The sequence below is a fragment of the Lygodium microphyllum genome, chromosome 14 (genome assembly GCF_053477565.2).
Source record: "Lygodium microphyllum isolate KBCC chromosome 14, Lygodium_microphyllum_v1.1.10, whole genome shotgun sequence".
Lineage (NCBI taxonomy): Eukaryota > Viridiplantae > Streptophyta > Polypodiopsida > Schizaeales > Lygodiaceae > Lygodium > Lygodium microphyllum.
The window spans coordinates 123,099,944-123,244,122 of NC_141148.1; positions in this window are offsets into that span (position 1 = coordinate 123,099,944).

The following is a 144,179-nucleotide window of genomic DNA, read 5'->3' on the forward strand; positions in this document are numbered from 1 at the left end:
TTTAGCCATCGTTTCTTTTTGCTTAAATAAACCAATTGACAACTCTTTTTGCTAAGAAAACTTAGTATCCAAATCTTTTTTATGTACAGAATTCGCAATATCATCATAGATATCTAGGGATAACACTTGCAAAAACTAGCCTAACCTCTCTATAACACTATCTATACATGACAACCCACCATTATCTTGCAATCAGCCATGTCTTCTCAATTCTTTCTCTTTCCTATAAACACACTACTTGTTAGAGGACCATAGTTCTATCTTCTTCACTTCTAGCTTCTTTTTTTCAATCTATAACCCATATGCTACTGCAACTACAACTGCATAAGCTATTGGAACAAACAAATCTTCTAAATGTTTCCTTATACCTCCTTTCCCAAAGTTTGTAGCAATGGGCATTCATGTCTTGCTTGCACAAATCCTTCCATCTTTCTAAAAGATCAAGTTCCCAAAGTTTGTATTATCATTTGAGAATAGGCCTTGTAAATCAAGCTCCCAACAACAAGGTGCCATATTCTTGCATTAGGATTCAACCTTTGTTTTCGCATTCACAATTTAGAGAGGAAGAAGAGGGAGATAAAATAATTATGATAGTAGCAATAGTTAAGTGCTAAAAGGAGAAGAGAGATAATAGCATTAAATACTCCATCCTATGTTTGTGGAAAATTCCACGGCGTATAATGTTGTAGATTCCGCCTACCTAGACCGATCAAAGAATGAAGCATTAATTGGCCTAGAAGGTAAATGGATGTAGGCCTGCCTTATGTATCCATGTGATAAATCATCAATGCTATATAATAAATAGATTAGCCAACTAAAATACATGATTTGGCTTTTTAAATATGGCATCATTTCAATCCCATTAAAGACCTCACTAAATCTCATATCTAGGTACTTGCATTGAAAGAGACCATTGTTGTTTGGGCAATGAAAGAGGGTAAGTGCAATTAGTATGTGTGTACACTTGTGTAATGATGTAGGTATGGTTATTCATACTATTCGAATGTAGTATCCAAATAAAGCCACTAGACCTCTAATATTCCATATTCTTGCTATCATATACTAGGGAAACATCACTACCTAAAATATGAGTGTTATTATGGAAGGGAGTAGATTAGACTTACCATCGTGCATGTGATTATGACTATATAAAAAAGAAAATTTAGATGCCCAGTACACAGTGGATAAGTGAATGAATTTGGTCTAGAAAATAGGCATCTATATATACTTTGAGTTATGTTGGTTAATGCCATAAAATCTAGAAGAATGTTGAATGTATGTGGTCAAGGATTAGTATTTTGTGTGTGTGTATTACTACCAAGGCTGAAAATATACAACAAACTTTGCCTTCGAAACAAAGAACTATTGTCATTTGAACCAAGACTTACCCAATTGCATTGGTTTTTATTCATAGGGTGTACAAATCAAAAAATATTTTAAAACAAGTTATACATTAATGTCATTTTATATGACAGCCATAACTACAGATAAAGAAGCCTGGTAATGTGAAAAGAGGGGCACGACTTGATACCTTTTTTGTCATCATGTGTGAGTGAGTGTGTATGTATGTGTGTGTTGTGACATCAAAAGTGTGTGATTGAGACATGAGCCTAAGAAAAGATGTGTGCATGCATACATGTGTTTGTGTGCGTATGTGTGTAAGAAAGCTAGTATTTTGTGGCAATATAAGTTTGTAATTAAAACACAAAGCATATTAAAAATGCATGTGTGTGTGTGTGTGTGTGTGTGTGTGTTGTCTCTCTCTCTAAAAATTGCTTGAATGGAAGCCACGACAAAAGGATGTCTATGTTTACATGTGTATATATTATATGTGTGTGCATCTATGTATGTGAGCATGTATGCATAGCATGTTTACTAGATGTGTCTAATTATGTGGTCTTGTAAATGTGTGCTATCCTCTAAGCTCTCTCTCCCTCTCATCACCTCATTATGTTTATTTTCTCTTCTTCCTTTTTCCTCCTATCTCTCACCTTTCTTCACCTTATATGTGTGCATGTGTGTGCACATGTGTATTCATTACATAAATTTGTGTATATATGTGTATATGTGTGTATGCATTGCATGTATTTGTGTGTAAATGTGTATTTTTATAGGTTTACATGTAGCATGCATGCATATATGTATACATGTGTGTTTATACATTTTATATCTAGTTCCAAAAGAAAATTCTCTCTCTCTCTCTCTCTCTCTCTTTCTATATATATATATATATATAGATATGTATGTATGTATGTATGTATGTATGCATGTATGTATGTTCAAATACACATCTTTTTCCTTTTCATGATCCTATTCTGTGTTTAATTAAAAAGAGCAAGAGAGAGTGCGTGTGTGTATTTAGTATGTATATATATATATATATATAGAGGGGGGGGAAGGGAGGGAGGGAGAGATGATAGGACCAAAAGAATGTAGCTCAATTTCTTAAGTTGAATGCATGGTGATTATATCGGATCTCTGTTCAACTTCTACATTATGCATGGTCATTTAGTATAGGTATAGAAAAAGGATTATTTGAATCCAACTTAGTGTGTGAACAAAATAAGTGGCCTAGCACTACGGTAGCCACTAGATTAGAAGAGAGAGAGAGAGAGAGAGAGAGAGAGAGAGAGAGAGAGAGAGAGAGAGAGAGAGAGAGAGAGAGAGAGAGAGAGAGAGAGATGATATAAAATAAATATAACCCCTAATCACCCTTTAAGAAGAGACATTCTTTACTTTTTTAGTACCAAACTTCTCCTCCTTGTGCCATATATGCTTGGGAGCCATTTAGTTGCTTCGGGTTTCCCAAGGAAAAGTTTTAAATAACATATATTTATAATTACAATATGTATGTTACAATTATTATCAATACAAATAACATGCAAAATATAATCAAATTTAGTTAAAATAATAAAAATATAAATTATAATTATATAATAATTTATTTTTATTAATAATTTATTCTTATACTACGTATTAATAATTAATATATAATTAACTATATTAATCTATTAATAACTATAAGTAATATGTATCTTATTAAAGCAACATATAATTATATAAGATCTATCATTATATATAATAATACATATATTTATAAGTTAATATATAGAGATTAATTATTATATATAGTAATAGTTATAATTGTAATAAATATATATAATAAATTAATTATAGTTAGTATTAATAAATAATATGAATATTGACTTTCAATATGAATATTATGTATAAGTTTATCATTGAAAAATATTATTTAATGATTACATATTAATATTAAGATATAATAAATTATATTACATTTTCAATAACTATAATTAACACTTATATTATTGAATTAACATACAACTATATCATCATCATCATCATTATACTTATTAATTGTAGATCAAGTATAATTTATATAATAATATTCATTATAATGATAAAATAGTAGAGGGAGAGAGGGAGAAAGCCTCTCCTTATTTATTGAGAAGAGAGGGAAAAATGTTAGAAAAAAATAGAAAAATTTAGAAAAAAAGAGAATGTTTTTTGGGGAGTAATTAGAGAATGTCTGAAGACACACCAAAACCTTCTTATAATAAGGACATGATATGCATATGTGTATGTGTATGTTACAAATGCAAATATATTCATACATGTGTATGTATGTAACTATCACTATGAGGGAATGGGGCAATAACGATGGCCATTTGTGACGCAAAAAAGTGGTGTTGCTAAAAGCATCACTATTAGTGTTGCTATTAGCGTCGCCAATCAATGCTATTTATGTCGCCAATTCTATTAGTGACGTTGATAGCGATGCTAATAGTGACACTAATAGCGACGCCGGTCTGAGAAAAAAGTTTCGAAAACCCGAGTGTGACCTTTGCCAAGAAAACATTTGCGAGAAAGAATGAAAGAGAGAGCGAGAGAGCTTAAAGCTTTGAGAGGGAGAGAGAGAGAGAGGAAGAGGGAGAGAGAGAGAGAGAGAGAGAGGGAGCTCATTACCATTGTCACCGCTGCTGCTGCTACACACGAAGAAGAAAGAGAAGTGTGCAAGGGAGAAGGGAGGGAATGTGCAAAGAGAACGTACAAAGGGTTTCATCTTCAGGTCTTTGAGGTAGGTACATTGCCTCTTTGCGCTTTATTTTTGTATTCTCTTGTTTTCTTCTTTGCAAAGAGATACATGGAAAGAGAGGGAGGGAGGAAGGCAGGGAGAGGAAGAGAGAGAGAAAGGAAAAAAAGAGAAAGAGAAGAGAGAAATGAGAGATGAAGGGAGGGAGAGAGGAGGATGAGTGAGATAAACAATGAGATAGAGAGGGGGGTAGAAACAAAGAGAGAGGAAACAAAGAAAGGGAAATAGAGAGAGAAAGAGAGGGGGAGAGAAATAGAGAGAGTGAGAGGGAAGGAAGAGAGGAGAAGGAGATAGAAAAGAAGGGTGAGATAAAGAGAGGAAGGAGAGTGAAAAGAAGAGAGAGAGAGGGAGAAAGAGAGATAGAGAGAAAAAATAGAGCGCGAGAGAGAGGGAGAGAGAAATAGGAAAACAATGAGAGAATGAGAGAGAAGGTTAAGAGAGAAAAGTAAAGGGAGAGAGGGGAGAGAGAGATAAAGAGAGATGGGGTGACATTTCTTTCAATATCTTTGTTTTTAAGCTTTTTATTTTCTATCTTTGATTGTCTTTGCAATGCGATGAGTTGATTGAGAGTGGGGAGGGAAGGAGGGAGAGAAATAGAGAGAAGAAGGGAGGGGAAGGAAGAGAGAGATGGAGAGAAATAAAAAACAGGAGAGAGAGAGGCTTCATAAAAAAGTGTCAAAACCCGAGCATGGCATTTTACAAGTTTGTAAACAAGCAAGAGAGAGAGAGAGAGAGAGAGAGAGAGAGAGAGAGAGAGAGAGAGAGAGAGAGAGAGGCCGCCGCCATCCATGAAGAGGGAGGAGACAAGTGTAAAGGAGAAGGAAGGAACTCGCGAAAGAGAAAAGAAAAGAGAGAAGTACAAAGGGGTTCTTCTGTTGAGATATCGAGCTCCACTCGTGATATGCCAGGGTGACCGTTGTGCATTTATGTCACCGACTTGTCAGTTGCAGATGCGGTTGGTACACCGCCCATGAATAATAGCTAGATGATAGCTATCCTTATCTACTCTAGTTCGTGGCTCAATTAGTATGCCACCTTAGTTATTTGAGTTTGGTTTGAGACCCTTATATAGGGTTCTTCTATTTCTTTGTATGAGAGTTCTTTTGGCTTACACAAACTAAGAAGAGGAAAACTGTTTTCAGCCTCCACCTCTGTGTGTATTCCCCCATTGTGCAAGCAAGAAAGCTACAAGTGAGACTCCTTCCTTCTCTCCCACAATCTTGACATGGTATCAGAGCCTTGTTCGTGGTAAGGAGCTCAAGAAAGCAAGCCAAGTTGGAAAACAGGCAAGGAAACCATTTCCTAGACATGTTCAAGAGAGTAAGAAGCCATTGGAATTAATCCACTCTGATGTGTGGACTACTAAAGCTGCATCTCTTGGAGGCTGTCATTATTTTGTCACTTTTATTGATGACTATAGCAAAAAAGTTTGGGTGTGTTTTATGAAAAAGAAAAGTGAAGTTTTTGGGCATTTCAAAACTCTTAAAGCTATGGTTGAAAAAGAAATAGGCCTGCAAATAAAATGCCTAAGGTCAGATGGAGGGGGAGAGTACCTCTCAAATGAGTTTGCAAGGTTCTTGCAGGAGCATGGCATAAAGCAGCAATATTCATGTAGTCATACCCCACAGCAAAATGGAATTACAAAAAGAAAAAATAGGCATATTGGAGAGGTATCTCGTGCCATGCTCAATGAAAAAGACCTGCCTGATTTTTATTGGGCTGAGGCAGTTGCTACAGCAGTCTACATAATGAATAGGACTCCCACTGCAGCAATACATGGGATGACTCCAGAGGAGAGGTATACTGGTAGGAAACCAGATATTTCTCATTTGAAAATTTTTGGTTGCATTGCCTATGTACATGTGCCAGATGAGTTGAGATCCAAGTTGGATCCAAAAGCTAAGAAGTGCATCTTTATTGGTTACTCTCTACAGCAAAAAGGGTATAGATGCTATAACCCTTCTACTCGTAAGTTTACAGTGAGCAGAGATGTTGTTTTTTATGAGATGAGTAGCTGGTATAAACCAGTAAATGTGATTGATGATGTAGATGCACAAAATGGTAATGCTGCACAGAATTCACAGCAGCAGTCACAAAATATTAGTGGATCTGGAGCATCCTCTAGCAGTGGTTCACATTCTTCGCCATGTACAGGCAGATTGAGATCAGGAGAATCTTCTCAAAGCAATGCAGATAGTGGTATGCAGGTATCACGAAAAGGAAAAGAGAAGGTAGATCAGCCCATGTTTGATGTGAATGCAGGTCACTCTTATGTGGATGGTGAATTCAGTGGCTTAGAACAGAGCATTGATGATGAGTTGGGTATTCCTTCTATTGTTACACCTAGAGTAAGGAAGACCAGGGATGTTCAGAGAGCACCTGGGAGTGAACCCACTTTGCGCAGGTCTACAAGAGCTAGGTATCCTGTGGATAGGATGAAATATGATGGATTTACAGCCATTCACTATGCATATATGGTCAAAGTGATACAGGAACCAGAACGCATTTCTTTTAAGCAAGCCATGGGAAAAGAAAAATGGGAGAAAGCCATGGATGAAGAAATGGATGCCTTGGAAGCAAATGCTACATGGGAATCGGTACCTTTGCCTAAAGGTAAGAATGCAATTGGCTGTAAGTGGGTTTATAAGGTGAAGCACAATGCAGATGGTTCTGTGAACAGATACAAGGCAAGATTAGTAGTCAAGGGGTATACACAAACATATGGCATTGACTATGAAGAAACATTCAGTCCGGTTGCAAGCATGGCAACCGTAAGAGCAGTCATTGCTATGGCTGCATCAAAGGGATGGTCTTTATATCAGATGGATGTAAAGAATGCCTTTTTGCATGGTGATTTGCAAGAAGAGGTCTACATGGAGCAGCCACCAGGTTATGTGCATGCTGTTCATCCTGAGTTTATTTGCAGGTTGAAGAAAGCTTTGTATGGCTTGAAAGAAGCACCTAGAGCATGGTCTGACAAGATAGGACAGTATCTTGTCACTATTGGCTTTCAGATTTCCAAGGCAGATTTCTCACTTTATGTGAGAAAAACAGAGAAAGGTATTATGCTACTTGTCATTTATGTTGATGATTTGATTATGACAGGTGACAGTGATGAAGATATCCTTCATGTAAAAATGCTATTGAAGCAAAAGTTTGAGATGAAGGATTTGGGAGAGCTGCGTTATTTCTTGGGCATTGAGGTGATTAGATCACCAAGTGGGATACAGCTCTTGCAGAGGCAGTATGGATTGGACATGCTGTCCAAATATGGGATGACAGGCTGTAAGCCTATTTCAGTTCCTTTGGAGCAGAATGTGAAGCTGAGCGCAGATGCAGGTGAGCTTATGGAAGACCCTACTATGTACATACGCATAGTAGGAAGCTTGATTTATATGACTATTACCAGGCAAGATTTGAGCTATGCTGTTGGATTGGTAAGTCATTTTATGCAGGCTCCAAGGAAACCGCATTTGGATGCGACTAGACGCATACTCAGGTATGTAAAGTCCACATTGCAGTATGGACTATTTTATGAGACAGGGGTTCAGATACAGTTGCATGGATACACTGATGCTGATTGGGCTGGTAGCATTTGTGATAGATGATCTATCAGTGGATATGTGTTCTCTTTTGGGAGTGCTGCAGTCACTTGGAGCAACAAGAAACAGCCTACAGTTGCCTTATCCAGCACAGAGGCTGAGTACAGGGGCGCAACAATGGCTGCATGTGAGGTAGCTTGGTTGCATAAGCTACTTTATGATATGCATCAGCCTACAAATGGGCCAGTTGTCATTTATTGTGACAACATGAGTAGTATACACTTGGCAAATAACCCAGTCTATCATGCTAGAACAAAGCACATTGAGGTGCATTATCACTATGTGCGGGAGAGGGTTTTACTAGGTCTTATTGATCTAGTTTATGTCAGCACAGAGGATCAGGTAGCTGACATATTCACGAAGGCATTGGGCGCAGAGGAGCTGCGCAAGTTCAGAGACCTGCTTGGTGTGTAGGAATTGGGATTGAGCTCGAGGGGGAGTGTTGAGATATCGAGCTCCACTCGTGATATGCCAGGGTGACCGTTGTGCATTTATATCACTGATGTGTTAGTTACAGATGCGGTTGGTACACCGCCCATGAATAATAGTTAGATGATAGCTATCCTTATCTACTCTAGTTCGTGGCTCAGTTAGTATGCCACCTTAGTTATTTGAGTTTGGTTTGAGACCCATATATAGGGTTCTTCTATTTCTTTGTATAAGAGTTCTTTTGGCTTACACAAACTAAGAAGAGGAAAACTGTTTTCAGCCTCCACCTCTGTGTGTATTCCCCCATTGTGCAAGCAAGAAAGCTACAAGTGAGAATCCTTCCTTCTCTCTCACAATCTTGATATCTTCTTCAAGCTTGGAGGTAAGTGCATTATCTTTTCTCTTTTCTTTACTTCTCTCTTTCTTTTTGTTGATGAAGAGTATATAGAGAGAAGAAGTGAGAGAGATCGTGCGCAAGGGAGATTGAGAGAGAGAGAGTGAGAGGCCGCTGCCACCGCCAATCCACCACAAAAAGAGAGGGGACAACTCCAAAGAATAAGGAGGAAACTCGTGAAGGAGAAGAAGAAGGAGAGAAGCGCGAAAGGATTCTTCTTCAAGCTTTGAGGTAAGTGCATTCTCTCTTCTCTCTTTGTTTTTCTCTTTTCTTTACTTCTCTCTTTCTTTTTGTTGATGAAAAGATTTATAGAGAGAAGAAGGGAGACAGATCAACACAAGGGAAGTTGAGAGAGAGAGAGAGAGAGAGAGAGAGAGAGAGAGAGAGAGAGAGAGAGAGCCACTGCCACTACCATTGCCACCGCATCCACTAAAAGAGAGGGGACAACTACAGAGGAGGGAACCCGTGAAGGAGAAGAAGGAGGAGAGAAGCGCAAAAGAATTCTGAAAGTGATGAAAAAGCTCCTTGCAAAATACCTTTTCGAATTGATTATATCTAGCTTTTGCAATCAAAGGATTCAGTTTTTTTTTTAAATCTGATACAAAATTTTTAGACATTAGGTGTAGGTGACACTGGCAAATGAATTATGCAAGAAAATTTAGTGCATATAGCTAGAAGGGTAGCAGGGCTGCATGCCCTGCCACCTAGTTTTTTTCCCCTCGGTAACCATCGCTATTTGCGTTGGAATTTTACTCTACAACCGTCGCTATTAGTGTCTCTATTAGTGTCGCTATTAGCATCTCTATTTAACGACGCTAATAGAGACGCTAATAGCGATGCAAATGGCAACACTAATAGCAATGAATCGATCGGGTCGCTAATAGCAACGCGAATAGCCATGACGGGGGTACTTTTTTCCATGAATAATTTCGTTGCTTTAAACATCGTTATTGGGTCTATATGTTGTATTGTATGTATATGAACATATACATGTGTATGTGTGTATATATGTGTTTGTGTACTCAATATATGTGTGTCTATTTGTGTGGTCTCATAAATATTTTTTTCTTTCTTAGATTTTTATTTCTCATATCTCTTATCTTTTTCCATCACATATATGCACATGTTGTGTATGCATGGATATGCATGTGTATGCCTTGCATGTACATATACATGTATTTATTTATGTGTGGATATATGTGTCAACAATGTGGATGAGTGCATGTTTGTAAGTACGTACTTTATGTGTGTATCCATTCTTTCTCCTTTGCTCTTTTTCTCTTTTCTCTCTCTCTCTCTCTCCTTTTCTAGTCTCACTCATTTATATGTTTAGATGTGTACAAGTCTGTATGTGTTTTATACATGTCTGTCTAGTTATGCAATTTTATAAGTATGAGTACTCCCCTCTCATTATTTTTCACTCCTCTCTTTTTTTCTCTCACTTGTCTCTTCTTTCTTTTCTATCTTTTTTCATCTCATATATGTGAATGTTTATACGTATGTATATATGTGTATGCACATGTGTATGAATTGTAGGTATTTTGTGTGTGGATATATGTCTATATATGTGCATATGTACATATGTCTAAGGGTGTATCAATTCTCTCTACTTTGCTCTCTTTGTCTCTGTCTCTGTCTCTCTCTCTCTCTCTCTCCCATTTTTCTCTCACTCATATACGTATTTGTACATATGTAGAAACATGCAATCTATGTATATTTATATGTGTTCTTAGAGTATGTATACATTGCATAAACATGCTCAATGACAAACTATTATCTCATCCCATATGTTTTTAGAGTATATACACATTACATGCATAGGTTTAACCATTAAAATAGCATATCATTTCATATCTAATTTTACAACAATTTTATTTATTTCTCCACTACAAGATATAGACCTTATAGCAACGTTTAAAGTGACGAAAATACAAACAGCAAAATTTGCCCCCGTCGTCGCAAAAAGCGTCGTTATTGACGACGCCATAGAATCGTCGCTATATGCGTCGCTATATACGTCGCAAATGCGACACATATAGCGACGCATATAGCAACGGTTACAGAGAATTTGCGACGCTGATAGCGACGATAATAGCGACGCGTGCAGTAAATTTGCGACGCAAATAGCGACGATAACAGAGAAAAAAAAAATTGTGGCAGGGTAGCAAGCTGCCCTGCCACATATAGCACTGTGTGTTGTATGAGAGCCATACAAAATAGTTTCTGCACTGCTGCATACAAAGCATTTGCAAACAAAAAGAATGTATACTGAAATCATAAAACTGATAGATGAAATAAATATATGATATCGCATAAAATGCGATTGGTACAATCATAAAACAATATCACTAATACATAGAAAATGTCTACATAGATCGGGCGACTAAAAACTAAAGGTATGTGAGCTCTAAGGATCCAAGGGCGAGCTACAAATCGTCGTCCCCCGAAAGCTCTTCCCGCTGTAAAGGAGCATCAAACAGATTCTGCAGAAAAAGAAACAACATATTAATCCACCATACAATAATGCATTCAAATATCTCATGGTAACTATGGACAAGAAAGATGAGTGACTTACTGGGCCGCCGCGTCTATACAATCGGTCGATCAATGATCTGAGACCGTGCCTCTCTGCATATCGAGTCTCAAGGCCTTGCAGATCGCGATTTGTAATGGAGTGCTGCAAAGAAAACAAAATGCTAACTGTTAGAAACATGATTGTCAGTACAAAGAATATCTCAAAAAAACAAATAAGCAAAACAAAAGAGAAACTTACAAAGTCCTCCAAATATGTCCTGTGGCCGCCACTCCCAAGATGATGTACCGATCGCCTCGATTCGTGCCCTCGCCGCCTCCCGCTGCTGACTCCAACGTCCTGGCGAATTTGTAGCCTCCTCCCTTAGTCGGCGCCAGTCGTCTGCATCTAACCACTCGGGCTTTGGAGCCCCACTCTTGATTGCCTTGCGTGCGTCGGATCGTCTATGTGACATGTATGCACGCATGCAATCCATCATCCAGCCCATAGAGAATCTATCCACTGCGGCTGGCACCGGGAACTCCTCGTGCAAGGATGCTACTATGTACTCCTTGCTCCCCTTCGGTATGTTCCTCCAATGATCCAGGATGTTGTGCCGAAAAACTTGTTGGCACAACTCCCTCATGCGAGCCATCACCCTCCTCCCCTCATCATTCATGATGATGGGCTCCTGACTTGCCATCCACTAGGTATCCATAATCCCTAGGAGTGTGCCTTGTATGGGCCCTCTCCCATCTCCGTCCACGCTCCTGGGCATATCCAGGAGACCCCTGAACATCCGGTGTACCGACGGGGGTACCCTCTCCCGGAGTGCCACTCAAAGGGGTGCCACCAGAGGGGGTGCCACCAAAAGGAGTGCCACCAAAAGGCGTGACATCTGCTAACGGCTGTGCAAAAGCCGGAGTAACTGGAGTGGACGTCCCCACAGGTGTGACAAATCCTGGAGGTGACCGAGCTCCAGCTGAACGACGAGACGGAAACACCGCGTCCGTGTCTCCACAGCAGCACCCCCCTGATCCTCCTGCAGTCGCAGTCCCTCCCTCTAGCCCAAGTCGCGAGCGTCGAGATCGTCTGCTCGAAGCTGAAGCATCTGATCGCGCTGAAGCTGATCTAGCAGAGCGCCCTGACGAAGAACGAGACAGCTCCTGATCTGCCATGTCTCTGAATCTCGCGAGCTGATCTGGAGACATACGCGCCATCATCTCCTGAAACTCCTCATCGCTCATCCCTCGACTCATCCTGAAAATATCGATACCTGCACAGATAAAAAATAATGTTAGAATAATCAATTTAAACTATACAAAGCACATTAATATAAATTATTTTTGAAAAATCCCTCTTAAAATGCATATCTTATCTACCTTTATGGAAGATCTAAACAATGAATTGAGTAATACAATTCTCCAAGAATGAAGTATTCTATGGTCCCATGTTAATCTCCTGACACAACTCTGCATACACTGGAAGGTCGATAGACATGTCACCACAAAAGAACGAGTCTGCCTCGTTCTCAAAAAATTCTACGACTTCTGTATTTCCATCATTGTTAGCCGATGCGGGCTCCAAGCTTGCGGTGGCCTCCACCCCTTGTAATTTCGATCCCTCTATTTGCATATTTTCTTCATCTATGCCTGGAACATCGCTTTGATCGTATACTCTCGCACCTCGAGGAGTTGAAGGTATAACATACCACCAGTGAGGTTGTCGGGGATTTGGATAGAAGATTACCTGTTCACAAACACTTACAAACCGTCTTCAAACCATTGTGACATAAACCATGTCGTATTACAATTAGCAAGCAAATGACTAGTTGTACCTGTTCACAATGGGCCGGCAACACAAAGGTGTCGCACAAATCCATCCATTTTTTTTCGAAATCTATTTCAAGAAATCCAGATGGACCTCGTCGAACTGTTGCGCCAGCTCCTCCAAGTACCACTTTGAACCACTGCACATCGAATATTATCATGGAGAAGCTACGGTAATCCACCGTAATAATACTTTGCAAATTCCCAAAATACTCCATCTCATCCACAATCGTGTTCGGATCCGTTGCTCGTCGCCGGCTCTCTTGCTCAAACCTTGCCATAACACCACAGTCCATTGTGGAGCGCATTTTGTCAATACGCTCCACTCGAAAATGCCGTCCGCACGACCACGCTGCACTATATATTTTGTGCTGCACATTGAAACACTCAAATTAGATGTAGCAAGCAAATTTAGATACGACACATTCTAAACCCCTCATTACCTTTGGACTACATCCCCTCGAGAACTCCCACTCCTCCATTGAGACCTTTGTCCCTTCGCTGGATGCTGCGGTCAAGGCTCCATGCAACCATCGTGTTGACATAAACCGCGGCATCTCCTCCATGCCTTCGGGATATCAAATCGGTCGGTGAGACATACTGCGTCGGAATTCAGCTTGCGCTTCCTCTCGATCTTGCCTTGCAATCTGGCACTTGGCGAGCCACGTCTCCATGGAGGCATGGTGCAACATACAAAAGCAATTCACCTTCTCTTCCATTGAGGCATCCATTCTTTTTTCTACCCCATTTCCAACCACCACATCTCCAGTCAGCCTGTTATCGTCCTTCAGCGTCCATAGCATTTCATTGTCTAGTTCCACCGTTGGTAGCCATTGTGAGATATGCACTAACGCCTCTAACACCAACCAACCTTATGCCATGCTACCTTTCGGACGAGCTCGTTGTCGCACAAAGCATTTCAGGGTTTTCATGAAGCGCTCCAGGAAGAACATCCATCGCGTATGGACAGGTCCAGCAATCTCCACTTCATCCACAAGATGCAAAAGAAGGTGAACTTGTATCGTGAGCATGCTAGTGGGCAGGTATTTCTCAAAGAGACAGACCGTCTCAACTGCTCCCCGCCTTGCGGATTCAATAGAGGACGTCTTAATATCTTTCTGTGAGATCCATTGCACCAAAGTCGACAGCTTGTAAATGGCCCCGCGAATTTCTGGAGTTAGGCATCCCGCGATTGCGATCGGTAGGACAAACTGCCAAAAATGAGAAAGCATTAAGAATAATGGTCACTTTTCAAATTTCAAAATGTCCACGCTAATTAAAATCCATTCTATTCACAAACTTGACATATCTTATGCCAATCATGGGATTTTAGCCCAGACATTTGGTCATCTTTAGAAAATGCGGACCTGAGAGAACGCATCATACCCGTCGGAGTGCAGATAGACTTGATTACTTGCTTCACAATGCACTCTTCTTTGGTAGACAAAACCCAGGGAGCGCGAGGAAGCTGCACTCCCCCTTCAGCACTCGATTGCGGCCAAAGCGCCTCCATCTTACCTACCTCCTTTAAATCCATTCATGACCCTATAGTGTCTCTCTTTCCTGTGATGTGGTCCCATAGCAAGCTGTCCACATTTTTGAAAATATGCATGGGATCCAACAAGTGGTTGACCTGTAAGTGGGTCCAATATGGCAACTCGTGGAAAACTGAGAACCGTCGCATTCCATTTGGATGTGATTCCGGGTTTACCATTTTCAGCTCGTACCAGCTTGCAGCGTTCATACGTGCTGGAGGTCATCCAAGAAAACCTTCCCTGAGTTCATGATCCTCCGGCAAGAAAGTGGCGTGTCCTTGATATACCATCTTCTTCATGGTTCATGACCTTCGGGAGTCTAACTGTGGCCCACACAATGGACATGCATGATAACCTGAGGTAACGAGACTTGCAAGGTGATCCACGACCTAGTGAATCTGCTGATATTCGTTGCACTTCATCCGTGGACCTATTCTGCACATGCCACGTTGTCAAGCTTGCCATGGCAGACGTGCGAAACATGTGGTTTATGCAGGGGATGAGCGGAAAGTGTCTGAGGACTTTTTGAGGGATGGTCTGTCCTTGCAAGTCCTGTCGATACCTGTGAGCACCACACTTTGGACATGTCTCCATAGTCTCGTATTCATCTCGAAACAATATGCAGTCCTTGATACATGCATGGATGTTATTGTAGTCCATGCCAAGCTTCCGTAAAACATGTCGTGCATCATCACGAGACTCAGGCATGGTGTTTGCAGGTGGCAATATATGATATTTCAATAACCTGAAAAAATCATAAAATACCTTGAAAAATCCATCCATGTTTGCAATAATACTGTTAAAAAAAAAAACAATGAAGTCTGTGTGCAAGGTACCTGAATAACTCAGTCACACTCGTATCGCTTCAACCGTATTTTGCTTGCACACTTAAGAGTGCAAGCAATGTCTTCAATCGAGATACTCGGCACCCATCATATAATAGAATGGATGCTTCCTCTCTAAGCGGGTCAGATGTCTCAACATCCATGGGAATCAATGCATCGATCATTGCCTCCATCTCAGGCTCCAAGATTGTAGGCAAGTCGGGAAGGTTGTCTGTCTCCTCTGGCATTGACAGTATAGATGGGCCTTGCGAGTGGTCGATTGGCTCCTGCAATCCATCCATGGCACGTCCACGAACTCTTCTAATTGGCCGCAAAGGGTGCACTCCCCCTTGGGTCGAGACATCACCCCCCTGGATACAAAATTTGCCAACAAGACCCAATCTTATTGTGTATGGTTTTCAATTAGCTTGAGAGTACAATGCATGAAAAATGCTAACTTCAAATTACCGTTTGCTGAAAATCTGCAATCGCCTGATCAATGATCTGAGATTGAAACTCGCCAAATCATCGTACGTGTTCTATAGACAATCGGCGTTTTCGTCTAATTGCCAACTTGCATTGAGAGCAAGGACATGGGACACGCTGATTAACATACGACTCACGGTCTTGGACAATAGGACCTTCTTCGTTTGCCATCTTATCTACATTACAGCAAACGAGGCTTAAATGGATAGCTTTATGGAGATGTACGTCAAGTTGCAAGTTGACCATAAACCTTGCATTGTATATAGTAGTCGAGAGATTTTCCGATGTTATATCTCGGCCTTGTATCATGCTCAACGATTTGTTTGTCCCGCTAGATAATTTTTTGTTATATCTCGGCTTTGAGTATAAGTAATCCATTTTAAAATTAATGCGCACCATCTATGAAATTTTATAACTATAGTAATAAAATTTATTTCAATCAATTCTACTCATAGTCATAAGACCTGAGAGAAATTATCCTATACTCAATTTAAGGGTTTCTTCTTCTATAACAATAATTTTGGGTTCATTTTGATGAAGTACGTGGCCGTATGCAAAGCACATTGCATACCATTATCAATACGTATATTATCTTAAATTTCCTTCCCTTCCCTCTCCCTCTCTTTCTCTCCCTCTCCCTCTCTTCCTCTCTTTCTCTCACCCTCTCCCTCTCCCTCTCGTTCTCTTTCTCTCCCTCTCTCATTTCCTCCCTCCCCCTCCCCCTCCCTCTCCCTCCCTCTTTCTCCCTCTCCCTCTCCCTCTCCCTCTCCCTCGCTCCCTCTCCCTCCCCCTCCCTCTTTTTCTCCCTCTCTCATTTCCTTCCCCTCCCCCTCCCTCTCCCTCTCCCGCTCCCTCTCCCTCTCTTTCTCTTTTTCTCCCTCTCCCTCTCTATCTCTCTTTCTCTCTCATTTCCTAAACAAGCAAAAAATAAAGTGATTTAAACATCCTCCAAGCAAAAGGGAGAGGGAGAGATACAATGCACTCTCCCTCTCTTTCTCTTTCTATCCCTCTCTCATTTCCTTCCCCTTCCTCTCCCTCTCACTCTCTTTCTCTCTCATTTCCTCTCCTAAACAAGCAAAAAATAAAGTGATTCAAACATTAAACAAGCAAAAGGGAGAGGGAGGGAGAGAGAGAATGCACTCTCCCTCCTTCTCCCTCTCTTTCTCTTTCTCTCCCTCTCCTATTTCCTCCCCCTCCCTCTCCCTCTCCCTCTATTTCTCTTTCTCTTTCTCTTTCTTTCCCTCTCCCTCTCCCTCTCCCTCTCTTTCTCTCTTACTCTCTCGTTTCCTCTCCTAAACAAGCAAAAAAGAAAGTGATCTAAACATTAAACAAGCAAAAGGGAGAGAGAGAGAGAGAATACACTCTCCCTCTCTTTCTCTCCCTCTCCCTCTCCCTCTCCCTCTCTTTCTCTCCCTCTCTCTCCCTCTCCCTCTCCTTCTCTTTCATTTCCTCTCCTAAACAAACAAAAGAGAACGATTTAAACCTTCAACAAGTAAAAGAAAGAGAGAGGAAGACTCACCAATGAGATATGGCGAGCATGGGCGGCTTCTCTTTGCAACGAGGGCTCCTCCTTTCCTTCGTGAACAGTGGCGGTGGCGGTGGCGGCGGCGGCAGCAAGTCTCTTCCTCCTCTTCTCTCACAAAGCCTTGGCTCTCTCCCTCGCTCTCGCTCTCAAAAGGCGAAGAAAAGAAAATGAAAACGGCGCTCTGGTTTTGGCCGCGCTTTTTTTCCCTGCGGCGTCGCTATTGGCGTCGCTATATGCGTCGCGACGCAAATAGCGACGCATATAGCGACGCCAATTGCGACGCCAATAGCGATGCCTATAGCGACACCGATATCCGCCGTCGCTAATCGGCGTCGCTATTGCCCCATTCCCTTGTAGTGCTCTTTATGGAAAGAGAAGAGAGATATATATACACAATTTCCTAGAGACACATCTTTTCTTTTTCCATGATTATATCCTATGTTTAATTTAAAATGAAGAGAGAGAGAGAGAGAGAGAGAGAGAGAGAGAGAGAGAGATGATACAAAAAAGATTTCTTTTTTTATTAAAGAGCAAGCTTCTCCTCCTTGTGCAATAGAGACTTGGATTGGAAGCCTTTAGCTCCTCAAGGAAAAAAATTTCTATTTTTTATATGACATCTTTTATATGTCAAAACATTTTCAAAATTATATTTCAATATCCATTTCTTGCCTTTTTATATGACATCTTTTATATGTGAAAAATGTGTCAAAATTCTATTTCAATATCCATTTCTTTCGAAACCACATGATATGCTTACATATCTATGATTGACTCCTCTCCTCCCCCATCCACTCGTTGCTTTCAGATTAAGTTTATTCTTATTGTTTTTAAAATTTCATTAAGTTTGATACGCTTTGAAAAAAAAAATAGAAATATATTTACACATGTAGACATACATTCTTTTGGCCTAGTGTATCAATCAAACTATATGGTTATACCTTACATGCATCAATGCCAATGACCTATAATTTCTCCTAAACTGAACTCACATACTTTGACTCCAAAGAAAGATATTGCCCATATACTCATGCCATGCCTCTAAAAGGAGAAGTTTAATCTTAACATCCTGTGAGATGGAAATAAGAGAGTTAGACACTCCAACAAAGAGGAAAGAATGATCCAAGTTCATGCAAAATTTTAATACTTCTATCATTACCTTCTATATCCTCAATCTTTACCAAGAGAGTATTAGAGAGATATCAAGTTCTATGCTCCTAGTTTAACTAGCTTTGAGAATGGTTTATAATAGGATGCCATACAAATTGCTTGATTGATGTTACTATGAAAGCAAAGAAAGAATGAATATTATTTATTATAGGGGTACCTAGAAAGCTATTTTTGAGTATACGATACCTAGAAATAGATTGGTCTTATCCTAATTAGTATTGGTATTGAAAGACACAATACTTAGTTCAGCTATGAACTAGCTTATCTACTACCCTCTTCTTTGGTTCAATTTTGTTGAAGCACATGATGAAATCTGGCCCCAAAATACCTCTCATATATTGTAGTAAGGAAGTACTAAGTATGCACTTATACTACAAAAAAGCTAAAATCCTTAGTACACTCTTTGAGAGGAGACAATTAGAGGGGCTCATCCACATACCAACACAAGAACATAATTCATATTGCTATCTTGTTAGAAACAAAACCATGATAAATTGAGCTAAGGTCTATTGCACACTTCAAGAGCATAATTTTACACATATAAGCATATTAAAGAAATTGGTTCTCTTGTTGTGATGCATTCAAAGAGACTCCTTGCATGATAGGATATCAACATAATATAACTTAAATCCTACATAGGTATAGTCAATGTGTCACTTGTTAATACAGATTGGAAACTACAATTTGATTTTGATGAAATAAATTTACCTTAAAATGTTGTTTATTCCTAGCAAATTTCCTTAAAACAAGTCACATCAGCATAATATATTGTAGCCAAAACCTTTTTGAGAAAGGTTAGGAAATACCATGTGCTTTGGCAATGTTAAATATCATTTGTGCTATAATTCTTCTATAAGGAATATATCTAAGGAATTAAGGCAAGTGTGAATCCTTGTTCATGATAGAACATAGACTTTGATGAATTGAGCTCTAGGGCACTGTTCATATATATATATATATCACATGGATTCAAGAGAAGGGATGTTTTAAATACATTTTCTCCACAATTGTTTACATATAGAAGGGTGCCATACAAAGGGGTTATTCATAGATTGAATAGAAAGGAATGTCTTTTATTTTGAAAAATTCATACACAAGGGTGTTTTTAAATAGCCATTTAAAACACATGACATAGGGGGTTTACATGTAGTCAACTACTTGAGGAATTCAGTCTCGCTTGCTATAACTTTGTGTTTTAGTTAAAAATACCATATGAATTAGGGGGTTTCACCTCCAAAAATATGTGTACCACATGTAATGAATAGAAGATTTTTTATTTGACAAAATATATAAAAATTTATAAGAATAGTACAATTACAAAAGGGATTTATTAATTACATTTAAGAACCTCTAAGTTTCTTAAGATAAAGGGGTCCTATTATTACCTTAGAACATATAAGTAAAGGGTTGTTTTAAAGGCCTATTGAATGCTTGTGATATAGCTGGTTTTTATAGGTGCATCCCTCAAGCACACAAATTTAATGAAAACTACACACAATTCCATGCACTTGCATTATATGATTTTGGTGAGGCTTTTAAAGAAATGTCAAATTGCAATCTACATTTCGTGGATTTCCCTTGATTTTTTCTTCACTCAAGAAATCTTACTCAAATTAATTGTGTACCCACCTAGAGAAAATATCTTTAGCTTTTTTCCTTGTAAAAGAAGGTATTTTCTTTGTTCTATGTGAAAAATAAAGAGTTCCCTAGGTAAATAAATCATAATAAAAATTTTAAGTATATTATAAGAATAATATAATATCTTTATCTTACATCAATAGTTTTCTTATAGGCTTATACAACAAGAAATCTAAGCCAATTGTTTGCATATAAGCCATATACAAAGCTATAGTAAACTAGTATTGACTCACGTCCTATTTTATTTTATTTTTTTAAATCTATATATAGCCCATACTCAAAGCTATAGTGAACCTGTAATTAACTTATAACTCATACGCAAAAGCCCCTATGTAAAGTGAGAATATAACATTGATTAAGTATTTAGAAATTAATTTTGGAGTATTCACTTATCTATCTCCATGAATAGCAAAGAAGCATTGTTGAATGAGGATTGGTGGGCCGCCTTTCTATATGTAATACAATATCACTCATATGAGGAAGTATACATATGAATATTACTTGTACAAATGTTGATCGCACAAGTTGTAAAAAAATGAGTGATTTAATTGATATATCCTACATCTCACTAAATTAATTGAAAGAATTTTCTCCCTTCTAGGGAATTAAAGATGTAACTACTCTTGAATTAAAATAATCTCTACTTTTGAATATTGCAACTTAGTATGCTTAGTCCCACAAAGAAACATGATGCACCCAACTAAGATAGTCACTTGTATTACAAACTAAAGACAACTTTATGTCTGTTTTTAATTAGTTAAATCACTCAAATGAATATCAAACTCTTATTATTTTACTTTAGATGACTCTCCTATCTTTTACTTTTTCGAAGCATGCATTATTTTGAAAATTGATGATGTGATATGCTAAGAGAGAAAATGTTTACTCATATTGAATCCACATGTGCGGAATATAAAGACACAAAAAATGCTAGGTAGAATGAGTTTCTTGGTAATGTTGATATCAAGAGGCTCACTTTGTGCAGCCTTACTATAGCCTTACTATCATCAGTGCTCAATGCCGAATTTAAATTAGCATGCTTATATATAACTGTATCATGATTTTAAAAAAATTTGGCTTGAAAAGATATTTTAAATATCCATTCCATTGAATCCACATGGTAGACTTACATTTTAAGGAGTGATCTCCTCAAGGAACTATTTTGCCTTGATGCACTTACACACAATACTTAGGGGATGCTTAAAATTCAAGGAGAAAAAGGTATCCATATCAAGACCCTTGATTTCAAAGGACATCTCCAACATTTAGGGATATTCAAAGTATGTTGAGTATGTATACTATGTGTTTCATTGATTGGTTTTAAGTGCCCATGACAGGGATGGTTTCTTAATACCAGTTGACCTTTGATGTTTTTTGGGAAGGTGGCATCTATTGATTCTATGTAATGTATTTTGTAGTATCACCCATGTTGCTTGAAAATTAAGAGACTCCCATACTCATATTGGCTTTGTACCATACTATTTTTTTCAAGCTTGATATTGGTTATCTCTAAGAAATTCGTAATTGGTATATCCGTGTACCAAATGCATAATTAGTCTAAACACATATACTTTTTTAAGGATAATGAACTTTGGAATGATTTATGATATACATTGGCATAGCTTTTTAGAATGTAATCACCTTTGTATAGTAACCTTTTTCCAAATGTACAACACTATGTGCTTTATTCTTGATGGCACAATGCATATGTATGAATAAAAATTTGTCTTGTGCACATCTTATATATGGCAAGACCAAAATTGCAAGAGTTGCATGTGTAACTAATCATTGATTAATGATTTCCAATAGTTCAAAAAGAAGTGGAGTCGATGTATTTGATGGGTGAGGATAAAAGAATTGTGCTCAAGTTTGTCATATTTGATGGGTGATAGGGAGGCATCTCTCAACATCACTAGTGCCCCTTAGAAAAGAAATTTGGAGTTAGTGAAAATTTCAAAGTCATCCAAAATCACTACGGAGTGATCAAATTTATATTCAAATTTGTGAACCCTTCATATACTAGAATTGAACTCTTGTCAACATGCCAACTTGCAGAAGTGAGAATCACATAACCAATAGGAATCATTCATTGGCAATAGGTTCTTTTTTAAAAAATATATTCACAAAATCTATGGTAGTAATGATATTTTAATTATGCATGCCTGCGTCGATCAATTATCCCCCCCCCCAAACTGACTCCTATTAGTCCCCTATTGACACATTGGGAATAAGAAAAACCCACCTCAAGTTATTTATTGTCAATGATTGCTTACAATCTTGTAGGTGCAGCTCATTTCAAAACAAAAAATATGAACTTATGGTAATCTATCTTTTGTACAACATATTGTTTTGATGACACTAATGCTCTTCAACTTGAGTTGCTGCTAGGTTCATAGTCTTGATGGATGTGCACATGTCTTTTGTTCCTTTTGGGAAATACTAGTACATAAATGAGCTTCAAGTCTCGGGTTCCATGAGTGTTACTAAATTAATATGCTCACATCTTATCTTCCTTTCGTGATATGCTCACACACACACACACACACACATCCCCATCTACCAAGCTTTGCTACACCTATATACCCTAATTTTCCATTTTGAAGAGAGGTTTAAAATTAAAGTTCCTATGATCTTTGTCATGATTGAGAAGCTATGAAATCACTACTTGCAAGTGTTGAGATATCGAGCTCCACTCGTGATACGCCAGGGTGACCGTTGTGTATTTATGTCACCGACTTGTCAGTTGCAGACGCGGTTGGTACACCGCCCATGAATAATAGCTACATGATAGCTATCCTTATCTATTCTAGTTCGTGGCTCAGTTAGTATGCCACCTTAGTTAGTTGAGTTTGGTTTGAGACCCATATATAGGGTTCTTCTATTTCTTTGTACGAGAGTTCTTTTGGCTTACACAACTAAGAAGAGGAAAACTGTTTTCAGCCTCCACCTTGTGTGTCTTCCCCCATTGTGCAAGCAAGAAAGCTTCAAGCGAGACTCCTTCCTTCTCTCCCACAATCTTGACATGGTATCAGAGCCTTGTTCGTGGTAAGGAGCTCAAGAAAGCAAGCCAAGCTCGCGGTGTTCTGGTAAGAGGAGCAGTGTTGCTTTCATTTTCTGTTTTGGGAGCAAATCTCTGCAGGTAGCACAGCCGGAAATTGCAGGAGTGCATTGTCTCAGGTTGAGACGCCCTTCGCGCTGAAGCAAGAGGGCAGTATGTGCTGCGGGTAAGGGCTTTAGCCCATGGCGACCTTGTTTTTTTGATTCGAGGCCATTTCGGGGCCTGTTTTGCAGACGGAAGTTTTCTGCACGCACTCAGGAAAAGGCCCAGTTTTATGCTTGCGACCACTATTCTACAGGTTGGTGAAAAGCTACTATAGAAATTGCATCGTATGCTTGTGTGCAGAGACATTGGGAGTTACAGAATCATTCTTGTTGCCTGTTGATGCAAAATCGTCACTAGGAAGTGTTTGTGTGGTCAAATACCACTTTCGCCAGTTTTGCAGATTTGCCCTTGTGAGGGTGAAGCTGAGTTTTTGCAGTGACAGAATTTTTCGCAGTGTTCTGTAATGGCGTCTGATTCTCTTTCACAGATTGTAACTAAAAAGCTTGACAAGAACAACTTCCAGGCATGGAAGTTTAGAATGACGAATTTCCTTATGGGAAAAGGATATTGGGAATTTGTTGCAGGAAATGAAGAAGAACCAGTTCTTCCTGATGTTCCCAATCAACAGCAAATGCAGGCATTCAAATCATGGCATGAGAGAGCCAGGAAAGTTATGTATTGGCTGTCTATCAGTATTTCAGACTCTATGATTGTGCATATTCAGGATGCAAGTACGCCAAAGGAGGCATGGGATACTCTGTCAAAGATGTATAGCACAAATAAACAAGCCAGGAAAATGCAGCTCAAGCAAGAGTTGCACAATGTGCAAAGAGAAAATATGAGCATCAACGACTACCACATGAAGGTGAAGAAGATTGCAGATGCACTTGCTTCCATTGGGTCGCTAGTGGAAGATGATGATTTAGTTTCTGTGACCTTGAATGGTCTAGGAAAGGATTATGCACAGTTTCGGACATCCATTTCAGTTCGTGAAAGATTTCCTGATTTTGAGGAGTTGATTGCTCTTCTAATTTCTGAGGAGCAGAGAAATGGTGGTGCATCTTCTTCAGGAGGAACTTCAAAAGAAGCTGTCTTCTACTCAAATGCTGGAAGAGGTAGAGGCAGAGGTAGAGGAGGCCGATTTGGAGACTGTGATAGAAATCAGAATATGCAGCAAACTCAAGAAAACTAGTCCTATGGAGGAGGACGTGGTAACTCTAGAGGCACGGGGAGCCAAAGAGGTCGTGGTGGATGGCAAAGAGGTCAAAATGCAAACAGTAATGTTGAATGCTACTACTGTGGTAAAATGGGTCATATGGCTAAAGACTGCTATAAAAAGCAGAATGACATCATGAATGGAAAACTGCAACAAGGGAATTATGCATCTTCTAGCAGACAGGGTGATGACAGAAATGAGCATTTGTTCATGGTGCAGCACATGAACAATTCTGTGACAAGTGTAGAAGAAAGCAATGATGTATGGTATGTTGACTCAGGTGCATCAAACCACATGACAGGTCATGCAGAATGGATGGAGGATGCAAGGAAAATGGAAAAACCAGGATTTGTGGAGACTAGTGATGATACTGCACATCCTATTGTGCAAATTGGAAAAATTCCCTTGTCTATGCAAGATGGGAAAAAGAAATACCTGTCCGATGTATTTCATGTCCCGAATATCACCAAGAATCTGGTTTCTGTTGGTCAAATGGTTGAGCAGGGCTTGCAGGTCAGATTTAATCCTCATGGATGCTTTGTTGAGGATATGAAAAATAAAGGTCGCTTGATAGCAAAATGAAAGAAGAAGGGCAGAATGTTTACATTGGATGCAGACATGCCTGAATTGAGTGCAGCAATGTTTGCACATGGGACCGGTGTAGTTGCAGATATTGATATCTGGCATAAACGCATTGGTCATGTTAATGTACAGCGACTTAAATCAATGCAGGCCCAAAACATTGTTGCAGGATTGCCTAAGTTCAAGGTTGCAGAAATGCATAAGGTATGTGAAGCCTGCCAGTTTGGAAAACAGGCAAGGAAACCATTTCCTAGACATGTTCAAGAGAGTAAGAAGCCATTGGAATTAATCCACTCTGATGTGTGGACTACTAAAGCTGCATCTGTTGGAGGCTGTCATTATTTTGTCAGTTTTATTGATGACTATAGCAGAAAAGTTTGGGTGTATTTTATGAAAAAGAAAAGTGAAGTTTTTGGGCATTTCAAAACTCTTAAAGCTATGGTTGAAAAAGAAACAGGCCTGCAAGTAAAATGCCTAAGGTCAGATGGAGGGGGAGAGTACCTCTCAAATGAGTTTGCAAGGTTCCTGCAGGAGCATGGCATAAAGCAGCAATATTCATGCAGTCATACCCCACAGCAAAATGGAATTGCAGAAAGAAAAAACAGGCATATTGGAGAGGTATCTCGTGCCATGCTCAATGAAAAAGACTTGCCAGATTTTTATTGGGCTGAAGCAGTTGCTACAGCAGTCTACATAATGAACATGACTCCCACTGCAGCAATACATGGAATGACTCCAGAGGAGAGGTATACTGGTAGGAAACCAGATATTTCTCATTTGAAAATTTTTGGTTGCATTGCCTATGTACATGTGCCAGATGAGCTGAGATCCAAGTTGGATCCAAAAGCTGAGAAGTGCATCTTTATTGGTTACTCTCTGCAGCAAAAAGGGTATAGATGCTATAACCCTTCTACTCGTAAGTTTACAGTGAGCAGAGATGTTGTTTTTTATGAGATGAGTAGCTGGTATAAACCAGTAAATGTGATTGATGATGTAGATGCATAAAATGGTAATGCTGCACAGAATTCACAGCAGCAGTCACAAAATATTAGTGGACATGGAGCGTCCTCTAGCAGTGGTTCACATTCTTCGCCATGGACAGGCAGATTGAGATCAGGAGAATCTTCTCAAAGTAATGCAGATAGTGGTATGCAGGTATCACGAAAAGGAAAAGAGAAGGTTGATCAGCCCATGTTTGATGTGAATGCAGGTCACTCTTATGTGGATGGTGAATCCAGTGGCTCAGAACAGAGCATTGATGATGAGTTGGGTATTCCTTCTATTGTTACACCTGGAGTAAGGAAGACCAGGGATGTTTTGAGAGCACCTGGGAGTGAACCCACTTTGCGCAGGTCTACCAGAGCTAGGTATCCTGTGGATAGGCTGAAATATGATGGATTTACAGCCATTCACTATGCATATATGGTCAAGGTGATACAGGAACCAGAACCCACTTCTTTTGAGCAAGCCATGGGAAAAGAAAAATGGGAGAAAGCCATGGATGAAGAAATGGATGCCTTGGAAGCAAACGCTACATGGGAATTGGTACCTTTGCCTAAAGGTAAGAATGCAATTGGCTGTAAGTGGATTTATAAGGTGAAGCACAATGCTGATGGTTCTGTGAACAGATACAAGGCAAGATTAGTAGTCAAGGGGTATGCACAAACATATGGCATTGACTATGAAGAAACATTCAGTCCGGTTGCAAGGATGGCAACCGTAAGAGCAGTCATTGCTATGGCTGCATCAAAGGGATGGTCTTTACATCAGATGGATGTAAAGAATGCCTTCTTGCATGGTGATTTGCAAGAAGAGGTCTATATGGAGCAGCCACCAGGTTATGTGCATGCTGTTCATCCTGAGTTTGTTTGCAGGTTGAAGAAAGCCTTGTATGGCTTGAAGCAAGCACCTAGAGCATGGTCTGACAAGATAGGACAGTATCTTGTCACTATTGGCTTTCAGATTTCCAAGGCAGATTTCTCACTTTATGTGAGAAAAACAGAGAAAGGTATTATGCTACTTGTCATTTATGTTGATGATTTGATTATGACAGGTGACAGTGATGAAGATATCCTTCATGTGAAAATGCTATTGAAGCAGAAGTTTGAGATGAAGGATTTGGGAGAGCTGCGTTATTTCTTGGGCATTGAGGTGATTAGATCACCAAGTGGGATACAGCTCTTGCAAAGGCAGTATGGATTGGACATGCTGTCCAAATATGGGATGACAGGCTGTAAGCCTATTTCAGTTCCTTTGGAGTAGAATGTGAAGCTGAGCACAGATGCAGGTGAGCTTCTAGAAGACCCTACTATGTACAGACGCATAGTAGGAAGTTTGATTTATATGACTATTACCAGGCCAGATTTGAGCTATGTTGTTGGATTGGTAAGTCAGTTTATGCAGGCTCCAAGGAAACCACATTTGGATGCGGCTAGACGCATACTCAGGTATGTGAAGTCCACATTGCAGTATGGACTATTTTATGAGACTGGGGTTCAGATACAGTTGCATGGATACACTGATGCTGATTGGGCTGGTAGTATTTCTGATAGACGATCTACCAGTGGATATGTGTTCTCTTTTGGGAGTGTTGCAGTCACTTGGAGCAGCAAGAAACAGCCTACAGTTGCCTTGTCGAGCACAGAGGCTGAGTACAGGGGTGCAGCAATGGCTGCATGTGAGATAGCTTGGTTGCATAAGCTACTTTATGATATGCATCAGCCTACAGATGCGCCAGTTGTCATTTATTGTGACAACATGAGTAGTATACACTTGGCAAATAACCTAGTCTATCATGCTACAACAAAGCACATTGAGGTGCATTATCACTATGTGCGAGAGAGGGTTTTACTAGGTCTTATTGATCTAGTTTATGTCAACACAGAGGATCAGGTAGCTGACATATTCACGAAGGCATTGGGCGCAGAGAAGCTGCGCAAGTTCAGAGACCTGCTTGGTGTGCAAGAATTGGGATTGAGCTCGAGGGGGAGTGTTGAGATATCGAGCTCCACTCGTGATACGCCAGGGTGACCGTTGTGTATTTATGTCACCGACTTGTCAGTTGCAGACGCGGTTGGTACACCGCCCATGAATAATAGCTACATGATAGCTATCCTTATCTATTCTAGTTCGTGGCTCAGTTAGTATGCCACCTTAGTTAGTTGAGTTTGGTTTGAGACCCATATATAGGGTTCTTCTATTTCTTTGTACGAGAGTTCTTTTGGCTTACACAACTAAGAAGAGGAAAACTGTTTTCAGCCTCCACCTTGTGTGTCTTCCCCCATTGTGCAAGCAAGAAATCTTCAAGCGAGACTCCTTCCTTCTCTCCCACAATCTTGACAGCAAGTCCATGTCATCATGTATTACTTGTAAATAAGAGCCTTCCCTCTTTTTTTAGTATGCATAAGACTAATCATATATAGTAAATAAGTGCTAATATACCGTTTCGTAGGGTGTCACACTACAAGATACAAGCCTCATACCGACATTCAAAGTAACGAAAATATTCACCAAAAAATTTCCCTTGTCATTGCTAAACTGCAAGTCAATATTAGCGATGCCATAGAACCATCGCTATCAACGTTACTATTTGTGTTGCAAATATGTCACAAATAGCAATGTTTTGTGACAAAAACTGTGACGATAATAGCATCATGTGCAGGTAAATTTGCAATGCTAATAGCGATGATTATAGAGAAAAAAACATTTGTGGCAGGGCAGCAAGATGTCTTGCTACATGTAGCACTATGTGTTGTATTTGGGCCATACAGAAGGGTTATAGTAAAGTGTACAATGGTTGTCAAAATGAAGGCAAAGCATACTTGAATCCATAAGAATGATACATAAAATACAAGATCACTTAATGAAAGCACTCATGGAATCATGGCAAGATAGAAAGTATGATAATAACATAGTGCATAGAAAAGGTCTACATAAATCACATGACCCAAAAAAAAGAGGATGTGCGCTCCATGGATCCAAGCATAAGCTATAGATCCTTGCCATCTGAAAGCTTGTCCTACTACAAAGGAGCATTGAATGCACTCTGCAAAAAAAGAAACAACTACACTTCAGTCCACCATACAATAATGCATTTTAATTAAAGTTAGTAACTATGGACAAGAAAGAAGAGTGACTTACTCGGCTGCCATGTGCATACAATCTATTGATCAATGCCTTGAGACCATGTCTCTCTGCATATCAAGTCTCTAGGCCGATGGGATTGCGATTTGTAATGGAGTGCTACAAAGAAAACAAAATACAACTGTTAGAAACACGATTGTTAGTACAAGCAATATTGCAAAAAAATAAGTGAGAAGAACAAAATAAAAACTTACAAAGTCCTCCAAATAAGTCCTGTGGCAACCACTCCCAAGATGATGGACCACTTCTGCCTCCAATCGTACCCTTGTCGCTGTCGTATTGCTGCGCATTCGAGGTGTGAAAACCACCCAAAAATTGTGTGTGTGATTTGATACTTTGTATATACTCAGTTGTTGTGTTTACATTTATTTTCTGCGCATGAGTGAACATGATGAGATGCTTTCAGCCTATGTTGATACATGTTGCTGCAAAAAGGTTTGGAATCGTTGTTTGCCAAAATCCATCAGCACTATTGCTCGTAGATTCAGTAAAAAGAGGAGCCATTGACTGTTGGACGGATTCACGGTTTAAGCTTAATGACTGAGGCTGCTTCATCATGTGGTTTTGGGTTTTCTACAGAGCGAAAGAGGATGGCCCTGTCCTTCTGGGTTTGTGGCATCCATGGGAGCACGGTGGCCATGGCCATGAGCACACACAGGTGCATGCATATGTGACTACACACGCATCGAAGGAGAAGGAAGAAGCTAAGGCTTATCATTGAATTTGAAGAACAGATGAGATGCGGACCATTGAAGGTGAAGAACTGATGAGTTGTGGTTTAATGCTGATCCTTGAATGTGAAAAATAGGTGATTTTCAAACTACAATTGTTAGAGATATGCAGTATAGCCAAGAGCTTTTGTATAAGCTAAAACTTCTACAAGCTCTAGAATAGATAATTTGAATTTGAACCAACAATAATGATATGTGAGCTACGAAGGCTAAAGAGGGGATTTTTGAAAGGCTAAAGAAGGAGGGAAAAGGAGAGACGTGCTTTGAGGGGAAAAAGGAGAAGCTTTTGGAGCTATTTTGAGAAGGAGGTATTTTGGGGGGAAGGGAGGCTCCTCAATCGAATGGGGGGGGGCAGAAGGAGAGGCAGAGGAAAAAGAGGCCAAGGTGCAACTAAAGAGAAGACGAAGATGAGGAGGCTGCAGTGAGGACGAGGACGAGGACACTACTGCGACAGAGGTGAGGGAGGGAAATCTGAAAGAGGAAGGAAGCACATTACTTACAATCTCAGTGGCACTGATGACAGGGGTAATGAGAGTGCAATGCCTCTGAGAAGAAGTTTACAGGAATCGGATAATGAGTCAGTGCGACTTGCTGTCTCCTTTATGCAAAGCTTATACCAGGCCATAGGAAATAATGCGTCTCCGCGAAAGGAAGCACTGGAACGAACGCTCGAGTGGATTGAGAGCATAGGAGAAACAGGGGAGTACGGTGGCGGAAGCAGTCGATCTTTGGGGTGAATCAAAGGACTAAACAGGGGAGCTCGACGAAAGAAAAAGAGGGCAATGATGACAGAAAAAGAGAAATGCTAGAGCGTACTAAAATCAGGGAATTGAAGCACAATCTGGATCTGGATACGGAGCGAAGAGCTAAAAGGGAGTTGCAGAGAGAATTAGAGCAAAGATAATTAGGGATAATACGCCCATCTCGGAGGGAATTCTCAGGATCTACAAGTAGCAGTCGACGCAGGGGAAGGAAAGGAGAAAGAAAGGGGCTGCTTTACTGGTTCGAAAGGGAGGAAGATAATCGGGCCACTAATCCTGCTGAGTCCGCGCTCGGGATCATCAGAGGAGACTTTGCAATAGCTGTTGGAAGGAATGTTATTCATGGTAGAGATGCCGTCGAAAGTGCGTGAAAAGAGATTGCTTTCTGGTTTCCTGAGGGCATAACTGACTGGCAAAACAGCTTGCACTCTTGGATCTACGAGTAGAGAGCCTTTTCAATCTCGAATCCACTAGCGAAAAGGTTTTGTTCTGACATTGGAGCCCGAGTTACGCTGAAGTAGAAGTATGCTGCAGAAAAAGCGACGCGAATTCGACGGAAGAGGCGGAAGAAAACAGGGATCGACTGGGGAATCGCTGCCTGGGGAAGAAGCCAATGACGAACTTCTGCTAGGAGAACTGAGAAAGGAAATTCCCTCCTATCTGCAATCGAGATGAAAAAGCCAATTATCACAGGGGTTCGTTTGCTGAAACGTTTGTGGCAATCAAAGAAGCAACAGAGAGACCGTCTCAATAGGACTACAGCCATAGCGTCAGAGAAGAACGACTGAGCTTATGTAGCAGCGGGGAAGACGATTGTAGTCACATGGATGGCCTGCAACTTGATTGAGATGGCGACAAGAAGGATATGGTGTCAGAGGAGTTCTTCATGTGTGCGTCTTGGGAGAACATGCCTAGTTTCATGAGTTCGCCTAAAGAATGCAACAGAGATCATTCAAGAAGCTCAAACCTGGTGCTTGAATATACAAAGGTGACAAAGAGGATCTACGCAGGGAGGATAGCGTAAAGCAGATTGATTATAGATGAAAACGCACATAGCTTGAGTACAACACAAACTCAGATCAGAAGATCATTGCCATGCTGGGAAGCCTAAGTTTCAGAGATGAAAAAGATTTCCTGCCCTGAGAGGATCTGTATATCCTGTTGAATTCGAAGTATTGAATTGGATGTGCGTTTGCTGATGATGACAAAGGATCGAATAGAGACCCTGGTGTACAGAATTCAGGCTGTGCAGAATTCAAAATATGAGCTTTCAAATGTTTATTAGGCAGAGAAAGACGGGCTTTCAGGAATCCATTGAGCTCTTCTTTGTAAACTTCTCCATCGACTAAAGATCAATGACCCAATGCCTATCTGGATTGATGCTGAATTATGAACCATGAATCTTTTGTAAAATTTTGGAGCTACTTGCAAACATATAGAAAACTTGATGACAGTTTGATTACAGAACTGGAATGCTATCCTATCTGAATAGGAATGCTATTTCTCTCTAAAATATCAAGAGTTTAGTCTTCTGCATACAAATTATCTTGGTGCTTCTTATACAGTACCAACCAACGGATTTCTTTTTGAAATAGCAAGAAGGGACATGAAGAACTTCAGTTTTTGAGCAGCCAATTTATAAATCAAATTTGTTTCCTTTATGAAGCTGAAGCTGTTGAAGTTGAATAGGGTTGTAAATGTCACACTTGATTAATCTTTTATCCTGAAATTTATCAAAGACTTCTGAAGTTGCAACATTGCTTTCGAAACCCTTCGACATCTTTGGTGAACCCGACGTGAAAGCGTCGCAGAAATTTCAGGATGGGAGACACTTCAGCCTCTATTTCAGCTTCTTCTACAATTCCAGCTACCTCTACTTCAGCTCCATCTATGACCTCTACTTCAGCTCCATCTATGACTGCTGCGTCAAGTACTTCAACGGAGGATCTAAAACAGATTTTGCAGAATATGTCCATGTATATGCAGCTCCAAAATCAGCAAACACAAATGTATATGCAGCAGCAACAACAATTGCATCAACAACAGTTGTCTCAGCAAAGGCAACTCTATTCGGAGCAGGAGAATGCAAACAGCACAACTAAGGCTATTGAAGCAGTTGAGAGTGAGAAGAAGCTATTTGATGGGCGGAATGTTTCAGCATATTTGAAGACATATGAGATCAAGATGGGGTTTTTTGGAGTTCCTGCTGGACTTATGAGTAAGTACTTCCTTCGTCTTGTCACACCTGCTTTGAGGACAAAGGTGACTGATTTATTTATTCAAAATACACATTGGCAAGATTTTAAGAAGGCTTTAAAAGAAGAATACTTCCTTGAGGACTTTGGTATGGCTACTCGGCGGTCATTCCGAGAGTGGGTCTACATGCCAAACAAGGGTCTTGCTACTTCGGAGTTGATTCGAGAATTCGAAGAAAGGTATAGTCAGCTTGATGCCATTGAACAAAGAGCATTGGATGTTGAAAAAGTTGAGCTTTTCTTGCAAGCTGCAGATCCTGCTCTTCAAGAAGAATTGGGTGAGCTTCTTGAAGATTGCACGAAGCCTATGGGTCTTAAAACTGATTGGCAGGATGCTCAGGATGCAGTTTCGACTTTGACCAAGAGGAGGATATGGAAGACTCGCCTGCAGAATGGTTCCATGACACCTACACCATCATCTGCTCCTATGCCTACTTCTATCCCTGTTATTTCTTCTCCTCCTCAGCCAGTTTCTTGGCCTATGCCAGTGCCTAATGTTTCTACTCCACCTATTTCTCCTGTTCCACGACCGATGCCTACACCTTCTGCTCCAAAACCATCCGCTCCATCGGTGCCTACTTCTCTTGATGACATAATCAAAGGTATCACAGATTTGACACTTGAGTCAGTCAAAGCGGAGTTGGTGGGTAAGTTGAAGGAGCAGTTTGCTTCGACTGTGCCTGCTACTTCTTCTAGTGCTCCTATTGCACCTAGGAGTGCTCCTAATGCACCTAGGAGAGATCGGAGATGTATTTGGTGTGATAGTACGGAGCATCAACATTGCAGGGATTGTGACTCTTTCCAGGATGCAAGGAGGCAGAATTTGGTATATTGGGGGCAAGATGGTAAGATTTGGTTGACTGAGACAGGAGCTCCACTTGCTACCAACTTTGGTAAAGGTGGAATGAAGAAGTTAGTGGAGGACATGGCTGCGCGTACTTCTTATGTGACGGCTAGAGGTGATGCTTCTGCATATGGAGTACAGATTGAGAAGGGATCGGAGACTCAGTCCGCACTATGGACTTATGCTATGGAGACTGTAAACAAGGGAAAAATTCAGCAAACTGTTTTGACTAGCGCAGGCTCTAGCATCAGATCAGAGACAGGATGGGACTCGCCTGTTGACAGGTATTCTATTTATGCTTATTTGGCTAAATCTCATGGTGCAGATGTATTTGTTGAGGAGAAGCGTAAGAGGGATGAAGAAAATCCAAGTGCAGCTAAGAAGACTAGAGGGGGTGAGTTTGTTACTCCACCTACTGCAGGACCGTCTTCGCGATCAGGGCCAGATCGACAGATGGAGGATGCTCAAAAGAGAGAAAAGAGGCAAGAGCCTAGAGAGAGAAAGCAGCCAGGATTCAGATTGATGTCCGATATTGAGACATCTACAGACATGAAGAAAATCTTTAATGATAAGATACTTGGCAGTGAGGTGACTTTCACTATTTCTGAGATTTTGGGCATCTCAAAAAGAGAGTTTCAGGATCAGTTTCAGGAGGTCCTGAAGAGGAAAAGACATGCATTGGCTACCACTGATACACAGGGAGTTTTGATTGGAGAGTTGGATGAGGATGATGATGAGGTTATGGTTGATAATGCTTCTGTTTTGCCGCAGGTAGAGAAGAGGGTTCAGCCTATGCATTATGCTGAAATTGATGAGCCTGTTTTGATACCGCGTAGTCACTTTTCGCGGAGCCATTGGGCTAGGGCAACTACAGAGACGATGGTAAAGATTGGAGAGAAACAGGTGCCTTATGTTGCATTGGTTGATCATGGTTCAGAGATTAATCTCATAGTACGTGGAGTTTATGAGAGTAATAGATGGCCTATGGATGTAGAGCATGGGTGGCGTATGAGAGCCGCCAATAACACTGCAGGTGATTTATATGCTGCTTGCCCTAGTGTCAGGGTTTCTATTGGTGATGTAGAGGAGGATTTTCATTTCTTTGTGCAGGATTCACGCTCTTATCCCATAATTCTTGGTCAGCCATTCATTACAGAGATGCGCATGGAGACAAAGGTCATGGATGATGGATCTGCTTATGCACGGATTCGCAGTAAAGATGGTATGAGAGCAGTTCAGTTTATGACTGTATGTGTGAACCATGTTAGAAACAGGGATACTCTCAGAGATGCACCCTTGCCCACTATGAGGGATTCGGGTTTTCATTAGGTACCGCCGTTTCGCGAGACGACGGTGGTACAGAGGAGAGGAGATTGGAGTTCTCGCCTCCTGGCAGCAGCAGTGTTTTCTCCTCCGGTTATGTTGGGATTTCAGCAAACAGTTCAATGAGTTATTAGAAGATTTCTAGGTTGCCTAGAGCTGCCAAGCAGTATATATGCAGGAAGGAGAAAAATTTGAAAAATGCAGGAATTTTGGAGGATGATGAGCACATAGATGGTATGTATGACAGTGTGATTTGTGCAGATACGATGTCAGAAATGGGAGATATGCTGAAAACTGATATGCTGAATTGTCATGGTAATGTATTAGTGCAGTCCCTGGACATGTTTCATGAAATTGCAGATTTTATGTCACAGATTGAGTTAGAGGCTGAGGTAACTCAGCAAAGAGTGTTGAGTGCTGAAGAAATTCAGCAAAGAGAATTTCCAGCTGGTTATGATCAGCTTTCAGAGAGACAGAGGGCTGAAAATTTTCAGCCAACAGAGTTTACTGCTGAAATATTTCAGCATTCAGAGTTTGGAGCTGTTTTTATGCAGTCCATAGAGCAGAGGGCTGAGAATATTCAGCCATTGGAGTGCAGAATTGCTGATTTACAGCAAGGTTTATGTAATGCAGAAGAGCGTAATGAAGCCAGGGTTGACACGAAATACAAAACTGTGGATAAGAAGGTGAAGCCGGTAGCTGTACCGCTTCCACCTGACAGTGATCAGCAAATAGAGAGGACTGCTAAACAGCAAATTTTGAGGAATCCGGAGCATATTGGTCATAAATTTTCAGCAGAGACACTTGCTGAATTGAAAATTGGAAATGGTGATTTCTTGTTACCCATGGAGAAGCAATGCTTTCAGGATATGCTTGAGCGTCATGGAAGGGGATTTGCTTTTGTCCCACATGAGATTGGATGTGTGAATCCTGATATTGTTGCTCCTATGGTCATCTTTACTATTCCTCATATTCCATGGAATCTCCGACCTATTCCAGTGCCTAAAGCACACTTGCCAAAGCTGATTGATTTGTTGAATGAGAAAATCAGGATGGGAATCCTTGAGCCTTCATCTGCACCATACTCAAACAGGTGGTTTACAGTTCCAAAGAAGAATGGTACTCTTCGATTTATTCAGGACATGCAGCCAGTGAACAAGGTTACTATCAGGAATGTTGGTATTGGTCCAGTTGTGGATGAGTTTGCAGAGGCATTTGCTGGACGTGCCATCTATTCTTTGGGTGATTTGTATTCAGGTTATGATCAGTTTCAGCTGGCTTTGGAAAGCAGGGACATAACCACCATGAGAACTCCTATTGGGCTTGTCAGGATGTGTACCTTGCCTCAAGGTGCCACTAATTCTGTTGCACATATGATGAATGCCATGCATAAGGTCCTTCGTGATTACATACCTCAGCTTACTATGCCTTTCTTGGATGATGTGCCCATAAAGGGGTGTGCAGAAGAAGAGAAGAATGAGAGCCTAAATGAGCAGGGATACAGATACTTTGTGGCTGATCATATTTCAGCATGTGAGAAGATTTTGGCCAGGTTAGAAGAAGTGAACTTGACACTTTCAGGGCAAAAATCTGTTTTTGGAGTGAATGAGGTTGTCATTATTGGACATATGTGTGGATATTATGGCAGGAAACCTTCACCTAATAAGGTGAATGCTATAGGCAAGATTGCAGAGTATTGTTCTACTACTTCTGAGGTACGGAGATTCATTGGTGCTTGTGTGTTTTATATGATTTGGATACCTCATTTTGCACACATTGCAGATTGTTTGTATCAGCTGCTTCGAAAGGGGCAGAAATTCTATTGGGATGAGAGCCACACTAAAGCCATGCGGAAATTGAAGAAGTTATTGCAGAATGCTCCTACTCTCAGAAAAGCGGATTATAATTGTGATAGGCCTATTGTATTGACAGTTGACACTAGTCCAATTGGCACAGGTTGGGCTGTGGGTCAAGATGATGCAGATGGAAATAGGTATGTTATTTGGTTTGGGGCGAAAGTCCTAAACGAGAGACAGAGGAGATATCCGCAAATCAAGAGGGAGTTATTGGGAATTGTCACGGCTCTCAAATGTGACAAGGAGTACTTTATTGGAGCTTCAGTTGTGGTAGAGACAGATTGCTTGCCATTGATTGGTATGATTACGAGTTGCTCTACTCCGGATATAGCTATATTGAGATGGATTGCATACATCAAGTCATTAAATCCGGAATTTAAACACATAGCAGGGAAGGATAATCCAGTGGCAGATATGTTGTCTAGAGCCAGGTATGATGATGAGGAGACTCTACTTGCAGAAGAGGATGATGCAGAAATTTCAGCCACTATGGTTGATCATGTTTGTCATGTTTATGATATTGTGGCTTTCACAGAAGAGCTCTATGTTGGAGATTGGTTGCAAATTGGCAAGTACCTTAGTACACTAAGCAAAAGAGATGAATGGACAGATGAAGAGTTCAAGAAGATCAGAAGGAAAGCCTATGGTTATTTTCTCAAGGACGGATTTCTTTGGAAGCATCCGAAGAAAAGAGGCGGATTACCTTTGCGGGTTGTCTGTGATAGAGAGACACAGTTACAGGTGATGAGGGAGTTTCATGAGAGTCCTTGGGCTGGTCATAGAGGAGTATGGGCTACTTATGAGAAAATCAGGGAGAAATATTGGTGGAAAGGCATGTATAGAGATGTTTCTCACTTTGTTGAGACTTGCAGAGACTGCCAGATGTATTCAGTAGTGCGTCATAGAGATGAGCTTCATCCGACTTATCCGCTATGCATTCATTATAAGTGGGTAGTTGATTTGGTTACCATGCCTATGGGTCTATGGCAGATGAGGTACATTGTTTTGGCTAGAGAGGATCTTACTAATCATGTTGAGGGCAGATCTTTGAGAACGAAGACCACTAGTGCAGTGTGTAAGTTCTTATTGGAGGAGATTTTCTGCAGGTATGGTTGTGTGGGTAAGATCACTGCGGATCGTGGTGAATTGGATGCAGATGAAGCTAGGGAGTTTTTCTCTCAGCTAGGAATCAAATTGGCTCTAACCACAGCATACAATCCAGAGGGAAATGGAAAGAGTGAAAGAGGGCATCCACCGATAGTGAAAGCATTAGCCAAAGCATGCAGAGGACGGATTGGAGAATGGCCGAGACTTCTACCATTTGCTTTGTGGGCTGATCGTATGACCCATAGTGTTACTACAGGATTTATGCCTGCAGAGTTGATGTATGGTCAGAAACCTGTTATGCCGATTGAGACTTGTGCTTTGACTTGGTCAGTTTTACCTTGGCAGGAGGATTTGACGAGAGAGGAGCTCTTAGCTCTTCGGATTCGACAGTTGGAGAGGAGACCTGAGGATATTCAGCTAGCTATTGACAGGTTGAAAGTTGCTAGACTAAGGAACAAGGACAGATTTGATAGCAGGCATCGCTTGCGGCCTAGAGCAATAGAAGAGGGAGATTGGGTATTGGTCTTTGATAGCAGCCTTGAAAATCAGCATACTGCACTTCGGAAGATGGTGAAAAGATGGTTTGGGCCATACATAGTCAGACATGTCTTTGATAATGCAACATATGAGCTGTCAGAATTGGATGGAACAGTGCTTAGAGTGCCTATTGCTGGAAAAAGAATCAAGATTTTCAAGAAAAGGGATGATGAGGATTATGCATTGGAAGAATTTTCGAGAGAAGAGCAACGACAAGAAACTCCAATGGAAGGGACAGATGATATGGCTGAAAATCTTGTTGATCTACCGGAAATGCATAACGAAGAGATTGATTTGTTTGTGGATCTTGATGATAATGATCATGGGTAGTTGGCCCATCCGGAGGATGCGCAGGATTAGAGGGGGTGGATGTCGTATTGCTGCGCATTCGAGGTGTGAAAACCACCCAAAAATTGTGTGTGTGATTTGATACTTTGTATATACTCAGTTGTTGTGTTTACATTTATTTTCTGCGCATGAGTGAACATGATGAGATGCTTTCAGCCTATGTTGATACATGTTGCTGCAAAAAGGTTTGGAATCATTGTTTGCCAAAATCCATCACCATTATTGCTCGTAGATTCAGTAAAAAGAGGAGCCATTGACTGTTGGACGGATTCACGGTTTAAGCTTAATGACTGAGGCTGCTTCATCATGTGGTTTTGGGTTTTCTACAGAGCGAAAGAGGATGGCCCTGTCCTTCTGGGTTTGTGGCATCCATGGGAGCACGGTGGCCATGGCCATGAGCACACACAGGTGCATGCATATGTGACTACACACGCATCGAAGGAGAAGGAAGAAGCTAAGGCTTATCATTGAATTTGAAGAACAGATGAGATGCGGACCATTGAAGGTGAAGAACTGATGAGTTGTGGTTTAATGCTGATCCTTGAATGTGAAAAATTGGTGATTTTCAAACTACAATTATTAGAGATATGCAGTATAGCCAAGAGCTTTTGTATAAGCTAAAACTTCTACAAGCTCTAGAATAGATAATTTGAATTTGAACCAACAATAATGATATGTGAGCTACGAAGGCTAAAGAGGGGATTTTTGAAAGGCTAAAGAAGGAGGGAAAAGGAGAGACGTGCTTTGAGGGGAAAAAGGAGAAGCTTTTGGAGCTATTTTGAGAAGGAGGTATTTTGGGGGGAAGGGAGGCTCCTCAATCGAATGGGGGGGGGCAGAAGGAGAGGCAGAGGAAAAAGAGGCCAAGGTGCAACTAAAGAGAAGACGAAGATGAGGAGGCTGCAGTGAGGACGAGGACGAGGACACTACTGCGACAGAGGTGAGGGAGGGAAATCTGAAAGAGGAAGGAAGCACATTACTTACAATCTCAGTGGCACTGATGACAGGGGTAATGAGAGTGCAATGCCTCTGAGAAGAAGTTTACAGGAATCGGATAATGAGTCAGTGCGACTTGCTGTCTCCTTTATGCAAAGCTTATACCAGGCCATAGGAAATAATGCGTCTCCGCGAAAGGAAGCTCTGGAACGAACGCTTGAGTGGATTGAGAGCATAGGAGAAACAGGGGAGTACGGTGGCGGAAGCAATCGATCTTTGGGGTGAATCAAAGGACTAAACAGGGGAGCTCGACGAAAGAAAAAGAGGGCAATGATGACAGAAAAAGAGAAATGCTAGAGCGTACTAAAATCAGGGAATTGAAGCACAATCTGGATCTGGATACGGAGCGAAGAGCTAAAAGGGAGTTGCAGAGAGAATTAGAGCAAAGATAATCAGGGATAATACGCCCATCTCGGAGGGAATTCTCAGGATCTACAAGTAGCAGTCGACGCAGGGGAAGGAAAGGAGAAAGAAAGGGGCTGCTTTACTGGTTCGAAAGGGAGGAAGATAATCGGGCCACTAATCCTGCTGAGTCCGCGCTCGGGATCATCAGAGGAGACTTTGCAATAGCTGTTGGAAGGAATGTTATTCATGGTAGAGATGCCGTCGAAAGTGCGTGAAAAGAGATTGCTTTCTGGTTTCCTGAGGGCATAACTGACTGGCAAAACAGCTTGCACTCTTGGATCTACGAGTAGAGAGCCTTTTCAATCTCGAATCCACTAGCGAAAAGGTTTTGTTCTGACATTGGAGCCCGAGTTACGCTGAAGTAGAAGTATGCTGCAGAAAAAGCGACGCGAATTCGACGGAAGAGGCGGAAGAAAACAGGGATCGACTGGGGAATCGCTGCCTGGGGAAGAAGCCAATGACGAACTTCTGCTAAGAGAACTGAGAAAGGAAATTCCCTCCTATCTGCAATCGAGTTGAAAAAGCCAATTATCACAGGGGTTCGTTTGCTGAAACGTTTGTGGCAATCAAAGAAGCAACAGAGAGACCGTCTCAATAGGACTACAGCCATAGCGTCAGAGAAGAACGACTGAGCTTATGTAGCAGCGGGGAAGACGATTGTAGTCACATGGATAGCCTGCAACTTGATTGAGATGGCGACAAGAAGGATATGGTGTCAGAGGAGTTCTTCATGTGTGCGTCTTGGGAGAACATGCCTAGTTTCATGAGTTCGCCTAAAGAATGAAACAGAGATCATTCAAGAAGCTCAAACCTGGTGCTTGAATATACAAAGGTGACAAAGAGGATCTACGCAGGGAGGATAGCGTAAAGCAGATTGATTATAGATGAAAACGCACATAGCTTGAGTACAACACAAACTCAGATCAGAAGATCATTGCCATGCTGGGAAGCCTAAGTTTCAGAGATGAAAAAGATTTCCTGCCCTGAGAGGATCTGTATATCCTGCTGAATTCGAAGTATTGAATTGGATGTGCGTTTGCTGATGATGACAAAGGATCGAATAGAGACCCTGGTGTACAGAATTCAGGCTGTGCAGAATTCAAAATATGAGCTTTCAAATGTTTATTAGGCAGAGAAAGACGGGCTTTCAGGAATCCATTGAGCTCTTCTTTGTAAACTTCTCCATCAACTAAAGATCAATGACCCAATGCCTATCTGGATTGATGCTGAATTATGAACCATGAATCTTTTGTAAAATTCTGGAGCTACTTGCAAACATATAGAAAACTTGATGACAGTTTGATTACAGAACTGGAATGCTATCCTATCTAAATAGGAATGCTATTTCTCTCTAAAATATCAAGAGTTTAGTCTTCTGCATACAAATTATCTTGGTGCTTCTTATACAGTACCAACCAGTGGATTTCTTTTTGAAATAGCAAGAAGGGACATGAAGAACTTCAGTTTTTGAGCAGCCAATTTATAAATCAAATTTGTTTCCTTTATGAAGCTGAAGCTGTTGAAGTTGAATAGGGTTGTAAATGTCACACTTGATTAATCTTTTATCCTGAAATTTATCAAAGACTTCTGAAGTTGCGACATTGCTTTCGAAACCCTTCGACATCGCCTCCCACTGCTGCCTCCAATGTCCTAGAGAATCTGTAGCCTCCTCCTTGAGTGGCGCTAATCATCTGCATCCCCCAAAACCACTCCCTCCATTCGGTCCAAGTCTGGAGCCTTAACCTCCTCTATTATTGAAAACATAAGTATCAGAGTATGCTGAAGTAGATCAAAGAGAATAGCCTAATGGTGTCCGATACAGCTCCTCACCATATCTCTAAATCAAGTCATCTAATCTGGAGACATACGTGTGAAGATATCCTATAGCTCCTCATCGCTCATCTCTCGACTAATTATGATATCCAAATATCCACAAAGATCACCTGCACAGACAAAAATTGATGTTAGCTTAATCAATATAAAGATTTAAGTAAATCACAGCAATATAACTCTAAAAAAATGATCTTACTTAAAATTCATATTCTAGAGTACCCTTATAAGTGATTCATCAACGAATTGAGTATGTGGATGCTCCAAGTATAACGTAGCCTATGGTCCCATAGCAATCTCTTGACACAACTTCGTATACACTGGAAGGTCGATATAGAAAATTCACCACAAAAGAATGAGCCCACCTCATTCTTAAAGAATTCTTGGCCTCGTGTTTTTCCATCATTGTTACCCGATTGTGCCTCCTCTACATGCTCCAAGCTTTGGGCGGCCTTCACCCCTTGCAATATCAACCTCTCCATCTACATATTGTCCTCATCTATGCTGGGAATATTTCTTTCATCATATACTCTCGCATTTCGGGGAGTTGAAGGTACAACATACCATCATTGAGGTTGTCAGGGTTTGGATAGAAAATTACGTGTTCAAGATCCCATACAAGAGAGATTAAACATTTGTGACATATACCATGTTGTAATAAAATTTAAAAAACATGAGTTCATGCACCTGTTCATAACGGGCCGACAATACAAACATATCACACAAATCTATTCATATTTTTTTAGGATCTATTTTGAGAAATCCAAATGGACATCATCCAACAAATTCCTTGGCTCTTTCTAATACCACTTTAAACCAATGCACATTGAATAGGATCATGGAGAAGCTATGGTAATCCACTATGATAATACTTTGCAAGTTTTTAAAATACTCCATCTCATCTATAATGATGTTTGGATCTGTGGCTCGTTGTCAGCTCTCTTGCTTGAACTTTGCCATGATACCAAAATCCATTGTGGAGCACATTTTGTCGATACACTCCATGCAAAAATATTGTCCGTGCTACCACGCCACACTATATATTTTGTACTATACATTGAAATGGTTAATTGATTGTCACATATAAAATCTAGATACAACTTATAAAACATGTGGTCACCTTTGGATTATATCCCATCGAGAAGTCCAACTCCTTATTGAGACCATCGCATTAACATAAACCGCGGTATCTCATCCATGCCCTTGGGATATCAAATCTGTCAATGGCGTGTACTACGTCGAAATTCAAATTGTGCTTATTCCTGATGTTTCCTAGCTTGCTTGTACCTAACGAGCCACATCTCCATGGAGGAATGGTGCAACATACAAGAAGGATTCACTTTCTTCTCCATTGTAGCATCCATCATTTTTTCTATCCCATTTTCAACCACCACATCTCTGGTACGTCTATCATCGTCCTTCAGTGACCATAGCATATTCTTATTTAAATACACTATTGGTAGCCACTGTGAACTATGCACTAATTCCTCAGACACCAACCAACCTCCAGCCATGCTACCTTCTAGCTGAGCTCATTGTCACATAAAGACTTTCATGGTTTTCATTAAGCACTCTAAGAAAAACATCCATTGCGGGTGGACAGGTCCAATAATCTCCACTTTGTTTACAAGACACAACAATAGGTGGGTTTGTATCATGAGTATGTTAGTGGGTAGGTACTTCTCAAAGAGATAGACCACGTCTCCATTGCTCCCCGCCTTGTGAATTCAATAAAGGATGTCTTGATCTCCTTTTGTGAGATCCATTGCACTAAATTTGACAACCTGTAAATCGCCCTGTGTATTTCTGAAGTAAGGCATCCTATGATTGCGATTGGTAATACAAATTGCCACAAATCAAGATGCATTATGAACAAAACTACACTCCAAATAGTAAAATATGCAGGCCACTTACAATCTATTATCTGATACCAATCATGGGATTTTAGCCCTAATAATTGGTCGTCTTCAGAAAACGTGGATCTGAGAGAACGTATCATACCCGTCAGAGTGCAGATAGACTTGATAATTTGCTTCACAAAGCACTCTTCTTTAGTGGAAAAAACCCAAGGAGTGTGAGGTAGTTACAAGCAACCATCAACACTGGCAAAGCTCCTCCATCTTACCTCTGCCTTTGTACTATCTCTCTTTCTTGTGATGTGGTCCCATAATAAGCTACCCACATTATTGAAAATATGCATGGGATCCACAAGTGGTTGATCTGTAAGTGGGTCCAATATGGTAACTTGTAGAAAATTGAGAACTGTTGCATTCCATTTGGATATTACTCCGTGTGGACCATTCTCAGTTCGTACCATCTCTGGGCATTCATTCGTGTTGGAGGTAGTGCATATTCAGGATGCAAGTACGCCAAAGGAGGCATGGGATACTTTGTCAAAAATGTATAGCACAAATACGCAAGCAAGGAAAATACAGCTCAAGCAAGAGTTGCATAATGTGCAAAGAGAAAATATGAGCATCAATGACTACCACATGAAGGTGAAGAAGATTGCAGATGCACTTGCTTCCATTGGGTCGCCAGTGGAAGATGATGATTTAGTTTCTGTGACCTTGAATGGTATAGGAAAGGATTATGCACAGTTTCGAACATCCATTTCCGTCCGTGAAAGATTTCCTGATTTTGAGGAGTTGATTGCTCTTCTAATTTCTGAGGAGCAGAGAAATGGTGGTGCATCTTCTTCAGGAGGAACTTCAAAAGAAGTTGTCTTCTACTCAAATGCTGGAAGAGGTAGAGGCAGAGGTAGAGGAGGCCGATCTGGAGGCCGTGGTAGAAATCAGAATATGCAGCAAACTCAAGAAAACCAGTCCTATGGAGGAGGACGTGGTAACTCTAGAGACAGGGGGAGCCAAAGAGGTCGTGGTGGATGGCAAAGAGGCCAAAATGCAAACAGTAATGTTGAATGCTACTACTGTGGTAAAATGGGTCATATGGCTAAAGACTGCTATAAAAAGCAGAATGACATCATGAATGGAAAACTGCAACAAGGGAACTATGCATCTTCTAGTCGACAGGGTGATGACAGAAATGAGCATTTGTTTATGGTGTAGCACATGAACAATTCTATGACAAGTGCAGAAGAAAGCAATGATGTATAGTATGTTGACTCAGGTGCATCAAACCACATGACAGGTCATGCAGAATGGATGGAGGATGCAAGGAAAATGGAAAAACCTGGATTTGTGGAGACTGGTGATGATACTGCACATCCTATTGTGCAGATTGGAAAAATTCCTTTGTCTATGCAGGATGGGAAAAAGAAATACCTATCTGATGTATTTCATGTCCCGAATATCACCAAGAATCTGGTTTCTGTTGGTCAAATGGTTGAGCAGGGCTTGCAGGTCAGATTTAATCCTCATGGATGCTTTGTTGAGGATATGAAAAATAAAGGTCACTTGATAACAAAAGGAAAGAAGAAGGGCAGAATGTTTACGTTGGATGCAGACATGTCTGAATTGAGGGCAGCAATGTTTGCACATGGGACCGGTGTAGTTGCAGATATTGATATCTGGCATAAACGCATTGGTCATGTTAATGTACAGCGGCTTAAATCAATGGAGGCCCAAAACATTGTTGCAGGATTGCCTAAATTCAAGGTTGCAGAAATGCATAAGGTATGTGAAGCCTGTCAGTTTGGAAAATAGGCAAGCAAACCATTTCCTAGACATGTTCAAGAGAGTAAGAAGCCATTGGAATTAATCCACTCTGATGTGTGGACTACTAAAGCTGCATCTGTTGGAGGCTGTCATTATTTTATCACTTTTATTGATGACTATAGCAGAAAAGTTTTGGGTGTATCTTATAAAAAAGAAAAGTGAAGTTTTTGGGCATTTCAAAACTCTTAAAGCTATGGTTGAAAAAGAAACAGGCTTGCAAATAAAATGCCTAAGGTCAGATGGAGGGGGAGAGTACCTCTCAAATGAGTTTGCAAGGTACTTGCAGGAGCATGGCATAAAGCAGCAATATTCATGCAGTCATACTCCACAACAAAATGGAATTGCAGAAAGGAAAAACAGGCATATTGGAGAGGTATCTCGTGCCATGCTCAATGAAAAAGACCTGCCAGATTTTTATTGGGCTGAGGCAGTTGCTACAGCAGTCTATATAATGAACAGGACTCCCACTGCAGCAATACATGGGATGACTCCAGAGGAGAGGTATACTGGTACGAAACCAGATATTTCTCATTTGAAAATTTTTGGTTGCATTGCCTATGTACATGTGCCAGATGAGTTGAGATCCAAGTTGGATCCAAAAGCTAAGAAGTGTATCTTTATTGGTTACTCTCTACAGCAAAAAGGGTATAGATGCTATAACCCTTCTACTCCTAAGTTTACAGTGAGCAGAGATGTTGTTTTTTATGAGATGAGTAGCTGGTATAAACCATAAATGTGATTGATGATGTAGATGCACAAAATGGTAATGCTGCACAGAATTCATAGCAGTAGTCACAAAATATTAGTGGACCTGGAGCGTCCTCTAGCAGTGGTTCACATTCTTCACCATGGACAAGCAGATTGAGATTAGGAGAATCTTCTCAAAGGAATGCAGATAGTGGTATGCAAGTATCACAAAAAGGAAAAGAGAAGGTAGATCAGCCCATGTTTGATGTGAATGCAGGTCACTCTTATGTGGATGGTGAATCCAATGGCTCAGAACAGAGCATTGATGATGAGTTGGGTATTCCTCTATTGTTACACCTGGAGTAAGGAAGACCAGGGATGTTTTGAGAGCACCTGGGAGTGAACCTACTTTGCGCAAGTCTACGAGAGCTAGATATCCTGTGGATAGGTTGAAATATGATGGATTTACAGCCATTCACTATGCATATATGGTCAAAGTGATACAGGAACCAGAACCCACTTCTTTTGAGCAAGCCATGGGAAAAGAAAAATGGGAGAAAGCCATGGATGAAAAAATGGATGCCTTGGAAGCAAATGCTACATGGGAATTGGTACCTTTGCCTAAAGGTAAGAATGCAATTGGCTATAAGTGGGTTTATAAGGTGAAGCACAATGCAGATGGTTCTGTGAATAGATACAAGGCAAGATTAGTAGTCAAGGGGTATGCACAAACATATGGCATTGACTATGAAGAAACATTCAGCCGAGTTGCAAGGATGGCAACCGTAAGAGCAGTCATTGCTATGGCTGCATCAAAGGGATGGTCTTTACATCAGATGGATGTAAAGAATGCCTTCTTGCATGGTGATTTGCAAGAAGAGGTCTATATGGAGCAGCCACCAGGTTATGTGCATGCTGATCATCCTGAGTTTGTTTGCAGGTTGAAGAAAGCCTTGTATGGCTTGAAGCAAGCACCTAGAGCATGGTCTGACAAGATAGGACAATATCTTGTCACTATTGGCTTTCAGATTTCCAAGGCAGACTTCTCACTTTATGTGAGAAAAACAGAGAAATGTATTATGCTACTTGTCATTTATGTTGATGATTTGATTATGACAGGTGATAGTGATGAAGATGTCCTTCATGTGAAAATGCTATTGAAGCAGAAGTTTGAGATGAAGGATTTGGGAGAGCTCCGTTATTTCTTGGGCATTGAGGTGATTAGATCACCAAGTGGGATACAGCTCTTGCAGAGGCAATATGGATTGGACATGCTGTCCAAATATGGGATGACAGGCTGTAAGCCTATTTCAGTTCCTTTGGAGCAGAATGTGAAGCTGAGCGCAGATGCAGGTGAGCTTCTAGAAGACCCTACTATGTACAGACGCATAGTAGGAAGCTTGATTTATATGACTATTACCAGGCCAGATTTGAGCTATGTTGTTGGATTGGTAAGTCAGTTTATGCAGGCTCCAAGGAAACCGCATTTGGATGCGGCTAGACGCATACTCAGGTATGTGAAGTCCACATTGCAGGATGGACTATTTTATGAGACTGGGGTTCAGATACAGTTGCATGGATACACTGATGCTGATTGGGCTGGTAGCATTTCTGATAGATGATCTACCAGTGGATATGTGTTCTCTTTTGGGAGTGCTGCAGTCACTTGGAGCAGCAAGAAACAGCCTACAGTTGCCTTATCCAGCACAGAGGCTGAGTACAGGGGCGCAGCAATGGCTGCATGTGAGGTAGCTTGGTTGCATAAGCTACTTTATGATATGCATCAGCCTACAGATGGGCCAGTTGTCATTTATTGTGACAACATGAGTAGTATACACTTGGCAAATAACCCAGTCTATCATGCTAGAACAAAGCACATTGAGGTGCATTATCACTATGTGCGGGAGAGGGTTTTACTAGGTCTTATTGATCTAGTTTATGTCAGCACAGAGGATCAGGTAGCTGACATATTCACGAAGGCATTGGGCGTAGAGAAGCTGTGCAAGTTCAGAGACCTGCTTGGTGTGCAGGAATTGGGATTGAGCTTGAGGGGGAGTGTTGAGATATCGAGCTCCACTCGTGATATGCCAGGGTGACCGTTGTGCATTTATGTCACTGATGTGTTAGTTGCAGATGCGGTTGGTACACCGCCCATGAATAATAGCTACATGATAGCTATCCTTATCTACTCTAGTTCGTGGCTCAGTTAGTATGCCACCTTAGTTAGTTGAGTTTGGTTTGAGACCCATATATAGGGTTCTTCTATTTCTTTGTACAAGACTTCTTTTTGGCTTACACAACTAAGGAGAGGAAAACTGTTTTCAGCCTCCACCTCTGTGTGTATTCCCCCATTGTGCAAGCAAGAAAGCTACAAGTGAGACTCCTTCCTTCTCTCCCACAATCTTGACAGTAAATCTCGTGACACAACTCCATATACACTGGAAGGTCGATAGACATGTCACCACAAAAGGATGAGTCGACCTCGTTCTCAAAGAATTCTTAAGCTTCTATATTTTAATCATTGTTACTCGATTCTGGCTCATCTACATGCTCCAAGATTTTGGTGGCCTCTATCTCTTGCAATATCGACCCCTCTATTTGCATATTGTCCTCATCTATGCTGGGAATATTGCTTTGATCATATACTCTTGCACTTCAGGGAGCTAAAGGTACAATATATCACCATTGAGGTTGTTGAGGATTTGGATAGAAAATAAACCTGTTCAAAATCATGTACAATAGAGATTTAACATTTGTGACATGTACCATGTTGTAATAAAATTTAAAAAAACATGAGTTTATGCACCTGTTCACAATGGGCCAATAATACAAACGTGTCGTGCAAATCCGTCCATCTTTTTTTGGAATCTATTTCGAGACATCCAGATGGACCTCATCGAACTATTACCCTAGCTCCTTCAAGTACCACTTTGAATCACTACACATCGAATAGAATCATGAAAAAGCTATGATAATCGACTGTGATAATACTATTTAAGTTCCCAAAATATTCCATCTCATCTATAACGATTTTTGGATCTGTTACTCGCTGTCGGATCTCTGGCTAAAACTTTGCCATGATATCACGATCTGTTGTGGAGTGCATTTTGTCAATACACTCCATGCGTAAATGCTGTCTACATAACCATGCTACAATGTATATTTTATAATGTACATTGATATAGTCAATTAGTTGGCACATATAAAATCTAGATACGACAAACCCTAAACACAATTTCACCTTTGGACTACATCCCCTCGAGAATTTTCACTCCTTAGTTGAGACCTCCGCCCCTTCGCGAGACGTTGCGGTCAAAGCTCCATGCAACCATCACATTGACATAAACTGTGGCATCTCCTCCATGCCCTTGGAATATCAAATCTGTTGATGGCAGTACTATGTCAAAATTCAGATCCTGCTTCTTCTCGATCTTTCCTAGCTTGCTCGTACCTAGCGGCCCATGTCTCCATGGAGGCATGGTGCAACATATAAAAAGAATTCAGTTTCTCCTCCATTGTAGCATACTTTCTTTTTTCCAAACCATTTCTAACCATCACATCTCCCGTCAGTCTATCATCACCCTTCAGCGACCATAGAATACTATTGTCTAAATCCACTATTGGTAGCCCCTGTGAAATATGCACTAATGCCTTAGACACCAATCAACCTTTTGCCATGCTACCTTCTGATCGAGCTCGTTGTTGCACAAAGCCTTTCAGGGTTTTTATGAAGTGCTCCAAGAAGAACATCCATCATGTATGGACAGGTCCACCAACAATCTCCACTTCATCTACAAGATGCATCAAAAGGTGAGTATGTATTGTGAACATGCTGGTGGGTAGGTATTTCTCAAATAGAGAGACCATCTCCACTATTTCCCACCTTACAGATTCAATAGAGGATGTCTTGATCTCCTTCTATGAGATCCATTGCACTAGATTTGAGAACCTGTAAATCGTTGCATATATTTTTGGAGTAAGGCATCCTGCGATTGCAATCGGTAGTACAAACTGCCACAAATGAAGAAGCATTGCAAACAATGACTATACTCCAAATAGCAAAATACACAGGCCACTTACAATCCATTCATAGTACAAACCTAACATATCTTATGCCAATCATGGGATTTTAGCCCTGATAATTGTTCATCTTTAGAAAATCAGAACCTGAGAGAATACATCATACCCATCGAAGTGTGGATAGGCTTGAAAATTTGCTTCATAAGGCGCTCTTCTTTAGTGGAAAAAACCCAATGAGCGCGAGGTAGCAACAAGCAACCATCAGCACTTGACTGTGGCCAAAGTGCCTCCATCTTGCCTACCTCCTTCAAATCCATTCATGCCCCTGCAATGTCTCTTGTGGTCCTGTAGTAAGCTACCCACATTCTTGACAATATGCATGGGATCCAACAAGTAGTTGATCTGTAAGTGGGTCCAATACAACAACTCGTACAAAATTGAGAACCGTCACATTCCATTTGGATGTGACTCCTTGTGGACCATTTTTAACTCGTACTAGCTTTGGGCATTCATTAGTGCTAGAGGTCGTCCAAGAAAACCTTTTCTTAATTCATGATCCTCCGGCAACAAAGTGGTGTATCCTTGATATACCATCTTCTTCATGGTTCATGACCTTTGGGAGTCTAAGTATGGCCCATACAATGGACATGCATGATAACCTGAGGTAACCAGACCTGTCCCAATCCATCTATCGAGTGTGAATACAAACTTGAACGAGTTATGATAGATATTATCAACGAGAACGGAAGCCTATTTACCTAAGCACTCCCCGAATCCCGGTCATGCATGGTCCACATCAGAATGGCTCGAATATTGGCGGACAGTCGACCATCGTGCTTGCTCATATCTTCCATCGTGACCCACTCTTCCCACAAAACACAATTTTTTTTAATGATGGTGTCGAAAAGAAATCAACAAAGTGTACGTAGAAGGTACCTGAACAACTCGGTCACACTCGCATCACTCCATCCATGTTTTGCTTGCACACTTCCGAGTGTAAGCAGAGTTTTCAGGCGAGATACTTTGCAAGCATCATATAATGGTATGGATGCTTCCTCTCTAAGTGGATCATATGTCTCTACATCCATGGGCATCAATGCATGGATCATTGCTTCCATCTTAGGCTCCAAGATTATATACTAGTATGGAAGACTTCTTGTCTCCTCTGGTATTGACGATATAGATTGGGTAGTACCTTCCAAGTGATGGATTGGCTCAGGCACTCCATCCATCGCATGCCCACAAACTCTTCTAACTGGCCGTAAAGGGCACACTCCTCCTTGGGATGAGACATTGTTAAGCATTTTTTAAAACTGAAAACCCCTAGTCAAATTGTAGTTAGGTTTGATTTTTATTAGCTTAGTTGTTTGCGTGATAGTTTCTTTTGTTGTTTTGTAATTGAATTTCTTGTGTTTGTCTAGCTTAGGATTTGTTTCTATCATTTGGTTTGATTTGTTGAGTGTGAAACTTGATAGCCTTGGTCAAGCTTGGTATTTTTTTGGATAGGATGAAGCTTGTGTTTGTCAATAGCTACCAAACATTGAGGAGCTAGGTATGTTTTCTTGTCGAGACTTTTGCACATTACGAGGATAATGGATTCACAAGCACTTCACGTTACACTTGTTGATGCACTGCACTCGGGGGTCGTCTCCTATTCTTATCAATTACTTCCATGTCATGGGTTGGGATTATACACATTTTGCACCATCATTGAGCATTAGCACGGCATGAGGTCCACTACAACTATATGCAGTAAATTTTAGATGCATGCACACATGAGAGAGCACCTGTCATTGAGCATGCACATTTCTTACACGTACCATTTGGGATGTTCATCACAAATTTAGAAACCTCTAGCTGAGTGGATAAGGAGGTTGGGTGAGTTTAGAGGGTCGTAAATAACGCTGTCAATTGTGAGATGGATTGCTCTTATCTAGTGAATATCTTGAGGACCATCATTTTCTTGAGAGATTGGGTGGAGTGGAGATTGATATTTTATTGATGAGAGTTTAGAGGTGAGGATAAGGAATTTTTAAATTAATCAAGGAATTATGTCTACATTATGCATGACGCACTGGCACATTTAGATATGCTAGACACAATTCTTCCTGTGCATCCATATTTTTTGTGTGAGCATTGTTCGAATGGTAGCATGTCATGGATTAGATCAATTGCATATTTTCTCAAATCATGTATGGTTGTGCATGGAGTTCTCTTCCATAGTATAATCCTACTAGGACACACTGCATAAAAAACAGATTCATATCCAAAGAATGTTTATTTTGAAGACTCAAGGATCAAAGGAAAATATCGTAAGTTTTACATCATCAGCGAGTATTTTTTGAAGAAAAAGAGGACATGTGTGCTGAAAGTGTGTTTTTGGTGGATTTTTGTAATTCTATCCACGCTAGCTTGTCAACCATATGCGTTCCAATCGCTTTGAGTACCCAAACAACTATATTCGGAGTTCAAATGACGAAGTTATGATCCAAACAAGTTGTAAATAGGCATAGGGCAAAAAAAACGAAAATAGTGAAAAACAGTAGAAAAGCAAAAGCCAAAAGTTGAAAGCAAAAAACCTAACATATGTGAGTGTAGAAAAATATATAAGGAGATGAGAATGGAGAGTTAAGGGCCTTCCCCCTTGATTACAATTATATTTTGTGAGAGAGGAGAGTGGAGGGTCACATGCGAGAGTGAGCTCTTGTCATGCCAATTTGGAAGTTGAAGCTTTTGGGTGTCAAAGCACCGAGCATCGGCTCAAGGTTGTTAAGGTACAAAAATATATCTCACTTGGTTTGTTTTCGAATTGTTGGTATTTTCATTGTGTTGTGGTTGTTTGATACTCTACCCACATTCGGATTTTTAGTTGTTTTGAGCTTCAAGAGGCATTGTGTGTGTCTTGTTTTCGTGTGTGATTCGTGGTGTTTTGTCAACTATTTAAATTTTTCAAGTTGTGTTGTGCATCCGACAAAGTCAATTATCCCAACCAACACTCCTTAACTTCTTGTTATTGGGTTGTGAGTGAGGCTTGCTCTCGATCACCGCTCATAACATCTCTTTTTTGGTGCCCCCACTGAGGAGTGCTGAAAAAGTATTGACTTTGTGTGTGATTTGTGGATTGATTGTAATCATTTTTTATGGCTAGTTCTTTTCCTGAATTTTATGGTAAGAAGGGAGAGGATCCTCAGCGATTCCTCGAAAAACTGGAGCTTGGATGTATTATCTAGCAAATAAATGACTTAACCCTGAAACTCCAAATTCTAAAATTTCAATTGTTGGATGAAGTTCGTGGTTTGAGGATTATGAAAAGACCCTTAGATTGAGAAATCCTCATGTTCCTATGGAATATGAAGCAACTAAGCAGGCGTTCCTTGACCGTTTTAAGGAAACTGAGACTTCCTAGGACCTTTGGAGAAAAATAAAAACTTGCCAAAAGAGAGAAGACTAGACCATAGAATTTTTTGCCATGGAGTACGCTAGACTTTGGGATCGTTGGAATGTGTATTTAGGCCCAGGAGAGAGAACCCCGAAAATGTTGAAAATCAAACATTTTATTGAAATTTTACAAGGAGAGAAGAGGATAAAATTGAAAGTAAAAGAACCTAGTACTTTTGAAGAAGCTGTGATGATTGCCGTAGAAAAAGAGAGAAATTTTGAGAAATTAAAAAAAAGAGAGTCATTTAGAAAACCTTTTGAAAATAGAGACCAAAATTGGCAAGGATAAAATTTTCAAATGTTAATGAGACAAAATGCCCAATTAGCACCAGAGATTGAGGATCAATTGTCAGGCCAATTACAAAATATGAGATTAGGAGCCATGAGAGGAAGACCTTGGGAAAAAGGAAGTGGAGGACCTGTAGGATAGACCAATCATGAAAATTTAGGAAGTGGGAGAGGAGTAAATGGTAGAGGATATTTTCGTAGACCGATGGTGACTTGTTTTTCCTGTGAAGAGTTAGGTCATGTGAGTACAAATTGTCCTTATCTGCCTAGAGCAGGTGGGGATATGTATCCTTTACCTCAAAATTTGCCTAATAGACATAATGATTTTGGGATAGAAATAAAAAATGATTCTACCTCGAAAGAACCTAGGTTGACTGTAGAAGAGAATGAAAAAAGTGCCATATATTGTATTCTTTTAGAAAATTAAAAAAGGAAAATAAAACTATTAATGTAATGCCTGCAATTAAAAGAAGAAGAGATGTTGAGAGAGATGAACCTGAAACTAGTAAGGCTGGTGAGAAAAGAGGAAGAAAAACAAAGAGAGGAGAGAAAAAAGAGAAGACAGAGGAAAATAAATCAAGAGCACCTAGGAAACATTATCATGCTACTAAAATTCCTTTGGGAGAAGGAGAGATTGATTATGACCTAAAAAAGGATATGATGGGTAAGAAAGCTGATATATCTTTTGCCCAGTTGATGGAGTTGTGCCCTAAGATGAGAGGACAATGGAAGAAATTAGTGAATCCGAAGTACAAGGAAAAAAAGAAAGGAACAGTGAGAGTTTTGAGTGTAGAAGAATTGCTTGATATTTGTCCTATTGTTGATGCTTGGTGTAAGAATCAGAACATAGGAGAAGCATATATTGATGGAGGAGTGCAAATTAGTGTTACTCAAGCTTGTGTAGCAGTTTGGACTCCGAATCATTGAAGGGTCTAAATTTTGAATCAGGCTTGCTAATCATGCTAATGTGAGGTGCTTAGGTATGATTCAGAATTTGGAAGTGAAGGTTTATGGAGTCTCTATGAAAATTGATTGTCATGTTATGCCAGCAGGGTTGGGAGCTTTTCCGCTCATATTGGGTAGACCTTGGCTTAGGAAAGAAAGAGCAATTCAAGATTGGGAAAAAGGGATAATAACAATTTATGATCGAAGGGGAGTACCAAATAAATTTGACATGTCTTCGAGAAAGGAACTTGTGAGTGAAGAAGATTCTGAAGAAGAAAATGAGGAAGAGAGTGATAGCTTTTCTGAGGAAGATGATAGTGAGAATGAGAGTTCAGAGAGTGATTCTGATAGGGAGGTCTCATCTGTTGCAGTTGAGTTAGTGAGTTTTGAGAGAGAGGAAGAGAGAATAGAGGATGAATTTTTGAGTCTTTTGGAAGACTATGAGGGGGAGGACTTAGAAACTACTAGTTTTCAAGATGAAGTTGAGGGTTCGAATTTGTTGCCTGATGAGTTTGTTGAGATTTTTTGTGAGTTTGATGATCAAGAGAGTATTGAGGTTTTAGGTTCTGACTCATGTTGTGATCTTGGTGTTGGTGTTGTTGATTCAGTTGAGTCTTGTGAGTTATTTGGTGATGGTTTGAGTAGCCTTGGAGAGGCTTTTATTTGTGGTGTTGATGATGTGGTTTTGAATAGACCTAATCTCTTACTCCTTGATAGTTGTGATGATGATTGTTTGGTTGTTTTAGGCAACAATGTCAAAGAGAAAACTTCATCTAATATTCTTTTAGTTTCTTTGAGTTCTCCTGAAGTTTGTGATGATGTTTGTGAATATTCTAATTGGGGTTTTGATGACCCTACCCTGAGAGTGACAATGAAGAGGATGTGAGAGAAATTTTGAATAAGGCTTTGGAAAGGATTGAAAAGTTGAGGGAAGAGAAATCTAACACTAAGGTCAAAGTGTGAAGAAAGGTGTGAGGTTGAAGAAAATTCGACAATTAGGTGTTTGAATGAGGATAATGACCTTAATGTGTTGCCTAAAGTATCTATTTGTGAAAAGTCTTTTGAGAATGTTTGTGATAAAGAAATAGAAAAAGTTAAGTACTCTTTAAAGTCTTGTTGTTTGGATGGATGATTTGAAGAGATTTATTTTTCTGAGATTTTTGCAATGCTTGTGGATGAGTTTGATTTTGGCAACATAGAAAGGGTTCAAACCTTGTTTCAAAACCCTAGCTTTGTCATGTTTTTCTTATGGGAGGATGGGAAGGGTATGTGGATTGTCATTGTGGGTGATGAGATGTTTTGCTTTGACAATGTGAGTTGTTTTGAGAAATTTGGATTTGAAAATTTGGAGGATCTCAAAGAGAAAATTTTTTATGATTTTGTGTATCCATTCAGAAGTGGTTCGAGAATGGTGTGTCATGAATTTTTTTGATTTATGAGTTTGAAAAATTCAGAGATGTAGAGTTGGATTCTATTTTGCATTGGCTCATAAATATTGCATCGTTTTATGAAAGCAATTGTTGCACATGAATGTTTGCAGACTAGGGGAGGGCTAAATATGTCAAGTGTTTTTTTAAAAACTGAAAACCCCTAGTCAAATTGTAGTTAGGTTTGATTTTTGTTAGCTTAGTTGTTTGTGTGACAGTTTGTTTTGTTGTTTCGTAATTGAATTTCTTGTGTTTGTCTAGCTTAGGATTTGTTTCTGTCATTTTATTTGATTTCTTGAGTGTGAAACTTGATAGCCTTGGTCGAGCTTGGTATTTTTTTGGACAGGATGAAGCTTGTGCTTGTTAATAGCTACCGAACATTGAGGAGCTAGGTATGTTTTCTTGTCGAGACATTTTCACATCACGGGGATAATGGGTTCACGAGCACTTCACGTTGCACTTGTTGATGCACTGCACTCGGAGGTCGTCTCCTGTTCTTATCAAATACTTCCATGCCATGGGTTGGGATTATGCACGTTTTGCACCATCATTGAGCAATAGCACGGCATGAGCGCCGCTGCAACTATATGCAGTAAATTTTAGATGCACGCACACATGAGAGAGCACTTGTCATTGAGCACGCACATTTCTTACACACACCATTTGGGATGTTCATGACAAAGTTAGGAACCTCTGGTTGAGTGGGTAAGGAGGTTGGGTGAGTTTAGAGGGTCGTGAAGGACGTCATCAATTGTGAGATGGGTTGTTCTTATCTGGTTAACATCTTGAGGACCATCATTTTCTTGAGAGATTGTGAGCTTTTGGATGGGTTGAGCAAAGATTGATATTTTATTGATGAGACTTGAGAGGTGAGGATAAGGAATTTTTAAATTAATCAATGAATTATGTCTACATGACGCACTGGCACATTTAGATAGGCTAGACACAATTCTTCCAGTGCATCTATATTTTTTGTGTGAGCATTATTTGAATGGTAGCATGTCATGGATTCGATTAATTGCATGTTTTCTCAAATCATGTATGGTTATGCAGGGAGTTCCTTTCCATAGCATATTCTTACTAGGGCACACTACATAAAAAACAAGTTCATATCCAGAGAATGTTTATTTTGAAGACTTAAGAATCAAAAGAAAAGGTCATAAGTTTTACATCATCAGCGAGTATTTCTTGAAGAAAAAGAGGACATGTGTGCTGAAAGTGTATGCAATTACAAGAACAATAGGCCAAGGAAGGGAATAAGTCGTGCAAGATAAAAGATGGAGAAAAATTATGCGATTTATGAAAATTAGTATTTTTTTCCATTTTTGATGGAGTTTCCTAATTCTTCCCACGCAAGCTTGTCGACCAGATGCGTTCGATTGTTTTGAGCAGCCAAACAACTAAATTCAGAGTTCAAATGGCGAAGCTATGATCCAAACAAGTTACAAATAGGCATAGGGCAGAAAAAAACGAAAATAGTGAAAAATAGTAGAAAAGCAAAAGCCAAAAGCTGAAAGCAAAAAGCCTAATGTGTGTGAGTGTGGATAGAAAACTATATAAGGAGATGAGAATGGAGAGTTAAGGGCCTTTCCCCTTGATTACAATTGTATTTTGTGAGAGAGAGAGTGGAGGGTCATATGCTAGAGTAAGCTCTTGTCATGCCAATTTGGAAGTTGGAGCTTTTGGCTGTCAAAGCGCCGAGCATTGGCTCAAGGTTATTAAGGTACAAAAATATATCTCACTTAGTTTGTTTTCGAATTGTTGATATTTTCATTGTGTTGTTGTTGTGTGTAATGCTCTACCCACATTCAGGTTTTTAGTTGTTTTGAGCTTCAAGAGGCATTGTGTGTTGTCTTGTTTTCATGTGTGGTTCGTGGTGTTTTGTCAAATATTTAAAATTTTTAAGTTGTGTTGTGCATCCGACAAAGTTAATTATCCCAATCGGCACTACTTAACGTCTCGTTATCGGGTTGTGAGTGAGGCTTGCTCTCGATCACCGCTCGTGTAACAATGTCACCTCCATGCAATAAATTTTACGGGCACATCCAATGCTTTTGTATATGATATTCAATTAGTTTGCGAATACAATGCATGATTGATGATACATTTTTCTTACTATTTGCTCAAAATCTAAGATCGCCTGATCAATGATCTCTGATTGAAACTTGCCGAAGCATCGTACGTGTTCCATAGACAATCAATGTTTTCGTCTAGTTGCCAACTTACATTGAGAGCAAGGATATGGGACTCACTAATTAAGATATGCCTCGCGATCTTGAACATCACAGCCTTCATCATTTTCCATTTGGTCTACCTTACGAGAAACAATTTGTTTTTGTTATCATTCTTTTTTTCTTTCTTAAATTGTTTGAGAAGGGATTTCTTCACTTGTAACTCAACAAAATTAACGTATGCAAAGTCTCCACCCAAGGCCTGCAGTATGTAAAGTCTAATATGCTATGCATGGGGACGAGGGAGTAGCTACCCTATGTCAGAGTGTTCCCCATCCTGTGGTATTGCATTTGACCTCGCCACCTTTTTTCCTTTGTATGTGACTTGATATGTAGAGTGTAGGAGGAGGTAATGCAAAGCACGTCAATAAAACCATCCATTCACCTCCAAGTCCAATCTCTCTTTCCCTTTAATGGGTCTCGATATACAAGCCTTTCGTGCCTTTCCGAAGCGTCGAACACACCTAACGTATACCCTTAACAATATATATATATATATATATATATATATATATATACTACTACTACTAGTACTACTAGTACTACTACTACCACCACCACCACCACTACAAACAAGAAAAGAAGAAATTAAAGAATAAGATCTTACCCTCTCTTTGTTTTTTATCGATTCTTTCTCCTCTCTCCCTCCATCTCTTTCTCTTTCTCTCTTTCTTTATTATGTTTCATGCTTATTCCCTCTCTCTCTTGACCCTTCTTTCTTTTTCTCTCTTACTCTCCCTCTCTCATTTTCCTCTCCCTCTCTTATTTCCTCTCTTTCTCTCTCACCGCAAAGGCCCGGCAGCTCCCCTTCGCAATGGCGGCTTCTCTTTGCCCTTTGTACACTTCCTCCTCTTCTTCGCAAATGGCATCGGTGGCAATGAGAAGCTCTCCTTCTCCCTCTTTCTCTCTTTCTCTCCATCTACCTCTCAAACGGACGATGCGGTTTTGCTCTCTCTTTCACTTCCTCTTTTACTCTTTTGCACAAAATGCTGCTCTATGCGAGTTTTTCTTTGATTTTTCCTTTCTTTGGGGGGTTTTGGCCTATTTTTTTCATCTGAGTACCATCACTATTTGCATCGCATTTGCAACAGAAATAGTGAGGCTGCTAATCTACGTCGAAAATGACTATCGCTATTCTCCTATATCCTTGTAGTGAGGCTGCATGTCTCCTGTGGTACTGATGGTATAGATTGTGTAGTGCCTTCCAAGTGGTGGATTGAGTGAGGCACTCCATCCATTGGACACCCACAAACTCTTCTAACTAGCTGCAAAAGGTGCACTCCTCCTTGGGATGAGACGTCACGTCGAGTACGTCCCTGTAATAAATTTTACAGCCACATCTAATGTTTTTGTATATGATATTCAATTAGTTTGCGAATACAATGCATGATTGATATACACTTTTCTTACCATTTACTCAAAGTGTGAGATCACCTGATCAATGATCTTCAATTGAAACTTGCCGAAGCATCGTATGTGTTAATAGACAATCAATGTTTTCATCTAATTGCTAGCTTGCACTGAGAGTAAGGACACATGACACGGTGATTTAGATACGCCTCGCAATCTTGAACATCAGGACCTTCATCGTTTTTCCATTTGTTCTATGTTACGACAAAAATTTTCTTTTTTTCTCATTCTCTTTTTCTTTCTTAAATTGTTCTAGTTCTTAAACAAAATTAACATCAACTAAAGTTTTGGTTTTCTCTCCCTTTCTTTGCGCTCTTCATTTTATGTTCTCTCCCCTTTCTCTTTCATGTTTTCTTTGTCTTTCATGTTTATTCTCTCTTTCTTGTTCTCCCTTCCTCTTTCTTTCTTCTTCTTTCTCTCTTATTTTCTATCTTTCTTTCTCTCTCTCTCTCTTTCTTTGTTTCCCCTCTCTTTGTTTCTCTCCGCCCTCTTATGGTCAACGGACCTACAGTATGTAAAGTCTAATATGCTATGCATGGGGGCAAGGGACTAGCTACCCTACATCAGAGTGTCTCCCATCCCCTGGTATTGCATTGGACCTTGCCACCTTTTTTCCTTTGTGTGTGACTCGATATGTAGAGCGTAGGAGGAGGTAGTGCAAAGCATGCCAAGAAAACCATCCATTCACCTCTAAGTTCAATCTCTCTTTTGCTTTATCGGGCTTGGAGACATAGGCCTTCCGTGCCTTCCTAAATTGTTGAACACACCCAAGGTACACCTTTAACAAAACCTCTCTCTCTCTCTCTCTCTCTCTCTCTCTCTCTCTCTCTTCTTCTTCTACTACTACTACTACTACTACTACTACTACTACTACTACTACTACTACTACTACTACTACTACTACTACTACTACTACTACTACTACTACTACTACTACTACTACTACTACTACTACTACTACTACTACTACTACTACTACTACTACTACTACTACTACTACTACTACTACTACTACTACTACTACTACTACTACTACTACTACTACTACTACTACTACTACTACTACTACTACTACTACTACTACTACTACTACTACTACTACTACTACTACTACTACTACTACTACTACTACTACTACTACTACTACTACTACTACTACTACTACTACTACTACTACTACTACTACTACTACTACTACTATTATTACAGTCACCATTCCACCTTTCATATATTGCTCAACATTTTCAGAACATGACAGTACAGTAGATGCGATAGCCATTTCTCTCTTCCTCTTTTTTTCTTCTTCTTTCTCTCTTATTTCCTATCTTTCTTTCTCTCTCTCTCTCTTTCTTTGTTTCCCCTCTCTTTGTTTCTCTCTACCCCTTATGTTTTCTCACTCATTCTCCTCTCTCCCTCGTCTCTCTCTCTCTCTTTCCCCATTTCTTTGTTATCTTTCATGTTTACTCTCTCTCTCTCTCTCTCTCTCTCTCTCCCTTTTCCTTTCTTCTTTCCCCCCCTCCCCTCGTTTCCTATTGTTCTCCCTCAGTGCACCACTTTCTCCGCCCTCTCCCATTTCTTATCTCATTTCCTCTCTTTCTACCTCAATGCATATCATTGTAAAGAAAAAGAAAAAGAAAATAAGAAATTAAAGAACAAGAATAAACCCTCTCTTTGTTTTTCTCGACCCCCTCATGTTTTCTCATTCATTCTCCTCTCTCCCTTCCTCTCTCTCTATTTCTCTATTTTTTTATTATATTTCATGTTTATGCCCTCTCTCTCTCATTCTTTCTTCTTCTCCCTCTCTCATTTCCTCTCTTTCTCCCTCAATGCACCTCATTCTTAACAAAAACAAAAAAAAGAAAAGGAGAAAGAATAAGAACAAACCAAGAGGAAGCAATGCACTCATCGCGAAGCCTTGATGATAGATTCTTTGTTTCCTCTTTGCGATAATGGCTCCTCTTTGCCCTTCATAGATTTTCTTGTCTTCTTCATGATTGGTAGCAGTAATGGTGAGAAGCTCTCATTCTCTCATTCTCTCCCTCTCCCTCCCAAACGCATGATCTATTTTACTCTCTCTCTTGCTCTTTGCGTCTGACTACCATCTCTTTTTGCGTTGCTATTTGTGTTACATTTGCAACGCAAATAGCGACACCACTAATTTGCGTTGGAACTGCCCGTCTCGCTATTCCCCAATATTCGTGTAGTGTTAATTACATATCTTTAACTAATCATTCTTTTGGAATCGTGTCAAGAGGGTATCATTATGCATATATTGAAAATATAAATAGGGATTTTTCAATTAGGTCCTTGATTTATATGATAGTAAATCCTTACATATACTAGTAGTTGATCCCCCTAAGAAACCAAAATTCCAGTATGCACATTGAAGGATTCTCTAGAATCATTCAAGTTGCATTAGGAAAAATTTGGACTACAAAAAGGGCCTTTTAGGAGATTTAAGTCTCTCTCTCTCTCTCTGTGTGTAATGAAAGAGACCTAACTGTCCTAACTAAGGGGAAAGAGAGAGAGAAGGACTGCAGGAGAAGAGAGAGAGGAGAGAGAAAGGCAAGAAGAAGAGAGAGAAAGAGGGAGAGAGGAAGAAGAAGAGGAAGCCATGGAAGCTTGAGAAGGTGAAAAGAGAGTTTCTTGATAATTTCTGTCATGCCTCAAAATACCCTCTTACACCTTATATACCGTCAATGTAAATGGTATGTTCCCATGCCATATTCTCGTGATCCCCGTTCATTACAAACCATCCCGTCTCATAAATTTTTTGTCCTAAAAAACAAGGGATGTAGTCATGGACTGTAAGAGTGTGCTGTAGGAAATCAGCCATAACTTTGTGTGGGCAACTCCGAATGGGACAATTGAGGTGTCGTTACAGAGCCCATGAGATGTACTTTCAGCCCATGTGGCTGGAGCGGGGCTGCAATCAGGTTAGGACCAAAACTGGTACAAAATAAAGGGCTGTCCAGGAATTTCTAGTGTAAAGTCCCAGATGGTATGGCTGGAGAAAAATAGCCATAACTTCCACTAGGGAACTCCGATCGGGGCAAGTAAGGTGTCGGAACGGAGCCCTCGAGGTATACTTTCTGGCCATGTATGGAGGATGGGGCTGAGAGTGGACTAGGACCAAATCTAGTACAAAACAAGTGGCTGTCCAGATGCAGACTGCAGCCTAAAACAGGGGTCATGGTGAGGTTCCAGCCACAACATGGCCTCCTTGAGGTGTGGGAATTCATCCAATATAGATGCTGGGCACCAAGAGGCTTCCTCTATTGGTAGGCCTTGCCATTTGATCAAGTATTCATGTATGGAACGAGTGTAGAGTTGCTTTTCACATTGCCCAATGACCGCTTCCGGAATGTACTGAATAAGGCCCTCCTCATCTATGGGTGGGAGCTCCTCTACATGATCCTTGGGAGTGCCAATGAAAGGTTTCAATTGGCTCACGTGGAAGACATAATGGATTTTAGTGGTGGAAGGGAGTTGGAGGCAATAAGCCAAGTTCCGGACCTTCTTAATGATCTTGTAGGGCCCATAGTAACGGTGTGGCAACTTGTTGCAAGAGCCGTCCTTTAGTGTGGCATAATGGGATTTGGGGACCTTGAGGAGTACCATTTCACCCTCTTGACAGTCAAGGGGTCTCCTTTTTGCATCAGCATGGAGCTTCATGTGCTCTTGAGCCCTTTTGAGGTTTACCTTGCATTGTTGAAGTAGAGCTTGCATGCGGTCCAGCTCTTCTTTTCCCAAGGGGTTGAGCTTTTCATTGAAGATCACAGTAGGAAGGGGCACCCGATAACTATACAATGCTTCGAAGGGAGAGACTCCAATGCTTGAATGAGTGGAGTTGTTGTAAGAAAATTCAGCCAAGTGCAGCCATACATCCCAAGAATTCTGCACATCATGACAAAAATATCGCAAATAAGTTTCAAGCCACTTATTGACTCTTTCGGTCTGCCCATTTGTTTGGGGATGATAGGCTGTAGACAGAGCCAAATTGGTCCCCATGGAGCTGAAAATGGTCTGCCAAAACTGACTCATAAATTTGGTGTCCCGGTCATGTACTATGACTTGGGGCAAGCCATGCAACTTAAAAACATGCTCCATAAACTGAGTGGCAACTTGGGATATTGTAAACTAGGATTTTGTAGGGATGAAATCTTTAGTGAGTCGGTCAACTACCACGTAAATGCTATCCCAACCCTTCTTGGTTGTAGGTAAACTAGTGATTAAATCCATAGTAATGTGGATCCATTTTCCTTCGAGAATAGGTAAAGGCTGCAACAAACCACCCGGTTTAAGAGAGCTATCTTTATTTTGTTGGCAAGGCACACATCTAGACACAAAGTCTTTTACATCCCGCCATAGGCCTTTCCAATGGAAGCTTTTTGAAACTCGATCGTATGTTTTGAAGACCCCTAAGTGGCCAGCAATCAGGGAAGAATGCATCTCTTCAAGGATCCTTTGGGTGAAGGGAGAGGCATGGGGAATCACAATATGGCCATGGATCCAAATGAGGCCATTATGGAGTTGATATTGGGAATTCTCATCCAAGACACCTTACTGTAATTTCTGGAAAAGAGGGCTGAATTCAGCATCAAGCAAGTATGCCTCTTGGAGCTCTTCAATCCAATCATGGTGGAGTTCCGTGATGGATGAGACCTTGCATGCCCACATGCGAGAGAGTGCATCGGCCACTACATTGTCCTTTCCATGGGTGTGGGTAATCTCAAAGTCATAGTTTTATAGTGTTGCCACCCATCTACGTTGTTTGGGAGTGAGGTTGGGCTGAGTCAAGAAATATTTGAGCACACGGTGGTCACTTTTTACCTTAAATCTGCTGCTATACAAGTAGTGATGCCACTTTTTGATAGCATGAATGACTGCCAACATCTCCTGATCATAGACATGCAACTCTCTCTCTTTATCATCCAATTTTCGGTTCTCAAATGCTATTACCCCATGTTCCTACAGCAAAACTACACCAATACCCCGTCCACTAGCATTGCACTGGATGGTAAAATCCTTTGAAAAATCGGGGCATACGAGGATGGGGGCTGAAGTGAGCAAGTCTTTTAGCTGCTGAAAACTGCAGGCAGCCAATTCATCCCATAGGAAAGCCTCTTTTTTCAGCTGGTCTGTTAATGGGGCTGCAATTGTGGCATAATAGCGAATAAATCTCCTATGAAAGGAGGAAAGACCAAGAAAACGGTGCAAGGAGGTAGTGGTAGTGGGGGTGGGCCACTCCCGGACACATTGCACTTTTTTAGGATCACCTTGGATGTCATTTTCACTAACGATGTGTCCTAAGTACTCAACCTTCGTTTGCATAAAGACACACTTGCTTTCTTTGGCAAAGAGACGGTGCTCTCTCAGTATATCAAAAATCTGTCTAGCATGCTTCAAGTGCTCATGCATTGACTTGCTGTAAATGAGTATATCATCAAAGAATACCAACACAAACTTGAAAAGCCATGGCTGCAATATCTTATTCATTAAGCTCTGAAATGTGGCGGGGGCATTTGTGAGCCCAAATGGCATGACAAGGAAATGATACAAGCCACGGTCAGTCCGAAAGGCCGTTTTGACTTCATCACCTGCCCGCATTCTGATTTGGTGGTAACCGGATCGCAAATCAATCTTAGTGAAGTAGCGTGCACCCTTGAGTTCATCAAGCAAGTCATCAATTCGAGGAATGGGGTATCTATTTTTTACGATGATCTTATTGAGATCACGGTAGTCAATGCACAATCGGAAAGATCCGTCCTTTTTCTTGACCAATAGGACCGGGGAAGCATAAGGGGAAGAGCTAGGCTCTATGAATCCCATCTCAGTGAGCTCTTTGACTTGCTTTGCTACTTCCTCTCTCTCACATTTAGAGAGTCTGTATGGGGGTTTATTGATGGGCTTGGCATGGGGCTCCAAGTTGATCGGGTGATCCACCAATCTTTTAGGGAAAAGGGTAGTGGGAGGCTGAAATAGGTCTTCATACTCAGCCAAAAGTGCTTTAAGTGCTGCATTTTGCTTCCCCAAGCTATGTTGGTCATCGTTATCCTTATGCAAATGCAAGACAAAGATTTGGGAACGCTTCTTGAATTCCTTTTTGAGTTGTCTTGCTGTTGTAAGCTGAAAATCTGCATTTTCTTTTATTCCCTCCAACTGTACAAGCTGCCCATGCATTACAAACTCCATGTACAGCTGAGAGAAGTCCATAGAGATTTTTCCCAACTGTTGAAGCCAATCACATCCCAATACAACATCCACGGGGCCCATATTAAGGGTAATCAAATCCACCTTTGCTGTGTAATTTTCAGCCAGCATGAGAGATACTTATATGCATACATGGGAGCTCACTTCCTCATTTCCATTGGCCACTTGAACCCCCCGAAGGGGTTGCTGTAATTCAATGGAAACACATGCCAAACGGCTAAGAGTTGATTTATTTACAAAGCTGTGTGTGCTGCCACTATCTATGAGGATGTATACACTCTTTCCATCAATGTTACCATGCACCCGTAAGGTGTTCGGACTCCTAGAGCCGGTCCATGCATCCATGGAGATTGAGCAGCTGATATAGCGGTGAATGAGGGGTGCCAAGGGTCATTCCCAAACATGTTATCAACAACGGGGCAGCCACCGGGGTCAAAAGGGAACCCGTTCGGTGAGTCATAAAATTAATCGGGATCAATATCCTCCTCATATTTAGCATTTTCAGCAAGTGTCATTATTTGAGAGTTGTCATGCATGTCCTCTTCCAGCTTGTCACTATCTTCCAGCACATACATGCTATTAAACTTGACAGTGGCGTTCTTAAAGGGGCATTTGGATGCATGATCAGTCGTGTACTTATCTGCGCATTTGAAACACAAGCCTTTGGCTTTTCCATCCTTGACAACTTCAGGAGGAATGAATTTTTGACCGTTGGGACCGAAGCCATTCCTGGCCTTATTTTCAGCATACTTTGGGTCACTTTTGAAGGGTGGTGTTGTCCCAAAACTGCCATATTTCCTTTCAGCATTAAAAGTGGGGTAAGTAAGAATTTTGGGGCTGCCATTCCCTGCATTATTGCTGCGATAAATAGTAGCATATGGGGGTTGCTTGCTAGGGTATCTTTGCTATTCGGCAATGCTGTGTGCTCTCATTGCGGTGGTACTTTCGACCATAGCGTTCGGCCAATTCTATGGCTGCAAACAGGGTGACTGGCTTTTGAGCCATTACATCAGCTGAGAGATGCGCATCTATCCCATAAATGTATTTATGCAATTTGGCCTCATCACTAACTGCCTCAATATACATGAATAAGTTCATAAACTGGTTGGTGTACTCCCTCACGGTGAGATTTCGCTGATCAAACTGATACCATTGCCTAGCCAAGCGTTCTTTTTCCACCGGGGAGACAAAAACTTGGATCATATGCATCTTGAACTCTTCCCAATCACGAAACTACAGTTTTCTCGCTGAACAAATCTCCACCATGTGTGGGCAAAACCTTCTAAGTGAAGGAAGGCAAAAATGATCTTTGCTTCATCGGTACGGAGGGTAGATGAGAAAATAGGCTTCCAATTTAGAGGTCCATTCCTCTAGTTCAGCTGGGGATGAGGATTGCCCATTGAATTTTGTAAACACGATCTTGTCACGTAGCTCATTTGGGCCTGGTTGCCCATGAATGCCATGTGCTACATGCTGCCCATACATGCCTTGCTGTCCAAAATTCCCATGGGGGCTATGCTGCCCGTGCATTACATGAGGACCAAATTGCCCATTACTTGCTGTCCAAAATGTCCATGCTACCCATTACCATATACATGTTGCCCATTGCCATATGCATACTGCCCATTGCTATATGCATGCTGCCCATTGCCATATGCATGCTGCCCATGCACTCCGTGCAATCCATGCTGCCCAAGGTTTGCATTGGGGCCATTCCCTTGAATGTGCAAGTAGCTTCCGTTACGGGGAAGTTGGGGTGCCAATGATGGGCTGGAAGGATTCGTAACGGGGGAGGGAAGGAGGGGCTCATCATGCCGAGCAGAGGGCTCACCCGTCTCATAAGTGCTATGGGAAATGCCATGGGTACCACCAAGACCTTGTGGGTTGCGCGCGGTCTCCAAGGGGGGAGGGCGGTTAGCCTCACAGGGAGGGACATACTCCTTGGGTCGATCCGAGGGGGGGAAATGGCGGGAATGAGGGCGCCCATGCGCTCTATGAGTAAGTCCATCTTGGCCATCATCTCGGAATAACGCTGATCTTGGCGGGTTTCCATCTCCCTATGACGTTGCTCTGTCTCTCTATGTCGATCAACATGACGGGTCTCATGTTGGCATAGGGTTTGGTTGAGCAGAGATAAGCGATCTATCTCGGGGGCACCTTCTTCAAACAAGTCTTCACGATCCTCCTGGGCTGAGCTAGGATCGTTCATTGAGGCACGGGAGTCCCTTATTTCACGTTGAAATTCCTCCTGGGCCTTTGCTTTACCCTTGTGGCCTGCCATCCCAAGTGCAGTCTACCAGATCATCAAATGATTTGATCGACCCTCTTGGGAGGCTCCAGTACCATTTCCGTGCCTCTCCCTTTAGGGTACTTGGGAATACGAGCATCCGATGTATATCGTCGAATCCACTTGCAATGCAATTTAGGTCATATTCTCTTAAATGAATCATCGGATCCTCATTTAGCAACCCATAAAACACTGGGAGATCCCTATAAAGAGGAGGACATTTAGTCCTTCCTTTTGGGATCAACACCGGGTCATTCAAATCTTCATATTCACCATGATCTGGGTCCAGCCTCTTAGGATCTTTAACCTCTTCCATCCCCACCCTTTCTGGTGTAGGGGGGTTAATATCCTCATTGACATCCCTTTCTGCTAACTCACTGAGTGGTCTAGGGAGTCCTATAAGTTTCAACATGTCATTTTGATCCCCTCTCAGAGGGTCTTCCATACCTTTCCCTTTAAAAGGAAAGTCCATAACGGTTTTATATAAGAGCTTTTGGTCCTTATCCAAAGTAGATACCACTTCTTAAAACTTGGGAACCGTGCCTTTTAAGCAACTGTTTCCCCTTGATAGCTAGGGCTTCTAACATCCTTGTGATGCCTACTATGTCTTCATGGTGGACCATTACACGGGATGTCTTCACCACAAGCATATTCCATCATATATCAGCACTTTCCCATGGCATTATGGCTTTAGCATGATGACCTATTGATGCCATAACTACCCTAGTTTCCAACATGCTTATTTTATGCCCTCTAGGTTGATGGATGGTTAAACATGCTTTCTCTTGGGTAGAGACCCACACCAAGGCGAACCTCGGCCCATGCCATCATACTAGAGGATGGGGTAACCACTGATTGGCTACTCTTTTCATCACATAAATTATCTTCTGCAGAGGACTCATGCTCTACATAACTAACTAAGTCCATTAGTAAGTTTTGTATAGGGAAAGCCAAGTTTTTCCATCCTTGAACAAACCCCATTTTATGGATAATTTAGGGTCCCTTGAAACCCTATATTTGAAAACCGCCACTTATAGGCAGCTCCCGGCAGACGCACCACTGATGGGACTTGAAATGGGCCGGCACTGGCTATAGCACTAGCCGGACCTCATGCTCATGACACACAAATACCCTATTGGCCTCACGGACCAGGTACGCCAATCTAATGCTAAAGGACAAACTGTCCTAAAGCTTAATTCATGCATTTATAGTTTATAGTCCAACATTTCCCTTACACTCCTTAGAGGGAGATCCCTTACATTGGCAATGCCACGATCACACACATATGGAGGCAACCTCACGGTAAAAATACCGCGGCCCCACTGCAGCTCTTCTACATCGCAGGGATTGGCCCTTTGATGTGCTACTAAACATATAACACAAACGAACACAAACTCCTCTCTTTTTTATTTCTCGTATTTTCAGGGAGATATACCATGCTTCCTAACTTAACAGTCCCTTAGGAAACCGACCCTCTATCCTACGGCAAGGGATAACCTCACACTCTCAATCGTGGGTCAAATTCCTAAGAAAACAATTGCTATGCAGTCTAGGAGATTTTTATTCGATACCATGAACCATGCATAGTGCATAATGTGAATGGTTTAGTGCACAAATAATAGCTGATTGTGCATTGTGTGAAACCAATCTTTTCATGATTTCCATGCTAATGTTTATATATCGAAACGAGGAGAGACATCGAGCCTTACGCTCATGCTGCCTTTTCTTTTATTTTAAAACAATGTCCTATAGCCATGATGCAACACATAAATCAGGTTTAAGATTGTACTTTGACGCTTAACCTCCCCCTTCACCCTACCGTTTAATGTTTTGCATTCGTTGATAGGTGTAAGAGTCATTTTATGTGTATTTCTTTGTAGAGAAAGCAATAAACACGAATGGAAACATAGAAACGAGGGTAAACCGAGGCTAACCTCGTACTCTACCTTCATTATACATTGCACAAACACTTATGTGATTTTTTGGAATTTTCTTTTTATCGTTTCCTAATTTTCTCCCTTTTAAAATCCATTTTTCACCATTTTTTGGTATTTTTTTCCTATTTTCTTCCATTAAAAATGCCTAGAAATTAAAATTGATTATGGGCTATGGCCCTTAGGTTCCTTGACAGCAAAATGTCATGGTTTTGTTGATGTTATGTCTCATATTTTTCCCTTTATTTTGCAAAAAATCCCCATTTTACCCCTGAAACACGTGTTTTATAGGTTTTATAACACTAATTTCAGCCATATCACTTATGATTTTCTGGTTTTCAGAGCATAGACTGATCAAACTCATAGCAAACAACATTATGATGCATAATCAATCCATGAGAACAATATTTCATCAACCAAATAGCATAAGAACTCATTTTTTCTTCATAAAAATTGAATTACCGCTTAGGCTTTGTGTCTGGGGATCTCGGTTTTGCTACGGGACTGCGGGACAGCCCTCATTCAATGTCCAGCATCTTCATAATCAGCAATCTTCATGTCTTCATTGATCCGGAAGCAATCCGGTCTCATTCGGACAAGCTTTCCTTCACCATTCTTCATTTTCCTCTTGCACACAAGAACAGCCCTTAGGGGAGAGAGAGGGAGGAGAGAGAAATACTAGATCTGGTTCTCTTCATTTCCATAGCCATTTCACGGGTGAAGACAGGCGATAAGACCGGCAAAGAGGGAGAAGATCGGGGGTATGATCGATTAGGTGGGTTATTTGTAGGCTGCAATTATGATCTCCATCTACACATGGCGCATTTTTCGGCGTGAAGATGGCGCCTTCATCCTCCATTCTCTCTCCACGTTTTTTGATGGCCCCCAAACTCAAAAATTAAAGGGGGGTTAAAATTCCCCCAAAGGGCACCCCTTTTGGCCCTCCAAATGTCTACCTTTTCATATCTTGCCCCTTTTGTGCCCATTTCCCCGTCCTGGCTCCGATTCGAGTACTGTAAATTTCTGCGCATTCGGCTTTACATCCTGCATTGACTGGCAACTCCTGACAACCCGCACGGTAGTCTGAAAAATTATCAAAAATCAACAAGTGTCCCTCGGGTGCCTTTTAAAAGTCATATTTCACTTGGTGCTTAAAATCGTCCTAGTTGGAGCCGCCGCCTTCGATGTTGAATATTTTTCCCCTAAATTCTGAATTTTTTGGAAAATTTTAGGTACATCCCGAGCTCAAAAATCTGCTCTCAAAAGTGATAACTGATGCTAGCACACTTGCCTTAGGATGTGTACTTATGCAAGAAGGTCATCCTGTAGCATACTCTTCAAGGAAACTGAAGAGCCATGAGAGGAACTATGCTATCCACGATCTGGAGCTGTTAGGTGTCATCCATGCTCTCAAGCTTTGGAGACACTACTTGCTGGGTAACAAGTTTACCCTAGTGATGATGGATCATGAAAGTCTTAAATGGATTTTTACCCAGAATGAGCTCAACATGAGGCAACGTCGATGGATTGAAGTGCTGGAGAAGTGTGATTTTGAAATCAAATACCGGCCTGGAAAGGAGAATGTAGTTGCGGATGCACTCAGCGCAAGGCATTTCTAAATTCTCTAATCTTGCAAGATCCATCAACAGTTAGATCTCTAGCCACAAAGGTATCCATGCCAAACATTCCAATTCTGGAGCTAGCTAGAGAAGAAGCATGTCATGATCCAACCTATCAGAAATTGCTAAGGGAGATCCCCATCAAGGTTTAAGACCCGAGGCTACAGGCAAAGTATCTAGAATTCTCTATCAATAGTGCACTTGCCTACTATAGAACGAGATTATGTATACGAGTAAGCCATTCACTCAAGCAGAAAATACTTTGGGAAGCTCATGACTCCCCTTTTTTAGGACATCCTGGCTATGCCAAGACCCTCAATGCAGTCAGGAAGAGCCATTATTGGGAGAGGCTTAAAGGTGACGTTCTCAAATATGTCACTAGATGTTTGTCTTGTCAATATATTAAGGTCGAACATGTCAAAATGCTAGGGAAGTTACAACCACTTGACATTCACCAAATGAAATGGAAATTCATTAGTATGGATTTTGTTGTTGGCCTGGCCCAAGTTTAGGGAGGATACAACTCCATTATGGTTGTGATTGATATGCTCACCAAGATTGCACATCTTATCCCTGTTAAGACAAACTATAAAGCCTCAGACATTGCAAGGTTATTCATCAAGGAGATATTCAAGCTGCATGGGTTACCTAGAAGAATCATTAGTGATCGTGACTCTCTCTTCACATCACATTTCTGGAGGGCTATCTTGGAAGCCATTGGGACTCAACTCTATTTCAGTACAGCTTACCATCCCCAAACCGATGGTCAAACAGAGCACGTCAACCAAGTTATTGAGGATATGCTAAGGGCACACTATTGTCGTGAACCCAAAAAGTGGATTCAATATTTGCCACTGGTTGAGTTTGCCCATAATGCTTCTTATCAACAAAGCATTCAGATGACCCCTTTTCAAGCATTGTATGGGTACAACTATCGTAGTCCTTTAAACTTTTTGGATCCAACCTTGAGGGTTGAATCTTCAAAGCAGATGCTGGAAGATATGGATGACCAAATCAAGTCAATAAGACAGGACATCCAAGCCGCCAAGGATAGACAGAAGGCATACGCAGATTTGAAACGTCAAGATAGATCCTTCGTTGAAGGAGATATGGTCTTCATTCTCATACGTCCAAAGAAGAGTTCCCTAGCCTTGGGTGAATGCAAAAAGCTAAGTCCAAGGTATTGTGGGCCCTACAAGATTCTCAAGTGCCTAGAGCCTAATGCTTATAGACTGCAACTCCCCGAGAACCTAAAAGTTCATAATGTATCAATTTACTGAAGAAGAATGTACCTAACCCTAGTCATGTGCTTGATGATCAACAAGTTGTAATGCCTAGCCAAGGAGTCCTTGAGCTATGGCTTGACAGGATCTTAGATGTTAGGGAGAGGCAATTGAGATCCAGAACCTTGAGGGAATACCTCGTCCAGTGGAAAGATTATCCCAAAGAGGATGCCACTTGGATGGATGAAAGTACACTCAACCAACAATACTCCCAGTTCTTCTCGAGATGAGGACATATGGATTCCTCTAAGGGGGAGAGAATGTAATATTTTCGCACGAAATATTAAAGAATTTTGACCACTACACGCCCCGTGCAAAAGCAGTGCTAAGTCATCTCCGGCAATGGAATAATGTTAGTGGCTAAGTCCTTACCCCACGTGCGCGATAATAAACCCCAACCGCGTTGTGCAAATAAGGCCGAGGCTAAAACCCGCAAGCCGCACGAGAACACACTTTACGAAAAGGCAAATGGATAATGGTTAAAGTTATGGCAAATTTTTTTAATAGTAACCCCCTCCCCTCAATAGATCATGCCTCCCTCCATGTGTGTAGATTCCCCCCCCTTATACACTATAAAAACCACCCCCTCCCCAAGCTTGAGGGGGGAGAAGAGAGAGAAGAAAGCAGTCATGCTGCCCGCCATAACTGCCCTACTGCAAAAAAATCGCCATGATGTCCGCCAGGCTGCCGCCTTCAACACCAGGACCACCATCATCATAATCATCGCCATCGTCCTCTTCTTCACCCTTTCCATCATCACGATTCTTTCTCCCAGGTTTTTCTGTCAGAGACAGAAGCATAGAAGCTTCTAAATTTAAGCTTCCTAAAGTCCCGTTCCCCCATGCCTTCCCTAGGAACTTTAAAGCCAAGACTCCAAGGACCGTGTCCTGCGCGGGAGAGGAGATCGTAGACTGTGACATTTTGGGACATGCGAGAAATCAAGGGGGAAAGTTGTTGTGACAAAATACACCGCATAGATGGCTCCAAAGCTAAAGACGCGAGGCGCTCCAACCCAAGTTTACACATGGACATCTCTGCGAGTCGTCATGCCCAGGTTCCAATTGTATTTCTCGCATGAAAGGAATGTGTTTAAGCACGATGGTTTTTAGAAAAATTTAAATGCATTCATCCAGTCGTCTTACAAGTTTAGTGCATGCCAATTAATTTAAGTTGCACGCACTCCCATCAATAAGGGTAGTTGCAAATCTTCTTGAATGATAATGCATAAATTAGAAGAGGATATCGTCCTAAGAAGGATAGAGCTTGTCCCATGTTGCACTTATGATTGAAATCCATGAACGTGATTCGTATAAAGGTTAATCTTAGACGCCATTGAATGTTGTCCAAGAATTGCATGGCATGAAAAGGAAACCATGAACTTGCATGTTGCATGCGAGGATGCTTGCATTTTTAAGTCGAATTAAGTGCTGTAGAATGGATTAAGTCAAGATTAGTCTTATGACATTCGTCATGCATGAACTTCTTTTATTGAAGTTGTTTTAGAAAAAGATGCATTTCATGTTAAAGCCTGAATTCAATTGCATTAAATGAAAGATTTATAAGCATAGTTTTTAATGTAAATCTATGTAGGTTTTATGCGAGTTATCCCCCAAATTGTCAATCATTATGACTTTAGCAAGAAAAAGAAATGGTCATTGCAAACCCTATAGTTTCATAGAAGGAAAAGTCTACGATTCACATATTTACACGTAATGTTGTATCTTCAATTTATTTATTTGCATCTCTTCTACGAAAATATCATTCTCATCGCAAGACAATTATATCGTTTAGGGTAAATCGCTTGTAATGGCATAACCCTCAAGGGATTTCTAAAAGCATAACTAGTTGGTATGATGAACACTTCAAAGTGCTAGGTAGAGTTTAGTACGTTAAAAAGTTTGCCTAGTATCGCACTTGGGATGCCAAGTCAAGACTTCCAATCCCAAAGATCCTACCCACATTCATAGAATGCTAGGGTTAGCTGAACGCTTATGCAAGAACAATCTGGGGTTTTTACCGTAAGGATCAATTAGTCAAAGACTAGACCTCCGTATGGATTTAGAAACCTTAAGGCCAAATGTTGTCCGCCTGGTAAGGTTAGGGTTGGGTCAAGAGGACTCCCAAACCCTACATCTTGACCAAGGTATCCTTGACCAAGGAATACCAAGTGATGGGAGAAACGATCCCACAAGTTAGATGTGACACTTGTCTCATGTAACAGGTTGCAACGTCGCATGGCTTTGTGTTTAAATCACAAGATAGATTGGCCACTCCTTGGAACAAGGTTGGTAGAATCTAAGTACAAGAATAAATTGCAAGAGGATGAGTAGTCATCCTACTACATCACCCTTATTTGGACTGATTTGCCAAGTTAGAGAAGTTATGCATTGCCTAGCAATTGACCAATCAAGTTAGGGTGACGTGATTGCCTAGGAATTACTGTCCCTAATTTAAGGAAACCTAAGGTATTTGTTGATTGGGTTAACAGGATATAAACCCTAACCCAAGGATAAAAGGGATAAATAAACAACAAAACCCTTAGGGATCTTGCCAAGTCGCAATTGACCTCGGATTGAATGCTGGATGCATTCGGAGAGAAGGAATATACCTTAGCAGCTAGCCAAACAAACGACCACTAGATTGATTGTGTTTGTATAAGTTAGGAGCACTGTTTGTACTTCTTTGCTGAAGGAACTAAAGATGGAAAGATAATTAATGCTTGAGGTTGAAGGCCTAGAGGGAGAGGCAACATCAGTTACCTCCGACTGTCTGTTTGACCCTATCCAAGGGGGTTGTTAGCCGCGCTAGTTACTTGGGCCGAACCCGCCATGAGAGGTCTCTCCGTGGGTGCTACTTGGAGTAGGAGGACGCTTGGGTTCCAGGGGAAGCTCTGGTTCTAAATCCCTTGCCTCTTCGGATCCTGCACAAGAGGCCAACGTGACTCAATATTGGATCTCAAGGCCCGCATACTAGTCTACGGGCAGAAACTTGGATTAGTAATCCCTGTGGATTATTGGATTAGCCTTCGCACTGGATTATATGATGTATTCCAAAGACTGATAAATAAGATCAATTGTTGAAAAGGAACTTGCTTGACATTGTTTTTCTATGTCAGTGCTAAGATTGCGTGAAGGAACCAGTGACTATTTGGCTTTTTAAGGAAGCTATTTTTGCGTGTCAAAACTAAATGCGATAGGTAATTAGATAACTAAAGCAACCCTGAGGAAAGTGCCGTGGATATGGCCATGGATTTGTCCTACAGAAGGGTGGTCCCGGTTGGCCAGGGACTTTTCTCAAAGAAGTTGATAGCAAGGTAATGATGACTTAGAATCTAGAAAGCTAGAGTCCTGATTTGTGCTATTTTAGGGGAACGGAATGGGACTATGCCTTATGGGTAGAGAGATCGAGCTTTGCATCCCTCTCGTTTCCCATTCTCCTTGAACCAAGTGCAGTATGAATCTACTTCAACCCTGATGTTTCTGTGTAAAGTAGTTCGCGTGGGGTTCGATGCTAGCTGCCGTTCTAGGAATTTGACCACTAGGGAAACCCAGATTGATGCCAGGAGGCATATTCCACGGTGGATTCCGTGCCATGGTGGATTCCATGAGGTTTTACGGTGGATTCCGTAAACTTTGATGACCGAGGCTCATACACAAACTGGATTCTTTGTGCGAGAAGTTGATGGGGACGCCTGTCCTTTTCGGGCGTTTCATTAATTTAGTGTGTACACATGGGTGATTCCATAGCGGGTGATTTCGCAAAATGCATATTAAATTAATAAATGTTTATGAGTTTAGAGTGCGCACTCGTAATAAATTAAGGTTAGGATTTATTTCTAACCAGTTGATTTATTTATGTAACTGAAGACTGCTAGGTATTCACTTTTCTCGGTTTAATTGTACTATTTTACTAACGATTGTTTGTGAATGCTTCAGTTGATGTGTAGAGATAGCAGCAGTGGCGGAGGAAAGCATTGGAGGATAGCGAGTATTCGATCTATGGATTATATTCTGATAGACGCCACGCCTATATTTTGTCATGCCTATTTATTGAGGCATCGATTATTTATTATTATTTTGTATGCGCATGGGCGCATGGTTATGTTATTTCTATTTGGACATTGTATTGGGCGTGCCAGACTCTTTGGGCAACGTCCAAGCTTTATTTCTATTTTTGTAAAAGCAAACTCAAAAGCTAAAAGCTTGTTATATTTTTGTAAATTGGGCTATTATTGAGCATGAAGATGAAATATACAAAAAAATACATGCTTTGTGAAGCACTCACACAAGGCATGGGGGGAGATTGCACCCAATTGGTCTCTTGCTCTTGTCGTTCATGCTTTTTACCTTGTAACTTGTGCAAAAAGTAGAGTTCATTGTTCTTGGGGACCTTCCAACATTCACTATGTGAGCATACAGTGTCCGATCTGCGCACCAGTGGTATCAGAGCGGAGCTGAGATCAAGAGATTCCAATCGCTACCCATCTCGTGCAAAGGCAGAGCTCCTGGAACGATCGGGCTCTACGGGCAATCTCGTCGCGAACCGTCGATACAGGTAGACTTCTGGCGATCAAGAACCCCTGTTTCTGTCATTAGATCGCAAAGGACCGGGCTACAGTGACGGAGGACCACTCCTTCATCTCCTTCATCAAGTCGTGGCTACACAGAGAGATAAGTCATCAATTTCCCACTTTTCAAGCTTTAAGCTTTAAAGCTTAGAGACCTTAGGAGAAGCTTTAAGCTTCGAATTTAATCGCGAGTCTCTAAGAACCTCCGAAATTTGCACGATGGCACAAAAAACGGCCCTCCCCCCACGATCTGCACCGATTATGCTCCATTAAGCTTAAGCTTAATCCATCAAGCTTAGCCACCTAAGTTTTCAACCCTGCAAGTCACAAACTCCATGTCACACCCAACAAAATCAAGTTTTGCAAGTATTTTCTGATCAAGTTCTGCAAGTTCCGTAAATCGAATAAGTTCTACAAGTCTGTAACTCTGCAAGTCACATAAGTCTGCAACTCTGCAAGTTAGACTAGTCAACTGGAGTCAGAATTGACTTGTGCTCAAAACTCCTAGAAGGATTGTTCCTGCGCAGAAACTCCGAACTGCAAAGTTGTTCGTTGGAAGGTATTCTACCCATACACAGGTTTGCTGAAGCATTTTCAGCATACGAAGAAGGATAAATCGTAGATTTTCTGAAGATTGAGAAAGCTATACCCAAAAATACATAAGCCTTGTATTCCCAAACTTGAGCTACGCTCATCCCGCTAACCTGATTTTGAGTGAGAAAGGTCTTTTTAGTTTTGCAGGATGACGGAACCACATATGGATGATCTTATGGCTGAAGGCGACTTACCTGAGCCTACGATGGAGCAAAAGCTAGACATAATCATGATGCAATCGGAAGAAGAACGAAGGGCTAGGCAAGCATTGCAAGCACAACTGGCAAATTTACAAAGAACGTCTACCGACAAAGAAGAACCTCAAGCTGAAGATCTAATTCGACGTACCATCGACGCAACTCTTGAAGCTCAAACCATCCGCAAGGAATCAAAGATAAGTAAACGAAGTTTCAAATTCCGTACTTTCAATGGCATACGAGAAGGAAAAACTGTTCTAGCATTCATTAGTCAGTTTGACGACTATTTCCATGAGGAAACCTATGCAGAAAAAGATAAAATCAAGTGTGTTACTAATCATTTGGTAGATAGAGCATCTCTTTGGTGGACTGTAGTACGCAAGAGCATAGATTGTCCTGCTACTTGGGAAGATTTCAAGAAGAAGTTCATGCAGAATTTCCTTCCACCACAATTTCATGAGAAAGCTATTAAGCAATGGGATCTTCTCCAACAACGAGATCGTGAGCCTATTCCTCAGTATACAGAGCGTTTTTGGAATGCACTACTCCAGCTATGCATGCTTGAAGACGTACCAGAAGCGACACATAAGCGCAAGTATATGTCTGGACTCCTTGGGCATTACTATGCTGAAGTTAACATGTTCAAGCCTTCTACTCTTGAAGACGCCATTTCACTAGCTCACGACACTGAAGATAAGCTACGAGGTAGAGACAGATGATCACAGCAATTCCAAGCCAATGGTAATTATGGATCTAAACAATTCAATTCCAATTTTAGAAGAATTAATCCAGGTCATTTCTCTTCATCATCTTTCCGTAAAAATTGGGCAAAACCACCTGCATTACCATCCAATCTCAATCAAAACCCTAAGCCTATTCCACAGCCAAATCCAAATGTACCTAGACTTCCCGCCATTGCAAACAATGTAACCAAAGCCAAGCCAATAGTATGCTATAAATGCCACCAGCCGGGACATCTAGCAGCAAATTGTCATTCAAAGAAGCCACCAGCCCATATCAACTACCTTGGAGCAATGGACGAAGACGAACATGAAGATATGCCTGACTTCACTGAAGATGAGGAGGACACTACTACTACTATAATATCCCGATTTGCTAATAAAATCACACGCGTGAACCTGTCTCAAATGAATATGAAAAATGGGATAAATGAAAAAAAAATTTATTCCCCCCCCTTATCCCTCCAGTCGACTGACGAGCTGGAGGGGGAGGAAAATAGAAGGAGCAACTAAGCTCCTTGGTGGAGCTTTGATTGGGGGGGGGGGGGGGGGGGGGACATGCGTGATGACACGCAAGGAGGGAAGATCCCCCTCCCCTCCACTATTTAAACGAGGGGGGCCGCTGGAGATGAAGGAGGTTGAAGCCATGAGAAATAGAGGCCGAAGGATGAAGAGGGCAACACTGCCGTGAATGCGTGAGGGTGCTCGTGAAGAGGAGAGTGCCGCCATAACATCATGCTGAGAGAGAGAGAGGGCCTGAGGGAGGGAGAAGCCGTCATGCTGTCAACGCGAGAGAGAGAGGGCCTAAGGGGGGGAGAAGTCGAATGACATAGCGCGCGTGCTGGGAGGATCCGCCACAATTTTTTGCCACCTGGACATCACCGTCGACGGACGACTCTGAAACCCCTCCCCTCCACCCCCCACGTGCCTTCGTAAGGCTTCTAGAAGGCCTTGGAAGCTTCCAAGGGGCCTTCTTCAGCCCCCTTTCCCCCCCATAAAAGGTTTTACCCCAAAAGGGCCTTTCTCCCCCCATGTTTTAAATTTCCCTTAGGCCCCTTTTTTCCTCCCCCCTGGAATTTCCCCCTTGGGGTTCCATAAGGCCCTTGTCCCCCCCCCCTTTGGTTTTAATCCCCATAAGGCCCTTGTTTCCCCCCCCCCCCCCCCCCCCCCCGGGTTTAATCCCCCCTAACCCCCCCCTTGTTTCCCCCTCCACTCCTCTTAGCTCTTTAGGCTATTCGAGTCACACCCATAGGCTACTTTGTCCTTAGGCTACCTTGAAGACTTTCATTCTCTTTCATTGATTCCTTCATTCACTTTTTAGATATTTTTGTGCATGTGCTCTCTTAGCTGAGCTTTGTTTTCTTAGTTTTATCAAACAAACCGGTGTCCACACACCCCCATGACCTAAAATCCCCCAAGACCCCCTTCCTATACTTTTCCCTCGTGTTTTATTCCACTAAGCCCTTTTCACCCTCATAACTCTTTTCTTTTTTTTCCCACAACTCCCTAAGTTTTCCTCGTAATCCCCTGTATCCCCCTTATTATTTCCCCCCCCCCCGAACCTAAAAGTCCAATTCATCATCATGGCCTCGTATGATATCCCGTAAGGGAAAAGTAGCCGTGAGAGAAAAAATAGGGAGGGAAGATAGAGGGAGTAAAAAGAAGGAGTGAAGGAGGAAGAGTGGGAAAAAGATAAAAGAAAGGGAAGGAAGGAGAAGACGGTGGAATTCCAGAAGAAAGAGGAAAAGGCTATCTCACATTCGAACTACGATGCCGCCGAAGAAAGTCCAAGGTGTAGCTGCGGGAGGGTCATCCCCCGGCATCCATGTGGATATCTCACCTCAAAGCCAGGTTTTTCTTCTTGGCTTTAATTCAGTTTTAAGTCAATCATGCAAAGAAAAATTGTTAAGGATAGGATATATTTGTTTGAGTTATTTGTAACGAAGGAGTTTAGCTTATGAATGACAATGTATAGAACTTAGCTTTCTTCAAATTGCATCAAGCATTATAAATTACGAGCAAGATTAACCATTTACTATAGTAGTATATTTTAGTTAAATCCTAAGGTGTAGAAATTATACCTTGCAGCATTAGTCTTATTCCTATCGCAACGAATTGTTGTAAATGGTTAAATTCATGAAAGGTTTCTTTCGATGCTCAAATTACTAGGAAGTTATCTTGAATATTTGCACATCTTAGCAAGGCAAGTGTTGTTAGTTGGCACGAGCTCATCTTTAAGGAAAACGGAAGTTAAATTAAACTGTATTGACTGGGAAGTAAATTGTCACAAGGATAGCAAAACCGTGACGAGAGGATTAATATTACCTTCCAAAAGATAACTGAACCAATCTAAACATTGAAACATTCATACCCTAAACACTTGACTACTTTCCTTACTGTAGGGACGATCAAATTGTAAAGATAAGGAACTAGGGTTTGTCCCTAAGGTTCTTAAAAGAAGAAATCCTAGGCCTGACATACGTCAGCTTAAAGAATCTAAACAGATTATTCCATCGCAGGGCTTGCGCAACAAGTATGAAATCATTTAGTCTTGTGATTGATTCACAAGGAGAAAGGGTAAAAACCCTCATCAAGGATGGCAAATCCCTACGCAAGTTATCTTGCAAAAAGACGTATTTTTGGATATCCTTCTAAATAAGGAGAGTTGTAAACCAGAAACTAGTATATCTAAGGCACTTTAGGGTTAACCAAATTGGGTATGCCCTACACTGGAATGTAAAAGATCTTGCCAATTTACAAGACACCTTGGGAACGAGTGCTGTTACATTCAAAAGGAAAGAACACTTCCTTAACAGTTTGCCATACAACTGGGTTGATTAATGAAAATGTTTGTGCTTGCTAGAGATTTTAGGGTTCTGTTTGAATTATAAATTACAAATTAAATGAGTACCTATACTTCAGGTTAAAAGGCTTGAAGGGAGACGCAGCTTCAGTTACCCCCGACTGCCTGCCTAGCCCTAACCAAAGGGGTTGTTGACCGCACCGGGAACGTGGACCGAACCCGCCGCGAGAGGTCTTTCCGTTGAGCTCTACTTGGAGTAGGAGGACGCTTGGGTGCCAGGGAGGACTCTGGCCGTAAATCCCTCGCCTTCCGGGTCCTGCACAAGAGGCTAACGTGACTGGGATTGGATCCCGAGGCCCACATACTAGTTTACGGGCGGAAGCTTGGAATAGTGATCCCTGAGGATTATTGGATAGCCTTCGGGCGGATTATGGACAAGCCTACGGGCGGAACTCCTTGTATTTCATAGATAAAATGATGAAATGTTAAAAGAACTTGCTTGATATTGTTTTTCTATGTCACGTGATAAGATTACGTGAAAGAACCAGTGCTTAAAGGGATTAATTAAAGAAGCTGATTGTTATATGTTAAATTAATGTGTTAGATAATTACATAACTAAAACAAACCGAGGCAAGTGCGGAGGATGGGCCATGGGTCCGTCCTACGGTTGGGTGGTCCCGGTTAGCTGGGAATTTTTCTCAAAAATCTCGAAGAACAGCGGAATGATCATCATCATCAAAAGGAATAACGAGAACGATGACCTAAAGTTACGTCTTACTCGATTTACGCTGTTTTAGGGGAACGGAATGGGACTATGCCTTATGGCAGAGAGGTTGAGCTTTGCATCCCTCTCATTTCCCATTCTCCTTGAACCAAGTGTAGCGTGAATCCGCTTCAGACCTGGCGTTTCTGCGTAAAGTAGTTCGCTCGGGTTTGACGCTAGTTGCTGTTAGCTAATGACCAAACAGGAAAACCCTAATTCCGGTCTATCCTAAGTGGGAAACGGCCAGGATACTTCCGCTACGTGGCAGACGCGGGAAGACCTAGATCGCAAAACCCGTAACATTCCTTGGGAGTGCCGGGCGGAGTTTTCTAGACATCCTTTCCGATGGACTGCTAAGACGTGTCCTGGATTATACAAATGGACACGTTACAACTACTTCCGATACTTTACCAGGTATGCCTACTCCACATTCATTATTGACTATGAAATGTTTGGTGCATGGAAAGGAAAAGACTATTTTGCATGATGACGGTAGTACTCATGATTTTATTTCAGCAAAATTAGTAAAAGAATTGAAGTTACAGACTGTACCTACGCATTATCGCATCAAAGCTGCATTTTTAGGCACTAGGTATAATGGTACACAGGAAGTGCATGACTCAGAGATTCAAATTGGTCAATACACTGAAAGAAGAAATTTTCTAGTTGTTCCATTACAATCGAGTTACATTATTTTAGGTATGCCTTGGCGTCACCAGCATAACCCAGATATAGATTATTCCACACACTCAATGAATATTAATTTTCAAGGAAAATCTATTACATTATATGGTATGCATGCATCTTATGTTTTTCCACTGCTTTCGCATACTCAAGCTAAACGTGCATTACACAAGAGTAGTAAATCCTATCTCATTTGGGTGAATGAATTGCAAGTAAAAGAAAGTCATATGCATCCTAGGCATAAATAATTTCTTGCATATTTTAAGGACTGTTTTGCAGAAGACCTACCACCTGGTTTACCTCCTTCACGTCCAGAAGACCATAAGATAGATTTGATCCTTGGCACACAACCACCTTGCAAAGCACCATATAGGCATAACCAGATAGAGCAAAAAGAAATCCAAAGTCAAGTTGAGGAATTACTAAATAGAGGATTGATTCGACCTAGCAGTTCTCCATTCGGTGCACCTGTTCTGTTAGTCAAGAAAAAGAATAATACCTATCGTATGTGCATTGACTATCGAGCTTTAAATAAGATCACTATAAAGAATAGGTATCCCATTCCTAGAGTTGATGACCTTATGGACAAACTGCAAGGATCTGCTATATTTAGTAAAATCGACCTTAAGTCTGGTTATCATCAGGTGAGACTAGATAAGTCTAACATATTCAAGACTGCATTTAGAACACAGTTTGGTCATTACAAATTTTTAGTGATGCCATTTTGATTGACTAATGCACCTGCTACGTTTAGTAGAATGATGAACCGTATATTTCTAAAATATCAGTATTGTGTAATTGTCTTCTTTGATGATATTTTGGTGTTTAGTCAAAATGAGAAAGAACATTATGAGCATTTGTCATTGGTTTTTTAGTTATTGAAAGAAAATCAACTGTATGCAAATCCTGAAAAGAGTGAATTCTTTAAAACAGAAATTGAGTATTTAGGTCATATTGTATCATCTGATGGAATTAAAGTTGATCCTAAGAAAATTGATGCAATATTGAATTGGCTTGTACCTAAAAACGTGCATGAGTTACGCTCATTCCTTGGTCTTGCTAGTTTTTATAGGAAGTTTGTACGTAATTTTTCATTACTTGCTTTACCATTAACCAAACTTCTGAAGAAAGGAATTGTTTATCATTGGACCGAAAATCAATAGAAATCCTTTGACTTATTAAAACATGCATTAACCCATGCCCATGTTCTACAGTTGCTTGATTTTAATAGACCATTCTTTCTAGTAGTGACCGATGCTAGTGGATCAGGAATAGGAGCTGTACTTATGCAAGACAATCATCCTATAACCTATTCTATTTGTAAGTTGAAACCTTCTGAGCTGAAATATTTCACATATAACAAAGAACTATTAGCAGCTGTACAAGCATTAAGACAGTGGAAACACTACTTAATGGGTTCAGAATTTATGATTAAGACCGATCAGCAAAGTATTAGACATTTACTTAGCCAACCTCAAATCTTTGACCGTCATATCAAATGGGCCTCTTTTATTCAAAATTTTCATCCTATCATTCAATACCAACCTGGAAAAGAAAATGTAGTGGCTGATGCATTGAGTAGAAGACCTGCCATTCATAATATTTCTGTCATATCTTTTGATTCTTTGATTGCTATGAAAGATACATATCATCAGGATATTACTTTTCATGCTGATTGGAATAAATTAGCTCAAAATAATTTTATTCCTATTGATTCATTGTCATATAATGATGGATTTATGTTTTATGAAAAGAGATTGTGTATTACAATTCCATTCCGATCTTTTGTTTTGAATGAAATTCATTGTCCCCCATATCAAGGTCATAGAGGTATCATATCTACCTTACATATATTAACTGAAGATTTTTATTGGCCGCATATGGATGCTGATGTATCTAACTTTGTTTCTGAATGTTCGATTTGTCAAAGAGTTAAGAGACATCATGGTAAACAGTATGGATTACTTATGCCTTTGTCTATTCCATCTAAACCTTGGGAACAAATTTCTATGGACTTCATTACTGGTTTACCTAATACTAAATCTAACCATGATATGATTTGGACAGTTGTAGATAGATTTAGTAAACAAGCATATTTCATTCCATGTAAGAAAACTTTAACAGTATCACAAGCAGCACAATTGTTTTTGAAAACTGTTTTTACTAACCATGGATTGCCAAAAGTTATTATTTCAGATCGTGATTCTAGATTTTGTAACAACTTTTGGATTACTCTGTTTGCTAACCTAGGCACAAAGATTGATTTCTCATCTGTATTTCATCCAGAAACTAATGGACAAACAAAAGCCACTAACAGCACAATTCTAGATCTTTTACGTGCATATACTATCTCTAAACCTCAGACATGGAACACACATTTGCATTTATTACAGTTTGCATATAACAATACACCACACACATCTACAAAGAAAGCACCGTTTGAAGTCATTTATGGACATAGATTATCTACACCTGTTGCATCTTTGTCAAATAGAATTCAAAGTGCTGATGATATTGCTAGTATGCATAACACTATTTTTCATGAGGTTAAAGATATGATTGCTAAAGCCCAGCAATCATATACCAAACAAGCCAACAAGAAAAGACAAGCAATGAATTTCAAAGTTGATGATTATGTTTGGCTGAGAATAGAAAAACGCAGACTGCAAAGTGTAGATAGACATCCAATTGTCAAATTAGCCCCCAGATTCTATGGACCATTTTGGATCATTCATAAAATTAATGACAATGCATTCAAGTTAGAATTACCACCTCATTGGAAAATTCACAACACATTTCACATTAGTTTATTGAGACCATTTAGAGGCCAATTACCTGTACACCCTGTTTATGAAAACCCACCTTTATTAGAGGAAGAGACTGAAATACTTGAACCACAAGCTATTATAGATACTGAGTTTATGACCACTAGAACTGGCCGAAGGTATTCTAGATATCTAGTTAAATTTAAGAACCATCCTGTAGAGGAAGCACAATGGATGCACGCTAGAGACTTAAATGCTTTCCCCACTCTGTTAGCTCCACATTGAGCTAATAGCAATTGAGGTCAATTGCTATCCCACCCCGGGGGTATGATGCCAGGAGGCATATTCCACGGTGGATTCCTGAGGTTTTACGGTGGATTCCGTAAACTTTGATGACCGGGGCTCATACACAAAGTGGATTCTTTGTGCGAGAAGTTGATGGGGACGCCTGTCCTTTTCGGGCGTTTCATTAATTTAGTGTGTACATGGGTGATTCCATAGTGGGTGATTCGCAAAAATGCATATTAAATTAATAAATGTTTATGAGTTTAGAATGCGCACTCGTAATAAATTAAGGTTAGGATTTATTTCTAACCTGTTGATTTATTTATGTAGCTAAAGACTGCTAGGTATTCACTTTTGTCGGTTTAATTGTATTATTTTACTAACGATTGTGAATGCTTCAGTTGATGTGTAGAGATAGCAGCAGTGGTGGAGGAAAGCATTGGAGGATAGCGAGTATTCAATCTATGGATTATATTCTGATAGGCGTCACGCCTATATTTTGTCATTCCTATTTATTGAGGCATCGATTATTTATTATTATTTTGTATGCGCATGGGCGCAGGGTTATGTTATTTCTATTTGGACATTGTATTGGGCGTGCCAGACTCTTTGGGCACTGTCCATTAGCTTTATTTATATTTTTGTAAAAGCAAACTCAAAAGCTAAAAGCTTGTTATATTTTTGTAAATTGGGCTATTATTGAGCATGAAGATGAAATATACAAAAAAATGCATGCTTTGTGAAGCGCTCACACAAGGCATGGGGGGAGATTGCACCCAATTGGTCTCTTGCTCTTTTCGTTCATGCTTTTTACCTTGTAACTTGTGCAAAAAGTAGAGTTCATTGTTCTTGGGGACCTTTCGGCATTCACTACGCGAGCATATAGCGTCCGATCTGCGCACCACTGATTGAGCTCGGTCCTAAGTGGGAATGACTGGAATGCTTCCACTTCATGGCAGACTCAGGAAGACTTAGATCACAAACCCCGTGACATTCCCTGGGAGTGCCGGGCAGCGCTTTCTGGACTCTCTTCCTGATGGGCTGCTAAGACATGCCCTACAAGTGAATAGGTGGACACGTTATCGAAGGGTTTGTGAAAGCAATGTCGCAACCACAGAGGATCCTGACTAATTTCAGGATAGAAGATCAATCAAGCAAATAATCAAGATGAGAAAATGATGTCAACTCTGTTTTACTTTTTGGACCAAGGCCTTCCGTGTCTTTCCAAAAAAAAAAAAAATCTTTATTCTTCAGCAAGGTTGACAATCAGCTAAGAATAGTTACATCAAAGGGGTAACTGTATAACAGCAACATTCTGAACTTTCTGATTAAGCAATTCAAGCTTTTCTACTCCACAAGAGCTCAAAACAGAGATCATGCAATATCAGCATGATCCAAAATCCACCCTCCGAAATAGAGCAGGGGATGACATCTTCCTCTGTTATATCCGATAAGTTTGCAACATCATTAACTCTTATGAATGATTATGCTGTAGATAACAGTTTCAAGATCTTCAGTGAATAAAATCCCGTGGACATATTTCCACATTCATTGTCCAATTTCCCACACAGTAACAAATTCTTGACTGTTCTGTATTATAGTTATGGGTTTATGCTTTTACAAATACCCTGCACTATTCAGTTCAGAGACAAGTAGATAGACCAGACAGAGAAGTACAGGTGTGTGCTAAAAACGAAGTAAACACAAATATCCGTATAAAGGCATCCATCAGAGTTCATGCCATGGTGTCCTGCCTCTGTGTGTGAAGGGCTTCCAAGGAGGAATATGGTTCAGGTAGACAATGATGAGTTAGAGACCCTTGGCCTCATACAGAAGGGAATTCTGATGGCCTAGTGATTGCCTTCATCTTCATCTTTGTATGATAAACATTGCGTGCTTCATCATTATTATCGTCATCCTGTTCATGTAAAGGAAGATGAGAGGAGGTCGAGCTCTCTCTCTCTCTGAGTGATATGATCGAGGAGAAACAATGAGAGATGAGAGTGAGACTGGCTAATAGCACACCAGAAGTCTCCCCTTGCTTGAAGTGAAAAGAGTTCGAGGAAGCAGAGATGCTTTCCTCCTTGATTGAGGATAAGGCCTCCTCTTCCTCCTGCTTCTCACTGATCCCTGAAAGACGAAGGGCTAGAGAATGAAACAAAACATTGGCTGGTTCAAATCTGGAGATCTTGTCAGGGTAGTCGTTTGACGACACAATGATAGGAAGCTCCAAAGCTTTCTCAGCTGCTTCCAGCTATCTTTGAAGAAACATGAAACTGCCATATCTTAAGCTCTGCAGCTTTGGTCATAATCCCCTTCAGCACTTCGTCTGTGCAAGTGAGAGCTTTTTCAGCTGAATTTTCTTCTCCGCCGCCTTCTTGTATCTGTTATCGACTATCATTCTGTAAGGATGATCGAAGTTATCCGTTCCAGAGGCCTCGAAGACGAAGTTCCTGCTCAAGGCCACATTCCTCTTTCTCTCTTGTAATTTTCTGTTACGCTATTGCATCATACAGCATAATCACAGAGACGTCTAGGCAGGCAGGTCGACGTCCTTCCCCAATCTCCTTTTCCGTTCCCTCCTCCAACGCATCTGTCTTAGGCATGATAATCAATGGGTCTTCAAAGTGCAAATCCTCAGTTACTGCAGCAGCAAGGTTCTCTTCATCGAGCTTGTCGTTCTTCTTCTTCGTTCAGTCTTCAGCTTCCTTTCTTCATTGTCGTCACCAACGTGATCTTCTGACATGTTGATTTCATTATTTTCTGCAGATCAGAGTCCGTCAAGGACTTCCTTTATCTTCAGCAAGCTCACTAATACTTCTTTCCTTCAGTTACTGCAGGTTCCTCCGATTGTCTTAGAATCTTCGTCATCGACTCCAGCTCCTTTGCAACGTATTGCGCCCCTTCTCCCTCTGTTCATCCCACACTCTCCTCTTGCGCAAGGCTTTCGCACTCAGTCTGCCTTTGTAGGGGTAATCTTCCTCTAGCTGTAAGCCTCCAGCTTTCATAATGTAACTGTAAGCACTGGTCATCAGACCACCACGGCACCCTAAATCACAACCATCCTTCCCATAATCTGGATCACACTCATGATCCCAATCCACGAGCTGCTGCTCACTCAGGCTCAAGAGCTTTTTTTCTGCGTGTCGACTCTTCTCCTCCCCAGAATTCTGCGCAGAGTATTCTCTTCCCTTCTTTTTTTCCTTTTTTTTAGACTCCTTGCTTTTCCCTCTTTCTTTTCGATTCAAAAAGCTCCCTTTTCAAAAATAGCCATTTGCTTTTCTTCCTTTTTTAGACCCTGTTCCTCCTCTAAAATATAGGTTGAAGGATAAAAGAAAGCAAGCACTGTCATATGAGCACGGTCCAAACCAAACAGCACAAGCTTGCATAGTTCCCTCTTCATCCAATTAGGGGCGCACCATGACAAGTAGGGAGGAACAGATACAGGGGTGATGTCCCAACTTCATTAAGTTTACCTACATGTATGGCATTCAAAACCAAACTGACTTCGTTCTCTTGTTCTGAAAGTCTGTCAAATACTTGATAAGCCTCATCCATTTGTAATTATTGGAAACATCCTCACAAAGCCCATAATCGGCATATCTTGAAATAAGTGTAGCCCATGAGATTGCATCTCGGGTTACCAGTCTACCAAAATTCCTTATTCTTCTCCGTCTTCGGCATAGAATGAAAAAGCAAACATAACAACTAAGTATGTACAAAGTATCAAATCACACACATGACTTTTGGGTGGTTTACACACCTCGAATGCGTAGCAATATGACAACGTTACAGATTGGGATCTCCCCAGATACCAAAGCATGATCTCTAGCTTGATGGTTGCATATATACTACTACTACTCATTGAATAAACCTTAAAATAGTTATTATGCTCAAATATATGCTTTTTAGAGCAGAAATTTGTTCCTAAGACTATTCTAAGGAAGAAAGAGGGTTAATGATAAAAGAGTGTCCTTCCTTGCAAGTGATTTTATATTATATTTATTAATTAAAATTGATAGTTGAAGATGAGTTTCCTAAGAGATCTTGTGATGATGTTGTTTTAGTTTTGCGAAGCAAATGAATGATACTGTTTTAGTTTTTTGTATTTGTCTTTTTAAGAAAAGATTGATTTTTATGGAATATCCAAAGTTATTTTTGGATTTACGTTATGAAAAATGAATGTTTTTCATACTGATAGGCTGATTGCCTTCGTTATATATTTGCATGGTGGAGGCTAGGACAAGCCCTATGTATGAGAGGTCTCTTTGCAAGAAGAACATTATGCTAGCAGGCACAAGTATGCTAGGGCTCTCTAGCCATATATCCCTTAGGTTTGTTGAGGATCGGCGTAACCCCTATAAGCCTAGGATGAGCTTATTGTAAGGTCCTATTTACTTTTCTCTCTTTCTCTCCCTCTCTCATTTCCTCTCCCTCCCTCACCCTCACCCTCTCTTTATCTCTTTCTCTATTAGGTTTAATGATTTTTCTCTCTTTTTCTCTCTCCTCTCCCTCTCTCATTTTTTTCTCTCTCCTCTCCCTCTCTCATTTCCCTTTCTCTCTTTCTCTCCCTCTCTCATTTCCTCTCTCTCTCTCACCCTCACCCTCTCTTTCTCTATTAGGTTTAATGATTTTTTTCTCTTTTTCTCTCTCCTCTCCCTCTCTCATTTCCTTTTCTCTCTTTCTCTCCCTCTCTTATTTCCTCTCCCTCCCTCACCCTGACCCTCTCTTTCTCTCTTTTCCTATTAGGTTTAATGATTTTTCTCTCTTTTTCTCTCTCCTCTCTCTCTCTCTCATTTCCTTTTCTCTCTTCCTATCCCTCTCTCATTTCCTCTCCCTCCCTCACCCTCACCCTCACCCACACCCTCTCTTTCTTTCTTTTCCTATTATGTTTAACATCTTTTCTCTCTTTTTCTCTCTCCTCTCATTCTCTCATTTTTTCTCTCTCCTATCCCTCTCTCATTTCCTTTTTCTCTCTTCCTATCCTTCTCTCATTTCTTCTCCCTCCCTCTCCGTCTCTCATTTCCCTATTATGTTTAATGTCTCCCTCCCTCTCCCTCTCCCTCTCTCATTTCCCTATAATGTTTAATGTCTCCCTCTCCCTCTCTCATTTCCTGTCTCTCCCCCTCTCTTTCTCTCTCCCTCCCCCTCTCCCATTTCCTACCTCTCCCTCTCCCTCTCTCTCATTTTCCTATTATGTTTAATGTCTCCCTCTCTCTCCCTCTCCCTCTCTCATTTCCTCCCCCTCTTCCTCTCTTTCTCTCTCTCTCCCTCCCCCTCCCTCTCCCTCTCTTTCCCTCTCACTTCCTCTCCCTCTCTCAATATACACAAATTATACAAAAATAAATAAAAGAGAGAGAATGCACTCTCCCTCCCTCTTGTTCTCTCATTTCATCCCTCTCCCTCTTCCATTTCCTTCCTCTCCCTCTCCCTCTCCCTCTCTCATTTCCTACCTCTCTCTCCCTCCTTCTCCCTCTCTCATTTCCTCCCCCTCCCTCTCCCTCTTCCTCTCTTTCTATCTCATTTCCTCTCCCTCTCTCAATATACAAAAATGATATTAAAAAAAGTAAAAGAGAGAGAGAATGCACTCTCCCTCCCTCTCCCTCTATCATTTCCTCCCCCTCCCTCTCCCATTTCCTCCCTCTCCCTCTCCCTCTCTTTCTCTTTATCTTTCTCTTTCTCTTTCTCTCCCTCCCTCTCCCTCTCTCATTTCCTCCCCCTCCATCTCCATCTCCCTCTCTTTCTCTCTCATTTCCTCTCCCTCTCTCAATATACACAAATTAAACCCTAAACAAGTAAAAGAGAGAGATAATGGACTCACCGTAAAGATTTGAAGGAGGGTTTGGCGGCTCCTCTTCACAATGGTGGCTCCTCCTCTCCTTCGTGAACGACGGCGGCGGTGGTGGTGAGAAGCCTTCTTCCTCTCGCTCTCTCATCCTCTATGCAAAACGGTCACTCTCTCTATCGCTCTCCCTCTCGAAAACTTTCACGAATGCGCGAAATGAAACGCACTTAGGTTTTGGCCCGCTTTTTTTTCTTTGAGGGCATCGCTATTTGCATGCTAATAGCGATGCAAATAGTGACGCCGCTATTTGACGTCGCTAATCAGCGTTGCTATGGCCTAGTTTCCTTGTAGTGCTAGATGTCGATTTGATGCCAGGAGGCATATTCCACGGTGGATTCCGTGCCACGGTGGATTCCGTGAGGTTTTACGGTGGATTCCGTAAACTTAGATGATCGGGGCTCATACACAAAGAGGATTCTTTGTGCGAGAAGTTGATGGGGACGCCTGTCCTTTTCGAGCATTTCATTAATTTAGTGTGTACATGGGTGATTCCATAGCGGGTGATTCCGCAAAATGCATATTAAATTAATAAACGTTTATGAGTTTAGAGTGCGCACTCGTAATAAATTAAGGTTAGGATTTATTTCTAACCAGTTGATTTATTTATGTAGCTGAAGACTGCTAGGTATTCACTTTTGTCGGTTTAATTGTATTATGTTACTAACGATTGTGAATGCTTCAGTTGATGTGTAGAGATAGCAGCAGTGGCGGAGGAAAGCATTGGAGTTTAGCGAGTATTCGACCTATGGATTATATTTTGATAGGCGTCACGCCTATATTTTGTTATGTCTATTGAGACATCGATTATTGATTATTATTTTGTATGTGCCTATGCGCACGGATATGTTATTTCTATTTGGACATTGAGATTGGGCGTGCCAGACTCTATGGGCACCGTCCATTAGCTTTATTTTCCTATTTTTGTAGAAAGCAAACTCAAAAGCTAAAAGCTTGTCATATTTTTGTAAATTGGGCTATTATTGAGCATGAAGATGGAAATATACATAAAATACATGCTTTGTGAAGCACTCGCACAAGGCATGGGGGGAGATTGAACCCAATTGGTCTCTTGCTTCTTTTCGTTCAGGCTTTTACATTGTTTTTTGTGCAAAAAGGTAGAGTTCATTGTTCTTGGGGACCTTCCGGGATTCACTACGTGAGCATACTGCGACCGATCTGCACACTAGTGGTATCAGAGCGGAGGTGAGATCAAGAGCTTCCAATTGCTACCAATCATGGGCGAAGGCGGAGCTCCAGGAACGATCGGGCTCTACAGTCAATCTCATCGCGAACCGTCGATACAGGCAGACTTCTGGCGATCAAGAACCCCTGTTTCTACTCTCAGATCGCGAAGGACCAGGCTGTGCAGGCGAAGGACCACGCATCCATCTCCTTCATCAAGTCGTGGAAAAACCAGAGATAAGCTTCATTATTTTTCTCATTATTTCTTTCAAAAAGCTTAAGAGAAAGCTTAGAACTTGGTGGGAAGCTAGGAAACCAAATCGACTGATCCAGGAGAAGGCCGAAAATTTCGCGACGTGGAAAAAACGCCCCCCCCCACGATTCGCACCGTTGCTGCCTATAAACCCCCCCTTCCATAGCTTAAGCTATTAAGCTTAAATCCTTAAGCTTCCCTCAAGTTGTACAAGACACACAAGTCGACAAACTCCAGGTCCTGCACCTCCGAAGTCAAGTTCTGTAAGTCAAGTGGAATCAAGTCCTACAAGTTCCTCAAGTCGGCCGAAGTTCTGCAAGTCTGTAACTCTGCAAGTCGGCTGAGTCTGCAACTCTGCAAGTTAGACTAGTCAACTGGAGTCAGAACTGACTAGTGCTTAAAACTCCTAGAAGGCTTGTTCCTACGCAAAAACTCTGAACTAGAAAGTTGTTCGTGGCAAGGTGTTCTACCAATCTATAGGTTCGCTGAAGTATTTTTAGCAAAGGAAGACGGAAATATTGCAGATTTTCTGAAAATTGAGAAAGAAATACCCAAAAATACATAGCCTTGTAACCCCGAATTTGAGCTACGCTCATCCCGCTAACCCGATTTTGAGTGAGAAAGGTTTATTGAGTTTTACAGGATGACGACCCCACATATGGATGATCCTATGACTGAAGACGACCTACCTGAGCCTACCATGGAACAAAATCTGGATCTAATCATGCTACAATTGGAAGAAGAACAAAGGGCTAGGCAAGCATTGCAAGCGCAATTGACAAAATTACAAAGAGCGTCCACCGACAAAGAAGAACCTCAAGCTGAAGATTTGATTCGACGTACCATCGACGCCACTCTTGAAGCACAAACCATTCGCAAGGAATCAAAGATAAGTAAACGAAGTTTCAAATTTCGCACTTTCAATGGCATACGAGAAGGAAAGACTGTTTTATCATTCATTAGCCAGTTTGATGAGTATTTCCATGAGAAAACTTATCCAGAAAAAGATAAAATCAAGTGTGTTACTAATCATCTGATAGACAGAGCATCACTATGGTGGACTGTAGTACGCAAGAGCATGTCCTGCTACTTGGGAAGATTTCAAGAAGAAGTTCATGCAGAATTTCCTTCCACCGCAATTTCATGAGAAGGCTATCAAGCAATGGGATCTACTTCAACAACGGGATCGTGACCCTATTCCACAGTATACAAAGCGTTTTTGGAATGCACTCCTACAGCTACGCATGGTTGAAGACGTACCAGAGACGACACATAAGCGGAAGTATATGTCTGGACTTCTTGGACATTACTACGTTGAAGTGAACATGTTCAAGCCTGCTACCCTTGAAGACGCCATCTCACTAGCTCACGACACTGAAGATAAGTTACGCGGAAGAGACAGACGACCATAGCAATTCCAAGCCAATGGTAATTATGGATCTAAACAATTCAATTTCAATTTTAGAAGGTTTAATCCAGGTCGTTTCTCATAACCATCTTTCCGCAAGAATTGGGCTAAACCACCTGCATTACCATCCACTGTCAATCTAAATCCAAAGCCTATTCCACAAGCAAATCCAAATGTATCCAGACTTCCAGCCATTGCAAATAATGTAACCAAAGCCAAGCCAATAGTATGCTATAAGTGTCACCAGCACATATCAACTATCTTGGAGCCATGGACGAAGACGAGCATGAGGATATGCCTGATTTCACTGAAGATGAGGATGATACTACTACTACTTCCGACACTTTACCAGGTATGCCTACTCCACATTCATTGTTGACTATGAAATGTATGGTGCATGGAAAGGAAAGAACTATCCTGCATGATGACGGTAGTACTCATGACTTTATTTCAGCAAAATTGGTAAAGGAATTGAAATTACATACTGTACCTACGCATTATCGCATAAAAGCTGCATTTTTAGGCACTAGGTACAATGGCACACAAGAAGTACAAGATTTAGAGATTCAAATTGGTTCATATATTGAAAAGAAATTTATTAGTTGTCCCATTACAGTCAAGCGACATTATTTTAGGAATGCCTTGGAGACACCAGCATAATCCAAATATAGATTATTCCACACACACAATGAATATTAATTTTCAAGGAAAATCTATTACATTATATGGTATGCATGCATCTAATATTTTTCCACTACTTTCGCATACTCAAGCAAAACGTGCATTACGCAAGAGTACTAAATCATATCTCATTTGGGTGAACGAATTGCAAGCAAAGGAAAATCATATGCACCCTAGGCATAAGGAATTTCTTGCATATTTTAAGGACTGTTTTGCAGAAGACCTACCACCAGGTTTACCACCTTCATGACCAGAAGACCATAAGATTGATTTAATCCCTGGCACACAACCACCTTGCAAAGCACCATATAGGCACAATCAGATAGAGCAAAAAGAAATCTAGAGTCAAGTTGAAGAATTACTTAATAGAGGCTTAATTCGACCTAGCAGTTCTCCATTCGGTGCACCTGTACTCTTAGTCAAGAAAAAGAATAATACTTATCGTATGTGTATTGACTACCGAGCATTAAATAAGATCACTGTAAAGAATAGGTATCATATACCTAGAGTTGATGACCTTATGGACAAACTGCAAGGATCTTCTATATTTAGTAAAATTGACCTTAAGTCTGGATATCATCAGGTGAGGCTAAATAGATCTGACATATTTAAGACTGCATTCAGAACACAGTTTGGCCATTACGAATTCTTAGTCATGCTATTCGGATTAACTAATGCACCTGCTACTTTCAGTAGAATGATAAACCGTATCTTTTTGAAATATCAATATTGTGTGATTGTTTTCTTTGATGATATTTTGGTGTTTAGTCAAAGTGAAAAAGAGCATTATGAGCATTTATCATTAGTTTTTCAATTACTGAAAGAAAATCAATTGTTTGCAAATCCTGAAAAGAGTGAATTCTTTAAGACAGAAATAGAATATTTAGGTCATATTGTATCAAAAGAAGGAATTAAAGTTGATCCTAAGAAAATTGATGCAATATTGCATTGGCCTATTCCTAAAAACGTGCATGAATTACGCTCATTCCTTGGTCTTGCTAGTTTCTATAGGAAGTTTGTACGTAATTTTTCATTACTTGCTTTACCATTAACCAAACTTCTTAAGAAAGGAATTGTTTATCAATGGACTGAAACTCAGCAGAAATCCTTTGACTTACTGAAACGTGCATTAACTAATGCCCCTGTTCTACAATTGCCTGACTTTAATAGACCATTCTTTCTAGTTGTGACCGATGCTAGTGGATCAGGAATAGGAGCCGTACTAATGCAAGACAATCATCCAATAGCATATTCTAGTTCTAAGCTGAAACCCTCTGAGCTGAAATATTCCACTTATGACAAAGAATTATTACCAGTTGTACAAGCATTAAAATAGTGGAAGCACTATTTAATGGGTTCAGAATTCATGATAAAGATCGACCAGCAAAGCATTAGACATCTACTTAGCCAACCCCAAATCTCTGACCGTCATATCAAATGGGCTTCCTTCATTCAAAGTTTTCATCCTATCATTCAATACCAACCTGGAAAAGAAAATGTAGTTGCTGATGCATTGAGTAGAAGACCTGCAATTCATAATATTTCTATCATATCTTTTGATTCTTTGATTGCTATGAAAGATACATATCACCAGGATATTACTTTTCATTCTGATTGGCAAAAATTAGTTCAAAATAATTTCATTCCTATTGATTCATTGTCATATAATGATGGATTTATGTTTTTTGAAAAGAGACTGTGTGTTACTATTCCATTCCGATCTTTTGTTTTGAATGAAATTCATTGTCCCCCATATCAAGGTCATAGAGGTATCATATCTACATTATGCATGTTAACTGAAGATTTTTATTGGCCGCATATGGATGCAGATGTATCTAATTTCGTTTCTGAATGTTTGATTTGTCAAAGAATAAAGAGACATCATGGTAAACAGTATGGATTATTAATGCCTTTGTCTATTCCATCTAAACCTTGGGAACATATTTCTATGGATTTCATTACTGGTTTACCAAATACTAAATCTAACCATGACATGATTTGGACAATTGTAGATAGATTTAGTAAGCAAGCATATTTTATTCCATGTAAGAAAACTTTAGCAGCATCACAAGCAGCACAGTTATTTTTGAAAACTGTTTTTACTAACCATGGATTGCCAAAAGTGATTATTTCAGATCGTGATTCTAGATTTTCTAACAATTTTTGGATTACACTGTTTGCAAATCTAGGCACAAAGATTGATTTCTCATCTGCATTTCATCCAGAAACAAATAAACAAACAGAAGCCACAAACAGCACCATTCTAGATCTTTTACGTGCATATACTATCTCTAAACCTCAGACATGGGATACTCATTTGCATTTATTACAGTTTGCATATAACAATACACCGCACACATCTACAAAGAAAGCACCTTTTGAAGTCATTTATGGATATAGATTATCTACCCCTGTTGCATCTTTGTCTAATAGAATTCAGAGTGTTGATGATATTGCTACTATCCATAATAGTATTTTTGATGAGGTTAAGGATATGATTGCTAAAGCCCAACAATCATATACTAAACAAGCCAACAAGAAAAGACAAGCTATGAATTTCAAAGTTGATGATTATGTTTGGCTTAGAATAGAAAAGCATAGACTGCAAAGTGTAGATAGACATCGAGTTGTCAAATTAGCTCCTAGATTCTATGGACCATTTAGAATCATTCATAAGATTAATGATAATGCATTCAAGTTAAAATTACCATCTCATTGGAAAATTCACAATACATTTCACATTAGTCTATTGAGACCATTTAGAGGCCAATTACCTATCCACCCTGTTTATGAAAACCCACCTTTATTAGAGGAAGAGACTGAAATACTTGAACCAGAAGCCATCATAGACACTGACTACATGACCACTAGAACTGGCCGAAGGTATTCTAGATATCTAGTAAAATTTAAGAACCATCCTGTAGAGGAAGCACAATGGATGCACGCTAGAGACTTAAAAGCTTTCCCCACTCTGTTAGCTCCACATTGAGCTAATAGCAATTGAGGTCAATTGCTATCCCACCGCGAGGGTATGATGCCAGGAGGCATAATCCACGGTGGATTTCGTGCCACGGTGGATTCCATGAGGTTTTACGGTGGATTCCGTAAACTTAGATGATCAGGGCTCATACACAAAGAGGATTCTTTGTGCGAGAAGTTGATGGGGACGCCTGTCCTTTTCGGGCGTTTCATTAATTTAATGTGTACATGGGTGATTCCATAGCGGGTGATTCCGCAAAATGCATATTAAATTAATAAACGTTTATGAGTTTAGAGTGCGCACTCGTAATAAATTAAGGTTAGGATTTATTTCTAACCAGTTGATTTATTTATGTAGCTGAAGACTGCTAGGTATTCACTTTTGTTGGTTTAATTGTATTATTTTACTAATGATTGTGAATGCTTCAGTTGATGTGTAGAGATAGCAGCAGTGGCGGAGGAAAGCATTGGAGTTTAGCGAGTATTCGACCTATGGATTATATTTTGATAGGCACCATGCCTATATTTTGTTATGTCTATTGAGACATCGATTATTGATTATTATTTTGTATGTGCCTATGCGCACGGATATGTTATTTCTATTTGGACATTGAGATTGGGCGTGCTAGACTCTATGGGCACTGTCCATTAGCTTTATTTTCCTATTTTTGTAGAAAGCAAACTCAAAAGCTAAAAGCTTGTCATATTTTTGTAAATTGGGCTATTATTGAGCGTGAAGATGGAAATATACATAAAATACATGCTTTGTGAAGCGTTCACACAAGGCATGGGGGGAGATTGAACCCAATTGGTCTCTTGCTTCTTGTCGTTCAGGCTTTTACATTGTTTTTTGTGCAAAAAGGTAGAGTTCATTGTTCTTGGGGACCTTCCGGGATTCACTACGTGAGCATACTGCGACCGATCTGCGCACCACGATTTGCTAGGCCAAATTCTTTCACTTGTCCACTCTGTACTAGGTGTCTAAAATTTCTTTTCTATATAGTCATAATCACATGCATGATGGTAAGTCTAATCTACTCCCTTCCAAAATAATACTTGTACTTTATGTAGTGATGTTTTCCTAACATGCTATAGTAAGAATATGCAATGCTAGAGATCTCATGACTTTATTCGGATATTAGATACAAATAGTATGAATGAACCATACCTACATCATTACACAAGTGTATGCACCTACTACTCGCACTTACCCTATTTCCTTACTCAAACAACAATGGTCTCTTTCAAAGCATGAATTTAGGATATCAGATTTAGTGAGGTCTTTAATGGGATTGGAAATGATGCCATATTTAAAAATCCAAACCATGTATTTTAGTTGGCTAGTCTAGTTAATTTATAGCATCGATTATCTATCACATGGATTCATAAGGTAGGCCTACATCCATTTACGTTCTAGGCCAATTAATGCTTCACGGTCTAAGTATGTGGAATCTACAACATTTATATCTTGTGGAATTTTCCACAATCATAGGCTAGAATATTTAATGCTATTACATGTCTTCTCCTTTTAGCACTAAACTATTGCTACTATCATGAGTATTTTATCTCCCTCTTCTTCCTCTCTAGATTGTGAATGAGGAAATGAAGGCTGAATCCTAGTGCAAGGATATGGTGCCTTGTTGTTGGGAGCTCAATTTGCAAGACCTCATACTCTCAAATGATAATAAAAACTTTAGGAACTTGAGTTTCTAGAAAGATGGAAGGATTTATTCAAGCAAGAGAGGAATGTCCATTGCAATAAACTTTGGGAAAGGAGGTATAAAGAAACATTTAGAAGATTTGTTTGTTGCATCACTTCTGCAGTTGTACTTGCAATAACATGTGGGTTGTAGATGCAGAGAAAGAAGTTGGAAGTGAAGAAGACAAAACTATTTTCCTCTAATAAGCCGTATATTTATATGAAAGGGAAAGAATCGAGACAACATGGGTTATTGAAGAAATAAAGGTGCATTGTCACATATAGATAGTGTTGTAGAGAGGTTCTATTTTTTTGCAAATCCATTCACCGGATATGTACAATGATGTTGCTAATTCTATACATTTAAAAATATTTGGATGCTAAGTTTTCTTAGGAAAAAGTATCGTTTTCTGCCTTATTTAAGCAAAAAGAAAAGAAGGCTAAATTATTTTAGCCAAATGAGTTGCAAAGGGCTGATGTAATTCAGCTAAGAGGGTCAAAAGCTAATTTAGTTCAAGAAAAGGATTTCAAGGTTTTTTTAATAAAACAAAAAGGAAAAAATGATAAATTATTTCAATCAAATGTATTGTAGGGGGCTGGTTTACTTTAGTCAAAGGAGTTGAAGATGATTCGAGTTAGTGAAAAGGATGTTTTACTCGTTTATTTTAGCATATAGGAAAGAAAGGTAAGATTATGCTATCAGAAGAGTTGAGTGATGATTATTTGCTGCAAAAAAAATTGTATTTGATAACAAAGGAAATGGTAGGTCCACTAACAAAGAAGGATGGTTTTCTTGAGGATAATATGTAAGCCACTAATGTTTTTTGTGAAGAGGCCACTAATCTTGGTGAGGAAAAGTGAAGAGAAGAACGAGAAGAGAAAAACAAGGAGTAGAAAGATTCAAAACAAGCACAGAACACAAAGAGGATCAAGAAGAGCAAGGTCAAGTCACTTTGATAGAGAATGCGGATCATACTTTGATTGAGGTTGTCCATACGCAGGATGTAGAAGAATTGGATGATGTAGAGTTTGTAGATGTAGATGATATTTTAGCATAGGGTTTTCAGGGTACTTATGTCTTATCCTATACTTTACGAGTACAAGCAGAGATTGCAGTAAAATAGGATAAAAAAAGGTGGGTGCAGATGATAGAGAAGAGTGCGAAGAAGATATCAAGCAAACATCTTTGCTTATGGTTGTTCTAGATATTTCAAAGGCATTTTCCCAAATCAAACAATAAGGGGTATGCTAAGGATTTCACTTTCACTACAAGATATAGACCTTATAGTGACGTTTAAAGCGACGAAAATACAAACGACAAAATTTGCCCCCGTCGTCGCAAAAAGCGTCGTTATTGACGACGCCATAGAATCGTCGCTATTTGGGCCGCTATATGCGTCGCTATTTGCGCCGCTATATGCATCGCAAATGCGACGCATATAGCGATGGTTACAGAGAATTTGCGACGCTCATAGCGACGCCAATAACGACGCGAGCACTAAATTTACGACACAAATAGCGACGGTAACAGAGAAAAAAAAAATTTGTGGCAGGGCAGCAAGCTGCCCTGCCACATATAGCACTGTGTGCTGTATGAGAGCCATACAAAATAGTTTCTGCACTGCTGCATACAAAGCGTTTGCAAACAAAAAGAATGTATACTGAAATCATAAAACTGATACATGAAATAAATACATGATCGCATAAAATGTGATTGTTACAATCATGAAACGATATCACTAATACATAGAAAATGTTTACATAGATCAGGCAACTAAAAACTAAAGGTGGGTGAGCTCTAAGGATCCAAGGGCGAGCTACAAATCCTCGTCCCCCGAAAGCTTGTCCCGCTGCAAAGGAGCATCAAACGGATTCTGCAGAAAAAGAAAAAACATATCAATCCACCATACAATAATGCATTCAAATATCTCATGGTAACTACGGACAAGAAAGATGAGTGACTTACAGGGCCGCCGCGTCTATACAATCGCTCGATCAATGCCCTGAGACCGTGCCTCTCTGCATATCGAGTCTCAAGGCCTTGCAGATCACGATTTGTAACGGAGTGCTGCAAAGAAAACAAAATGCTAACTGTTAGAAACATGATTGTCAGTACAAAGAATATCTCAAAAAAATAAATAAGCAAAACAAAAGAGAAACTTACAAAGTCCTCCAAATATGTCCTGTGGCCGCCACTCCCAAGATGATGCACCGATCCGGCCTCGATTCGTGCCCTCGCCGCCTCCCGCTGTTGACTCCAACGTCCTGGTGAATTTGTAGCCTCCTCCCTCAATCGGCGCCAATCGTCTGCATCTAACCACTCGGGCTTTGGAGCCGCACTCTTGATTGCCTTGTGTGCGTCGGATTGTCTATGTGACATGTATGCACGCATGCAATCCATCATCCAGCTCGTAGAGAATCTATCTACTACGGCTGGCACCGGGAACTCCTCGTGCAAGGATGCTACTATGTAGTCCTTGCTCCCCTCCTGTATGTTCCTCCAATGATCTAGGACGTTGTGCCGAAAAGCTTGTTGGCACAACTCCCTCATGCGAGCCATCACCCTCCTCCCCTCATCATTCATGATGATGGCTCCTGACCTACTATCCACTAGGTATCCATAACCCCTAGGAGTCTGTCTAAGATGGGCCCTCTCCCATCTCCGTCCACGCTCCTGGGCATATCCAGGAGACCCCTGTACATCCGGTGTACCAACGGGGGTACCCTCTCCCGGAGTCCCACTCAAAGGGGTGCCACCAAAGGGGGTGCCACCAAAAGGAGTGCCACCAAAAGGCATGCCATCTGCCGACGGCTGCACAAAAGCCGGAGTAACTGGAGTGGACGTCCCCACAGGTGTGACAAATCCTGGAGGTGACGTAGCTCTAGCTGAACGACGAGACGGAGACACCACGTCCGTGTCTCCACAGCAGCACCCCCTGATCCTCCTGCAGTCGCAGTCCCTCCCTCTGGCCCAAGTCGTGAGCGTCGAGATCGTCTGCTCAAAGCTAAAGCATTTGATCGCGCTGAAGCTGATCTAGCAGAGCGCCCTGACGAAGAACGAGATAGCTCCTGGTCTGCCATCTCTCTGAATCTCACGAGCTGATCTGGAGACATGCGTGCCATCATGTCCTGAAACTCCTCATCGCTCATCCCTCAACTCATCCTAAAAATGTCGATGCCTGCACAGATAAAAAATGATGTTAGAATAATCAATTTAAACTATACAAAGCACATTAATATAAATCATTTTTGAAAAATCTCTCTTAAAATGCATATCTTGTCTACCTTTATGGAAGATCTAAACAACGAATTGAGTAATACAATTCTCCAAGAATGAAGTATTCTATGGTCCCATGTTAATCTCCTGACACAACTCTGCATACACTGGAAGGTCGATAGACATGTCACCACAAAAGAACGAGTCTGCCTCGTTCTCAAAAAATTCTACAACTTCTGTATTTCCATCATTGTTAGCTGATGCGGGCTCCAAGCTTGCGGTGGCCTCCATCCCTTGTAATATCGACCCCTCTATTTGCATATTTTCTTCATCTATGCCTAGAACATCGCTTTGATCATATACTCTTGCACCTCGAGGAGTTGAAGGTATACTACATCCCCTCGAGAACTCCCACTCCTCCATTGAGACCTCTGTCCCTTCGCTGGATGCTGCGGTCAAGGCTCCATGCAACCATCGTGTTGACATAAACCGTGGCATCTCCTCCATGCCTTCGGGATATCGAATCGGTCAGTGACGGGTACTGCGTCGGAATTCAGCTCGCGCTTCCTCTCGATCTTGCCTTGCAATCTGGTACTTGGCGAGCCACGTCTCCATGGAGGCATGGTGCAACATACAAAAGCGATTCACCTTCTCTTCCATTGAGGCATCCATTCTTTTTTCTACCCCATTTCCAACCACCACATCTCCAGTCAGCCTATCATCGTCCTTCAGCGTCCATAGCATTTCATTGTCTAGTTCCACCGTTGGTAGCCATTGTGAGATATGCACTAACGCCTCTGACACCAACCAACCTTCCGCCATGCTACCTTCTGGACGAGCTTATTGTCTCACAAAGCCTTTCAAGGTTTTCATGAAGCGCTCCAAGAAGAACATCCATCGCGTATGGATAGGTCCAGCAATCTCCACTTCGTCCACAAGATGCACAAGAAGGTGAACTTGTATCGTGAGCATACTAGTGGGCAGGTATTTCTCAAAGAGACAGACCATCTCAACTGCTCCCCGCCTTGCGGATTCAATAGAGGACGTCTTAATCTCTTTCTGTGAGATCCATTGCACCAAAGTCGACAACTTATAAATGGCCCCGCGAATTTCTGGAGTAAGGCATCCCGTGATCGCGATCGGTAGGACAAACTGCCACAAATGAGAAAGCATTAAGAATAATGGTCACTTTTCAAATTTCAAAAAGTCCACGCTAATTAAAATCCATTCTGTTCACAAACCTGACATATCTTATGCCAATCATGGGATTTTAGCCCAGACATTTGGTCATCTTTAGAAAATGCGGACCTGAGAGAACGCATCATACCCGTCGGAGTGCGGATAGACTTGATTACTTGCTTCACAATGCGCTCTTCTTTGGTAGACAAAACCTAGGGAGCGTGAGGAAGCTGCACTCCCCCTTCAGCACTCAACTGCAGCCAAAGTGCCTCCATCTTACCTACCTCCTTTAAATCCATTCGTGACCCTATAGTGTCTCTCTTTCCTGTGATGTGGTCCCATAGCAAGCTGCCCACATTTTTGAAAATATGCATGGGATCCAACAAGTGGTTGACCTGTAAGTGGGTCCAATATGGCAACTCGTAGAAAACTGAGAACCGTCGCATTCCATTTGGATGTGATTCCGGGTTTACCATTTTCAGCTCGTACCAGCTTGCACCGTTCATACGTGCTGGAGATCGTCCAAGAAAACCTTCCCTGAGTTCATGATCCTCCGGCAAGAAAGCAGTGTGTCCTTGATATACCATCTTCTTCATGGTTCGTGACCTTCGGGAGTCTGACTATGGCCCACATAATGGACATGCATAATAACCTGAGGTAACCAGACTTGCAAGGCGATCCACGACCTAGTGAATACTTGATTGAATGAAATAAAATATAGATATTACCAGCGAGAACAAAGGTCTGCTCACCTGAGCACTCTCCCAATCCCGGAAAGTCATGCATCGTCCACATGAGAATGGCTCAAATGTTGGCTGACCGCCGACCATCGCGCCTGCTCATATCTTGGACTGTGAACCCCTCCTCCCACAAAATCTTAAGCTCATCGACTAATGGACGAAGATACATGTCCATATTTTTTACTTTGTAGCGGCCCGGGACGAGCAAGCTAAGGATGAGATGTCCTTTCTTTGTAGAAATCCATGGAGGGATGTTGTAGTTGACAAGCACTATAGGCCACACACTGTAAGAAGTCGAGCGCAGACCGAATGGATTCACACCATCCATGGCGAGACTGAGCCGAAGATTCCTTGGCTCTCGCGCAAAGCCTGGGAAGGTAGAGTCAATGTGGCTCCATGCGCGCGAATCTGCTGATATTCGTTGAACTCCATCCGTGGACCTATTCTGCACATGCCACGTTGTCAAGCTTGCCATGGCAGACGTGCGAAACATGTGGTTTATGCGGGGGATGAGCGGAAAGTGTCTGAGAACTTTAAAATTAATGCGCGCCATCTATGGTTTTATAACTATAGTAATAAAATTTATTTCAATCAATTCTACTCATAGTCATAAGACCTGAGAGAAATTATCCTATACTCAATTTAAGGGTTTCTTCTTCTATAACAATACTTTTGGGTTCATTTTGATGAAGTACCTTAATGACCATTAGCTAGGGTATCATTTTCTTTTAGTCCTTCCGTTGACTAGTTGGCATGATCTCTAATTTGGCATGCCTATAAAGTTAATTAAAAAAAAATGAATTATGCATATCACAATTAGATCCCCTACTTGGACTTCATGAAGGAATTGACCATTTTTAAGCCATCTTAAAGAGTTACCAATGTACGTGGCCCATGGCAAAGCACATTGCATACCATTATCAATAAGTCTATTATCTTAAATTTCCTTCCCCTCCCTCTCCCTCTCTTTCTCTCCCTCTCTCTCCCTCTCCCTCTCTTTCTCTCTTTCTCTCACCCTCTCCCTCTCCCTCTCGTTCTCTTTCTCTCCCTCTCTCATTTCCTTCCCCTCCCTCTCCCTCTCCCTCTCTTTCTCTTTTTCTCCCTCTCCCTCTCTATCTCTCTTTCTCTCTCATTTCCTAAACAAGCAAAAAATAAAGTGATTTAAACATCCTCCAAGCAAAAGGGAGAGGGAGAGATACAATACACTCTCCCTCTCTTTCTCTTTCTATCCCTCTCTCATTTCCTTCCCCTCCCTCTCCCTCTCGCTCTCTTTCTCTCTCATTTCCTCTTCTAAACAAGCAAAAAATGAATTGATTTAAACATTAAACAAGCAAAAGGGAGAGGGAGAGAGAGAATGCACTCTCCCTCCTCCCTCTCTCCCTCTCCCTCTCCCTCTCCCTCTCCCTCTCCCTCTCCCTCTCTTTCTCTCTTACTCTCTCATTTCCCTCCCCTCCCTCTCCCTCTCTCCTAAACAAGCAAAAAAGAAAGTGATTCAAACAATAAACAACCAAACTCGTCGTGAGAGAGAGAATGCACACACTCTCTCTCACCCTCTCCCTCTCCCTCTCGTTCTCTTTCTCTCCCTCTCTCATTTCCTTCCCCTCCCTCTCCCTCTCCCTCTCCCTCTCCCTCTCCCTCTCTTTCTCTTTTTCTCCCTCTCCCTCTCTATCTCTCTTTCTCTCTCATTTCCTAAACAAGCAAAAAATAAAGTGATTTAAACATCCTCCAAGCAAAAGGGAGAGGGAGAGATACAATGCACTCTCCCTCTCTTTCTCTTTCTATCCCTCTCTCATTTCCTTCCCCTCCCTCTCCCTCTCCCTCTCTTTCTCTCTCATTTCCTCTCCTAAACAAGCAAAAATATAAAGTGATTTAAACATTAAACAAGCAAAAGGGAGAGGGAGAGAGAGAATGCACTCTCCCTCCTTCTTCCTCTCTTTCTCTTTCTCTCCCTCTCTCATTTCCTCCCCTTCCCTCTCCCTCTCCCTCTATTTCTCTTTCTCTTTCTCTTTCTCTTTCTCTTTCTCTTTCTCTCCCTCTCCCTCTCTTTCTCTCTTACTCTCTCGTTTCCTCTCCTAAACAAGCAAAAAAGAAAGTAATTTAAACATTAAACAAGCAAAAGGGAGAGAGAGAGAGAGAATGCACTCTCCCTCTCTTTCTCTCCCTCTCCCTCTCCCTCTCCCTCTCCCTCTCTTTCTCTCCCTCTCTCTCCCTCTCCCTCTCCTTCTCTTTCATTTCCTCTCCTAAACAAGAAAAAGAGAACGATTTAAACCTTCAACAAGCAAAAGAAAGAGAGAGGGAGACTCACCAATGAGATATGGCGAGCGTGGGCGGCTTCTCTTTGCAATGAGGGCTCCTCCTCTCCTTCGCGAACAACGGAGGCGGCGGCGGTGGCGGCGGCAAGTCTCTTCCTCTTCTTCTCTCACAAAGCCTTCGCTCTCTCCCTCGCTCTCGCTCTCAAAAGTCGAAGCAAAAGAAATGAAAACGGCGCTCGGGTTTCGGCCGCGTTTTTTTTCCTGCGACGTCGCTAATTGCCCAATTCCTTGTAGTGTTTCTATTGCAAAGCTAGAGGGGGTGACATTACTTCACTTGTGTTACTAACTTAGATGTTGGAATGAGGAGAAGCATGCTTTTATGTATGTGTTGAAGCATTGTACGGATTACAAGATTTTGAGAAAAGTGATAGTCGAAATCTTACAGTTATCATATGATCCAAGGGGATCTACGTGGTATGATATATTTGATGGGTAACATCTACCATTTGATCTAGGAGGGCCTCTGGATTCCCTAGAGTAGGATGGAGGTGGATACACATTACTTAGACTTGATCTTTTGATAGACAACCAAAATTTGTAGGCCTTTTCCCCAAAAATCAAAGCCCATTTTTGAATTGTTGGTCATCATTATTCCTCTTCTAATTAGAATATTTTTTGACAACTTCAAATCTACGTTACCTATCCACTACAATAACCTACAATGATATCGTCCTCCTAGATCATAGGGAATGAGGGTATGAGTCGACAGACGAACTTGGGATACCATATGATCTAAGAGAATTTATAGGGATTCAGATGCTGCAAAGGCTTGATGAGCTATCATCGCCAAGGTTGGATGTAGAGAGATACATGTGAGTTGGGATGTATGAGCTCTTCAAGTCTTATGATTGAGGTGGAGGTGATTGGATTAGCTACATGATTGTGGGAATGACATGTATTTGGATTCTTTATCTCGGTGGCAATATGATTTTGTATATGATAGTTTGGGAAACATGTGTGTGGCCTTTCAATCTAGGTAGACTACATTGAGTGACCCATCTAGAGGATGTGCATGTTTGGAGGGGGTGGATGTTGTGTGATTACACATTTAATTAAGGAAAACTAAGAAAAATACATCCATATAAATATTGTAGATATATGGCTACATGATACTTACTCATAATCTTAACAGATTTTCCAAGTTCATAAATAGTCTCAAAAATAGTTTGAATATCCGTTATTGAGTTCTATTAACTTAATGTCAAATTTATGTGGATAAAAATACATGCAAGGAGATATCTTGAGTGCTACAAGGTGTTTAGGCTTAAAAGTGTAAAAACAAAGCATGTTTTACAAAAAGTAGTATGTTTTACCAAAAAATATCAATTCTCCCAATTTTTTCCATGTTCACTATTTGGATGCCTGAAAATCCATACTCTAATTTTAGATCATAAAGTTAGGGTAAAAACAAGTTGCAACAAGTTCAAGATTAGACTATTGTTCTCAAGGTTTTGATACAAGGTTTCTTCTGATAAGCTTTTACTTGCCTCTTATTGGTGGATGCTTTGGGCTATCAAAATAGTATTTGTAATCCAAGAGAGTGTCTCTAGTGTTTAAAATCTTTTATGGAGTAATATACAAAGTATTTTTTATTCTCTTCATTCTTCCTTCCATCTTGTCTATTCTCTTGAACCCCTATGGTTTGTGGCTTGACGTATACCTCCCTTGACATTTTACCAAGCCACGTTTCACATGGGATAAAGATCTTTTCAAGAAATACCCTCTAGATACAATTCTCTATGTTCAAGGTAAAATTATGAACAAAGCTCTGTCAAGACTATGCTTATCAACACTCTTTGTATATCTAAGACCCTTACTATAGAAAAATTGACAAGATGGTATAGGGTCTTCATTTAAAAAAAAACTATGCTTTGATTGCAGCACCTTTGACAGACTTACTAAAGAAGCAAACGTCCATTGCATAGTCAACTGCCGAACAAACTAGCTTTGATAGGTTGAAGAAAAGTTTGGTATCAGCACCACCGATCCTAAAACTTCTAGACCACAGTAAGGAGTTTGAGGTAGTAACTGATACTAGCATGCTTGTCTTAGGATGTGTGCTCATGTAGGAAAGTTATCCTATAGCATAATCTTCAAGAAACTGAAGAGCCATGAGAAGAATTATGCTACCCATGATCTTGAACTTTTAGTTGTCAAGCTTTGGAGACACTACCTGCTGGGTAACAAGTTTACACTAGTGACTGATCATAAAAGTCTCAAGTGGAACTTTACCTAGAACAAGCTCAACATGAGGCAATGTCAGTGGATTGAAGTGCTGGAGGAGTATGACCTTGAGATCAAGTACCGACCTGGAAAGGAGAATGTAGTTGCTGATGCACTCAGTCGCAAGGCATTCCTTAATTCACTAATCTTGCAAAATCCATCAATAGCTAGATCTCTAGCTACAAAGGTGTCCATGCCAAACAACCCAATACTTGAGCTAGCTAGAGAAGAAGCATGCCATGATCCAGCCTATCAAAAGATGCTAAGGGAAATCTCTATCAAGGACCAGGAAAAAAGCTACAGGCTAAGTATCATGAATTCTCTGTCAATAGTGGACTTGTCTACTATAGAATGAGAGCATGTATGCTGGCAAGCCAGTCACTTAAGCAGAAGATATTGTGCAAAGCTCATGATTTCCCTTTCTTAGGACATCCTGGCTATGCCAAGACTCTCAATGCAGTTAGGAAGAGCTACTATTGGGAGAGTCTTAAAGGTGGCATTCTCAAATATGTCACTGAGTGTTTGTCTTGTTAACATATTAAAATCAAACATGTCAAGATGCCAAGGAAGTTGCAACCACTCGACATTCCCCAAATGAAATGGGAATTCATCAGTATGGACTTTGTTGTTGGCCTACCCCAAGTTCAGGGAGGATACCACTCCATCATGGTTGTGGTTGACATGCTGACTAAGGTTGCATACCTTATTTTGGTAAAGACAAACTATAAAGCCTCAGACATTGCAAGGTTGTTTATCAAGGAGATATTCAAGCTACATGGGTTACCCAGAAGAATCATTGGTGATCATGATTCTCTCTTCACATCACACTTCTGGAGAGCTATCTTTCAAGCTATTGGGACTCAACTCTATTTTAGCACAGCCTACCATCCCCAAACTGATGGTCAAACGGAGCGAGTCAATCAAGTCATCGAGGATATGCTTAGGGCACACTGCTGTCGTGAGCCAAAAAGGTGGATTCAATACTTGCCTTTGGTTGAATTTGCCTACAATGCTTCTTACCAACAAAGCATTCAGATGACCCCTTTTCAAGCATTGTATGGTCATGACTGTCGAAGTCCCCTAAACTTCTCAGATCCAACCTTGAGGGTTGAAGCTTCAAGGCAGATGTTGGAAGAGATGGATGACCAAATAAAGTCAAGAAGACAGGACATCCAAGCCGCCAAGGATAGACAAAAGGCATACGTGGACTTGAAGCAACCAGATAGAATCTTTGAGGAAGGAGACATGGTATTCATTCGCGTACGACCACAGAAGAGTTCTCTATCCTTAGGAGATTACAAGAAGCTAAGTCCAAGGTACTGTGGACCATACAAGATCGTCAAGTGCCTAGGACCTAATGCTTATAACCTACAACTCCCAGAGAACCTAAAGGTTCATAATGTATTCCATATTAGCCTATTGAAGAAGTATGCACCTAATCCTAAACATGTACTCAATGACCAACAAGTTCTAATGCCTAGTCGAGGAGTCCTTGAACTAAGGCCTGACAAAATCTTAGATGTTAGGGAGAGACAACTGAGATCCAGAACCTTGAGAGAATACCTCGTCAAGTGGAAAGATTATCCTGAGGAGGATGCCACTTGGATAGAGGAGGGAACTCTCAACCATCAATATTCCTAGTTTATCCCGAGATGAGGACATCTCGATTCCTCCAAGGGGGAGAGAATGTAACAATTCTGATCTCAAAACCGCACTTCTCACGAGAACCTCCTCTTACTAAAAATCCAAATGATTAAATTGTTAGTATTATGGATTTTTTTTTAAAATTATTCCCTCCTTCCCCCAGTCGACTATCGTGCTAGGGGAGAGGGAGGGAAGGCAGGATGACTAAGCATCCTTGTTGGATGCCTGAGGGGGGTGAACCCATGTAGGATGCCGCGTGGGGGAGGGAGGATCCCCTCCCCTCACCTATATAAACCTTATGGGGGAAGTGAGAGAAGGAGGAGGATAGAGGAGGCCGTCAGACTTCTGACGCTACCATAGAGGAGGAGAAGGCTGTACGTCGCCAATCGGAGGGGAGTCAAGAAGGAGGAAGATCGCCAAGACGGGGGGAAGAAGCCACTAAAGTTTGCCGAAAGCTGCCGCAGGACGTCGCTGATGCCGCCAATACGCCGCCAACAACTCCCATTATCTCTCCTCCCTCCCACGTGCTTCATCTAGAAGCTTTAGAAGCTTCTAAGGGAGGGGGCTCTTTAAGCCCCCTTTCCCCTTCCCACACAAAATCCCCTCTTTAAGGTCTTTTACACCACTTTTCCCCCCTTTCCTTTCCACCAATAGCACTTTTAAACCACCCACCCCCCGCGATCCAAAAAACCCCCTTCCTGTGGCTTTAATAAGCCTTACTCTCGAAGGATTTTAAAAACCCCTCCTCAGAATCTAAAACCCTCCTCGTGGTTTTTTTCCCCATAAAATGCTTTAGGGTCCTTTAAGCCCCTTTCATATTGTAAGCCCCCTTAATCCTTTCTTGTGGGCCTTCTTTAAAGCCCCCTTTCCCGAGTTATCCCATCCAAGCTTTTATAAACCCATTAAGTTTTTTCCCCCCCTGGCATTCTTACGCAAACGTTCATCTTAACCTCAGGGTCCCTTAGAACCCCTTTCTATTAGCCTTCATAAACACCCTTTTTCCCCTTAGGTTCCCCACAAGTTTCCCTTTAGCCAAATTTAAGGAGGAAAAACCTATAAAGCCTTCTAAAGCTGACTCTGAAAAATGGTGCAATCAGTCTCACAAAGGGAGTTTCGCGTTCGAAGAAAATCGGTCAAGATCATAAATCTGCTTCCAAGATGAAATGGCCGCATTCGCGATGGCTCCTAAGAAGGCAGAAGGCCCAACCGCAGGAGGATCATCTCCTAACATCCATGTGGACATTTCACCACAAGTCCAGGTTTTTCTTCCTAATTTTGATTAACGTCATAATATTTCAATTGTGCATGGATCATTTATGGAATTAGGATGCAATTTTTTTGATTGAAATACCTTGACTAAATTAAAAGAAATAACTTCGATCAAGGAATTGGTCATTTGTATTAAACGAATGAAAAAGAAGAGCATAAGATCTTTATGCATTCCTGGCAAGTGGTTATTATGCATTGCAAAGTAACGAACTCAGATTAACTAATGCCCATCTTTATAAAATTGAAATTACTGATGTACACTTTCGATTATGCATGGGAAAGAATAAATCATATGTCGCATTATTAGGCATCTTTCCTTCGAAATGATTCATTAAAAGAAGGTCACTAATAATCCGTAGGAATTTACAAGGCATGGAAATGGTTCTTAAAACTACGTAAAGTAGATTAAAATCTAGTCAATTGGCTTAAATCTCAATCAACTACGTAAATAGTTACGAAAGGTTTTACAATGCTTATTCAACATACGAAAATCTCATTTAGAAAAGAAGTTAGAAAAAGGTTGCATGGTTCACATAAAACCCTATCACTTAGTAGCATGAATTCTTAAATGCATCAATAGAAGTTATGTTGTAACTTAGCATATGCTTTGGTTTTAACCAAAAAAGTAGGGTTTGTAAATATACTCAAACGTAGGAAATGAATCATGTGGTTACGAGAAGGGTATCGTAAATACCTTCAAGAATAGATAAGTAAATTGGTTTACCCTAAAGACTTACCCTCATTCACGGAATGTAGGGACAATAGGACACACTTGCGAGAAACGATCTAGGGTTTTTACCCTAAGGATCGCTCGCTAAAAGAATGAAACTCGATTTGGATTTGGACCTTTAGGACCGACAATATTGACCTAGTGCAATTAGGAACGGATTGTTATGAAGATACCCTAACCATGTTTCGTATCTAATCATGATTTCGTATGATGCCAGGAGGCATATTCCACGGTGGATTCCGTGAGGTTTTACGGTGGATTCCGTAAACTTAGAGTGCGCACTCGTAATAAATTAAGGTTAGGAATAAAGATTAGACAACGCCATTCGATGGGTAAAATAGTCCCATGATTTTGATGCGACACTCGCGCAATAGGTTGGAGAGTCACATGATCTTGTGATTTGATCAAAAGGGAATGCCCAATTCCTCGGAATGAGATTGACAGATTCTTACACAAGTTTATCTTGCAAGAGGAGAAATAATCGTCGTGATATAGTACCTTTCTTGGGTAAAGTAACCAAGATACGAGGATTAGATATTTGCTTGGAAGCAAAAGACCAATTAGTAAATTGGAATAACATATTTACTACCAATAAAACTTAAGGTCTTGGTTAAGTTGGGTTAGTAGAGTACAGCCCTAACCCAAGGATATAGGGTTAACAAACAAACCCTTAGGGATCTTGCCAAGTCGCAATTGATCCTGGATCGAGTGCTAGATGCATTCGGAGAGAAAGATTCACTCCTTAGCGATTGGCCAAATAAACGACCACTGGAATTGATTGTGCTTGTAATAGTTTAGAAAGCACTGTTTGCATTGTTTGCTCAAGGAACTAAAGGATGAAAGATATCTAATGCTTCAAGTTGAAGGCCTGAAGGGAGAGGCAGCTTCAGTTACCCCCGACACCTGCCTGACCCTAACCAAGGGGGTTGCTGACCGCGCCGGGAACGTGGACCGAACCACCTCGAGAGGTCTCTCCATTGAGTTCTACTTGGAGCAGGAGGACGCTTGGGTGCCAAGGGGGGCTCTGGCCGTAAATCCCTCGCCTTCCGGGTCCTGCACAAGAGGCTAACGTGACTCGGGATTGGATCTGGAGGCCCGCATACTAGTTTATGGGCGGAAGCTTGGAATAGTGATCCCTGTGGATTACTGGATAGCCTTCGGGCGGATTATGGACAAGCCTACGGGCGGAACTCCTTGTATTTCAAAGATAAACTGATGAAATGATAATAAAGAATTTGTTTGATATTGTTTTTCTATGTCACGTGATAAGATTACGTGAAGGAACCAGTGCTTAACGGATTAATTAAAGAAGTTGATTGTTTCATGTCAAAATTAATGTGTTAGATAATTACATAACTAAAACAAACCGAGGAAAGTGCGGAGGATAGGCCATAGGTCCCGTCCTACGGTTGGGTGGTCTCGGTTAGCTGGGAACTTTTCTCAAAATCTCGAAGAACAACTAAATGATCATCAAAGAAAATGAATAATGAAAGCAATAACCTAGAGTTATGTCTTAACCGATTTACGTTCTTTTAGGGGAACAGAATGGGACTATGCCTTATGGCAGAGAGGTTGAGCTTTGCATCCCCATTGTTTCCCATTCTCCTTGAACCAAGTGCAGCGTAAATCCGCTTCGGATCTGGTGATTTTGCGTAAAGTAGTATGCTTGGGTCCGATGCTAGTTGCTGTTAGATAATGACCAATCAGGATAACCCTGATTTCCGGTCGATCCTAAGTGGGAACGGCCAGGATACTTCCGCTACGTGGCAGACACGGGAAGATCTAGATCACAAATCCCGTAACATTCCATTGGAGTGCTGGGCGGAGCTTTCTAGACATCCTTTCCGATGGACTGCTAAGACGTGTCCTGGATGATTCTAGTGGACACGTTACAGAGTCAAGGGATAGAAAAAAAAAGGATGACCACACAAGATAAATTTTCAAAATAGAAATGACCAACCTATAGAAGTAGGCTTGGACCATGAGGTCATGCAGTGCTGATTGAAATGGGTCTCCCAACTAATATTGTCTCAGAGGAGGAAATGCATAGAAGTTTGTGGGCCATTCGGAGAATGCTTGTTCATTGCAAACGAATTTTTTTTTTGGTATTATAAATAGAAAGAAGTGCTGCAATGTGATAGAAAGTAGATCACCTGGGTTACTATGCCCTTCATTTTGGTTAGAGAGGGAATTTCAAGGTAAGCCTATTGCACAATGGTTCTGGTTTTGCAGTCATGATGTGGAGCATACATGGGATGTTGATAAACAAGTTAAGCATGTGCCCTTGCGACCAAGGATTTGGTCTATTGACAAGGGCACCAATGCTTCTGTAGAGGAGATTTCAATTCTTATAAAAGGAGGTTTTGTATTCAAGCATGATGGCATTCCACATACCCCCAAAAATACTACGACCCATGGGACAGAACCACTTACCTCTTCAAGTGGAAAGCAAAGAAAAAAATGGAGACATGGTATTTCTAAGGATGCAGAAAGAAAAATTGCATTGGCTGAGGCTTTGGTTGTAGTTTTCATGGAAGAGAAAGTAGTGGTGAAAATGAGAAAGTCATATTTTATGTTATGTCAGAGCATTTGTACGAGGTGCATGTCAATCCTGAGCCCTTCTGCACGTGTCCTGACTTTCAAAAGAGAGAGTTGGAAAGTAAACCCTTCCAGGCCTGCAAGCACATGTATTATGTCTACATTCGTGTGCTTGGGATGGACAAAAATCAATATATGATGATGCATCAACCTTCTCTTAAGCAAACAGATTTAAATTTTATGCTTGCCCTTCCGTGACGCATAAAATGCAAATCAAAGACTTGAGAGTTTTATGTTGGCTATTGTTCAATGAGATGGGGACCATGCAGTACTGAATGAAAGATTTAAAGGGCATATGAAGAAGTGGAGGTGGACGTTCATTTTGGATACATGATGTGAAGGGACCACATATTTGGTATTTTTGTTTTTGAGCATAATGAAAACTCTAGTAAAAGTAGACATTATTAATCATGGACCAGTTATCCATTTGTGGACATGATTGGACGAGGATCTAAAAGTGGAATTATTGATCATGCTTTTTTGATTCATTGAGGGGGCCATCTATTTATAGGTTAGGGATCTCTTTGTAAACTATGCTTATTTAGTATGCAAAGTAATTTCATTTTTCCTGATTTGATGCTCCAAATTCATTTTTGTTGAGCCAATTTTTTTTCAAAATAATCTAGATCTTGCTCCTCTTCTCCTATTACGAAAAGTATGCAAGTTTATTGTTTGCCTTTTGTTATGATGAATATATCCATAAAGCTTGGTATTCACTGAGGGGGGTACCTATTTGTAGGTGATGGATCTCATTATAAATCATGCTTATTTTGTGTACAAAGAAATTTCATTTTTCTTAATTTTAATGCTCCAAGTTCATTTTTCCTAGTTGTGACAATTTTTTTCTCAAGGTAATCTCGATTTTGTTTCATAAAGCTTGTTGATCACTTTGTTTTAATTCCACTCAGAGGATTGTCTATTTATATGTGAAATATCTCTTTATAAATCATTCTTGTTTTGTGTGCAAAGCATTTTCATTTTTCCTGGTATTGATGTTCCAAGTTCGTTTTTGTTGATTGTGATACTTTTTTCTTAAGGTAATCTTGATCTTTGTCCTTTACTCCTATTATGGAAAGCATGGTTACATAGAATCTAATCATGCATCATCTACTCTAGTCACATTTCTAATATATATTATGGTTGCTTCTTCTTCCCATGTTACACCTTCTCGATTGTTTGCTTCCACTTATCACATTATCAAGTTGTTTTTTATCTAAACCATGTTCTAATTTCTAATTTTCATTTGTTAATTGGGTATTTTTTATCTAAACCATGTTTCATCTAACCTTTGATTGGCAAGTCTGCTATTGATATAAACCACGGCCAAGTTTGATGTTGAACCAAACCATGATATGGTTGCTTCATGTCCTTATGCAACAACTCTACTCTTTGCTTCTCTTTTGCATATTGCTCTTCCTTCCACTTTCCATAGTCAATTCTACTCATTTTTATTTTTAGCACAAGGTTTTCTTTAAATTCTACATGAGTCAAATCATGCCTAAACCTACACAGGAGGAGCTAGACATGAGAAAGACCTTCAGAACCGCAAATGGTAAACTAGATTCGTTGTCAAAAGCTATAAACTATGATGAGAAGTGGTCAATAAATGATGCAACCTTTGCCATTTGAAAGGTTGAACAAATATTGGCCAAATTTTTCAACAAGAGGATGAAAATGATATATCCCTTGTAGATATGTTAGAGTTAAAGCTCCCTACAACCATTGCATATATGAGAAGCTTTAGAGTGATTAGTAAAAAAGATGAGGAAGATATTGACATTTGTTGCTATCAAGTCCACATATCGATACGATATAATAGTTATAAGTGGCTTTCATAATTTGCCTAAATATTTGCAAGAGAAATAATTATATTTGGTGCGCAGATCGGACGCAGGTAGCTCACGTAATGAATTCCCAAAGGTCCCCAAGAACAAAGCACTCTACTTTTTAGCACAAAAACCAATGTAAAAACAAGCACGACATGAGACAAGAGACAAATTGGGTTGAATCTCCCCCATGCCTTGTGTGAGCGCTTCACAAAGCATGTATTTAATATATATTTTCAATCTTTTTGCTCAAAAATAGCCCAATTACAAAAATATACAAGCTTTTAGCTTTTGAGTTTGCTTTCTACCAAAAATAGGAAAATAAAGCTAATGGACGGTGCCCAAAGAGTCTGGCACGCCCAATCTCAATGTTCAAATAAAAATAACATATCCAGGCGCATAAGCGCATACAAAATAATAATAAATAGTCGATGTCTCTATAGACATAATCAAAATATAGGCGTGGCGCCTATCAAAATATAATCGAAAGGTCGAAAACTCGCTAGACTCCAATGCTTTCCTCCGCCACTGCTGCTATCTCTACACATCAACTGAAGCATTCACAATCGTTAGTAAAATAACACAATTAAACCGACAAAAGTGAATACCTAGCAGTCTTCAGCTACATAAATAAATCAACTGGTTAGAAATAAATCCTAACCTTAATTTATTACAAGTGCGCACTCTAAACTCATAAACGTCTATTAATTTAATATGCATTTTGCGGAATCACCCGCTATGGAATCACCCATGTACACACTAAATTAATGAAACGCCCGAAAAGGACAGGCGTCCCCATCAACTTCTCGCACAAAGAATCCTCTTTGCGTATGAGCCCCGGTCATCTAAGTTTACGGAATCCACCGTAAAACCTCACGGAATCCACCGTGGAATATGCCTCCTGGCATCAATATTTTCCTATATTGAGTTCTTTTTGTGTTTTATTTAGACATCCTTGAGCTCCTTTACATATTCTGACTCCTCCCTTCCAAAATTGGAGATTCCAAGCTTCTCTTGAAATTGGTCAAACTCTTTGTCAGTAGCTTGTAACTCTCTCTCAACATCTTTAACCTTGCTTAAACATAGGGAAAAAGCATTTGATGCATCTATAAACTTATCATTTTTGAACATCCACTATACCTTTTACATCTAAAGATGCATGTGCAATAACTACCAAGCAATGATCTTCTCTCAAATTGAAAAGAATTTGGAGATCAGACAATAATATCTACTCCTTCTCTTTAATTGGGAAAGTAGGAAAAGATAGAACGATAAGGCTTGAAGGAGTGTCAAATGGCTCATCAACCTCTGTAATGGCCTCTTCAATTACTGTCTATGCTTTGAATTCAACAACATCTAGGTCCTTTGCAACTAATGCTTCCATCTGGGTTTCTAGTTGCTCTTCAACATCAACTTCATCTACAATCTCTTTAAGAAGGCAACATCTAGATAATTTTGAGGTTTCTTTAAGCTTTTCATCAGATCTTAGAGGATATTTTGACAAGGGAAAATACAATGAATGCAGTAGACTTAAGCATAAGCTTGCCTTTTTTAGGGTGTAAACAACATAACTTAGATGCATAAAATCTATCACGAGAATGATAACCACATTTCTTGGTAAACAACGACTTCTTAGTACTTGACCTTCCAACAGGGGTGTGAGCATACTCCTTGGAATCCAATTGAACAACAGGATATGCCAACTCCTCAAACTTTTCAAAGTCTTCCTTGATAAAGTCATTTGAGTAATTAAGAACTTAATCAAGGTCCCACTCTGGATTGAAAATCTCCCTAGCTGAGAAAGCAATGTCAATATTATTTTCTATAAGAAAATCCAAAAGCTTCTCATAGGCTATGACATCTGTAATTTGAGACAACCATGGGATCCTCACAGGAGACTTTGAAGCCTTTCCTTTCCTTGAATCCTTTCTTGAACCTTCAATTGTCATAGACATATGAGATGCTATTGAAACATCTGAGGCAACTGACTCCTTTGTCACTTTGGGCTCAATGACTCTTTTCCTGTTCGCAGATGTGAGGGCAAACATGTTTGACATCTCTGTACCAAACATCTTCTTGAGATTCAATAGCTCTAGTGGCTTTCAACTACCTCCTAATACAACACGAATATCAAGGTATAAACCTTTTGAAGTGGTGCGTCTGCTCCATGTTGGAGGAGTTAGTAATATGACACGAATAGAAGCATTTCAAAATCTCCAAACCCTAGCATCGCATCGTTTCCCCGAGGGTAGGAAAATAATTGGACGATGACGCAATAGGAAGAAAATCAAAAGCTTTCTATTTATCTTCTCACGTTATGTTGGACAAGTTAGGAATACGATGTGATAGGAATGTGTTTGTGTTGGAGAAAGACTTTGACTGAGGGGGTGATGGAGTATGGATGGAGGGGGTGATGAAGTATGAATGCAGGGGGTGACACACGGGGTGGCATAGGGTGTCGGTGATGAAGAAGGAGACGGGGTTCAGAGCCGAGGGGAGAAGGAGACAGACAGTTCGGAGCACTGCCTAGAAGGAGATGGCCCAGATGGAGATGGAATCTTCGGAGACGTTTGACGCACAAGAAAATGGGGAAGAAAAGTGCACAGAAAATTTTGGGTGGCCTTAAATAGGCGCCAAGGGGTAAGAAGAAACATTCTAGAAATCCTAATCAAATGGACAATGAGAACATGACACCCACGAGTATATAAGAACTTATCAGTTGTGCTGCGAATGGGAATTCACACTTTATGTCATGACAGTCATTCGTCCATGTCATTTGTCCAACAGTTCTGATGTATCCAATTGACATAGGTGCCATATGCCTGATGTAAATGATGTCAGCCTGCCTCTTTATTGCACCGTGTGGGTTTCAATGACCAGGACAAAACAAAGTGAAAGGAAGATCTTGGTGAAGAAATCTTCTAAAGAAGGTTCTAAGCTAGTTGTTGAGGAGATGAAGAAATTGTTGTTTCGGTCATACTAGCTGGTAAATTTTGTTCAAGTGAAACCTCAGAGAACAAGTTATGTAGTGAGTTTGAGCCCTCACCTTCTCCTCAGTATCAACCTCCTAAGGAAGCCCCTGTGAGGGAAAAGATAAAGTCAAGATCGTTTTACATGCAGAGGTGTTTTACAGAGATCAGGAAAGCTCAAAAGTCAACTAGTCACCTCATTCCTAAGGCTACATTTTTTAGACTGGTCAAGGAGATATCTAATAGGTTGTCCTCTGTTGCTTATGTGGATGACCTCAAAAAGAGATGGCAATTGTCTACCCTACTATGCTTGCAAGAGGGAGCATATGATTTTTTAATAGATTTTATGAATGATGCTTATATTGCAGCTGCCCATGCACATCGAATTACATTAATGAATAAAGACTTTAATATGCTTAGCAAACTTAGATATAGGTTTGACAAGATTTTGAAGCCTCTTCCATCAACTAATCAAAAGGCATTTGAAATCCTCAATGTTCCAACTAGGAGAAAGTAGAAAGAGCCACCAACACCCAAGATTGAAGAGGTTACCCATTCATATCCTACAAGGGTTGCAAGTGAGCAAGAGGTTGTCTTGGAGGAGAAAAGGAAAGAGGTAATAGAAAATGAGGATCCAATCTGGAAGTGAAAGATTTTGTCTCTTGGCCCAGTGAACTACGAGAGGATGGGCAAAGTATACAGCCAAATGGTTGTGAATGTTTCTGTTAGTCCTAAGAAAGAAGACTACCTCAGTATTTCTCCAGAGGATAAGATCCTACTTGAGAAAAAAGATTCTCAACTAACAGATTCAGTAGTTTTTTGTTGTTTGAGTTAAGGTCTTTTGCTTCTCTTTAATTATAATGAATTTTTCCAAGGGGCCTTATATTGCACTCATTCTCTTATTCAATCTTTACTTTGTATATAGGGCATATATTGCTTCTCTTAACATTGATATTGCTAAGGGTATATTTGTTATTGATCCACTTCTCTTTGTGGATTTGTTTTCAAAATCTAATTCAAATATTGCAAGGTTTTTTAAGGACTTCTATAGTGTCACAAACCATCATATTTTCTTTCCATATATTGAAAGGTAACTTTCTTCAAGATTCTACCTCTTGATGATTTGTCTTTAGGGTTATTTCTCACTTGTGTTTTGGTTTGCAGAGGACACTAGAGCCTAATATATATCAACATTCCTACAAGAGAGGTCATTTTTCTCAATTCTCTTTCAGGAATCCATGGCCAATCAAAGATATGTTGTCAATACACACTCTTTATTTTATCTTTTATTGGATAAAGTTTATAATATTCGCTAATAAGTTAATATATGCAGTGTTGCTAGACTTGTCACTACCCACTTGGATACCAACTTTCAAAGCATTGTTGATCCTCAGAGACCTTTCAAGTTTCTGCTTCAAGTGGTCCCATTGCAAAATGACGTACATAGTTGTGGCTAGAGAGTGGTTTCAAATGCTTCAAGGATAATAGATTCAAGTTATTGAATGTAGAGGGGGTGAATGCAAGTTTCCTATGCTTTATCCTTTTTATAGTGAAAGTCTCTTGCTACTTCAAATAACTTGTGTGCTTTGTTACAATGCTGCAGAGACTACCATGAGTCATACATGTGGTGCATTTGAGAGAGGTGTATTGAACTAGTTTTAGATAGGACAATTACACCGGTGGACCCAGATTCCCCTCTCCTAGCTAAAAATTCCAAAGGATAGGAAACAATGAAGGGAAAAGGCAAGAAAATTGCAACCACCAAGAAAAGAAAGTCTGCAAGACCCAAACAAAAGGGGCCTCGAATGAAGGGCATGCCTAAGCTTTCTCCATTGAAATTTAGTCCATCCTCTCTAAAACCCAAGGAGAAAAGAGTGCCTGAGGTAATTAAGTTATTCGAGCAAACAAAGAAAACACCTACTAAGAGGAAACTAGTGATGACAGATGAAAGTATGGAAGATGAAGCAACTTTTTCAAAGAAGAAGAGAGAAGTATTAAGGATGGAGAAGCTATAGATCAAGGAGAAGCTAAAGAACAACCCGAGGATGGAGAAGCCAAAGATCAAAGAGAAGCTAAAGAATAGCCTTATAATTATCAGTTTGTCTATTTGTACTGAAGTAACATTACCCTTGTGCAATATTCTAACCCAAAATGTAATGATATGTCATTTTGATCTTACCTAGGAAAGACGATTTTGTGTTCGTAGAATCATAGAGAATCATAAAGCTTTTAACAAGTCTTTCCTATTAAATTGTACTGCAATTTTTTAACTCATGATATAATGAAATCATTTTAGTCCACAAACGACGATTTTTTATTCACAGAATCACTGCAAATCTTATACCAATATTTTTTTAAATAGTACTTATCAATGTGTATAACTCCATGTTTCTGGCAGCAATATTTGTGAGCAAAAGAAAGATTCAAAATTATTTATACATGCATATTTATGGTCCGAAACTCACAACACTAGGAGGCAAACAACGCATATATGATATAGAGCTCTCAGCTCTTTTTCCAATTACAACACCATTTACCTTGAACTTATATCCACAAGTAACATTCTCAAGAAACTCCAAGGTGTCTCTTACATCCTTAAGACTCCAATTTGAAGTAATGTTCACCTCCTTTACTTCTTGTGCGGTAACTTACATGGTAAGTTTCAATATCTTACATCAATATATGAATCTAAAGGAACCCAAGCACCCAATCTAGGTTTGTATCTTCTGTAATCAAAACCTATGATAAGAGATTGTCAAGATATGTTATAGGATAAACCCTAGGGCGCACATTGCACCATATAAAGTCACATTTGTGGTCAGATTCCTTAACTTTCCAAAATAGACCTAAAATTTTGTCCAAATCTTCCTCTAAAAATTTTCTATTTAGCCATGAAACCTTCATCTATTGCAAACATTCTATTTTAAAGCAAGCTAAAAAAACATGCAAGGGTAAAAACCATGATAAGCATACTCTTCTCAAGATCCTTCTAGGAGTCATAGCCTTTTGAAAATCTTGAGCAATCTTGAGTTTAAAACTCTCCATTGTTCTTTATCAGGCATCTCCCAATCCAAAGATAAGAGGCTTGGTAACTACAAATCTTCAAGGTTTCCATACACACCTGCTCTTGGAGGAACCACATATTGTGCATAATACACAAAAATTCCACTTTCATGAAAAAAACGCGTGGTCTAATCAGCAAAAAAATAGTTTGCAAATTCTTTATGAATGGCATAGAATGTTCCGCTGAGGCTCTCCATAGGTTGCCACTCGAAACTTGTTGATGGAAAGATATCTATAAGCAACAATATATTATTTAGCATATGCTTCAAACAAAACCATATACTCACGTAAACCTTACAACTCAAACTTACAGTGTGCTTACTAGGAAAAACATTCCCGTGGAGCCAAGTGCATATCTCTAGCCATGTAAACATGTTGCACCAAATAAAACCAGCCTTGAGACGTGGTCTTGAAGGCAAAGATACATCCCTTCCAATGATATTTGATCTCCCCTTTTTTTTTTTTTTCCACTCTGCGAGAGCGCGTTGTCGAAGGGTTTTTCAAAAGCAAAGTCGTGTCTTCAGAAGACCTTGACAAATTTCAAGATAGAAGATCAGTTCTAAAACAAGAGATATCAGTGATAATAGATGAATCAATGGATCATCCTGTGTTAGATCTTTTCTATTCAAAGCCATGCACAGTTGAGAAGTATAAGGTTTCAAAAAAATAAATTCTTCCCAACAATATGAAATCCAAGTTCAAGGAGAAACTGAATCAGTTCCACATTTTTGATCCCTTTGTTCTGAAAATCACAGCAGTAGAGATGTATTCACAAACAATTTGCCACAGTTGGTAATTTGTATCCATTAACAGGAATTAAAAGCCTGTTTCTGTTAATTTTTCATCTTCAGTACCTCTGGATAAAAGACCAGCATGCTGAAAAGTCTGGATCACAAAAGGATTTTGCAATTCATGGCCACACTCTGGAAAGCCTGAGCTTACAAGTTGTAAAAGGACACCTTCCCATTCTCAGCAAGAACTAGACCATTGCATACAAGGTTTCTGAAGACTGGCTTATTGAAAAGTGCAGTTGACAATACCATAAGTGTATAGAACCATCCAGGGTCTGGTCTAAACCCTCTGCCACAAAATGACCTGGGAAGTTATGTTCAAACAGAGATGTGTTTTCAAAGGGATAATGAATATAAGCGTAAGGCATGGAACCACTTTCAAACTAGCAATCAAAGACATCATCGACTCTGTTTAAAGCTCCATATTCAGGGCCCCTCCTCAAGGAAATGGTGATGTGGTCAATCTTATGTCTGCAAATCAGTAACCTTACACCCACATAGTTCCTCCAACTACTTCATAGATCCAACCACAATAATCTCTTTGCCATCAGAACTTCGCCAGATTGGTAATGGTGTGCCCCAAAATCGAGTCCGACTAACAGCCCAATCCCTTGCATTTCTCAACTAGTTGTGGAATCATTTTTCCTTCATAAAGTGAGGAACCCAGTATGTCTGCTTGTTATTTTCCAATAGCTCATCTTTGATCTTCTCCACAGCAACAAACCAGCTTCATTCAATGGCTTCTTCTCGTGCATAGGCGGCTTCTTCTTCTTTGCTAAGGTTCTCAGTAGGAATCAATAGAGAGGGATCCATAGAAATTGGGCTTTTTGGCTGTATCTTCTTCTGTTACCTTTTTATCATTGGCTGCTTGCACTAAAGCAAGGTCGGCAGCATCATCGACCAGCACAAGAATAATAGGCACATCCGAGAGCAGCAATCTTCGAAATTGAGTACATCAGGACCGTAGGATAGCAGGATTGAGATGGGCATTTGTAGGCTAGTCCTCATCTTCAATTTCCTGTTCAATGATGGGCCACTCTCTCGTCTACTTTTTCCAATCGCCTGTTGCTTCCACCATAATCTCTCAAAAAGCTTCTTCCCAATGCTTTTCTTCACCAGGCTTACCCCACATGCCCTGAAAAATGGCCCCCTTTTTCCACCAGAAAAGCGGCCCCTTTCTGACCAGAAAAGTGCTTCTCCCATACTAATATTGCAGTAATATTTCTTGATGCATATTCACGAGCTGTCGTTTTTGTGAGCCCAATGACACTGGCTTTTGCATCACTATAGTTTGTTGACCAGTCTGTTGACTGTTACTCTGATTGTATGCTTTATCATTTCTCTCAATTGACTGGATTTTTTTCCAAATGGCTTCCTAATGGTGCAGAAGATACGGTTGTATGAACTGCATTAGAACAAATAAATGAATGGCTTCTTGATTAAATCCATGTTTAACATATCCTGCAATTAGAGCTGTCCACGAAATTACATTATGGACTGAGAGCTTGTCAAAAATGTCTTAGGCATCCAAAAGTAAGCCACATTGTGCATATAGTCCAACAAGTGTATTAGCAATAGGAAGATCTTGTTCAAATCCTTTTAAACCAATCTCCATGTGAATGACTTGGCCCTTACTCAAATCTTTCGTGCACATAGAAGCTTTCAAGGCACAAGCAATAGTGACAACATCTGGACAGACACCCTCTAATTGCATGTGATGATAAGAAGCACGTGCCTTGACAAATGGTCCATGTTCAGCATAGCCTGCAATCAGCGAAGTCCACAACACAAGGTCACGAGCTGGCATCTTAATGAACACTTCTTGTGCATCTGAAACCAACCCCCATTTCACATACATGTCAACTAAAGCATTACAGATAAGTTCCTCTTGCTCCAAACCCCCTTCCACATATAAACACAATAGCTAAATATGTACAAAGAATGTCACACACACAACATCTGGGTGGATTTCACACCTTGAATGCATGGCAATACGACATCCACCCCCTCTAATCCTGCGCATCCTCCGAATGGGCCAAGTACCCATGATCGTTATCATCAAGATCCACAAATAGATCAATCTCTTCATTATGCATTTTCGGTATATCAACAAGATTATCTGTCATATCATCTGTCTCTTCCATTGGAGTTTCTTCTCGTTGCTCTTCTCTTGCAAATTCTTCCAATGCATAATCTTCATCATCTCTTTTCTTGAAAATCTTGATTCTTTTTCCAGCAATGGGCACTCTAAGCACTGTCCCATCCAATTCTGTCAACTCATATGTTGCATTATCAAAGACATGTATGTACGGCCCAAACCATCTTTTCACCATCTTCCGAAGTGCAATATGCTGATTTTCAAGGCTGATATCAAAGACTAATACCCAGTCTCCCTCTTCTATTGCTCTAGGCCGCAAGCGATGCCTGCTGTCAAACTTGTCCTTATTTCTTAGTCTAGCAACCTTCAACCTGTCAATAGCTAGCTGAATATCCTCTAGTCTTCTCTCCAACTGTCGAATCCAAAGAGCTAAGAGCTCCTCTCTCGTCAAATCCTCCTGCCAAGGTAAAACTGACCAAGTCAAAGCACAAGTCTCAGTCGGCATAACAGGTTTCTGACCATACATCAACTCTGCGGGCATATATCCTGTGGTAACACTATGAGTCGTACGATCAGCCCACAAAGCAAATGGTAGAAGTCTCGGACATTCTCCAATCTGTCCTCTGCATGCTTTGGCTAATGCTTTCACTATCGACGGATGCCCTCTTTCATTCTTCCCATTTCCCTCTGGATTGTATGCTGTGGTTAGAGCCAACTTGATTCCTAGTTGAGAGAAAAACTCCCTAGCTTCATCTTCATCCAATTCACCGTGATCCGCAGTGATCTTACCCACACAACCATACCTGCAGAAAATTTCTTCCAATAAGAACTTACACACTGCACTAGTGGTCTTCGTTCTCAAAGATCTGCCCTCAACATGATTGGTAAGATCCTCTCTAGCCAAAACAATATACCTCATCTGCCATATACCCATAGGCATAGTAACCAAGTCAACTACCCACTTATAATGAATGCATAGGGGATAGGTCCGATGAAGCTCATCTCGATGACGCACTACCGAATACATATGGCAGTCCCTGCAAGTCTCTACAAAGTGAGAAACATCTCTATACGTGCCTTTCCGCCAATATTTCTCCTTGATTTTCTCATAAGTAGCCCATACTCCTCTATGACTAGCCCAAGGACTCTCATGAAACTCCCTCATCACCTATAACTGTGTCACTCTATCGCAGACAACCCGCAAAGGTAATCCGCCTCTTTTCTTCGGATGCTTCCAAAGAAATCCGTCCTTGAGAAAATAACCATAGGCTTTCCTTTTGATCTTCTTGACCTCTTCATCTTTCCATTCATCTCTTTTGCTTAGTGTACTAAGGTACTTGCCAATCTGCAACCAATCTCCAACATAGAGTTCTTCTATGAAAGCCACAATATCATAGACATGACAAACATGATCAACCATAGTGGCTGAAATTTCTGCATCATCCTCTTCTGCAAGTAGTATTTCCTCATCATCATATCTAGCTCTAGACAGCATATCTGCCACTGGATTATCCTTCCCTGCTATGTGTTTAAATTCCGGATTTAATGACTTGATGTATGCAATCCATCTCAACATAGCTATATCCGGAGTAGAGCAACTCGTAATCATACCAATCAATGGCAAACAATCTGTCTCTACCACAACTGAAGCTCCAATAAAGTACTCCTTGTCACATTTGAGAGCCGTAACAATTCCCAGTAACTCCCTCTTGATTTGCGGATATCTCCTCTGTCTCTCGTTTAGGACTTTCGCCCCAAACCGAATAGCATACATGTTTCCATCTGCATCATCTTGACCCACAGCCCAACCTATGCCAATTGGACTAGTGCCAACTGTCAATACAATAGGCCTTCCACAATTATAATCCGCTTTCCTGAGAGTAGGAGCAATCTGCAATAACTTCTTCAATTTCCGCATGGCTCTAGTGTGGCTCTCATCCCAATAGAATTTCTGCCCCTTTCGAAGCAGCTGATATAAACAATCCGCTATGTGTGCAAAATGGGGTATTCAAATCATATAAAACACACAAGCTACAATGAATCTCCGTACCTCTGAAGTGGTAGAACAATACTCCATAATCTTGCCTATAGCATCCACCTTATCAGGTGAGGGTTTCCTGCCATAATATCCACACATATGTCCAACAATGACAACCTCATTCACTCCAAAAATAGATTTTTGCCCTGATAGTGTCAAGTTCACTTCTTCTAACCTGGCCAAAATCTTCTCACAAGCTGAAATATGATCAGCCACAAAGTATCTGCATCCCTGCTCATTTAGACTCTCATTCTTCTCTTCTTCTGCACACCCCTTAATGGGCACATCATCCAAGAAAGGCATGGTAAGCTGAGGTATATAATCACGAAGGACCTTATGCATGGTATTCATCATATGTGCAACAGAATTAGTGGCACCTTGAGGCAAGGTACACATCCTGACAAGCCCAATAGGAGTTCTCATGGTGGTTATGTCCCTGCTTTCCAAAGCCAGCTAAAACTGATCATATCCCAAATACAAATCACCTAAAGAATAGATGGCACGTCCAGCAAATGCTTGTGCAAACTCATCCACAACTGGACCTATACCAACATTCCTGATAGTAACTCTGTTTACTGGCTGCATGTCCTGTATAAATCGGAGAGTACCATTCTTCTTTGAAACTGTAAACCACCTGTTTGAGTATGGTGCAGATGAAGGCTCAAGAATTCCCATCCTGATTTTCTCATTCAATAAATCAATCAGCTTTGGCAGGTGTGCCTTAGGCACTGGAATAGGCCGGAGATTCCATGGAATATGAGGAATAGTAAAAATGACCATAGGAGCAACAATTTCCGGATTCACACATCCAATCTCATGCGGGAAAAAAGTAAACCCCCTTCCATGTCGCTCAAGCATCTCCTGAAAACATTGCTTCTCTGTGGGTAGCAAGAATTCACCATTTCCAATTTTCAATTCAGCAAGAGTCTCTGCTGCAAATGTATGGCCTATATGCTCCGGATTCCTCAAAATTGGCTGTTTGGCAGCCCTCTCTATTTGTTGATCACTGTCAGGTGGAAGCGGTACAACTACCGGCTTCACCTTCTTATCCACAGTCTTGTATTTCGTGTCAACCCTGGCTTCATTATGAACCTCTGCATTACTCAAATCTTGCTGTAAATCAGCAATTCTGCACTCCATTGACTGAATATCCTCAGCCCTCTGCTCTATGGACTGCATAGGAACAACCCTAAACTCTGGATGCTGAAATATCTCAGTAGTAAACTCTGTTGGCTGAAAGTTTTCAGCCCTCTGTGTCTCTATAAGCTGATCATAATCAGCCGGAAACTCTGTTTGCTGAATTTCTTCAGCACTCAACACTTTTTGCTGAGTCATCTCAGCCTCTGACTCAATCTGTGACACAAAATCTGCAATTTCATGAAACATGTCCAGGGATTGCACTAATACATTACTGTGACAACTCTGCATATTAGTTTTCAGCATATTTCCCATCTCTATCATCGTATCTGCACAAATCATACTATCATACATCCCATCTATATGCTCATCATCCTCTAAAATTCCTGCATTTTTCAAATTTTTCTCCTTCCTGCATATGTACTACCTGGCAGCTCTAGGCAACTTAGAAGTCTTCTGATAGCTCATTGAACTGTTTGCTGAAATCCCAACAAAACTGGAGGAGAAAACACTGCTGCCAGGAGGCGAGAACTCCAATCTCCTCTGCTCTGTACCACCGTCATCTTGCGAAATGGTGGTACCTAATGAAAACCCGAATCCCTCACAGTGGGCAAAGGAGCATCTCTAAGAGTATCCCTGTTTCTAACATGGTTCACATACACAGTCATAAACTGAACTGCTCTCATGCCATCTTTACTGCGAATCCGTGCATAAGCAGATCCATCATCCATTACCTTTGTCTCCATGTGCATCTCTGTGATGAATGGCTATCCAAGAATTATGGGATAAGAGCATGAATCCTGCACAAAGAAATGGAAATCCTCCTCTACATCTCCAGTAGAAACCCTGACACTAGGACATGCAGCATACAAATCACCTGCAGTGTTGTTGGCGGCTCTCATACGCCACCCATGCTCTACATCCATAGACCATCTGTTACTCTCATAAACTCCACGAACTATGCGATTAATCTCTGAACCATGATCCACCAAAGAAACATAAGGCCCTGTTTCTCTCCAATTTTTACCATCGTCTCTGTAGTTGCCCTAGCCCAATGACTTTGGGAAAAGTGACTACGCGGTAACAAGACAGGCTCATCAGTTTCAGCATAATGCATAGGCTGAACCCTCTTCTCTATCTGTGGAAAAACAGAAGCATTCTCAACCATAACCTCATCCTCATCCTCATCCAACTCCCCAATCAAAACTCCCTGTGTATCAGTAGTAGGCAATGCATGTCTTTTCCTCTTCAGGACCTCTTGAAACTGATCTTGAAACTCTCTTTTCGAGATGCCCAAAACCTCAAAAATAGTAAAAGTCACCTCACTGCCAAGTATCTTGTCATTAAAGATTTTCTTCATGTCTGTAGATGTCTCAATATCGGACATCAATCTAAACCCTGGCTGCTTTCTATCTCTAGGCTCTTGCCTCTTTTCTCTCTTTTGAGCATCTTCCATCTGTCGTTCTGGCCCTGGTCTCAAAGACGGTCCTGCAGTAGGTGGAGTAACAAACTCACCCCCTCTAGTCTTCTTAGCTGCACTTGGATTTTTTTCATCCCTCTTACGCTTCTCCTCAACAAGTACATCTGCTCCCTGAGACTTAGCCAAGTAAGAATAAATAGAGTACCTGTCAACAGGCGAATCCCAACCAGTCTCAGATCTGATGCTAGAGCCTGCACTAGTCAAAACAGTTTGCTAAATTTTTCCCTTGTTTGCAGTCTCCATAGCATAAGTCCATAGTGCTAACTGATTCTCTAATCCCTTCTCAATCTGGACTCCATATGTAGAAGCATCTCCTCTAGCTGCCACATAAGAAGTGCGCACAGCCATGTCATCTACTAACTTCTTCATTCCGCCTTTACCAAAGTTGGTAGCAAGCGGAGCTCCTGTTTCAGTCAATCAAATCTTACCATCTTGTCCCCAAAATACCAAATTCTTCCTCCTTGCATCTTGAAAAGATTCACAATCCCTACAATGCTGATGGTCCGTACTATCACACCAAATACATCTTCGATCTCTCCTAGGTGCACTAGTAGGCGCAGTCGAAGCAAACTGCTCTTTCAATTTTTCCACCAACTCCGCTTTAACTGACTCCAGTGTCAAATCCGTTATGCCTTTGATTATGTCATCAAGAGAGGTAGGCACCGACGGAGTGGATGGTTTTGGAGCAGAAGGTGCTGGCATCAGTCGTATAGGAGGAGTGGAAACAGTAGGCACTGGCATAGGCCAAGAAACTGGCTGAGGAGGAGAAGAAATAACACTGATAGAAGCATGCATAGGAGCAGATGATGGTGTCGGTGTCATAGAACCATTCTGTAGGCAAGTCTTCCATATCCTTCTCTTGGTCAAAGTCGAGACTGCATCTTGGGCATCTTGCCAATCTGTTTTAAGACCCATAGGCTTCGTGCGATCCTCAAGAAGCTCTCTCAATTCTTCCTGAAGAGCAGGATCTGCAACTTGCAAGAAAAGCTCAACTTTCTCAACATCGAATACTCTTTGTTCAATGGCATCAAGCTGACTATACCTCTCTTCAAATTCTCGAATCAACTCTGAAGCAGCTAAACCTGCATGTAGACCCACTCTCGGAATGACCGCCATGTAGCCATCCCAAAGTCCTCAAGGAAATACTCTTCTTTCAGGGCCTTCTTAAAATCTTGCCAATGTGAATTTTGAATAAAAAGATCAGTCACTTTTGCCCTCAAGGCGGGTGTGACAAGACGAAGGAAGTACTTACTCATAAGTCCAGCTGGAACTCCAAAAAACCCCATCTTGATCTCATATGTCTTCAAATATGCTGGAACATTATGGACATCAAATAGCTTCTTCTCATTCTCAACTGCTTCAATCGCCTTAGTCACGCTGTTTGCATTCTCCTGCTCTGAATATAGTTGCCTTTGCTGAGACAACTGTTGTTGATGCAATTGCTGCTGCTGCTGCATATACAATTGTGTCTACTGATTTTGAAGCTGCATATACATGGTCATATTCTGTAAAATCTACTTTAGATCATCTGTTGAAGTACTTGACGCAGTAGTCATTGATGGAGCTGAAGTAGAGGACGCAGCTGGAATTGTAGAAGAGGCTGAAATAGATGCTGAAGTATCTCCCATCCTGATATTTCTGCGACGCTTTCACATCGGGTTCACCAAAGATGTCGAAGGGTTTTCGAAAGCAAAGTCGCGTCTTCAGAAGACCTTGACAAATTTCAAGATAGGAGATCAGTTCTAAAACAAGAGATATCAGTGATAATAGATGAATCAATGGATCATCCTGTGTTAGATCTTTTCTATTCAAAGCCATGCACAGTTGAGAAGTATAAGGTTTCAAAAAAATAAATTCTTCCCAACAATATGAAATCCAAGTTCAAGGAGAAACTGAATCAGTTCCACATTGTTGATCCCTCTGTTCTGAAAATCACAGCAGTAGAGATGTATTCACAAACAATTTGCCACAGTTGGTAATTTGTATCCATTAACAGGAATTAAAAGCATGTTTCTGTTAATTTTTCATCTTCAGTACCTCTGGATAAAAGACCAGCATGCTGAAAAGTCTGGATCACAAAAGGATTTTGCAATTCATGGCCACACTTTGGAAAGCCTGAGCTTACAAGTTGTAAAAGGACACCTTCCCATTCTCAGCAAGAACTAGACCATTGCATACAAGGTTTCTGAAGACTGGCTTATTGAAAAGTGCAGTTGACAATACCATAAGTGTATAGAACCAGCCAGGGTCTCTGGTCTAAACCCTTTGCCACAAAATGACCTGGGAAGTTATGTTCAAACATAGATGTGTTTTCAAAGGGATAATGAATATAAGCGTAAGGCATGGAACCACTTTCAAACTAGCAATCAAAGACATCATCGACTCTCTTTAAAGCTCCATATTTAGGGCCCCTCCTCAAGGAAATAGTGATGTGGTCAATCTTATGTCAGTGCAAATCAGTAACCTTACACCCACATAGTTCCTCCAACTACTTCACGGATCCAACCACAATAATCTCTTTGCCATCAAAACTTCGCCAGATTGGTAATGGTGTGCCCCAAAATCGAGTTCGACTAATAGCCCAATCCCTCGCATTCTCCAACTAGTTGTGGAATCATTTTTCCTTCATAAAATCAAGAACCTAGTATGTCTGCTTGTTATTTTCCAATAGCTCATCTTTGATCTTCTCCACAGCAACAAACCAGCTTCATTCAATGGCTTCTTCTCGTGCATAGGCGGCTTCTTCTTCTTTGCTAAGGTTCTCGGTAGGAATCAATAGAGAGGGATCCATAGAAATTGGGCTTCTTGGCTGCATCTTCTTCTGTTACCTTTTTATCATTGGCTGCTTGCACTAAAGCAAGGTCGGCAGCATCATCGACCAGCACAAGAATAATAGGCACATCCGAGAGCAACAATCTCCGAAATTGAGTACATCAGGACTGTAGGATAGTAGGATTGAGATGGGCATTTGTAGGCTAGTCCTCATCTTCAATTTCCTGTTCAATGATGGGCCACTCTCTCGTCTACTTTTTCCAATCGCCTGTTCCTTCCACCATAATATCCCAAAAAGCCTCTTCCCGATGCTTTTCTCCACCAGACTTACCACACACGCCCTGAAAAATGGCCCCCTTTTTCCACCAGAAAAGTGGCCCCTTTCTGACCAGAAAAGTGCTTCTCCCATGCTAATATTGCAGTATTATTTCTTGATGCATATTCACGAGCTGTCGTTTTTGTGAGCCCAATGACATCGGCTTTTGTAGCACTGTAGTTTGTTGACAAGTCTGTTGACTGTTACTCTGATTGTATGCTTTATCATTTCTCTCAGTTGACTGGATTTTTGTCCAAATGGCTTCCTAATGGTGCAGAAGATACGGTTGTATGAACTGCATCAAAACAAATAAATGAATGGCTTCTTGATTAAATCCATGTTCAACATATCCTGCAATTAGAGCTGTCCACGAAATTACATTATGGACTGAGAGCTTGTCAAAAATGTCTTAGGCATCCAAAAGTAAGCCACATTGTGCATATAGTCCAACAAGTGTATTAGCAATAGGAAGATCTTGTTCAAAATTTTTTAAACCAATCTCCATGTGAATGATTTGGCCCTTACTCAAATCTTTCATGCACATAGAAGCTTTCAAGGCACAAGCAATAGTGACAACATCTGGACAGACACCCTCTAATTGCATGTGATGATAAGAAGCAAGTGCCTTGACAAATGGTCCATGTTCAGCATAGCCTGCAATTAGCGAAGTCCATAACACAAGGTCATGAGCTAGCATCTTAATGAACACTTCTTGTGCATCTGAAACCAACCCCCATTTCACATACATGTCAACTAAAGCATTACAGATAAGTTCCTCTTGCTCCAAACCCCCTTCCACGTATAAACACAACAACTAAATATGTACAAAGTATCAAATGTCACACACACAACATCTGGGTGGATTTCACACCTTGAATGCGCAGCAATACGACAGTGTGCAAGATGGTAGCATTGTAACCCAATCATTTATAGTAAATGTTTTGGGCTCCCATTCTCCATTTTTGCTCTTGCTATACATGGTGCAAGAGTTTATGGAATAAGAAGGACGCCTTGTGGACGCCATGTAAAAGACAACAAGTATGCAGACAATGTGTAGAGAAAGAAACCTAAAGAGAGAGAAGACAAATTAAAAATATTATGAGCACCAAGAACTTTGAAAATTCTCCTGATTTTCAAAATGGTATTAATTAACTTAGCTTTGTTATGTTTTCGTTAGAGGTTTTGACAAATTTTATTAGTTAATATGGGCCATTGGAACTACCAAAACTTGTCAGGGTTTGAAGATTTCGGCTAAATAGGAGGGAAGAATCACAAAATGAACTCTATTATCTCAAAGTAGAGACAAGAATATCATATTTTTGTCCATGTGGAAGAATCTTTTTGGCCCTTTCCTTAATCCACGGATTAACAAAAGTGTCGTTTTTAACATTTTTTGGTCCTAATGACATGGAGTCCCTAATGATGGTTTTCTTCTTTTTCTCAAAGCGATTTGGCTCCTTGAGTCTCTTGTGTGGATACTCGATGTCTTCTCCTAATTGTGGGTTCATTCAATTTATGTTATCTTGCATGAGTTCCTTGTTACTTGAAATAATCCTCTAATTTAAGCAACTTCCTTGTGAGTAGTGCTCTTGACTATGCATCACACGAAACCAGGCTTTCAACTTTTCATGTGACTTTTAAGTGATTAAATAATGTGATGTGTGAATGTAACCAGTTCAATGCAAATCTCACTCCTCCCCTCCCTTGTTCGATTTTGGCCCAATGTGGCTCTAAGGCACAAATTATGGCCACCCTCTTGATCTGCTCAAGGTCTCTATTGGGCATGATTCGCAGTTGTGCAATCACTCCTAGACTGCCGAGTACCAAGTCCTTAGGAAAATCTACTCTTTGTCCTATCTACTTGCCAGGAAGCGCATTGGGGTGTCCTATAACTAGTGTTCGGCTCCTATCTAGGTTTGGTCAGGTTATAGTAGGTGAAAATTTGGGTTCCATTCATCTATTCGATTTTGCTAGTTTGTATCCAATTACCAAAATCAAGCGTCCAATTCTGGTATCCGATCCAATTTTTGCTATCTGATTTTGGCATCCGATCCCGATCTGAGTCTAGGTCTGATTCCAATTTTCTAATTTTTAGATGGGTGTTTGATTGCAATTCTAATTTTGGTGTTGGTGTGTCTAATTTCAATTTTCAGAAATGGATATTCTTGGTCGAATCAAACCATTTGATTTTTGGAATCCAACCATCTGATCCCATCGGCGTGAACTCACATCACAGCTCAAATTTGATTTGTTTGGGCTTGCTACAACAACCTGTTAGCTTTCTCTCTCTCTCAAACATACAAGCAAAAAAGATCTCTTTCTCCCTTCCTTAGGGTCTTAAACCCCCTTGACAACACCCCTTCTATGCCATTTTCTCTTTCCTTCTAGACTCCAACCCCGTTTTCCTCTTTGCACCCTGATTTAGGCATGTTGTTACAACAAAATCCTATTGTTCTTTAACTTCTTTTCCCCTGATTTTTTCCTACCCAAATGCCTATAAATGCCTAAAGGTCATAAGCAAATACTGATGCTAATTAAAAAAACCTATCTAAAATTCAAAAATCCAAAACACTTACTTGCAATGAAGATCAAATATCCCTTCTCCTACTTATCTACCTCCAGTAATGGTTTGGGGAAAACCCTACTTCAATGCTAGATTCGGAGTGTGCAATCACTTTAAGCTTGAATCCATTTGTCATGGCAATAGAACCAAAATGTGTTAGCTTTTGCTCAATCAGCAAAGACCCGCAAACTGCTTATTTGCTTCAAGTGTTTCAAGCCAAGTGCAATGGCTACCTCTCACTTAGTTGTACAGGCTCTCACACCTACGAGTGTAGTGAGCTTACCTCCATGCTCAATCAAGTACCTTCTACCTCAAGCAAGTGGGTGGCTCCATGATCCATGGTACAAGTTCAAGCAAGCCGGATCCTCAAGTGCCAAGCTCTATGCTCCCTTGCTGCATGCCAGACAAGAAGAAGAAGAAGAAGAAGAAGAAGAAGAAGAAGAAGAAGAAGAAGAAGAAGAGAGGAGAAGATGGAGAGCTTCTTGACAATAGTCCCTCGCCCTCATACACTCACTATCTCACACTCCCTCTCTCAAGCATAAGCTTAAGCAAGCAAGAACAAGAAGAAGAAGAGAAGAGAAGTACTAGTCTTGCTTGCTTGAGCTCAAGCATAAGCTCAAGCAAGCAAGAACAAGAAGAAGAAGAGAAGAGAAGTACTAGTTTTGGCCACAGACAAGAATGAGCTTCTCCATTCACTTTTCAACTTTTATACATGTCCTAGTCCCTTTTGGACACCCACCCCTTTTTTAAATGATTGGTCCTTTAGCCTAGGCCCTTTTTTCTACTCCCTTCTATTTACATTGTGGCTTCACCTATGCCCATCTAATTTTTACAAATTGCATAGGAGGGAGCCTGGTGCTCTTTTACAAAGATTTAGGGGTGCCTTTGCATTTAAAAAATACACTCCTTCCATTTTTGCACTTGCCTTGGGTTTTTAAGGTATCTTTGCGCTTTTGCCCGTTTTTCCTCTTATTTGTCAAGCCACCTTTTTTCACTTTACCCTATATTTTAAGATTTTATTTTACTTCCTTATTTTTTATTTTTTTCCTTTCTTGCATTGGGGGTTAACAATATCCCTCTAAGAAATGGGGAAATATGGATCATGTGCCACCATCTATTATTCTCCATCATTGGTTGAAAAGACAATCTATTGAAGTATAAGTAGGAATATGTTAATTTATGATTCTATGAAGAAAAAAAAATAAATAAAACTCATATAATGTGTCCATATCAAATATCTATTTTTAAATTAAATATAACTACTCAAATTATTATAGTAACACTAATATCTCCACCTTGCTTATCCTCAAGCACCTAATGAATGAAGTGATATCTCAATTTTACTCAAGGGATTCACTATATGTAAGCCCTATATTTAAGCATTCAAGAGCTATTTAGAAATACCATTATCTATAAATTTTCTTGAAATAAAACATTCCCTTTTCTATTCAATTTGTAAATGGTCCCTTGATATATTGCCCTTCTATATTTTCAAAATCCTTTCTTTTGAATCTAGATGATATGCTACTTATTTTAGAGTGAACCCCCCAAGCATTTTTATATTCTTGATTTTTACATGAAACACAATTCTTTACCACATTATGGCACTCTATGACTATCACTATGCCACAATGTCATGTCTTCATTTTGAGACCCAAGTCTCCTACAAAGATGAGTAAGCCATGTGGCCTCTTTGCACATCTCTATGGGTACAATATACTCACCTCTAGTGGTAGATAATGCCACATATTTTTGCAAATGATGCATCCTTGAAATTTTATCACCATATAAGGTAAAAGCATATCCTACAGTAGAGTTTCTATCGTCAACATTCCCTGCAAAATCTGAATTTGTGTATCCAAGTACATAACTACTACTTCTCCTAAAGATTATGCACATATCTCTTGTACTACTCAAGAACCTCAAGATTTACTTCACTACTTCTCAATGCTTCTTCCTAGTATTGGATATATATGTACTCACTATTTCCACTATGAAGGTAATGTCCAAGAAAGTGACAATCATACCATACAGACTAACCATAAATTATGAATATGAAATGTTATCCATTTTAATAGTCCCCTCATCAAATTTGAGACAATCATTAGTAGATTAAGTTTCACATATAGAGGAAATGGATTACTAGTTTCTTTCGCCACTCCACATTCCAATGTTAGAACACTTTATTGCCATAATCCTTTTAGGAAAAATAGGGCAAACTCTTTGTCCTTTCCTTGATTATATAGATTCCAAGAATGGGATTTGCATGTCCCAAATTCTTTGTTTCAAAGGTTTCCATTTACCTTTTCTTGAGGGTATCAATGAGATACTTGTCTTTCCCAGCAATCAACATATCATTCACATAACAAATCGTTACTATTAAGATGCCACCTTTAGCATTTCTGATGCATAAGAAATTGTGTGTCTCACTGCTTTTATTTCCTAAGATATTGCATAAAGGCATAAAATTTATTTGTATCATTAGTGTGGGGCTTCTTTAATCCATAGAGGCTTCTTTTTAGCTTGTAGACAACCTTTTCTTTGTCATATTCCACAAAACCCTTGCATTGTTCATGTAGATCTCATCATGAAGGTCACCATATAGGAATGTTATCTTGATATCCAATTGTACAAGGTCCAAATGAACCTTAGCCACCAAGGCAAGCATAGTGAAAGGAGTCGTTAATTTCAATACATCAAAAAATATCTCATCAAAGTCCACACCTTTCTTAGACTTAAAACCTTTGGTTACTAACCTTTCCTTGTACCTTGGTTTAGCATCACCTATAGTCTTTAACTTATAGATCAACTTGGATGGCAAAGCATTGATGCCCTTTATTGGCAAACAAACTGACTCCCAAGTATGATTCTTCATTATGAAATCCATTTAAAACTACATAACTAGCTCCCACTTAAGCTTGTTATCACTAGTTATGGTCTCTTTCTTACAATATAGCTCTCTTCAATCTAGCAACACCATATAGTCAATACCAAGCTAAAATATCTCATGGGGGTGAAAGATACAAGTAGATTTGCATAGCATAATACACTAACTTAGAGTGGAGTTCTCAACCTTTGCTCTTTCTACATGAGCTACCGTAGGATTGACAAGGTGCTACTCAATAAAGTCCCCTAGTTTTGACTCATTAACAGAAGCAACACTTGTACTCTTCATCTACACACTTGGTGCATGAGTACCTTTCCTAAGTTGTAAACTAATAGTAGTAGTATATCTTGGAAATTAAATTTTCTTGTTTCCACATCCTTAAGAGAGGTTTCTTATACATATTCTTCTCATTGATTACATCATCACTACATTGAACCTTTCTACCTTTTAGATCCCAATGCTGGTAACCCATCTCACTATTATTGATCCATATCCCAAAAAGAAACACTTACTAGACTTTGGTTCTAACTTACTATGATTTTCCTTTGGCACATGTGCATAAGCTTCACAACCAAATAAATCTTATTCTAATTGAAGATTACATCATTACTATGGATAACCTTTCTACCTTTTGGATCCTAAAGGTGATAGTCCATCTCACGATTGATCTATCCGTATCCCAAAAAGATACACTCATTACTAGACTTTGGTTCTAACTTACTATGCTCTTCATTTGGCATGTGTGAATAAGCTTCACAACCAAGTACTCTTAAGTGATCACAATAAGATTGCTTGCCTCCCAACAATGCCTCTTTAATTTAGAAATGCCACCATCTAAAGTATTATTAGTTAATCTAGTCATCAAATGTATATTAGTCGCCATAGCCCAAAATCCTTGAGTAAGACCATCATTGACAACATAATTAGCATCCTTTCATTTATCGTCATATTCATGTGCTAAGAGTTTCCTTTTATCTCATATGCTTCATGAAAATTTTTGAACTCATGAGAAACATGTTTTCCACCATTATTAGTTTAGAGACACTTAATTCTTTATTGGATTGATTTTTGTAAGCGCTTGAAATTTTTGGAAACAAGATAAAGCCTCGTCTTTCCTACCCATTGTAAAGCCCACACTTTACTGGTTGCATCGTCAATGAATGAGATAAGATAGGATGCCTCCTATAGACTATTTAAGCATGAGTGCTATTATTTAGCAAGCTCTTCATTTGGAACTTTTTAGGTGCTTCTTGAAGCTTTTTGGTCATCACTTGGATTTTTTTGGTTATTTAATGGAGCTTTTTGTTTGATTATGTTATCGTTTTGAGTTTAATTATTTTGTAATTGCAAACCAATTAGTTCAATTATGTTAGGATGTTGAATTGCAAACTAATCACAAACTCTTGAATGCTTTGATCTCCAACAAAAAATAGGTATGTAACTACTTCTAAAGCATGAAATTTTAGCATAATTTTATACGTTAATGAAGTAATCCCAATTTAAGTGAGATACAAAATCCATAGAGTCATACATCATTCCCAAGCATCATCAAACCCCCTGGCATGCACTACTAGTACAAGACATCCTATTAAAAATAATGCAACTACAAATCATGTGAAATCATCATCGTCACCAGGGTGAACAGACGGTGCTTTGCATGATGCCACATCAACCGAGAACTAGTTGTAGAGGCTAAAATCACCCTCACGGCACATGCAAAAATGATGCATCTCTCTGCATGCTCTACCAAGGCTGCCACAATCTTAAAAAATATCCAGCACATAGTTGAGATCCTTTGTAAACATAGCAAGGAGCCACCTACAAAAGAAACCATTTAGAAACATCCATAACAAAAGCATGATATATCTCAATGCAAAGTATAAACCACTCTAAGAGTGTATACTTTCTTCATCGAAGGAAACAACTTTCTCTTTGTCTTTAGACCTTCGCTTCATTGTACAAATCTCATTTGATTCACTTATATTACCTAGGCAATGTAAATCCAAAAAAATAATACTTTAATAAATTGACTCGTCAAATGAAAATCCTAAACTCTATCATTCATGCAAATTGGCTTACCCTTGCCATACTCCAATGCATCATCTATCATAGGGATATCCTTTTCTTTTCTTATGAACTTTTTGTTCATAATAGTATCAACAATTGCATCACTAATGTTACCTAAGTAGTGTGAAGTCAACAAAATACAATATTATATTCATGCAAATTAGAAACAAGGCTACTTGGATCAAACTAAAACTTTGTATTCCATCCAATATACCCTTTGCCATGCTATCACCACAAGTCTCCTTTATCCTCACAACATGAGGGACCATGTCTCTTGTATTGGACATTTCTAATTTGCAAAAACAACAAGGTTAAGAAAACACACAAGTCTAAAAAGTTATGATAAATTTCATGTTAAACAAATACATTTTTAGAAAGTACCATTTCCTTCATCCTCTTCTTTGTGCATAGAAATTACTCTATTTTGACCCAAGAACCCTGCATATAAGGCAAATATTACTAAAACAAATAGCTAAGAGTAAGAGTTACCACATATTTACTTTGTTTGGCTCTCAATGTACTTACTCTCTCTTAATTCAATCTCTTGTAGTGGAATGTCATCCAATGGATAGTATATCCACCATCATGGACAAACATGCATTTCGCATTCCGATAGACCCCTCTCAAGCAGTACTTTTGAGAACATACAATTTTCACATCCCAAGTACATCCACTTCTCCACTAGAGGAGGGAGGCTTTCTAGCACCCCACTTTCATGTAGACTACGCAACCATCTTTTCCAAAAACATAAGAACAAACAACAAAATCACTCTCAAGTTAGAATACATTTATACATATTCTATTTAGAAAATATGATTTCTTTATACTAGAAATACTTGTACACCACCCTCTTGCTTGATTGTGTGAGCTCTAAAACCTTCTCAAAGTCTCCAACATTCTTCATCTCACAAAAAATATTTGCAAATGCCTTTAAAATATGTAAACTTCTTTAGCCTTATAAAAAAACATCAAAGCCTCTTGGAATCTCAATGCCATCAACTTGTAAGCTCTTGATCAATAAGGAGAAATATTCTCCAATCATATAAAACCAATAAACCTCTTGCTTCATGTAGTTGCGAAATCTCCTTACATCTGCAAAGTGTGACATAGTGGTGTCCTTTGCCTTTGTGATAGTCATGAGAAGTAAAATCTCCATTTTTCTAATATATTGGTTATTGAACAAAACATAAATTTAATATTGTTGAACCAAATTGAGTTCAATTCAAAAAAATAAGAGAAAATTAGTCCATGAGGAAAACATACCTC